Here is a 144,179-nt window from a genome sequence, read left to right as displayed (position 1 = left end):
CGTATCCAAAATTGCAGACTTTTTCTTGCAATTGGAATTTCTCTTAATTAGAAATTATCTATTTTATTACTGCGTCTAATATACGACGATACGCTATACGCGATACGCTATAGCATATCGACGGTACGATATGCTATATGTATTGTATGCTAAAAAATGTAAGACTTCATCGATATCTTTGTTAATTAACGAATGTGTGTTCCTATACACAAAACTTCTTTTTTTTTTTTTTTTACAAAATTATCAAAAACTGCTTATTCGTTTAAAATATTGTCCATTTCATAGAATACACGACAGCAATATAAAAAAATCAGAGCAAACGAATCAAATAGATTATTTTTAAATACCGATGAAAAATATTGCGATGTATTATGAATATTATAAACTCCAATCTAACTAAGCTTTCTACTGAAAATCATAAACTTCTTTGATAAAGCCAAACTTCTTTGCCAAATATTCAAAACGTTAACCAATTTTTCGCTCCCTGTGCATGCTTAGTTCTTATATCCCGGTGAAGATAATAGGGCGAGGATAAGAAAGGAAAATCACGATAGACAGGAACAGCTTTAGCGAATGGAGACGATTTAACGTGGATAGAAAGAAAGTAGAAGGTGGAGAGTATGGATACAGGTGGATAAATAAATGTCTTTATTGGACGTAGATGAGGTAGTAATATGTTTCGCTCGTAGATTTTCCAGATGAGAAAAGTATTTCTCGGTATATATCGTGATCCGGAAACTGCTTGCTTGGAAACATCGTTATATATAGAAAAATTTATCTCGTAAGCGTTTCAGAACTACGATACGGAGACACCGTTCGATCGAACTTATTTCAATTTTTAAAATAAATCACGATGCAGGTAATTTAATTTGTTTTATCACCCGTTTAATATTTCATTTACCGCGACTTAAATTTGATTCGTATAAATTTATAATTATGGAAAACGAAATCGTTTTTCCAACGAGTCGAAACAACCAGCTCTGAATACGATTATAACCGTACGAAATTAGATATCGTGAATTAATTCTGGTCATTTGTAAGATGATACTTAATAACGTAACTCTGGCGTGAGAATAAATAAGGGGAAAGAAGGTAGAGATGATTGAAGCAAACGAAATTCTAGGAACGAAACGTTGATGGGAAGCGAATAAACGCGAAACGATCGACTCGCTTCCCATTACGGTTTATTTATCCACGTAAATTTTATTTCGCCAGGGGCATCTTCGTCATTCCCGTATTTTTCCGTCATCGTGTTCCACGACTCTTCCTTCCATCCCTCCATCCAACTCTTTTTTTTCATTCATTTTTCTCCTCCTGTCCTGTCGTTTTCCTCCATCGTTACATTTTTATCGCTCGCGTAGGATTTACGGTCGATGAAATTTTTTGCGTCCGGCCATTACTAAGAGATTTGTTCCAGAAGGGCAATTAGAAGCGGAAAACACCGTTCTCTCCTGACTATTAAACGTTTCCACGTCCAAACACGGATGGTTTTAATTAAGCGGCTAAGATATACGCGATCCTGTACGAATTTACGCGCACTTGTCCGTTTGGCGTTCCTCTTCCGGTTCGTTTTTCGTTCCCGCAGCTCGTGCAGCATGAGGTAATCCATGGAAATTTACAGAGGTCTTTAAGTCATGGCTTCGCTTAGTCTGCGTTTCTTTAGAAGATACGGGGCTTTGTATCGATAGAAGCTGAACAAATCAATTACATTTATATTCGTTCGAGGACTAAAAAGTACGTAACGTCAGCTCGATTTGTAATTTATTAACTTTTAATTTCACGGTGATTACTAGATTTCAGATATTTATGCATCTATGACGAATGGAAATATGCGAATCCTGAAAATCGTGTCTCTTCACAGTGTTAATGAAATTTCAAAATATTTTCTGAAATACTTGACACGTATAATCTTATGCACAAAGAATATTAATCGAACCATTATATACAGAATATAAAGTATAAAAAGTCAAAAAGAAAACAGTAAACGACGCAAATAATCGCGAATAAAAATCGTGAAAATGAAATTCGTCGATTTGTTTGTTCGTTTTTCCTCCCCTTGTTTTTCCATTTTGACTAGGAAATAGGGAATTTTCGCGATACGAGCGAACGGTTAGGAAATAAAAAAAAAAAAGAAAGAGAAAGGAGAAAAAAAACGAAGGATCATCGGTAGCGCGCGGTTATCGCGAAGAAAACTGTCTGGAAAGTAATTTCCGCGGAGGACGCGACGTAATGTAATCCCGAAGTTCCATCGCTGGTTTTATCGCCGTTCGTACAGCGCTGTCATAAATAACGTCGGGAACGGACATTTTAAAACAGGCTTGTCGGAGACCGCCGCTAGAGAAATTGAAACGAAACGGGTGAGAGGATCGAGTAACGCACGTGTTTTTATTATTATAATAAATCATTTGAACGAGCCTCGTGTTCCGCGATTAATCGTTCCAAGCTTCCTCAATTTCGAATCTTCGCAATTAAATGTCTTACTACTTTTTCACGCGAAACCTTTTATATACCGATTGACCGAATAAAATACTAACTATATGAGTTGAATCTGAAAATGATTAATTTAAAAAAACTATTTTAAGTTTAAAAATTAATACGATAATAGATGCTTCGCTTTCGATCATTTCGAAATCTCACGCGCCAAAGCTACACATTTTTCGCGTTTTATCGTCTTTCAAATTCGAAAGTCGTCAAAATTTACCGTCCCTGAAAGAGAGAAATTTCCACGAAACGGTGTCGTATTCTGTTTCCTAGATCTTCGTACGATGCAACGCCGCACCGTGGAAAACGGAAGTGGGCGGTTGGTCGTTCCCAGGCGTTACGGAATCGCTGTTTTCCTCTTTGCGCGTGCAATTTCGGGGATTCTAAAGGTTTGTGAAAACAACGCGTACCCGTTAGACCGAGGAAGACATAAATTAGCGTGGCCAGCAACGCGCTCGACTAACGTTGTTATGCGACCACTGGCAGGAACGCGGACCTGACAACTTTCGCCATTAATCGCCGCCCGGAACGCTCGTCGTCCACTGCTCTCGACTAATTAATAATTACTGAATCATATCGTCGCCATGCTTCACGCGGTCCAAGCGACGACAAATCGCCCTGGCTTCCTTCTGTTTTTCGTTATTTCGTTGAAATAGAATATTTGGATCAATTCGAAGATCATCCATTGGAGTTTTCATCGTCGAAGGGGAAAAAAGGCTTCTTAAAGATTCTTATTTATATTCGTTTGTTTATTTCGTCAGGACTCGTAAAAAGATATTGGTATACATTTTTCGAACGTTCTAAATTCGAGATATTATTAGTATAGCAAAATACTGACATTCGCGGATGACACAGCTGTACTAGTCAGGCACACTAACCCTGCAACAGCAGTTACATTACTACAAGAACACATCACAAAAATAGAAAAGTGGCTTCAAATTAAACAAATTAAAGCAAACCCCGATAAATGCAAACACATTACATTCACACTGCGAAAACAGATACCACCAAACATTATACTAAACGACACACACATAATACAAACAAGACAAGTCAAATACCTAGGACTCCACTTAGATACACGATTCACATGGAAACAGCATATTAAATCAATAATAAACAAAATACAGATAGCAAGGAGACAAATGTATTGGCTAACAAGTCGAAAATCCAAACTAAGTATAGAAAATAAACTAAAAATATATAAAATGATCATAAAACCAATCTGGACATACGGAATACCACTATGGGGAACAACAGCAATGAGCCATAGCCATCCACATGTTATTTAGCAATCAAGTTAGAAAAATTTACCAAATGTCCAGCTGGACAAATTGTAAAGTATAAATTAAATGATAATAAAAAAATGTTATTAGTAGATATTTAACCGATATTTTCCTCGAATCACTTTCGAACAAGTAAAATATAATCGTTGGAAAGTTGCTATTCCATACAACTTCAACATTTCCTAGTATCGTAAAGTATATTAATAATCACGAGGATCTATAATCACGAAAGTTTATTCAAAATATCCTTGTCGAAATTTCCTCTTGCGCGTTATTCGCTTATAGCTCGATCTATTCCGTTTAAATCCATCGCGTGTAATTCCCTATAAACGCTGAAGGATCGTTAACAAACACCATGAAACGGAACGAGAGGTCGACGGATGAAAAGGGAAGAGGGAGATTCAAGTAGCGAATCCATCGCGACGCGTATTACCTAAATCCTTCGTTCATTCAAAATTTCGACCTGATTTAATGGTCCAATTAGCATGGATAGTCATGCATCGATATCTTTGTAAATACGCACTTCACTCATTAACGATGCAAAATCCCTTCGGTGGCCGCGATATTACGAACGAAAATCAGCGATTCGTCCTCCCCGCTGACCCAAGCCGCCACTTGATTCGGATTTAACCGAAAGTGGAACGACGTAATTTTCATAATAAAGCGCGTGATTCCGCCCTACACTATCGAGAGATCGCGTTACACTCGGTTACATCGAGCAATTAGTTTAACGAATTCGTTGTCTTTTCGATGCACGAGAGGCAGAGTTTCGATTGCGGTTGTTGTGTAACGCGAATGAATTACAGTTCTCGTATCTCGATCGGGCAATTCAGTTCGTTTTTCCTTTACTTTTAACGCTCAGACGTATTTGTAAATGTTGATAATTACGGCGGTGGAGAAGCAGTGGAAAGAAGATTTGTTACGATTAAAATTATTCGTTAGAAATAGAACGACGAAAATAAGTATTAGGACACGGTATTATTCGTTACATTTATCGAAAAGAGATTTCGTGAAATTTAATTTTTGCTAGCTGTATTATAAGTTCAACAGATTTACCGAATTTGAGGAAAGCGTGAAAGAATTCTTGCTGATATGATTTCTCGCCTTAAAAGTGTTATTTATCATAGTGTTGTTAAGGATGTTATTTATAGAAACAAGAGTGGGATCGCAAATAACAAATTCGAAGATCACAGCAGAATCATATTCAGATATTTTTATCGTTAGACTCGGCAGCCTCGATTGAACATGAATTTCGCACATCTTTTTTCCAATTGTTTTTGTCACATTCGTCTTCGAAACTCGTGACATTGATGAAATTAGAGCAATAGTAATGATAATAATACTGTTGAACTACAGAGGTGTTTCCATTCCAAGGGTTATTATTACTCAACAGAATGTTATTATGCAAATTTGTATGCTATTAATTACAGCTCTATGCTGTGGTCACAGGTTGTTCCGTAATTGATTCGATTAAACATAAATCTATTAGCGGTTTGCGGCGGGAGCTTGTAATTGATTTATGTATAATAAGAAAAACACAATACATTGTGCGACATGTATTTCGCAGTCAATTGCTTTATCATAGCAGTTCTGATATAAATATATATTTTATATTCAATAATATTTTATATTCGATATATTCAATCGAACAGGGATAGCTATTCACGTTGTATATTAATTTTTTATAATACGGATATACTGGATATATGTCGGCAATAAATATTCTGTAATTTCTATATACATTTTCAGATTGGTTTGAAATTTTACCAGTATAATCATGACGATCATTTTTCGCTGCAATGCTAACGAAAATTTAAAATGTTCTACACAACGCGATACGATATGGACAGAAAAGTTTTTTATAACGTGAAAAGCAAAGAGGCGTCGAAATACCTTTTGATCAGCCAGCGTAGAAAAAGGAGTTTTGTAATTTCAACCGTCATCGTTTTAATTATCTACGAATGGCATTATATTTCACGGTCATTTTTCAAATTATTCGTAGTACGAACGGACAGAGTTCATTTTTCAAGGTAGCACAGTGGAAGAGCACAATGGAACCGATACAATCAAGGATTTTACGCTTTCATTGCGTGGATTTATCAAATTTTCATTCCCAATCCGCCGTAGCCGGACTTAATGTCACCGTACCGCTATAAAACGGCTCGAACTATTATTTTTCACCGATGCGTTTCACGAACAGACCGCTCGTCGACGTGAAATGCCTCTCTATTCGAGTGGAACATCGAATCTCGTCTTTCCGGATTATGATAGAATCGCCGTGCCGTGGCGATTATATTTGTCGTTTAATCTCTTAAAAAATGGCCAAAGCGCCATCTAATGGTGATTAATCGCAGTATCATGCAAATATAAATCCTGCAGCTCGTTCCTTTAACGTTGTAGCTGTACGGTATTTCCTGATGCAAGAGTGGACAACTATATAGAATTAGGATTTTTTGAACGAGGATTACAATCTCACGGAATCAATAATATGAGAAGATTTTGAGATTTATTTTGAATTTCATGAAGGGCAATATCTTCTAAGAAAATTAGCGGACAGTGATTCGCTTTTTACAAGATGTCATTTTTTTTTTATTTAGTTGTTTACATTCACAATTTGTCAGATTTGGACATTTGGTAGAATTTTTTGGCTGTTTGATGATCATGTGGGTGGCTACCCCCAGCGGGGTACCATCTTCGTGTTTGTTAGGTTATATCCTGGATGTCATTTAATTATAAAATTCGAGATAATTATTGTAGTATATTTTCAAGAGCCATTAAGTAATATAGAAGCTGCTGCTCGTACTTTTATAGAATCGCTTAAACATTTCAAAGTTCCTTGTCCTTAAGTTACTTAATTATCGAGTTATATGGCAAATAAGAAAGCTTCTTAGAAACTTTTAATATATAATTGGACGACCAAACGAACTTATCTGTAAGCGATTTTCGATCGTAATTACACGAACAGCCTCGTTCGAAGAGATTACGATCTTCGCGCCTTTCCCATAATATCTCCCAATCGGTGTAAAATTTTAGGAATTTTAACGCGCTTCGAAATTATGAAGTCGAAGCTTTTACTTTTTTTCGTCTGTTGCATCTACAATAGAACGTTACGACGTCTGACAAGACGAAAAGGATATAACACCTGTCATCTTCAGAACGAGGCGAATAAAATATAATTATCATAGATGTACGTAATTGAGCTAGCGGATATGTGAGTCGAGGTATTTAACGCGTGATTTATATACGATCTAAATTTAACGTATAATTTAGATTAATAAATTTAAATTAATAATATGTGCGATTAATCCAAACAGATATCGCATCTAGTCGTTAATTCATTATTGATATACATCCAAGTATAGTATTCGTTATTGTAATACAATTACTATCAATTTGTTCAAGTGTTTGAACAACCTACGCAATTCTCGCTTCACCTTCGTTGCTCCGCAGGCTGAAGAGACACTACCCGCTAGACCTAAACGATGGATTCAACTAGTTATTTAAATTAAGTAATATTTACTTATTTATAATACTTACGTACAAATTATACTTATCTATAATAAGTAATAACTTATTATAAATAATCAGCCATATTACTGCGCCACGCCAGAAAAACTACTGAAAATTTTCAACGCGAGAATTGATTGTAATTTTAATAAATATTATAAAAAAAAAACCTTCGTTGCTGACAATAATATTTGTCGGAGATGAAAGAACATCGGGATTTCCCGTCCGGAATGTTGGGAAACCCCCCAATACCATAGTCCAGACTTTTACTATAGCTGCACTTAAGTAACAAAAATAAGAAATAGTTTTAATATTCCAATCTGACTTTATGACGATGGGTTCGAGCTCGAAGTGACGTAACGGGTCACTAGACGTAGCCACGGTCACGGGAGGGACGTGTACCTGACAGAAGTATGAAACGATTATATGGCTCTCCTTAAAAACAAAGATTGATCCGAGAAGTGGGAACAGGAGTATATAAGGGCAGTTTCTTTTGGATTAGAGCAGAGTCAGTTTGTTAGTTAGTCGTTGGACGAATTGCTGATTGAGTTATCGAGAAGTTACCCGAATCGAGTATTACGTTGATACTTGTCCTCCCGTGGACCGTGGATTCGTTATCGAACCTAAATTCGTAGTCACCCTCATCTCGACCATTCTATCGCCGCCATTACTCATAGCCTCTTGTAGTATGCACATCTGTGCCGATAAACATTAGCTACTTCCGCGACGGTAAAGTAAGTAAAGGTTCATCGAATACCCTAAATGCCAACTTGACTCTGACATATTTTTAGAATTAAAATCCATTGCAATGCAATGTTGTTTTGTTTGGTAGAAAATCGTGAAGCAGTTTCCACCATCATCTAGACATCATCGAATACACAGCTGGTAAATTCATATATCATCTCCGACCATATCTCTTCTTTGCTGTCATTTACTCTATCGCATCGTGTACCTGCGCGAAAAGAGAATTTCGTAGAAATTACAGGGCGAAACAAGCAGAAATTCGCCGCCTGGCTGATATTTCGTTTTCCTTCGATATTAAACGCAACTCGTTGCAATCCTCATCCGTCTTCGTTATTCGAATTTTCTGGCGCGTTACGTCGGTACATTTTTCGTTCGTCCACGTCCACCTCTTTGTTCGTGACACGCACCGGACATTCGGCTAAATGGAACGCAACGACGGGACCGGGGCGGTTAGACCGAAGAAATTGCATTCTTCCATGGACTTTCTTCCCAGGGAAAAGTTGGCCCTTTGGATCCGTGGTCGTCCCAGCTGCGGTTTCGTAAATTGCTTCGACAATAACTCACCGAGTTTCGCCGTTAGAGCACCGAGGAAATTCCATCCCTTCGTCGGTGTTCCGCACGATTGTAATTTATGCCGGGTCGTCCGACGTCTCTCTGATCCGTACGGTATTTTAACGACGCGATTACATTCGCGTTCCTTGCCGCCCACTTGCCCTGTCGCTTTATGACTCGTCTTCCAGCAGCTCTAGAAGCTTGTTAAAATGTTTTCGAAATGGTGGCTTCTTGCTTCGGCAGCTGGACGATATAATCTGATAAATTTCTACCAATATCGAGCCATAGTAGTCTGTCTACTCTTAGGCGAAGCAAAGACGGCTATAATTTATTTGCGGAATTATTGAATCGACGAAATTGATTCTCTCGCTAATAATCTATCGTCGTAATAATTATAAATCTCAACGATTTATAGTTTTCGATGTGTTCGTACGGCATACGAGCTGCACGGTGAAAGAGCCAATTTATATATTTAAACACAGGTAGATTTTCACAAATGCGAGTAAAATGACAAAGTCGAATATAATATGAAATGGAGACGTCGATAAACGATTGCCGCATCTCAAACTCAATTAAAATTTTGATACGGTTGATCGATTCGACAGCGGTGTTTCATAAAATTTTCGTTTTGGCATCTATCGACAGCAATCGTATTTAAAGCGTTCAATTAATTCACTATAAAATACAAAACATTAAAAGTTGATTCTAAAAAGCAACCTCGTGGATTGTTTCTCGTTTGTTTTATAAATGTCTACTTGCCTATTTTTTTCAGGGCAAGTCGGCAGGGCATTAAATTTCAAGTTGGATCCATAGCATTAGCTCTTGAGATTGCGCTGGAAAGACGGGCTAACGAAAGGTGATTAAAAAGAATTTAATCTGCTCCCGTGGATGAGGGATTTAGCGCTCCGCTGTTGGTGGAACTTGTTAGCCGGATATCGTTGAGATAGATAGGCGAGAAGATTGGTTATTTCGTAAAGCTTGAGACTCGAAGATCGTTCATATCGATGTTTTTAAATGTAGATATCGTGGCTCCTTTTACACGTGTTTCGCTGATTATCAAGCTACCAAGATTATCAAGAACGTACGAGGACCTCGGGCAAATAATGCTTCGAGGTAAAATTTTTAGTTAGATAAAACAACGAATAACTTTATAACTCTAATGCTAATAAATGTTTTCAAAATCCAAAACGCATTACGAACGATTCGAGAAATTTGCAACAAGCTCTTCTAAATAAAAGCGGATCTTGCGCGTCGTTTTCTCTGTTTTTCGCATCTTAAAAAACAACGCAGCTGTATCACTTTCTTAGTTTATTTCGTGTAGATTTTTATGTCTTCTATTTACATTGTTCCATTGTTTGCTCTTTGATTAATCGCTAAAACATTTGTTTAGTAACCGTCGATAAAAACGATTAAAAGGAAGAGAAGGAAAACAGAAAACGAACCCTTATAATTCGGTGATACTACGGTGCGCTGTTAAATCTAAATTAAGAATCGCAAAATAAGAAAAAAATTCTTGCCGGTGGGAGTGGCGGTCAGAATGGAATTGGTGGTATGTATAGGGGGGTTGCTGTAGAACAAGGGTTTGTCACTCGAATCGGTGCGGACGAATAACTCTGCTCGTAAGGGCTCACCCTTCCAAGAGAAGATTAAGAGGGATGATAGGTGGAAAGGGGGTGCTTCTGTAAGCACGTTTCGTGTGCTTCCCTTTGGGTTACTTCACGATGAAAATGGGAGTGTTTTCATGGAAGAATAGGTTAAGTTTCGATGGTCACGTTAATGCGAATGACTTTTTCTGAGGGTATTTTTAGGGGATGTTTTTTGGTACGGATGACGAGGGTTCGTTGGAGATTGGATTTTACGTTTATGATTCTATAAAGATCATTATACAGTTTTATACAGAACGATGTTTGTACGTGTTTTGAACTACGATTAAAATGATAAACGCGAGTTTGGAAGAACACAGAGGGATTTGTGACGATAAAATTTGCAACCTTCCAGTCTGTTTAATATAATTTTCAATTTTATCCACTTTTTCTAATTGATTCTATTTTTCTGTGTTTTCCAATCTGAGAGATAAAACTCGTATGGAAAAGATCGGAGCAAAAATTGCATGGAAAAAGGTCTTAACAAATCCTAAATCTCCATCTTTTAACCAAAGCAACCACTCGGAACGTAATATGAAATAAAATAAATTTGATAATTAAGATCGACGACGAATGAATGTGAAGATCGATATTGCTACTTTATGATAATTAATTTGAAACCACGACTACTCGAACCAGAGACCCGACAGCCATTAATTAATCGTCATTCGTAATTGATCGTCGTCTAATTGAAGTGGACTAATCGTCATACATCGTTCTGAGATATATCCATTTGGACGACGAATTTCAAAATCCGTCACTGTGGCAGAATCGAATTTCGATTTCACGCTCAACTGGCAGCTTCTTGCGCGGTTGCCTTAGCGAACATTTGCAAAGGCCGTTTCCAATGCGTGCAGCTATATCGCGGATGCATCCGTCGCAGACACGTAAAGGCGATACAAGAGGATCTCGGCTAACGGAGTTTCAGTTTCCGGATTTTCGATTATCCGGCCGTCTATTATCCGCGCTCTTCAATTATCCCCTATGTGCTCACCCACAAGTATATAATATCCTTTCCAGTCGATATTTGGCCCACTTTTCGCGCCCTCTTCCTAATATATTACGTTTATACAGTGGTGTCTAAAGATCTTAGACTATTTGCTGTATAAGTATGTTTTGTTTGAACGATTGAACGTTGTTGAAGTGATTACTTCAAGAAAAACACTACATCTTTATTTTTGAAACAAGGCAAGTGAAATACCTAGGACTCCACTTGGAAACACAACTCACATGGAAACAGCATACTAAATCAATAACAGACAAAGTACAGACAACAAGGAGACAAATGCATTGGCTGACAAGTCGAAAATCCAAATTAAGCATAGAAAATAAATTAAAAATATACAAAACGGTCATAAAACCAATCTGGACGTACGGGATACCAATATCGGGGACAGCAGCAATGAGCCATATAAACAAAATAGAGACAATACGAGCTAAAATTCTTAGAACGATAGTAAACACCCCATGGTACGTTAAAAACGAGGACATACGGAAGGACCTGGGAATACCAACGGTCAAAGAGGAAATTAGCAGATACGCCGAAAAATACAAAGAAAGAATAGGAACACACCCAAACCGACTAGCTGCGGAAACGATCAACACCTCAAACATGGATAGAAGACTGAAAAGGAAACACCCAGCAGACCTCGCAAAGGACACAACCTGACAAACACGAAGATGATATCCCGCTGGGGGTAGCCAGCCACATGATAATCAAACAGTTAAAAAATTCTACCAAATGTCCAAATTGGACAAATTGTGAATGAAAAGAATTAAATAAATAAAAAAAATCTTTATTTTTGTATATCCGTGACCTGGAGACAGCTGTTACGCAGAAAATAGAATGTAGTGAAACAAAAAAAAAAAAACACATTCTAAGTAAGGAGAGGTGCATATTATTGTGCCCTTGAATATAAATTGTGTTTTAGATTACAAAGTCTAGGAACAAAGGAGCTAATAAATAGATTTCTATTTATGTTTCTTGTAGCCTTTAGTTAGAGCTACAAGATTAACTTTTTTGGTAATGTCCTTTGTTATAAATATATGGACGTGCTCCCTCCTATTGTACTGTATTGTAACACTATGAGAGTGAGGATCTGGATCAGCATAAACTTATACATTTATTTATTTATTTATTTATTTCAATATATTTTTCTCTTACAAATTTATCCACTCGTTCTTCTATCGGCCAACCTCGACGAACGTAAAAACGCGTGCCTGTGAAATTTTACTTAAAAATTACAAGAATACGCGTTTGTGAGATTTTACACCGATTGACCGAACTGATTAAATCCAGTTTTTGCGCAACTGTCAATTCCGCATCATCCAAATTAACATTGTAATTAACATTGTTTTATTCATAGACGTTGGAGAATTTTATTTTAGCCGTTGGTCTTTTTCTCGAAAAGTTCTTTCGAACGTAAACGATCGATTCACGAGGCAGCCGGGTGAAAGTTACGAGACCGGAATCAAGCTCGTCATCCGGAAGTCGATGGGTGCAGCGTTTCCCGAGGGAAAAGCTCGTCGCGATACGACCGAGCGTCGCGTCGATTAAACCGGCTAATCGAGACTCGACTAAACCGATTAAATCTAAGTCCATCGTCTAAACGAAGCTTAAACATCGCGCAGCGTAGAAATCTCGCGCTATCCACGTTACCGATCTTATAATAGCGTCTAAACATATACGATACTTTCACAAAACACTTACACGCGTTGCAACTTTATCGATATTGAGATACGTATAATTTTCTGTGCTACGCTAGATTGTAGTAGTGACACGCGTATGTGAGTATGAGTGTATGGAAGTATGTGCGTGCACAGCGTCTCGAAAAACAGACGAATGCAACTGTTCCGTTGATAGTGTGACAAAGAAGATGATGAGACAGAGAGAGTGCCGAGACGCGTGCAAATATATATCGACGAAGATCCTGGAAATCTTTTATTAAATAAATCTGAGACTATTTTAATATAAATTCTAAGTGTAACTAATTCTAAGTGGATTAAGATCCACAATTGTCAACAATCGATTGTACGTGTGTTACATGAACTTCTAGATAGCCGTTCTTGTCTGTTCATAGAGAAACGTGTGCTCGTTTATGGTTCTTCCAGGTTGGCAAATTTTTTGAAATTACTACCATCGCATGAGGTCGTTTGGGTGAAACTGGCAGAGAAAAGGAACTCGAAAATGTAGATTAGTTTTGCCTAATGTGGAAAAGAGAATGAGAGAAAGTACCGAATGAGTTTCTTAAAAAATTATTCGACGATGTGGACGATGATGGTGTTGAAAAAAATGTTATGTAAAATGTAAATGATTTTCAAATAATTAGTAGGAACGTTTTAAGATTCGGACAGATTTTATTTCACCGTGACAATGAAGTAAAATACATTCTTTGAATTCCATTCAAATTAGGAAGGTATGGTAGACCTAGACTCTTAAACGTACAGTTTTCTACGGATCCCCCGTGCCAAAAATTCAAAATAATAATTTTAATGTTAATTGTAAGTATACCCTAATAATGTTAATGAAAGTAAAAAAGAAACAAATATACACGAGAGGAACTAGAAAAATATTGTTTCGTCGATGAAAAATTGCATTAAGTACAAATAAAATAACTTTTCTTCTATGCATATAAATTCTGAAATGAACATTAAACGAATTTTTCTCGATAACATACAAATTCTAAAATATTGGTAAAATTTCCAAAAAGTTCGCCAGACAGAGCGAAACAAGCGTAGAAATGTCTCGAATCGTAATTTCTTTCGAAGTTAACACCTCGATAAACGCGAGCGTTGGGTTTTGGGACAAAAGTTTCGTTCGTGGTCATATTTTCGCGGGGCATAACATGTTCGTCTCTGTTCGACGATTCTCCAGTTCGCGCCCAACTTTTCGCGTATTTCCGCCACGTGTTCTCCTACATTTCACTTTCTCTCTCCCTTTCTCTGACACAGCGTCTATACAGCTCGTATTCTTTCATCTAAAAGAGAAAAGTATTTACGAAAGCTACCTGCCACACGACGAAGGCAGAACTTCGTCGAAAAACGAAAATTGTCTAACGGCGCGGAATTTATGCGCGATTTATACGCGAATCAACTAGAAAAAACAACGTGGTTCTTTTCTCGATTAAAAGACGGAATCTGAAGCGCGAGATTCTTCGATTTTATTATTATAAGATATTATTATATTTTTGACAAGGAATTCATATTATACGAGGTGTGATCTTTCAGGACTAATCGATTTAGGGGCTATTCTTTTGTATTTAGCATTTTTTGTTGTTATTATATTCTAGAATTTCTATTAAATTTTCTCAATTAGGACATCCTTTTTTTTTAAAAAACTTAATATTAACCTATTTGTTTCGAGCATTCGTAGTTTTAAAGCTTTAAAACTAGCGTTGCTTTTCAGAATTTTTAGCGAAGCGAGAAATATACAAATATTGCGATTGGTTGGTTAACTATGAAAAAGAAATGACTACATTATTAACAAACAAAAAAAGGTAGGCTTTAAAAACGTTATAAAAATGTAACTAAACAGCCCATGTTCCCTAATACCCACGAAGAGGAGAAAACACCTAAAACGGTTCTCGTACTTCAAGAAAAAATACACGTTTACGTATGTATATATCTACGTGTATGTTTAAAAATGCATAAAACTACAACAAACGCACTCCACCCATAAGTGAACGAGCATTAACAGCGAAACCAGCTCGATCAGCCACCTTCCACTATCAAATTCGTCCCTAACGAAACGTTGAGCGCACTGCATTCAGTTAACAGCCGCCATTGGATGGCAAATATTTATCATTGCGAAAAGTTAATTGCTGCTCGGGATAAATAGTCACGTTCCACTGATAATGATCGATTCCCGATGATCGATGGCCGACGAATAATCGCGTGCACGAATAAACACTATATCATCGTTCACCGTCAATGCCGCACCTTTTGCACGTGTCGCAACCTCGACGCGTGTTTTACGAGCAAGATGAAACCGATAACGCGGAGGAGCTTTTTCCGCTTGGCGCTTTGCCCGCGACACAGCGTTAATCTTTCCAGGGAAAAAGTTAACAATGATTTAAACGGTGCATGGAACGAAACGACGAGGAGAAATGGGGTTGCAACGGGGTGGATGATGATAGGGGACGCTCAGGTGCGAACGACGAAGAGGAAACGAGCCACGAAGAGAGTTTTTATTCCACGTCGATTTTATTACGCTTGCTTGTTGCTGGTCTTGCTGGTTTTACTGGTTTCATGATGGAAGCAAGCTTGTGCCAGACTATTTTAAATTATTCGTGCGGGTGGAGCAGGTAATTCGTGTTCCGCGGTGGTTTATGCAGATTTCGAAGACTTTGGAGATTTTTCTTGGTTACGTCTTTTTTCCCCAAGTTTTCTTTTCTATCGGAGCAATTTTAATCTCTACCGAGGTTATTTTGTATTACATTATGGAATTTCTTGGTAACCTTCCAAAGATCTTTTCTTTTTTCTTTTTCTTTTTTTTTGCTACAGCTCTTTGAATCTCCGTTAAGATTGTTCGTAATATTTTGTATTTTATTATAGAACATGCATCGCGGCATGAACTATAAATTACAAATCGGTGTGTTCACGTTTTCAATCGATAGGAACGACTTTGATATTTTTCTACTCAACTCTTCCATCGAACATAATTTCCTCCAAAGGAAATTAGAAGATGTTGGGCCAGTTACCATCGATTCTATAACGTGAGCCCTTTAATCGAGTAATATGTTTCGAGGGGAAGCACCGCAAGCGAATCTTGGGTGATACAGAAGCAAAGTTTTGTGACAAAGGTTGCTGGTATCTTGAACGGAACCTCTGCTGGATGTAAGAGATTCGGAAAAGGAGAAGAACGGCAATAACCAGCGTTATCTCCTTACACTCGTGCGAACATGGCGATATCTTTCCAAGCTTTTATCGTTCGACGTAAGAATCGAAATTTCTCTGGAGTCGCGGTAGGAATTTAAATTAAAATGGGCCCGTGGTAATGGCAGTGGCATATTCGAGCAGCGTAATCTCTCGCTGAGACGTTATTCGAACACGGAAGAAGCTTTCCTGGTATCTCGGAAATTTCTTGATAAGACGAAGCTAGGGATGAAAATCTTTCGCCAGTAAAACTCAAGGTCCATGTGGTTTCTTGTCACAATTCCTTGACAATACGTTCCAAAATATGAGAGATTCGAAAGCGAAGAGATTAAAAAATATCACCATATTCCTTGAAGCTATGGAACAAGTTCAGCCTTAAAATGGAATTTTTTAAACTAACGTCGCCATTTATTATTTATAAGCTGCGATGTATTTCCATTTTTATATCGGAGGATCGAAGAAACGAGACGAAATATCTGCAGAATAACAGATAGCAACTTCTTTTCGCCCGATTGCTCAGCCGCTTTTCCTCATTAGAGAAGCTTGCTGGCGGGTGCTATCATCTTCGTAATACTCTTCGATATCATGAAAATAAGCTCCTATAAGGCGTCCCGTTTCTTCCTTTTTTCAATCCGAATGGTTTTAATAATCCCATTAAAATTCAATGACGATTCGTCGCGAAAGCCGCGATTTCCCTTGCAGCGGCTTGAAATTCTTACTTCTTACTGGCACACGGTACGTTGCATTTCAAATAAAAAAAATATAATAATCGTAATATAATAAGAAAAAAATGTTTTTCTTATCCAAATCATCTGCATCTTCTTATCGAAAATTCTTCGCAAAACCCACTAAAATCCTCCAATTCTCCTATAAAATTCCGGAACCTCATTTCAAACCACCTCGGTAATAAAAAGTCGAGGGCAACCCCTCCGTATCCATCGAAACTTCTTTCTATCCGAGGAGCACAACAAAAGCATCATGCGAACACATTATCCGCCATCTGGTTCATCCTTCCTGAGCCAATCGAAACCTCCTCTCGGAGATCTCGCGGTCGTAGCTCAGCAACGGGAATCGCGCGAACCTAATTTCGCGGGTATTGAGGCTCAATCGACGGGAAGATTCTCGGCAGCGTTTCGAGTCGGACGAAAATAAAGAACGTGCCGAAGCCAGGCCAGCGTTGGATAAGCGTGGACGGTTGTTTTTGTTGCGTCCGTTGACGTCGTCGGCCGTCGTTCCACTCGCGATTGTGTTTCCACCAGAAGCCACACCAGGGTTAACGACAGTTTGCACGGGACAAAGGCGTCCTATGCACCGTATTTTCATGTACAGCCATCTTCCTTTATCATGGAACCTGTTATAAAGTGTAGTCGCGACGCCTTTGCCGCTGTCTCGACGAGCAACGATCGTTTGTTCGTCGTTTGCTCGTCGCGAGTGTTATCGAAGGATTTATGATTCTTCCGTATAATGGAGAATTCGTGGAAAATGCGTGAGCTTCCATTCCTTTTTTCCCTACATTCTTTACCTTTAATACGATCTCGTATTGTGTTGCCGGAGAATCCGTGCTTGTGAATGGAATTGTATGGAACTTAAGGGTAGGCGAAAGGGTCGTTTGCAGGGTTCTGTTCGGTCGATAAAATCGTAGATTAGTGCTAGGTAAATGTATTATCGTAATGGGTTCTTGTTAAAGAAATGTAAAAAATGTTAAAAAAAGCGAGATGAAAAATGTTGAAAAAAAGAGATCGAAGGAAGTTTTAATATGGGATTGACGATATAAAGGATTAAAGGTAATTGTTAATGTCGAAGTAATTAGTTCAAGAAAAACTCTACACATTTTCTTTTGTATATCCATGACCTGGAAACCACTGTTACGGAGAGAATAGAATTTAGTGAAACAAAAAAATCCAAAACATGGATAGGTGCATATTATCGTGCCCTTGACGTTACAAGATCTAGAAACAAAAGAGCTATATGTAGATTTCTATTGCTGTTTCTTGTAGCCTTCAGCTAGAGCTACACACCAAGGTTAACTTTTTGGTAAGGTCCTTTGTTATAAATATATGAACGTGCACCCTATCATACTTCTATTGTATTGTAACACTGAAAGAGTGAGGGTCTGGATCAACATACACTATACCTGTACTTATTTCAATATATTTTTCTATTACAAATTCATCCACTCGTTCCTCGATCAATCAACCTCGACGGTTAATTTAAAAAATTATTAATCGACAGGCTGGAGGATTGAAAAAATGTCGGAGTTGAAAGCGAGTTAAATCTTTGTTTAAATCCTTTCGAAGTCTTAGATATACGGAAACTTGTTCCCGTAGTATTAGTAAGATGTGAAAGTTTATTAAGAACTTTGTTATAAGTATCTAAGTGTCTGATATATCGTAACATATTATACATAAATTATACGTATACAGTATTATAATTATTATAGCTACAAATATTTTAATTATAATATATTTGAATATATTAAATTGAAATATATGTATTTTAAAATTACGAAACTGTCCTTTCGTTATGACTTTATTCGCAATCGAACTGACATGTTATTAAATTCTTATCGTTGAAATTCCAATTATCCTTCCGAATGGAATTCAATATATCGATCATTGTCATTTTTCTCTTTCTCCGTCCGAGTAAATTATAATGTTCGTTATTTCTGTTTATTCACAACGTTCCCCTCTCCTTGGAAGCTTTATTATCTGCCCACTGAAAGATGCGGTCCTTCATTTTGACTGATATTTACGAACACCGGCTTATCATCGGCTCAGCCTGTGAAATTCTATCGCGCTAGTAGAATCGGACGTTAAAAGTCAGACGGGTTGAGTTACGGAATTTAATAAGCATTCGGGCACGTAATACGCGTTTATTTGACTGAACGACGATCGTCGTAAATAAGAAAAAAGGAAACTGTAACTTTAGTGCATGGTATGCATTTAAGAACAAGAATTTATGGTCTTGAACGGAGAAATTTTATTTCCATTGGAAATTCTTATGCCAGAATTGTATCGTAACCGGTATATCTTACGAATTCTTCTGAGATTCTTATGGCAACAAATTGTTTAAAATAATAATATCCTCTAGTCATATTCGTTATCCAAAAATACAGAACTTCTCCGTTCATATTCTCGCTTAAATTGTACTCACCAAATTGTATACTATTACCACCACTTTTATAGTTGAAATAATTTTCCCGATATTGGATATTACTAAAATATATTTTAATATTCTTAAGTTATTATAAATCTAGGAGAGTATTTGTCTCTCCATTTTGCCACTCTCCCCAAACAGCGTAGTAAACATCCCTACAATTCACTTTCACTTCTTACTTTTTTTTTTTTTACCAAATTAAATATTTATGAAACAATTATAACGTCTTATCATAAAGTAGAATATGTCAAATTTGTCAGTCTTCAAAGTGAATGTAACCTTCGTCATCGCTCCAATATTTCTTCCCATATTCTTTAGGATTTCCTTCAAGAAATATGCCAGTAAATATATATAAATATAATATAAATTTCTTGATATTAATTTCGAACAAACAACTTGATCGATGACGTTTTCCGTATTCCAGCAGCCGTAAATATGCAAACAGATCCGCGCTCAGATTATGCAAATCGTTTAGCCGACCGGGTTACACTCGTAAAGCCCATTATAAGAAAAATCAAATTGCTCTCGCGTACTCTCCGGCGGTTTCCTCTCCTCCACTCGTCTCTTTCACGCCATGCATCGTGGATATTAAACATTCATATTCTCCCGGGTGTGAACTTTAAAAATTCTCTCATGAATGTCAAACTTTCTACTAACGCCACGCGAGAGAAACTCCTTTTTTCGTTTTCTTTCTCTCTCTCTCTCTCTCTCTCTCTTTCCACCTATTTGATTTAAGTATCATAAAACCTGGTCCAGATACGTTCTGATAGAAATAACGCTATTTATACGAGATGTCGATAATTTATGGAGCATTAAAATCTTCTAATTAGCTGCAATCACCTCTAAATGCAAATTTGCTGTTGTACGATTTTTCATTCGGAGATTTGCAAAGAAGCGTCGTAAATTGATAATCACCAACCATGGCGAAGCTTTGGTGTCCGGTAGTTTTTGAAAAAAAAAGTTCAGCATGTATTTCCTATTAACAAATTGCTGGCAATTTTTTCCGTATAAAATTGTTATTTTCCATGTTGCTTTAGACAATATTGATTTTAGGATACAAAATATTTACACATTTATTTACCGCTGAAACACTGTTCTTTTACTACTGAAATGTAGCACAGGAAAACTACGAACACGGTTCCATAAAAAGAAGTATTTTTAAAAACATGTATTAAAAGTGCAACGAACGAAAAAGAAAAATAAAGAGATATACATGTAAAGAAATCCATTTTATTAACACACAAAAAAAGAGAAGATAAAGCGATACGAATTTTTCACAAACGCTTGTACAAAGAAATACATATGAAACATAAAATACATTTTTCTTAATACTAAAACTGTCTAAAGATGCATTAATTTTGCCCTGCCACCTATGTGTTTCTATCACTTGGAAATTCCCTCGTTTCCCAAATTTAATCGTCAGATTTTTCACTGAAAAAAATTCGAGATTTGTAACGCTAACAAACTAAATATAATTCTAACGTTCGATCGTTCATTGCTTAAGAAATATCTGAAACTTGCAATCAAAAGATTCATCTGCATCATCTCGTGCAATAGAAATAGAACTTTTCACTCAAGTTTCCCAAACAGTTTGTAAAAAATAGATGGAAAGTAACGTTCCTGAAGCTTCTCGTACCGAGCTGTCGCATTAAAGTTAAAATTGCCTCGGTCCCTTTCCTCTTGCAAAGTGAACAATTCCACGACAAGGAATATAATGGAAGAATCGTTAATTTACAACTAAACGAGAATATCGATCGTTTCGTGATCGAAAGAATGATGGGTCAAGAGGATATGCCGCGACGAACATGACGCGTGTATCTCACACAGCTATTAAATTGTTGGAATTTGAGGCCCGATCATGTTTGCGAGCATCGTTGAAAATAATTAATCGGTTACGTCTGGCTGCGAAGGAGGTTCGATCGAATCGACGAATCCGCGGAAGGCGATCCAAACCAGAGAATAGATTTATTCGGCGTGAAATTAATCGACGGAACAGCTGGGGAAAAACTGGGATTTATTTAGCGTTCGCTTGATCCGTTCTAAGGCTCTTACGTGCCTGCGAATCGAGTAACGACGAGAAAAGGGACGGAGGAAACAAGAAGAGTGTTTTAGGTATTGAATTATTATTCCTCCTGAGAAATGTAGTTACACAATCTATGTACGTGTAATGAATTGGCTCTTCCTTATTTCTTGTTTTTACTGAGATTATTTGAAATAACGAACGGTTATGTATATGAAGAATGAATTAAAAGTCAAATAAAAATGTAGCGAGAACGACAACGGTAATTGAAACTCGAGGAAATAAGACAGCAGAGACTTAGAAACTAGAAGAAACAGAAACTTTATGGATCGTATTGTTCGTAATATTGTTAGTCACCGTGATATAATAATTGTCACGGTATTGTGGTTTGTGTGTATTGTGGTTTTTGTTTTAAAAATATTTTTGTTTCGGTATAATTCAGATTTTGCTAAAAAGCTACGTGTAAGTGTTTCACAGGTAACAGGTGTAGAATACTAGCTTTTTTAATAAAAAGAATTATTGTTTCTTTGAGTAAAATTATTGGTTCGTGCTAGGAACAGGAATAAAGACGCGACAGACATAAGGTGACAACGTAAATATTAAGGTGGCAATTAGTTTCTTGTTTTCGAAGGGCTAGCGTAGAAATTCGTTAATTTTCTATCCTTGGTCGGTCTAGCGAAAAGAGCAACCGTGTTCAATCGGACTGCTACTAACTGCTACTTAATTACTGGCAACGGTAATTTGCGAGGCAACTTAATTAGATCCATCCACCGCTTCGAGTTTCATCAGATCTGTCCTCCTATAAGGTTAATTTCCACAAATTAATCAGTCTCGAAATCCTTATCTTATTTCATAAAACTAACTTCACCATTACGGATCGAATTTTCAACGTTTTACATAAAATTAATAACATTCTATAAAATTATCCCATAGTAATATTGTCTGATAAATATTTTAAACAAGAAGAATAGGTCTTTCTAATACCTAAAAAAAAAAAAAAAAAAGAGAAAAAGAGGAAAATCAAATTAAGATTCGCCTGAAGCCACGATTATTGTTTCAAAAATTACACAATACTGCGATTCAAACGGAAGATTTAAAATTGTTCTTTCAAAAATCGGATCTTCGAAGATTAATACAATGGGAAGACAAAACTGAAGAAATGTAAGCAAAACTCTGATTTGTACTTTGTGTAGATACAATTTTCGTATTAACGATAAACATACATACGTAAAAATAATAAAATTATATTCAAGATTAGAAAATAAGATTCAACTTTATTCAAAATTTTACAATGTTTCTGCTACTCGGTTTAACGATAGAGGAAGAATTTTTATCTGAAGCGCAAAGACGATAAAGTAACGTGAAATAGTTCAATCCTCGAAGCAGTTGAAGCTGGAAAAATTTTTTTAGTACGCACGATTCCACGTGTTCGTTCAACAAGCAATGATGAGATTTAACTTCACTTTTGAAGGGGAATGGAAAAAGAACTCTTACGGACAGGAACATAATTTCCTACGTGTTATCACGATAACGAGAACCCAGAAGAAAAGTAACGAGGACAGAATTGAGAATCAGTCAATGTTGAACCCGTTCGACTTAAAATAAGATTAAGTTCTTTAAGAGGACTTATCTTAATGCGTTCCATTGCTGTTCGAACCGGTTGCAAATGATTAAGAAAATCCTATTAGAAGAATGGGAAAACTTGTCGAAGCTAATTCACGTAATTATAAAACGAACTTTTTCAAAGGAAAAATTTTAATTTCCTATTAGTTACGTGACTTGGGAACATCTCTTAAATATATGTTGAAATCCACGTAGTATTATTATACTAAGAAAGAATTTATTAACTTATTATTACATTATGATATTTCTTGCCCGTGAAAAATTCAAAATTGGTCGAAAATGCAAGAAATCCTGACAAAATATTAATAATTTTTTTTATATATCTTTTTCCATATTCCTTCAGAGAAATTGTATTACATTGTAAAAGCATTCGACAATACAAAGAACACTTTTGCCAGAACAAAGAAGATAACACGTTATTCCGGCGATTGCTGTGCAATAAATGCACGGATAAACGATACAACTAGAGTTAAGCCGCTCAGGGAATTTCGCGGATTACTTTTCATTCAAGTTAATGGCCGAAGGATCTAGCAGAAAATGAGAACTATGTAACATCGTTCATAAGATTAATCAGATTCGCGTATCGACCAATAGTTAACGAGCCACGGAGTAAGTAATATCCTAAACGCTAAACAAGTGAAACCTAATTTCGTTCTTCATTCGCTATCTTTCTTTGCGAATGGATCGGATAGAATAACGTTTATATTGTGCTGGTGTATCGAAACATTCGTATAAAAGGAAGCACAGAGAAAAGATATTAAGCGACAACGATTCGTCGATTACATTCTTTAAACTTTCGATCGAATTATTATTAAAAATATCGAATTCGTCCAATTGTGGAATCCAAAATGAATTATCAGAAATTAATTTTGTTCAGATCTTGTTAACTTCGGGTTAATCAGAACGGATTAATTTTGTGTAAAATTTTGATCAATTCGAACGAAAAATTAATTATCACGAATTAATTTTAATTAAGTGATTTCAATTCTAATGAATATAAATTTAATATTAAACATTTCGAATGTACAAATATAATGATGAAATTAAAATCAGGAATCGATGTTTCAACGAATTCATATGTTTAAGCTATTGATTATATTAATGACGCAGTTAATTCGCATTTCCCAGTGAACTGATTGTAGAAATTTCAAGGAGATTAGTATCGCGAACGAGTGGAAGATTTTGTGAGAATGGAATTTTAGGCAAACAAGGTACCCAAACACGAAGGAAATCTTCTAATTGTAAGAGGAAACATTTTACGTAAGAGAAAGATTTTATCTAGAGAGAAATTTCAAGTGTTCCATCGTATTTTGACGAGGGTTCCCGTTGCCTTTTTTATCTGTTCCTCTTATGTTTAAAAAAACACTAAGCCTTACCGTATTACTATGTTATAATATATTATAACATATTTGAGTTTTGATTTGTCACGATTTATTATCCATCTTATTATACTACGTTATGACATATTTCTTTATCACAGCCTACTTTATGCTCCCTTACATCTATTGTTATACACTGTCCCTGTATCACCATATCCCAACGTAATTCTATTGGTTAGCGGTTACTTTGGTATTTGGTTTCTTCGGGGATCTTGTTATTGCTCGTGGGTCTACTCTCCTAGGTATAGCGACCTTATTTTCATGCTTCCCTTTTACGAAATTTTTTAGTTCCCATACTTGCTCCTCCGTGTTTGTTCTTTGTGTTTCTGTCCATTTTCTGTTTTTCCAGCATCTTTGGCTCGACTTTTTTGTACACGAGACATTTGATTAATATATGGGTCGTATTTTCCAGTTCTCCTGTGTTACACATCCGGCACGGCAAGTTTTCTTCCATTCTGTGCCTTAACCCGGTTTCTGGTGTTGTCGTCCACCTTAATTTTCCTAACACTCTTAGTTGCGTCGTTCTATGCTTAGCCAATAGAGAAGCGTTCGTCGTTACGTACTCGTTCCTTTCGAATATTTCCATATCTTCGATACTTTTGTATGTTTCGATATACGTGGATCCTAGTATTCTATTCTTATCCTTCTCGATTAGTTTTTCTACGCTTTCTTCCAGTATTTCCTGTTGAATTTCTTCTTGCACCATTGTTTCTGGAGTGTTATTGAGTTCGCAGCCGTAGCGTTGTAGTTTGTTTCTTACTTGTGTGACCTAGTTTCCGTTTTTTGTCCGCTGATTTTCTGTCCAGTTCTTTTAGTATTTCCCCACATCTTTTGGGGAATATTTTCCCCGAGGAATTTTTGGAACTTACATTTTAAAGGAAAAGATTTATGTAAATGAAAATTTTACGAGGAACAAATCCTACACGAATAGAAAATTCAGGAAAGGAAAAAGGATTTCTGTGTGTCGACTGACGGTAGATCTTACGATAAAGTTAAGGATCTTTTAAAGGAGTAAACAATGGGGAAATGTTTCGTATAAAATTTCGACAATTTGCTTTCCATAGAAACAAAAGTATAGAATGTTGATGAACTTCAAAAGCTGCAACTGATTTATACTTTACTTCTCTCGTTGCATTCTGGATAATTTTAGCCGGAGTCTCTGTAATTTATGAAAAGGACGAACTTCGCTTCGTAGAAGGTAAAAAAGCTCCGTTGATTGAAAAATTAATCAGCTTCGGCTACATCGAACTGAAAGTAGCTGTTTTTCTTCGTGGCCAACGACCATTAGTTATTAACAGTGGTACCTTGTGGTTGAAACTTGGCCGTAGAACTTTTTCCTGTATATCTGTTTTTACTGTTTGTCTTCTTCATATTATCGACTTCGTCGGTCCAATTTACTTTCTTATTAAACTCGTACTTGGTTGGCGAACCAGGTGAGGAGTCGTTTAATCGGATAATCAAATTACGTTTTGGGAACTATGATTCAAGATTTATCCACGATCGAAATAACAGGGAATTCGTTGATTAAAAATTTTCCTTTATACGTATCCCAAGAGAAAATCCTATCCCTCTAGGAAATCTCAAATTCGATCAAACTTCCTTTCAAATATCAGAACGAACCTTATCCAGCCAATGAAACTAAACTCAAAACCAATAAAAGCAACTCTCGCGCTATCTTTACGATATCTCATTTTTAAATAAAATTCCTGCCTTGTGAAACGAAGAGAATAAAATCGACAGGATATCTGAGAGATATCAGGAGGTGTGCTTTTGACAACGCACTTTGTTTCGTGTCGATCGGTTGATTGGTTCCGGAGGTAGCTCCGTTAGAATCACAGCGTGTCCGAGCGCGAGGTAGGTCGAATGACAGCGGAATTCCAGGAAGACGCCGTGACCTACATTTTTTCCGCGAATCGCGTACGACGCTCTGGTGGTAGGGGAAAAGCGTAGACTCAGCGTCTGTCGCTGACCAGCGTACACGTGGCGAGCGTTAAGGTTAGGAAAGAGCAGAGAGCGAAAGGCTCGAGCGAGCAACGAGGGTGGCGATAGAGAGACGCTTGAAATTGTATCTCGCTAGCGAAGAGAATATCTCCGGAATTGAAAGTCATATTGAAACGAGGTAAACGGCATTTTAAAGAGGAGGATATGCTCTTGCTAGAAACGTAAAAAAGATTGTGATTACATCGTGGCAAGTTAAAGTATTATTGGGGTAAAGAGAATGAAAGAATAATTCGATTTTTTCGATATTTGGTGTTAGCGAATTGGCACGTGTCGGAATTCTATTTACGATATAACTGAAGTTTGATTAGGTGGATTGTTTGTTTCGATTAGAAATGTCTGGAGTGTTTCGAGAGGAGAAAACGCAGGAGGTTAAACACACGATTAAACGTTCAGAGTTGATAAAATTAAGATAAGTAGATTTATGTGTATATTATGTTTAAAAAGCGAATGGAAATATCGTAAATTGAGAAATTTTCATATTAAACACGGCTGCATACCATACTCCGATACGAGTAGAATTGCAGTGGATGGAACCACTCGTGATTTCAGCAGAACTAATTCGAAATCTTCCTCTGAAACGTAAAAGGAAGAATGCGTTTCGTCAAAATCTGGAAAGCTCGTAAAGCCCAGACTACGCTGTCTACCTTCGCAGAATTTCCTAATGCTTCGTTACACAGCTCCAGGAGACACGAGTATTCCAACTGTCATGCGTGTCTGAGGAATCATCGTTCTTGCGTAAGAGGATTTCTCCTGTTTCGTTTCACATCCGACTGCTTTCCCCGTTTTGCCCACGTGTTCATGGAAAATTGCGTTAGAAATGGAAAATGGTAAGAAACGCCGTGGATGGATTACACGGGGGTTTTCCGCGCAAAGCATGGATAGTATAGAGAAAATGGATTTGCCGCGGGCCATGCGAGTGCTTATTCTTCCAACATGGGGCGTGGCCGTGTAATCGTTGGGATTTTTACCGGAAGGCGGCATGTCGTAAGGCTATGTATGTTCAAAAAATATTGACCGTTCGCACCGTTCTTTTCGTCCGTCGTTCCAAGGGGGAACGTAAAAGCCAAGTCTCGCACGATATCGAAGAAAATTGTCAACTGTTTCTATCGTTGCAGCCGTCCGTATTTTGCTGCCCTTTTCCAATGAATTGCGTTTAGCTTCGTGTAACGTTTGAACCTTACGAAAATCTGAGATATATCGGTGGCGGTGAAATATGGTTGCAGTTCATCGTTAACGTATTTGGATCGATGGAAACGTCGTTTCTGTGTTTCTTTTTTTACGTGCTTAGCCACGTGTGTAGAGAGTCGCGTGCAATATAAAGAAATAATTTGGGAAAATTGAACATTTTTGAATTTAGACGAAATAAAGAAGAAAGATTTGGAAAGATATGTAACGTTGGTGTCCACCGGTTAGCTAAATATCAATTAACGCATTCGGCAACATAATTGGGACGCGCATGCGACTGGCTTTTGTCCCGTCACCTTGAAAGCCCCTGTTCCTCTGCGACAATCCCGTCTCTTTCTCTTTGCTCACCACCCGTTATACGATGCACCGGGTATCGTTATCAGAATCGCGGAATATGCATTCGCGGACATTCTGTTTCCGCGCGTCTACCCGTATATTCGCATGTATCCGAGAGACAATGGGGTTCGCGAAGTGGCGACTGAATGAGAATCGCGAACGCCATAGTCTCGCTTTTCAATTTTCCTGCCGCTGCTTGCCTCGAAACACGTGGTCACGTGTTTTTAATATTCCCCATGCTTCATTTTCTTCTCATTTCCATCGATGAGTTTCCAAAAGTTGTGTAAAACATGCGCGTGAGAGATATTTTGAATATTCTAATTAACTATCGATTTTTATCCACATAATAGCTAATCGTCTATTCGAATACTTTTGCAATTTTCGCAAAGTACATACTGCCAATAAATATCTTGTAAATTTTATATACGTATGCGTATTTCTTCTTTCCTTTTTTCCGTTTCAAACTTTAACGATATAATTATGATAATTACATCTCATTGCGACACTAGTGAAATTTCAAAACGTTTCGCATAACGCTTATACTTGGCGTATAATGATACTTTAGCGAGCCACTGTAGACACAAAAGAGATTTCAAACGTTTTTATTAACATATTTCCCTTTCGAATATTTTCTTCTCTCGTCGTTTTCCACCTGTTCATCTCGTTCTACTTATTTCTTTTTCGTTGTTTGTCCTGGCGATTGATGGAAAGAAGGACTCTGGAAATTTATAAAGAAAAGTCGGGTATCGGCCTTACGCCGCGAGGCGTCGAGAGTCTTTTCGACGAAATATTCGACGAGATGGCTTTCCATCGGATCAAGTTCAATATGTACTCTCGAATCTGAATTGATTCCAACCCATCCTTGTGCCAACGTAGCCGTTGTTTCGACGGAATCGAGTGATACTCGTGAACGCGGGGCATCTCGTTTGATGCACCCACGGAGAGAAGTTTGCTTGATGCGGCGTCGAAGTTTCCATCGATCACCTCTAGCGTCTGAAAATGATAAAATGGAGAGAAAGTTTCGACTTTACGAAAGGGAAAAGTTGCAGGTTTCTTATTCCTTTTTCTAATGAGAAGGATAGGTTCGTAATTGTTTATGCGAATAATTCTATCCATGATATTAATAATATAATTGATAATTAACAACAGAATAGAAAGAGAAATCTGTCAGCATGATAAAACGTTAACGTAGTAAAAGAGATTTTTTGTCGCGAATCTCTAAATCTTTTATGAGTATGTACATGTGCATACAGCAATCTATTTTGTAACGTTGTATTTTAAAATAAAAGTTAAAAGATTTCGTATCTGCAGGTTGTAAGTAATATACGTTATTAAGGTTTAATTTAAACCACAGTTTTATCAAATCAAAAATTTTGTTATTTGCATTATTTTTCCTTTGAATTTTCGTTTCACATTCTCCCCAATCGTAATATTATTAAGGTTCAGTGAAATTTTATTAAATGACATTGTAAAATAATCTCGCATAAAGTAGCCAAAATTACGCGAATTATATTTTAGCTCAACTTTGATCATGAAAGTATAAAATACAATACCAATCGAAACTACTACATAAGATAAATCTTCTAAGTAAAACAAACAAATATTTGCATAAAACGGATGGATCAATTTCCTCTGCAAGATCCTTTCTTAGTCTTCGATAACTGTACTAATATTTCTCTTTTCCTCTCATCGATATGCATCACATCGTGTTTCTTATTTCGTGCTTCGCACTTTCTTCCTACTTTTCAAACTTTCTCTTCATCTATTTTTCTCTCGTTCCTAAGTCGTTGCTTCTTTCCCGTAATGCTTTCATAGTTCACCGTTTCCCTTATTTTCGTCACGATCTCGGTACTTTTGTTCGAACTACCTTCTTTCCTCTTACCTACTCAGCTTAACTCTTGATTCTTATCTTCTCAATTCTTTCTACATGTACCCTGTACTTTGTTTTATTCGCAGATCGCGTGTTACCGCGTCCATTTACCGATATAACTCACTTTTTTCTCTCTCTAGGCTTGGAAACATCGCTAGCTCGATTGTTTCGCTTGAATTCACTTAAATTGTCGTGTTCCAAGTTTAAAAAGTCAATTTTTCTAGCTTCCAGCCGAATATGAAAGTTTGCTTCAACTTCGAGTTTAATAGCCAACAGTTTGATAGAATTAAAATTATTTTCCACGAGAGTCGGTGAATTATTTTTGGATTAATATTCAACGCCGCGCTTCATTACGAATGTCGTTGTTTTTAGCTGCGAAACGAACAAAATCCTACGCTTAAACTTGAAGTTTCGCAGGATTAAAATAATATTCTGTATTTTATTCAGTGTTCTGAGCTGTGTATCATAAACTACCAGAATTCGATTCTTTAGTTTCGACAAGCAACAAAACCAGCCCTTTTCAGAGTTTCCACATTTACATAACATTTACGTAACACACACATAATGAGATAGTATTCCAAATGTTTCACAAAATATGTTTTGGTAGCTACAACTTTGCCGGTTGTTCTCATCCCTTCGAAATACGCGTGAAATATTTTTCCACAAAGAACATTGTACGTATGTGTGGTCAAAACTTGCGTTTCAAACTTGCAGACGTTCCCTTGTCGGTATAAAAACGCCTTTCAAAGGATTAATAACGATGGTGCCACAGTACCAAGCGCGAACACGATCAACCATCCTCGACTCTTCCTGCGCCATTGGAAAAACATTGCGAGTAAAAAAACCACCCCTTAATTCTTGTTAAATCTCCGTGCACGACTAGCATGTTACTAGTAGGAACTTAAAACGAACAGACAAACAAACGAAAAAAGAATAGAAACTCGACCATGCACCGATGACACGCGTTCGCAGATTACACGAACTCGCTGCGGAGTTGGCGCGACAAATTCGTTGGAAATTCGTGCACCCAACCCTCGCACCCACGGCTCGTCTCTCTGGTGAAACGTCCGTCTGAAACGCACGAAGAGGTCGCGGAGAGCATGTAAAACGTCAGAAGCCATCAATATGCATAACCTGCAGAACGACCAAACATACACGAGGATATCGAAGCGCGAGTTTCTCTCGTGCGATAGCGAAGGGTTGAAAAGGGGCGAAAGCCGTTCGTTCGGTGTCGAGGTAACGCGTTTTGCATTTCCTTTGACCCTTAAATTTGGCACCGGCAAACTCGACGACGTGGCCGTCGAAAGTGTTTCCTCGTCGTAGCCTTTCTCGGGCATTCCCCGCTCGTTTTTCTCGTTTCAACCGTCGAGTTGGCTGCTTCCTTTGCAACCCTACTTTTCGCCGATCACGCTCCAAGGTAAGTGGAATTACCAGGCTTCTGATCATCTTGGATAACCACGGACGTTTCTTCCGTGGGTCTTTTCTTCTATGCTAGATTCGTGAAATTCGAGTTTGTGGGTTGGAATGGATGGCACGGGGTTGGGGAAATTGGCCTTTGTTGGAGAATTTGTTCCGACTCCGGTTTTATTCGCTTTTGTCGAAGCGATGGATGGTTAAGTTGTGTTACGTTGATTTCTCTTGATGCGCAAATACGTTTTCTGTTATTGTTAAATATCGTATTGCCAAGTATGTCGGTTTGATAGAAGCGACATTTTTAAAAAGATTGTTACTTTCGACGTGTTCGTGTAACCGTGCAAGGAGTCATCCTAAAAGTGAGCTTTTTACTTGCACAAGAGTGTTATAATTATTTAGTGAAATTGTACTATTTAGTCTTCTTTCCTGATAGGAAGCAACACACGAGCCTGTCATAAGCCACCAGCCATTAATCGAGTGGATCGGTCGAAAGACAGAAAATGTGATGATAGCGCAAACGCTGTATTTTTTAATTTACCTTGAAATTTCCTACCATTTATGTCATTTTCTTCGAATAAATGAAGTCATGGAAGTAATTCATTTATGAGATCAGATAAGTCGTTAATGAAATTGAAAAGTTGACCAAAAGCGAAGTTGATCCTTGGGAGAATTGGGAGAAAGATGAAGTTGAAGTTCGGCAAGAGATCCACGTTTTGGCAAAAGGCACACGTACAAGTAGGTAATATCTAATTTAATAATTTAATAATTAACAATTTTCAATTTCAAGCTTATTATTAAATAAGTATAGTTGAACAGGAGAGGAAAGGAAACATCCAGCAATGTAATTTGTAATTAATTTGACTCTATTTGTTCTGTTTTTCTTTTTCCAAAGCTAATGGGAAATAACAAGGAGTGATATTGATCGGGCAGTGAATGTTCCTTGGAGAAAAAGCAAAGTTTTGTGCATTTATAGCGATTGGAACTGGAAAAGGTTCTTTCGTTATTCAATTAAGAGATTGGAAAGTTTCGACTGGTTTCTTAAGGCAAAGAGAGAGCCGTTACTTTCTTTCTCTTGATTATTTGTTAAACAGTTAACTTCGATGCATTGTCAGATTATTATTTAGTCCATTAGGTTAATTCGATGAAACGGATACCGAGGAAACTAGTTTCTAACGTTCTGTTACAAGGAAACGATTTTTTTACAGCCAGTGCAATCTTCGAATGTTTTATTCGCAATAAAATTTCAATTCGTCGGTGAAATGAAAATTGTAAAAATTAAAACGTGACTGTTCCGACCATAGAAAAATTCCAAAGTTCACGAAAGCCAAGCCAACCATCAAAAGCTCCTCTGTATTCACGGAATTAAATTACTGTGCAACTCGCAAACTCACTATTTCGAATTCCACAACAAATTCTTTCGACAGAAAGAACAATAAATGAAAAACTGTTTTTTTTTTTTTTTAATATTCACTGATTACATTTGAGTAAAATTTACAACTATTTGCACAGTTAATCTCCATATTAGTGGGTGCAATTTTTTAAACTTCTACATAATAATATTCTCTTGAAAAATAGCTGACACTGAAACGTAAATGAGACGTATTCGTGGAAATACTGAGTGGAATTGTAGCGTGTAAACGCTAGCAACGTAAATTGTACATAAATTACAGGATTCTCAGGACAACGATATCTCTGGAATACATTTATTCGCAGATGACAGCTCCACGTAATTGCATCGACGCCCTTACGTGGATTTTAGCCGCGCTTTCCTTAAGGGTGCTTTTCATTAATCACGCTGCACCGTTCCCTTATCTTCGTTGCCGGTTGCACGTTAAAAGCGTTCGCCCGATAATTTCATTCCATCGCAATTACGTATCTACGTATAATGTGTGGCCGTGTTCGAAAACGAAAAACGTTGACGTCGCTTTCGGCTAAACCGCGGTTTTCGTCTCTAGAACAGGTTGCTCCTTTTTGCCTCGTCGTTCGAACGTCGAACAATTTCGTATTTCCACGGAACGAACTATGTGCTCGATAAACCGAGAATTGTTTCTGAATTTTAATGCTAATGAGCGGACAGACGTGCGGTATTGATATTAAAACAGGAATAAAACAGGTATAAAACAGGAATTCGATAGTAATTTCAGGTACGTATACTTTTGGTCGCATCGCGCTTTACGCTTTGATAGAATTTGTGAAAGTGTTTGGATTCTTTTTGTACTGGAACGTGAAATTTCGAATGTTTCGGTGTTGGAATTTTTGAAATTTAAAACATTTCAAACGTTCGAATGTATTTGCGTTCCTCGACTTTTAAATATTTGTATTTTTCTATCATTCTGTGGACATCGGAATGTTTGAATTTTTGAAATGTTGGTTCCAAACTTTTAGAATTTTAAATGTATCTTTCATCGAACCTGTAAATATTTGACATTTTTTTACCTTTATCCTTTATCTTCGATGTTCGAATTTTTACGATATTTCTTTAGAATTTCCGTAAAATTGGAAACGTTGGAATATCTTAACATCTATTATCTTTATCTTTTAAGTGTTTCAACTTTTTCTCAACTTTAAACACACGAATTTTTGAAACGGTGCTTTCCGGACGTTTTAATTTTCGAGCCATCGACTACTTCGCTTTGAAATGTCGATTGTTACGTTCGAGTTTCTTCTAATATTTGAATTATATTGTCTTCCGTAAATGTAGTTTGCTTCAATTAAAAAAATTACTTCGATACAGATGGGAAGATGTGCCCCGAAGTACTCTGTGAGCTTTCTTCGTGCTTCTTTTACGACAAATTGAGGTCGACTGATTCGAATAAGTTAACTTCTTTACTCGAAGGTATTAAGTGGAAAGCTCTTCCCTTTCTTGAGTAGAAAAAATTCAATAAAGTGGTTGAAAACGCCTCGTTTCACTGAGAAACTCTGTTCTATTCTTGATTAATAGAGAACATATACAGCTTATCATGTTAGGTAATATCGTAAATTAATCGTCAATTTACAAACCGAGAATCGACGTACAAAATTCTGCTCCCTACACAGGTTGAAATTGTAGAAGCGTTGTAAATCGAAGGTTTCTTTCTTTTTTAAAGAATAAATACAAGCAACGTGGAGAATTCAAGAACAATCTGCAATAATGGAAGAAATTTCGTTAATTCTGTTTGAATCATGGATTTAATTTTAATGACTTAATTTTAAGTTTTAATCAAATCTCGACTAATTTATCGCAAATTCGATCATATTTGAATTTCGCTACTCGAAGTTTTAATCAATTTTCACTGACTCTACACCGAATTTTAATCAAATTTTCGATTTAATTGAAATTTTAATCAAGCTTTAATAACGGTGTCCCAAATTTTAACCCTGTTTTAATAATTCCATTGCAAATTCCGATGATTGTACTCTGAGTGAGTGTCAGTAGAGATTAAAAATTAAAATTACACATCACCGTCGTCTAATCTACGTATCAACAGATTTAATAATTCTGCTTTAAACTCTCATCCATGTTTAACAACTCCACCACAAATTTCAACTCACATTTTAATCCAAACAAACAGATTTTTAACTAAAGTGAAAAATTTACTTTGGATTTCGGGCTTTAACAATTCTATTTTACATTCTAATTCGTTTCCAGCAATTCTATTTCATATCCTAACAATCGACAATGTTAAAGCGATGATTAAACACGGCCAATGCTTGTCCTAAGCTCTTAATTTCAGTTTATTCTAACGATTCTATTCCAAACGTCGATAATCCACTTCCAAGCATTAACCAGAATTTAAAATAACAATTAAACACTGTCGATATTTCTAGATAAAAAAAATTCTACTCTATCAGAAAAAAATATCCCTTGACTTTTTAATTTCACCATCTACCACGAGCGTCCTCCAAGCAAATTGTCGGAACAGGGAGACTGAAAAAATCCCTTTAAGTCTATTTTATCCGCGTCTCTTTCTTCGGATGATCGAAAGATCGAGGAGCCAGCGTGGAGCCGGCAGCCGGACGAGCTCAATGGCCCGCGATAGGAAAATGGCGCTACGGCAAGTAACGATCTCTCGAATCCATTCTCGTTACAGCGTGAAACGAGGCTGACGTGACGTCGACCAGGGCTAGTTTCGTCCGGAAGAAGCGCTCCTTAGGGACCAGCTATTTCGACGGAGCCAATCGGCCTGTCTCCTTGCGTGAAGCTTGACGATCCATAACGCAATTTTTCCAGCAACCGGTGACTTTCTCTATCTACAGAAACGTGTTGTTCTTTATATAGAAAAATGTCTTCTTGCTTTCTATATTTTTATCGAAATTCAAGTTTAATATCAAAGATAGTTTCGATACGACAATCGATCGACGACGTATTGAATTTGAAGATTACTCTTCTACGAAAGGCGAGAAACGTAGCTTGCGACAATTTTTTAGCTACGATCTTCGATCGTGTATCTGGATAAGGAAATTTGACGAATTTATAAACATGGAATTGATCGATTCGACTCGCGAGAGGCTCGTGCGATAATATCTTCGCGTAAAAAATTCTTCTTCTCGTTTGAGTAGTTGGAAGATAAACGAAAATAGAAAATTGTGGAGAATGGGAATGCGACGAGTTCTATGGTGGTCGTGAAAATGTGAACGGGTGATGAGAAACGTCAAGGTGATATGCTAGCATTTTATGACAGGTGTAAACGCATTCCTTCGTGCCTTTGCTACATCTACGACGTAGTTTGAAACGGGGACAGAGATCTGTGCGGGAAACTGCTCGTTCGATGGTTTACGGGCGTGCCGTGGTCGCGGTTCTGCGGATGGCTATGGGAGATTAAATGGACGACAGCTGCAGGTGGAAGAGGTTCGCGGTTGAATTTACGCGAGGGCAGCGCTCACTGCTTTTTAGGGTAAAAGGAATTCCGAGTTTCAGTATTTTGGATATTTGCGTTACGAGGATCCGTAGAAGATAGATAAGAATTACGAGACAATGTCGATCTCGTCGTGAGGTCTGTGAATACAATGTGGAATTCTCTGAATTGTCTAAAGAAATTTCAGTATCTTTGTTGTACCTTTACTTAATCCAATATGAATTTCTCTCCTCCAAAGGCAAACCGACCAATTTCAGTTTTCGCAAGTATTTCAATTTTATTATCTTGATACGCTTATTTCAATTATTTTGATTCATAAAGTCATTTCATATGATATGTTACAAATAGACTGTGGATATTCGTGCAAAGTCATATTTTTATAAACATAATTTAAAAATTGAAAGGCAGACGATTCTTTCATTTACTAATTATCATGACAAGAATTATATACTTTACACATTGTGTGCGTCTTGTGGTGTATTTTTTGCACCTTCAAATTTCTCAAAAATGCATAAGAGTCCACAGTATACTCATAAATGATATTAACTTCCAAGATATTAGGTTGTCCGAAAAGTGTCTTTCTTTTACAGACACGTCTTTTACAACGATGCATCTTTGTACAAACACGAAACCTAATCTGTCGAACGTTGTGATCTTTATCTTGATAGAACAAAATGGATCACACGTAATTCGATAAAATAATATAAATCCATTATTTCGTTATAAAACGAAAGGAACTTGTTGAGAATCGTGGACCTTAATTGACGAAATAAAAGTAAAGCAACACTGAGGTTACACTCAGAATTCATATCAAAATATTTTTACACTTCGTCGATACACATTTCCACGCGTCTCGGCACTCTCTTTGTCTCGCCATCTTCTAAACCACACCGCCAACGGAACAGTTACATTCATCTGTTTTTCATCTGTAGTGACACACTCGATTCTCATAAGTGTGTCACTACTACGCGGACAATCTAGTCTAGCACACAAAATTATACATATCCGAATAAAGCTTTTAATAAATTGAAAAGAAACGATATCTGTAACATCACTACGTCCCTATTTTCCAATTTAAGCGCTTAATCAATGTATTTTCTCAGCTGTTCGCAATAAGCCTGATCACCATCGATGAAAGCAAAACGCGTCTTAATATATTCATATAAGCTAGTAGACGATCATAGTCCTGGATAATGGTCGTTCTTCGTGGCAGACGATTTTGTAATTCAAGTAATTAGTCGCGGAACAACGGCTACCGACGAGAGCCGAGTCGACTCGTTGGAGATGGAACTCGAGAGAGGTAGGAGAACGCAGGACATCCGGTCTTAGCTAGGAAGGGTGGGAATGTACGAAAGAAGAGGATGAAGAAACAGCGAGTTTAAGAGCAACGGGAGAAGTTAAGTCGAAGTATCATTAGGTAACCTGGTGGAGGTTGTTTCGGTTAATGAGGTACACCTGGTGCAGCCAAACGAACGTGTAAGCTGCTTCTTATTGTTTCATCTTGTCGTTTTTCCTTTCTTTCCTTTTCTTTTCTTTTTTTTTTTGTGTGTTTAACGTTACGCCAATGTACAAGAACTACATATGTACGCTGCTGGGTAGATTGAATTTTTCTTCCGGTTTACCGTGCAAGTTCTTGTTTCATCGACGTTGTTTGCTGTTCGTCGGAAGATCGAAGATTAAATCCAGTCAAAAATCGTCTTATAATAAGGGATGAAAATGTATCGACAAGGAGGGGTGGAATGTTTATATTTAGATTGCTTAGTTACGTTTATAAAAATATGAAACCGCGTAAATATTCTCGGCCTACTAAGAAATTTCTAGAGTGTACAGTTATTGCGAATCGACCAAAGTGTCCGGATACTTACGAAACGGTGGTAACGTAGCAAACGCGTTAACCCCTGCTGGGAAGCTTACTTTTGCTCTAGTAGAGCTATATACATAATTTTCTTGCCTAGCTGGCTGTATACGATACACACGTGCCACTAGAACGAAATCGAGACGATACCGGGCGGCTGTGAGCGTGTACGCGAGTTACTGGAGATTGCATTTACCAATTACCGGGGAAACTGTATCGGATTATTATTCATTGGTTGGCTAGCCAGCGTTAAATAATAAAATTCACTCGAATCGGCGATGTTTTCGCGGCGAGACCCCAGCGTTTAGGCTTCCATTTTTCGGCCTCGAATTTTTCCAATCGCCGGCTAACTCGATTAACATGAAATACAAATAATTCAGCGACCATGAAACGCTATACTGGCCGGTTTAAAACGATTTTCAATGGCTTTTAAAACTGTTTTACCAGCGAAACGAAGAACGACGTTGAAATATTTCAGAGGATCTCACTATTATTTGGCTTTTATTCGTAAGTGAATTGAAACGACTTTACAAATTATATCGAGCAATACAGATTCGTCCAGTCGTACTTTCTTTTCATCCTTTGCGTCATTGTTTCCTCCTTTATTTTATCGCTTTTTTCATAGCCGATGTTCGTTCTTGGAAAATTCATTGTTCGTTAATCTTTATTCGTTAACGTTTTGAAATAATTTCTTCACCTTTGGTGAATTTCATTCACGAAACTTGTCGGTAAAATTGACGATTTAATTAATGCATCGCGATTTTTCGAGAATCTTTAGTTCAGCGATTATTGTAAGCGAATCGCGTTTTTCTTTTTTGCATTTATAGGAAATTTGAAAGTGCAAACCTGCACGGAATACTCTGCGTAATATGAAAAAGCATATAAAATGTCCTAAGCGTACCTTTTGTTTACCTTTTTTTTTGTTTTTGTTTACCTTTTGTAATATTTGGTGGGTAAAACAATTTTTTATTCCGAGGTTCTACTTTTTTTTTAATTATATTCTCAAAAATATAAATGTGCATAAAAATCCGCCTCTTAGTTACAGTCCATCAATTACAACGAATAGACGACTAATAATACGTTCGAAGAGAATAACGAAAGTTAGACTAAAAGACTGACGATTCGGAAAGATTTAAGCGAGGTAACCAGCAGGTCAACCAAGGTTCCTCGTTCGTTTTGGCGCAACAAGTGCCTTTTTCGCAGCGTCTCGTAAAATCGTCGTGCGAGCCCGATCGTTATCCAGAAAATTAATCAACCACGTCTGGCGTGGCGGAAGGGCTCGCGGTAACCCTAGAAGCTAACGAAGTGAAACTTCGTTAGCCTTAAAGCGCAAACCTCGAGATTCCTGGTATCACGAGCCTCGTGCCTCTTCTACGTTGTAATAACGATACCGCCTCGTTAACTGGCAACAGTTAAAGAAACGCCACCTCTTTGGATTTCCATAAATTCGATCGTCCGAGGGAAGGAAAAAGAAGACAATGGCGATAATCGACTTAGACGTAGAAAATTTGTCCACATCCTGAATTTATAATATTTTAACTTGTCCGAAAATTTTCGTGATTGACGTTTACGTGCTACGTTTTTCGTTACTTTTCCGTGAAGTTTAAAACGAAATTGCACATCATCGAAAGCTACGAACGCTTGCCAATTTGACTTCGGCGCAGAACGCCAGACTCGCTTGCTATTTTCTGACAGCAGTCGGGGAAACGAGCAGCTCAGTGACGAGTTAACGAGAGTACTTTGCAGCAATTGGATCTTCGTAATCGATTCTACAGCGACTAGTTTAATCGATCGTGAGCCGCGTAACTCACGATTGCGTAGCCTAATGGATCGAAACTTCCTTAACCCTGTAGCATCGAAACCCGTTTCTGATGATTTCTAATTCCGTGCAGATGTCTGCGAAAGTTGGTATTAGGTTTATCGTCGATCTTGTTGAGAATTGTGCATCTTAATCGCCGAAATAAATGTATACGAACACTTACACTACACTTAGAATTGATATGAAAATAGTTTCAGATTTATTTGACATGTGACTTACAAGATATTCGTCGATACTTATCTGCACGCGTCTCGGCACTCTCTTTGTCTCGCCATCTTCTTTGCCACACTACCAACAGTTGCATTCTTCTGTTTTACGAGACACTGTGCACGCACATACTCCCACACACTCATACTTATATACTGTCACTACTACGCGGCTAATCTAGCGTAACGCACAAAATTACACATATCTCAATAGATCTGTTTGAATATCTCTGAATATCTTTGGAATTTTAACTATTCTCGAAAAAATTCGTCCGTATAAAAAATTCCCCCTAAGTGCGTCAACATCGGCCAATGTAGTTATTAATTTATTATATATCAACACAATCTTTCGAGCGAACAGGTCTGCGAGCACTATGCGTTGTTGGGTAGACACTTGATAGAGGCATCGGGGTGGATCCACTGATCCAGCAGAATGTCGATCAGAGTCTGTAGATATTTTGATGAGATTCCTTTTGAAGCGACGTATCCTTCACCCATGCCGCTTTCGAGGCCTATCAAAGCGGAATGTAATAATTTGCGTGCACGGAACAGCTGCATACATACGCGTCTAGTTACACCCGCTACGATATGCATGATATACTACAGACTCTCGTATGTATAGATGTCATTGATATCACACAGGTCACCTATAATATGCACGTCAACCCCTAAACACGTGATTAACCCCTTTACCCCATCGAGCATAGTAGCTAGCGACAAAAGATAAATCCACAAACCGCTGTACTTATTTTCGCTTTCGTGCTAATCAACTACGTGTGACGCGTTTAGACAGACGTTGAGGGCCGATAGTTTTGGCGCTAACGAAGTCTGAATATTTCAATAAATTCTAAAGTAAACAATCTAGTCTTCTGACACAAACCTACATTCATCAAATTCCTAAACTGCAAACGTAACTTTCGTCTGGAACGTAAATTCGCACGTAGTATCCTCAACTTTCATCCGATTGTTACGTTAGTACATAGTACAAGCGTTCTTGATTTGCGCGTACTGATAAAGAAAGCAGGAACAAAGGGATGGAAAAAGCGCGGAGTACGCTTGTTCAAGTGTAAAACTACTATGCCCCACCTACGGAGGATGTAAATACAGTCTCGTATAATTCAGCCGACGAAGAAGCGTCCAACGGTTTATGTGCACTTCTGCGAGGTTGGCAACAAATCGCGAGCAGACTCGCGTATTTTCCATGTAACGTGAAATTACTCTGCCAGCAAGTTGCACACTCCGGCCTCGATAGCGCTCGCTGGCCGCGTCCGACGATATTGCGAAACGCGAGTTACGCACGGAGCTTCTGTAAATCTCGACGTACAGGCCGATTAAAACGTAACAACGGGGCTCCTTGCGTTTGTGTGAGGAGACGCGTGACTCTAGCAAGTAAATGTCGAGATTTGTAGCTCATTCGTTTGCCAAAGGGAAACGAACATAGAGGTCTCAGAGTTTACACCCTTAATTGAAGTTTCGCCTGTTTGGAATGAGAAACAGAATCGTTATAATCGGTTATACATTTTTGGCATAACGAGATTAAATAACCTGATAGCTTATAATTATAAATTATAGCGATACGCATGTACTTGGTCACGAGAGTATTTCAATATTCACTGTAGAAAACTTTTATGTATATGTCGTTAGGTGTTAGGTGAAACATTTGAAAATTTCATTAGCGTTGTTACGAGACAAGACTGTCGCGACTATAAATATTTTAAACATTTATGATCAAGTTTAAACACTTTCGTCATCTGTCGGAAATACGTACTTGCGCCAAATATCTTATAATTTTTATAGAAATGGCTGTCTCGTTATAGTGCTATTGATAAGCCATTGTATAGTAGATGAAAGTGTGTCAATGACGAAGGATCGTCACAGAAGTAATGCAAATTCGTGGCACATGAGTGTTAGTCGAGATCCTATGAAACGTACGTAGTTAATATGCACGTGCCAAAGTGTGAACGTGCGACAGTCATTCACGGGAAACACCGTGTGTTGTGCATCGCGTACAACTTGTTTATAGGATGGTACGTGTACGTTACAGACTGTACTCAAGAACCTACTGCAAAGTTAGAATTACAAATTTTACAATTTTCTAAAATATTTTTATAATAATTCATGCGAAGCATATGTAAAATTTTGTTCTACAATTCCTGATCTTTGGCCCGTAGTGCGTTAAAATCGTGTCTTTGACGTGACACACTATATTTTATACAGTCGTGGGAAATTTAAAAGTGTAAAAATATCAAGAATATATGTAATATGCAAAAATGCATAAGATTCTACTTCTTTTCGATCATACTGAAAAAAAGCATGAATTTGCATAAAGCATTCACAGTTTATCGATAACGTAACTATATGTATACATATATAATTCACCTACACGAGAGTTAATGTAGATTTATTTTACACCAAGGATGATTTATTTTCACTCTGAACTACATTAGCCAACCCAGCAGTTACTCAATTTACTGGACACTTCACCAACTCGTTAAATCTACTTTTTCTTCTTCTTTTGTCTGATAACGATCGAATAACGTGTTAGTACAATTCCGTAACAAAAGAAGGACGAAATAGTAGATCAGCAATTTGAAATAAATACGAAGAGGATCATTTTCTTGCGGCCCAGCCAAGCTGACAAGTAAGGACGACAGCCAGCAGCTCATAAACTGTCAGGTTCCTCACTTCTTTGCTTTACACCATAGTCATTAACTTACAATATTACAGTTTTTATATTAGCGTTCTCTGTCTTATAATTATGTCATGTAATAAAGTCTTATCATTATTACTATTACCATGTACAGCTCATAAACTGTGCAATACCTTATAAAGTGTGCTTTTAAATATATCATTCGCGACATGTTCGCCGTTACATTTTTTACGACACACTAATGAGCGGCGTCCAGATTCCAATTCTTTTTATAACTCGGGTCAGTATAATGAAAGCAGGGTCAACGAGTTTCAAATGAGGACTTTAAACTATTTTAGAAATTGTAAAAAAAGAAAATAGTGGAAGGAAATATACAATAAAAAAATATATATATAGTAATATAAAAATAGATGAATAGTTCTCAGTACAGCAAAAAGAATTATGCAAGCAGCAAACCATTAAAGACCAACACCACGTTCGTGTAATATTTCATTTGCAAATGTTTTTTGGTCGATTTACTCGAATGAATTCAGCCTTCTAGTATTATGGTTTAGAAAAGGAATTGTAAGAATTTTACTACATTTTTATCAGCACTTCCTCCCTCTTTCATCAAGGCAAATCAACCTGAGTTAAGCAATTTCTACTTATGCACTAGCAACGAAGTAACTCTTTGAAAACGGAATTATCGGTTCCAAAAAAGACAGCAAAGCAGACAGGAAACATTCAAAGAGACAATAACATGGTTACCCCCTCTCACGAAGCAATCACTTGACAGCAGAGAAGAACTATTCAGCCACTTTGACTTTCGTTCTTGGCTTTCTCCATTCACTTCACGCTTTTCAATTCACAATTTCGCTAGGTTGAAACGGTAGAGTCGAAGTGCACTCGAGTTCCAGCTGGTTAACGCGGCAAGCGGCTGACGAAAGACGCGACGACATGCCGATGCGTGCGGCGGAATCGCGAGCGCTGCACCGGAAACGTCGAATGGAACACAGGTCGCGTCGTTTGGACATGGGGAACGAAGCGGAAGTTCTTCTTACGGCACGACAGTCTGTTAGACGCGTGCACGCCACTTTTCAGAAAAGAGTAAACACGTGTACGCGTGGCTGGCGACAGCATCGAATTAGGGAGAGACAGTTCGACGATTGTTGCAGTTACCGTTTCACTGAGAATTCAGATTGACAGTGTCCCTTTTCAATGCTTAAACGACATCTTTTCGGTGAAGAAGCTTTATGTTGTGTACGCCGGTGATTCGTCGTCAACGGTCGTGTACATGTGAACAAACTTTGATTTTGTAGAGCATTAGAAACTCACTTCAAGTTACTTTACTTTAATTTAAGAAATGTAATAACTCATACATATACAAGATAATAGAAGCACATGAACTTCCTTGGAATTATTCTACTATGTTTGAAGAAGCTCCATTGTACAACTTCCTTGCTCATTAAACGTAGGAACTTTCTTCGTGCTACTTAATAGACACGGTTTAGTTTCCTCCTAGAATTCTAAGGTGTCCCGTTTGAAAAGTTTCGTCCCAAAGCTTCCAAATTTTGATTTAATTCGAAGGATTGCACCGTGCCATCTCGAAAATCGAAAGATTCCGGGATATTCGGAAAATAACTCAAGAATATAATGATGACAATCGTCGTATTAAACGTTAAGCATTTATGAGAAATTAAAAAATACAAAAATGTGTAAAACGCGCATAATGTGCAAAAGTATATAGAATATAAAGTTATAATATTCGCCAGGTGAAGAAATCTCTACCTAAATCTTATTCTTTTAGTAGTGTTTGTAAAGATGCAGGCTTGCGCGAATATCTACGGTCTAGTATTACAATAGTAACTAAAATGATTTAATAAAAAATGAAACTCTACGTGCGAGGTCGAAGAATATCGCTGAGTTACAAGAATGAACAGGCGAAACAACGATAAAGCATTTACACGTAGTCCAGAGAATTTCATAATGGAGCATAACATGGAGTGTCGAGGGAAGTATGTGCATGAAAAATACCTGTGAAATCAGATTCTTTGTAGAAAGAGATAGGCACGCGAGACGTGCTCTGTTCGCAATATACGACGCACAAAGTATACTAGTGCACATCCTCTTTGAAACAGTATCATCGGTTGCTTCCTCATCTTCTGATATCAGAACGTTGTTCTTTTTATCTGGAGAAGTTATTTACTCCAATTCTTTTTTATTATAAATATATTGATAAGCATACGAAATATTTTTTTGGTTTATTACTAACTAAAGCTACAACTATTTCACACACACACACACACACACACACACATATATATATATATATATATATATATATATATATCATATTTTCAAGGGATAAAAATATTCTATGTATTTATATATGTATAGGTTATTATTTAAAAAACGAAAAGTTTGATAAGGTTTGTTTCTATCACGAGTCTTTCAATTTTAATGCATAATTTTATGAACTTCGCACCAAGATGAAAGCGTGGAGATTATGTGGCGATGTAGATAGTAAAATTTTCAAGAATATCGTCCAGCTTGGAAGTACCGTGCTTTGTGAGCGTCGATCCGGGGTGTAATTTTGGTTATCATAAACGGATGACGATCATAAAGCATCGACTGGTATCTGTGTCATCTTTAGATCCTTGATCAACCTGGCTGCTGCGATAGTATACTATTCTGTTAAAGGAAGATCGTTTGTTGAAGGATAATATTACTACATGTTTATCCTTTAATACTGAATATGCAAAATATAATTATTCGTTGTTTGTACAGCGTTCATTTTAAGTAATATGGTATAAAAGAATGATACATATATAAAATTAAATATCTTTCATGAAATAATCTTGTGTTCTATGAAAACCACACTTTTCTCGCACCACACTTTTAGTACAACTCTGTTACATTGAAACATTTTGGACGTCGCGTGTAGACACTCATTAGTGTTGAGAAAAGTATAAGGTAGGTCGCGTAACTGAAAATCTTATGAGATATTTTAATTATTCCATTCTAGTTTTCCAGAATTCCAAAATTTCAATCTCGGAAACAAAGAATAACGGCACCTAAAATATTCCTTCATTTATTTCCTCTAAAATTTCAATTCGATCTTCGAATCTTCTTATCGTAAAGAGCGATCTTCCAATTCTAATTCAATACTTTAATAAAAAAAAATCACTTTCTTTCCAATTTCTTGTTCGATTAAATCTACCTTGAAAATTCGTTGAATTATGTAAAAAATATTGCTTGGCGAAGTCGAAAATCACGTTTCGTTGCGAGAACATGGAAATTCAAATTAACATATGACCAAAGGAGTCACGTACTGTGCTCTAAATCCGAGTCGAGTCCAAGCAAGAACTCGCGAACAACCTCGTACTTCACGCGTGCCACTTTAAGTCCCTACACGCCTGCAGAATTCACGACGTGGCTGTACGATTGCGTGACATGCACATATACGCAGGGGGTAAACGCGCGTGGCTGCGCTAATCCGATGGTTTCTTCCCGCTAAGTTCGAATCCTGCTGCGAACTCGTAATCTTAGCCCTACACGAGTTCCCAATACGTTTTCCGATGCAGTTTCCTTCTCAGTGCTCCAAGTATCACGCTGTTTTCGCTTCTTTTCTTATTCGCACTTCGTTTTATCGCAGTCTTAATTTTACCTAAACTGCGATTCTTTAGAAACTCCGTGTTGTAATGGAAGATAACGTGAAATACAGCTTATATCGTATTTAGTGTAACTTTGTATCTTTTTCTTGAATGGTGAGGAGAGGACGAACGAGTTTTACCTGTTACAGAAACTCTGTATATTATTAATGAAATATTTCGGATTATTCGCGACGCGATAAATGTTTTGATTCGAGATTGGTTTGCATTCAAGAGATTTTTGGTAGAAAGGTGAAGTAGAACGTAGCTTACATTGGATTTCATATAACTTCGTATCTTCTTTTTTAGTGGAATAAGTTGCCGGATGTCAGGATACCACGAAGGAAATTCTCGGAGTCTACAGAGTACAGCTAGTAAAATATTTGTTATTATTTATGGCAGATGCATTTCGAAAGTGGTTGGTGGTTTTGACGTGCATCCAGAAGTATTTTGGTAGAAAGATAAGGTGAAATGTAGCTGATATCGTATTTTATGTAACTCTGTACCCTTTTCTTTTACGATAACGGTAGGCTATGCAGATGCGTGAACACTGTGAGCACATTGCGACGAATTTTTTGATGTTATTTGTAAAATACTTTTAATTGTGAACGATACCGGGCACCGTGAACATTTTTGAGAAGTAATTAGTGGTTTTGATGTTAATCTACACGTAGTTAGACGTAGCACGTATACTCCGTAGATATTGATGATAATAGTTGAAGTACCTACTAAGCTGAATCAGTGGCAGAACTGTAGATGCTGGTGCAACTGGAGAAGTACATGCATAATTTCGAAGTTGTTGCATTTGTGTATACAATATACATACACATATACGTTAGACGTGCACAGTGGATATGAAATTTAGACTAGACTTTAGGATCCACTTCATTCGAGAACAATTTGGTATTGTACTAATATTCTTAAAAAGCAACTATTAATAGTGGTACAAAAACATGGTCTTTAGATATTTTTATAAAACATTAAAAACTTCCCAGTCTAAAAAGTTTTATCGAAACTTTATCAGTTCGACCAAACAGCAAACACCTCGTCACAGTAATCATCCAATAGCCTGTCATCTAATTTATGTATGATAATATCATCACGATCGAGCTAATAAATCAGGCAATTTTAGTTTTCTCTACAATTCAGCTGCAGAGTCAAGTAATAATCTTTAACTAAAATCCTGAACCTATCTGTTTCTTAATTAAACTTAGAAATCACAGATACCATCTTACCAGTATTTACCAATACATTATCTAAGCACCGTTGCAATGATTAAATATTCCATTCTTTCCTTCTCGATGATTTAAAGAAGAAATCGACCGATCAACTAATCTCATTCACCTGAATCTGCTCATCAATCAACTCGCCCATCACCGCGCCTGACACTTATCAATACCCCATACAAATTCATCATCAACAACCAAACATCGCACCCCCTGTCCCTTCAGCCTGTCCAAAGAAATCGACCCATCGTAGCGATCACGCTGCAATAGAATGTTTATGTCTATAAATCTCGCCATCGGCCTGTATGACACTCGGTAACACGGCATATACAAATCTACCACCAATAACCAAACAACCACCCCACACCTGTCTCTCTCTTTCATCAATTGAACCAAGTCCGTTTCTACATCCTCTCGACGAACCTCATCCCCTTCCGACTTCTATACGCTTCTGTATCGGCGCGAGTTAACCCGATGGATTCCGGCACGGTCGCACGGTGTGGCGCGTACGCGCGAGCATAAGCCGCGTTGTCGGCGAGGCGTACGGACGGACGTACGGACGGACGTCGGATCGATCCGGTGGCAGAGGGGTTGTGGAGGCGGAGGGGCAGTTGGCGCGTTCAAGGGGTGGGCTAGCACACACAGTAAGAGGAATGGAGGGAGTGGTGGTCTGGTGAAGAAGGACGGAGATCCTTGGAAGCGGTGCGCCGTCGCAACGGCAGGACCGTCGTCGTCGGGACCAGGCGAGAGCTTCGCCTGGTGGGGGCGAGACGAATGTTCCGTCTCGTTCCCACGAGCGTTTCCCCTCTGCAACCTAGCAGGCTGTGTTCTCGTGTCGCGTTGCACAGTCAGTTCATTCTTTCCTGTGTTTTCGCCCCTCTACTTTCAGCTGTTCAACCAAGTGTCTCTCTTTAGCTTAGATCTTAGGCTCGTCTCTCTTCCTCGTTGACCACCACCACCACGTCCATTTCCCCTACGTGCGATCCTCTTTGTCCCTCTTGCAGGTCGACCATCTCTTCGTATCCCTGTTCCTCGCCGATCTTCATCCCCGTCGCGCTCACCAACCGTCGATCTCGGTTCGTTTCACGTGTCCCTGCTCCTCTCGCCACAGACAGACTCTTCCTATCTCTCTCGTCCACCCCCACTGACGAGGTCTCGCTCGCGCGCCGCTGGCAGCCCTGCAAAAACAAGCATACGGCAATCCCCAGTAGCACCCTGGTACACAGACCAGGCCAGAACGTCACACCGGGTGGCACTGGCAGCAGGTGTAACGTGGCCGTTATCCTCCGCGTCTCCACGTCACACACGGCCACGCCGTGTCACGTGCTAGCCAACCGTCACGCGACTCGTCGAATACACTTTCACCTGGACCACTCGATTTATCCCGAAATCGGCCACGATCGCTGTTGCCCGTTCTCCATTCAGGATTCTTTGGATAGTTTAGCTCGGTTTTGCTTGGCTTGGCCTGGCCTGGCTTCGCTTAAACTAAGATCGAATTGCCCGAGGCCTTGAGATACGTTCAAGATGTTTCTGTCTCTAAAATCCGTGGTTCCTTTCCAACCTTTGTGACACGATTGTGAAACGTGAACGAACGTGAAAGAACGATGGTCTTATAGATCGTTTGGCCGGTTGATACGCCAGTCTCGTGTATGAGAAACTCGTGACTGGTTGGTGGGACGTCCGAGCATTGTGCTTCCGAGTGATAGCAGTTGGTTTACGACGTGAGTTGCAGACGTGTTTGGTGGGACGATATGTGAGGGATGTTTGATGATCCTCGAGGGTCTGACTCGGGACTCCGTTTCGTGAAGTTGGCGAGGAACTGTAGGGAACATTCGACGTCTATTGGGAACCATAGTATGTTATCAAAGACAAGAATATTTAATATTTATTGGATTATTCTCTGGTACCATAAGTAGCAGTACTATATACTGTGAATGACTGATATACTGTGAATGACTGATTTCTCCAGTGATTCCAGTCGACGAAACTATGTTTTCCAAGAAATAACAACTATCAAACGCTGTATATAAAAGGTAAGAAGACTCTCGTAAAAGAGACAATTATACATATAGAAAAACAGAAGAGGCACTCAAGTTGCTATTGAATTTCGGCAACCATATCCATCGAAAATATTTGACAAGAGAACGTTGCAAGTGCAAAATAATAACTAACTAACTAACGAAAGTAGTTAAGAGAGGAATTGGTCAGACCTGAATACAAGCTTAAACGGTTTTCATCTTCCTTGAAAAAAAATCTCATCCCCTGCGAGGTTAATCCCCCATAAAGTGTACACGTGTTTGAGGGAAATTGACGCATGTGGATAGAGCGGCGATACATGGAGTAGTTTTCGAGTGATCGAGCCGATTGGATGGTATTTTCGCGAGGTACGCAGGTCAGGGGAAATTAAGTGGCGGACGAACGTGCGGCGAGGTGTTGGTTTCAGTTGGTCGGCGGACGTCGCAAGCCACGGTTCTCGAAGAAAAAAAGGAACGAGAGATGTAGTGTGTGTAGGTGCGTGGTGGTGCGATTTGTTTACCCGGGGGCGAGTGTTGACGGGAAGTGGCGGTGTTTGTCACGTTTCCGGATGTGAATGGAAACGGGACCCTGTCTCGTTTTGGACAACAGATTATCGCGAGCACGAGGAACGGATACGTTCGACTAAGACGATCTGTTTGTGATACTCGATCGGTAAGATTCCTCTTTTCAGAGTTCATTTCGAATTTCATTGATGTTTTCGTGGTTAATTTGTCGTTACAGGTAATTGGAAAATTTTGCGTTTTATAATAATTTTGACTGCTGGTTCAAATATCGAATGTGCATCTTTCAACGGGTAGAGAATTTATTAGAAATGTTGGAATTGTTGCAAAATGAGATGTAGATTGAATATTAAAATGATAATTTACTATTTCAGACTGATGTTTCGCTGATTAATCTGTCACTGAAGATATTTGAATAATTTTGTGTTTCGTGATATTAATTTACGTTTGAAGAGAGTTGCACATTTAAATGAAGAGAGAGAATGCTTAGGTTCAGATTGAACCTTTAAATGATTTTCGTTCCTTGAATAGTGTGATTGGTTTAAATATCAGAAATGGATCTATCAATGAAACAGGGGTTTGTTGGAAATGTATTAAACTGAATCTTTAAAAAAGCAATTTTAAATCATTTTATATAAATTAAGAGATAAATTAAAAACGAATTTGATATGATTCGAATTTCATAATTTTATAATATTTAACTTACACATCTAGTATCATCTATACACGTGTATATATTCATAAATAAGTTTGTAATTTTAAAATTTCTTTAATTTTAATATATCTCGGCTCTTGAAACAATCTTCTGTATCAATTATGCTATTACTATTCACGAGTATTTGATTTCTTAACAGAAATATTTCACAGTAGAGATAGAAACCTTTCTTGAAATTCCATATCGCAAATTACATTTTCCCTTATCGAATTATTTAACTAACCCTCCATCCAGCAATACGAATGTCCAAAATTTTAATTATCCTTCGAGAATTGTAATTCAATCTAGTAATTTCCATCGTTGCTAACGATCGTGTTTCAATTTTGGAAATATCAAAATCTAACCTTCTCCTCTGGTGTAAATAACTAAAACAATTTTAATTAATTTTAAACGATCTACTGCAAATAATTCACGGTAATTCTACGATGTATTAGCAATCGTAATTAATATGATTAAAACGTTGGTCCTTTCCCACCCAGTGAAAATTAATCATTTACAAAGTGCTGGCGCGACACGATTTGCTTGATTCGCTTCATTTATTTAAAATTAGTCGCATCAAAACTCCACCATATTACAAACAACTCTATGTCATTTCCAATTGCACCGATATTCATCAACGTGGATTCGCCGAAACACTCCAAGTTCCTGCGAATTTTACGGTTTTGCAGATATGTCGATGGATCCACGATTATTTAAATACTAAAATCTGGTAAATCGACGTCCATTCCAATTTCAGTTTAGAACGATCGGAATAAAATATAAAATGCATATACCCAACTGTGGAATAATCAAACAGTGAATTTTATATAAAACAGTAATTGGCCATTCTGTGTAGTTGTTTGAGTTTATTTTTCGTATTTTCAAATAGCAATCGTTTTTGTTCTGTGCTGAATAAATCGTACGAAGGGTTGACTTTTTGCGATTAGAATTTCGTTGAACTATGGGCAAAAGAATTGCAATCGGTAACAGCTTTTTAACTTGGTTGGCAAATATAGGAAATACAAATTGTCATAGACAAATTTGTTGCTTGATTGATAAATTCAGTTTAATTGGAATGTCAATGAAAATAATACGATCTATAGAGAATTTAGAGGTTTATTTATACTGGCTTTTTCCAAATTGTTTGGAATATTAAAATTTATGAATGACACCTGTATAATGCATAGAACAAAAATATTAATTTATATTTTCTTCAAAAAATCAGAAATAATTTCAGACAGGTAAGAGATTCAAGATAATAGCCGGTAATAACTATTACGTCGAAACCTTTTCATATCTCCACGTAATTATATTTAAATTAATGGAAATTAATTTATCTTTATCCTTTGACGGATAAAGATGAAAGAATTATATTTTAATGAAAATGCATTGCTACGAAATTTTTCTACAAACGAGTTTCACGTATGTATATCTGAAATTAAATATGAATAAAAATAGCATGCATTCATACGTATGTACAGAAATGTGCTCTTACAAATGTAACGAACTTTTCCTAGAAATTGCAAGTCAGCTACTTTTATTGTTTCATTCTTTTCCTAACAACGAAACCTTTTTAAATTGAGATTCGTTTACATCTGAACATGATCATTAAAGGAAACATCGTTTATTCGAACTCTGATATCGTTGCATTCTCATAAATTCGCGGAATTTTTACAGGAAATTATACGTTGATCCTTTACGTTGCTTCGTTGGCTTCCCAATGGCGAAATTATTAATTGTGTAATATGAACAAGAAAATGAAAAAACATTGTCCGTTCATACGCTCACAGAGATACATTTTTATAAAATTACAAAACCCTCCATTTCACTGTCTTATTAATATCCATAGTACGTTATGCTCTTTGTGGACACGAAAATGGAAATGACAAATTTTGATACGTTTACAACCACATGCATTTGGAAACAAAAATGTAGGGGTAGTTTTGTTTACCAGTCGAGTCGCTCTGAAAATCGGTGAATACTTTTCCACTCTCCTAATGTTCTCTTCAATTTCTATTTGCCTTGTAACGAAGTTTCTTGACCAGGATTGACTCTGTTCACGACTGATCAGCAGTGGGATGCTTCTTACCGTGGCAACGATAAAGAAAACTCATATTTCCCTATTATTCTTTCAACGTGAAGGAGTAACAGGTAGAAGTTGGGAAACTACATCGATTCTAATCGCAGTCGAGTTTGTATAGCATGGTTTACGGACATGGACAACGGGGATGGCAGAAATTCGTAGTTGTTTCTTGACGAAAATTGAATTTATAGACAAGAAAGAGATGTGTCGTAAAGAGATAGTGCCATTTTTATTATTGTTGTTATTTCTGTATTTAGAGGTAGGATCGCAATAGCTATTATTTTATTCCTTGGATAAATCTATCGCACCGTTTTGAGCCGAAAAACCTTTATTACACCTTCTTACACGGACTAAGGATAAAAAATAAAAGAATATCTTAAACCTATCGATCAAATCCCTCGATTATATCTAGAACTATCTTCTAGTTACTATTTATCGTAACTAGCGCATCTGCATATGCATGGCGAGCGCCAACTCACGTTGTCATTTTCAACAATTATCTTTCATTCTTTTCTGTTTTTATCTTGCAATACTACACTTACATACTGGTGGACCGTCGTTGAATCGATCCGATCGATCGATCGGAAAAACTGGCCGGCTGGCTAAGTTCGTTCGTCTCTGAATACAAAATCCAGCAATTCAATTTCCGTGACTGCTTATCGATTGCATGTATCCGCCGTTTCGCTTTTATTCCGTTTAACGCTTGAACAGTGGCGTTCCTCGTCGCGCACGCTCTTTGAAATTATCGTGGCTTAGAGCAAGATTGGTCTTAATGAAACTGGTTGAGAATGTTTGTGATCTCGTGTGTGCGTGTCTCGCTAATCGAGAGAAATCGAGCCGTGCTTCCAGCTAGTATCGGTTTGATTTTCGTGAGATAATATCGGAACTCGGTACAGCGAGTGATTCGTTTACTATCAGAGAGCGACACTTCGTTTAATTCTTCGAGAACAAGAGATATTTTTCAGACGTACCGATACAACTTACGACAGCAAGTCGTTTGTTTTCGAAACTACGACCACGTAACCCGCGTCGATATAAATGTAAAAAATTGAAAAATGAACAAACAGAAAATTCAACGAGCTTTCACCGCACCTAGATCCAGCTAAGAGCTTCAGCCGTACATTTTTAATCGACACAGATCTACCGATGTGCTGGCTATACTGACTGACTGTTTTTACATGTTTGGAATGTCAACATTCAGTTGTTTTGCTAATCATTTGTCACAAGAATGCGCAAAGCTTCGTTACTCTGGTAACATAACAAAAACATTTGTCTCTGGTTGCTTAAGTCACCGATTCAATCGAAAAACATGAAAACGAGATATCTCGCGACCCGTACGTAACGTGTTAATACGCAAATAAAATTTCTCCAATCGTCTAAAAGCGTGTTATCAACGTGAAAAATTGATCGTGTCTGGATCTCTCGTTTTCGGCAAAAGATCCGAGGAAAAGTTCGGTTCTGCTTGTCTCGAAACAAGATTTCGAGAGCCGACAGACCGAGGCAGCGGTGGCTGGCAGGTGTCATCGATCGACAAAGGGAAAGTTCAACGAGCTGCAGCGTGAAGTTCGCGGCCAATTTCCCGGCGATCCCGGGCTCACGAGCGAGCTGCGATCTTGCCGTGGCTCGAACACGAAGCTGATATCGCTGCCACCAGTCAGCTTTTCATTATCGTCGCACAGACGTCAACTGCTTCGCTGTGGGATCGAGTGTTCCCTAATTAAGCCGATCGGATACCGCGCTCTTCTTCGTTCCATGTCAACCGCGAGCTTGCCACGTGGCTGCTCGCTCGTTGAACAAACGTCGTCGTTTAACCTCGCGGGAAACCGGCCTTTTCGTCGCCGAAGAATCCTATTTTCTTTATGCAAACATCGCTGTCATGTGTCTTCAGAGTCACGTTGCGTCTTACACGTCAGATTATTCGATATTTCCTTGGGTTTTTAGCGAAGGATACAGGCAATCGCCTTACTAGATCGCGGATTTTTCTGCAAATTCATATTTCTGAGGAAAGGTCGGATCCAGGCTGTGATTAGTTTCGTCCTATCAAATATTATAGCACTCGTTGTATTTTGTATATTTTATATATTTCTGTGTATTGCATTCTGCGTATTCTACGAATTTTTTGTCGTTAAAATATGCGTAAAAATGATTACGGACTTTCTTAAACAATAATTTGGTAACTGATGGTATTAGAGTATTGATAAATGATAAATTGTGAGTCGCAAACACGAACACTTTTCGGAACTTTATGATTTTGTAATTCGTAGTTGAAAATCGGTGAAGCGTACAAAGTAGAACATTGTAAACTAATAATATTACATCGATACAGACATCGAATTAAATTCTACACGTTCGGTTGATAAATTTCTGAACAAAGTTTGAAGTTTAATTCGACACGGGTGAAACAGACTATCGTGCACTTACTCGTGCGCAATTGTACATCGATTTATATATATTCACGCGCTTGATCCGTGCATACGTTATACCGATTAAACGGAGAATAATAAACCGTGGATACGTGATCTAATTACCATAATTGTCGATTTGATTATGCCGAATAAAGATTTATTGTGTACGAATTAGTTCCTATGTACGAGACAGTATAAATTAGTGAATTAATTATGTAGATAACCCTGAATCGTTGTTGTTTTTCATTAAAACACGTTAATTTCGTTTTAACTCCATCTACGTTCGCCTGGCGTCCACGAAAATTATCCGTTTGTTCATTCCGAGAACTGAAAAAGCTATTAAAATAATAACAAACCAGAATTTATTTATTCCCTGTAACTCGAGTAATGTAATTAAAGGGTTGGCTTTCGTAGGATTAAATATTTTAATTGAATTAGTCTTCGTTCGAGATACAAGTTTTAAACTGATGTTTTATTTAATTCTTTTGAAAAAAGATTTTCTGTAAAGAGCGCCTACAATGTCACTCATAATTAAGTAATATAACATTTATAATTAAAATACTTGGGTAAATCGTAAAAGTTTTAAGATAAGATTGCCAGATTTAAATCTATGATTTGAATAAACTCCAAACTGTCTAATATACGTAAATTATAAAATTATCTAAAAATTTGTGTAATTTTATATTTCATTGAAATAATACGGAAATTAAAATATGTTTTCCAGCGACACTCCGTCTCGATATTATACAAGAAATACGCATAAGTCGATAAAGAATCCGACCAATTCCACGTTACGTAAAATTTCCAAGCGTCCCAATTTATTCGTACGTCTCACTTTCGCCCACCTCTGTCTTCAAAATTCCACAAATCCCCAAGCCTACAGTCAAACGTTCCCCAAAAAGACCAAAGAACGTCCCATTTACTCGACGGAATCACAGAACTCGTTTACCTCGGTGTATCCACCAAACGTCTCCGCGAAATGCAGCAGGTGTCGCCGAGAGGCGGAAAAACGAGTCCATCTCTTGTATCCCGGTCTGTTCTCCGCGTGATCAAAATGGATATGTACGTGGAAAAACGGCGTCGAGACGCTTGGACCATTCCTACCGGGAAACATCAGGTGCGGAGTTTATGCAAGATAATTTCCACGAGACGAACATTCGTCAGTGTCGCACAACGGAAGAAGAAGCTTTATAATAGGTTTTCGATTCGAGAAATTCGACGAATTTCAACGACCAGGATATCGTTGAAATATGAGCAGAATTAGGAACTTGAACGATGTGTGAGCGTTGCGTAAAATATCACGCTAAAAGCGTTCCCTTCTGGCATTTTTTAATTTCTTTTTTATTACATTTCTTCACTTATCGTCTTAATTCTTTGTTTCTTTCGATACTTTATTCGCTGTTCCTGTTGGAATTCGATGTTCTTTCTTGAAGTTTTTAGATGGTTAAATTCTTGTTAGAAATATGAGACGAAAGAAGAATGATCGTGGAAAGTCTCAAGAATTTCTTGATTCGTGTCTCATCTCAAATATACATACAGCGAAGAAAATACTGTCCTCTGTTGTTCCACAAAAATTTGTATAGCATGCATAAGCAGTTAGAAATTACGTAGACTCTAATTAGGAGTACTACTTTCCGATCGTAAAATTTCTTTTATTTTCTAGATATTAAATTACAAATAATAATTTTTGCATTAAAATTTTTAAGAGCAACTTAGGTGCAACTAGCAAAAATTGTAATTAATTTCATCAAAATTGACTCGCTTGATTTTAAAATCGACAGATTTCGACCAAAAATCCCACCCTCGACCCTCGATCACGCGTCTAATCTACTTTTCACCCCTGTCATATTCTAAAATACCCCGACCATTTAATTTCCACGCCATTAAAACTTCATTATTATTAAAACGTTGAAAACACAGGACTCGATCGTTCAGCATATTCAAACCTGTTCTCAAACCTTTTTTCCCCTATGCGTAGCACGCTGCTTTGGTCAACGTTCGACAAAGGGGGAGAAAAATGGGGATTACAAATTGCAGCGATCTCTGACTATAGGTTCGCCGCGTTCCCAGAAATGGAAGGGAAATTGATTTTTTATCGCTGACTGAATAACTGCGTTTCCACGGAATCCTGGTGTTGTCGGTTTCACGAAATAGAGAATAGGTATTGTTGCCTTTTACCAGGGGGTGTGAACCGCTGGGGTACTGGGGTGTGTCGGGGGAAATTGCGTTAGGGAATATTTTAAAGCCACCAAGGCTATTACACCAAGACCTATCGCGATGAAATATTTACGATTTTCTATACCGACTTAATTTCAAAACGTTCGGTCACTTTTCTCCGTAGATTGTCTTTTATTCGTACATAGATTACACTCGATTTATCATTCTATTTCATTTATTCTCACAGATTAATCGCAGGTGATTAGTCATTATTCTTATATTACAGTTTTGTTTTAATTTTTCATCTCGTTCATCGTCATTCTACTCCTATTCGCTGTAAAGATAAATTATTAATTAAAGCTTGAATAATTAATGAAAAAATCAAATCTGTTAATTTCTTTTAGGGCAGAAACGTCGTCGAACAAACGATATCGACGAAAGAAGGGTAATTCTATGAAACAACAGACCAGAGAATATGAAACTTGCTGGAAGAAAATGTTTCGGAATAAACGAACAAAACGACGAAATAATTAGAAATATCTCCGCTCCAACACGGTCGATCAGCAAAATCCTTCTCTTAAAATACAAAATCGAGGGAAATGAAATTTCTCGTCCCCGCGAACATTGGCACGCGTCAATACGGCAGAGTATAGACGATGGACAGAAAATCCTTTCAAGATTCAAATTTAATCCAGAATTCTCCGTAATCGCGAAAAATGAATTAAAAGGTATTTTTCGAGTGCGCTCTAATCCCCGAAGAAAATCCTGTCGTGCAATAAATATCGTCGGGACAGTTGGAAATCGACGTCTCGACAGGCGGCCCTTGACCGCTCGTTAAACGAATTTTTTGCGCCTTTTTCGTAGTCTCAATTAAGGGAGGCAGTTCCACACGATAGCCACGCTTTATCTCGCGTTCCTTCAACCAGAGGAAACCACGAGCAAAAGCTCGGAAAGACGCGTTTAACCGCGCAGACTTTAGCTGCGAGTAGGATTTTGCTGGCTTAACAACGTGACTCGGTTAGTTGCTTCGCTGCACCCTGTCCAGCTAGTTAAGCGAGCTACACCTTTGTCTTAACGCAAAGATCTATTTATTTAGACGTACGAGTGAAATTAGTCGATTTCCTCCGTTTTTCTCTTTTGAATTTCTAGAGTTTTCTTTAATCTGTTTCTTTAGAATCATTTTTTTTTTTTTAATTGGGATGGAGGAAAATTGTGATGGGTTTTGATTTTTTAATACGGTCTGAGGCGTGGCAAGAATAATTTTATCAATATCACAATTTAATGCCTAGAGACTTTATTTATTGTAATGGAAACTGTATTCGTAGAATTTGGATACAAGGTGATTTTTTTTTTTTTTTTTTTTAGATATGAAGAAGTATTTTGTAATTCGTAAAATTACATTTCGTAACACTACGCTCTTTGCCTTTGAATCTCGTAAATCTCGTTTCTGTAACTGCATACTCTGCAGCTGTAACATCTATAACTTTGAACTCGAAGGCTTTAAATTTCATAACCTGAACCTTATAATTCTGGCCCTGCGAGTATAACTCTATAACTTTTAACCCTATAACCCTAAACTCCGTAACTGTAAACCCTATAACCCTAAACGCTGTAACTTGTAACCCTATAATCCTAACTCTGTAACTCGGAATCCTGTAACCTATGAACTTTCAAATTCCAGGTCGTGAATTTACAATCAGCAACTTTCGAACCCAATAAATACAACATACAATACCCTTCGTACCATTTAAAAAATTCATGAAATAGTTTTGAAGATAATATCAATTTTCTTATCATCGATGAAAATAGTTTCCTCAAGAAGAAAGAAGAAAAAAGAAACGGAAAAGAAGATGAATTATGGGTAAAGTTTTATCTTTGGTCTTGCTGGACGAAAATTCGAAAAAGTCAATGCACGAACCTGATTTATATGCTGACAAAAGTCGCGTTTATTCGGTAACGTCCACTTTCAGCAAACAAAAAAGTTGTTTCATTCCGGCAAGCGATGGATCACGAAGTTCCGAAAGTATTTTATAATGACAACTTAAGGGTTGCGTGTTGCAATATTCAAGCCGCAATTTCTGTAAGAGCTCCGGCACACGATATCGTGTTACTTGGTGGTTGCGATCGCGTTGGCACAGCCTGCCTGATGGTGTTTCATTATCGAGTTTCAGATAGAGTGATATTTCAAGGATATTATGACCATAAATTAAGACTTGTTCTCTTCATACTTCGAAATTTTCCCGTTACTTTCCATCGCAGCCTCGTCGGGGGAGAATCGTGTGTAAATCAGGAGATTGAACATTATTTTCTTCGTGGTTTCTTTTGGAAAATTATGAACCTACGAGTAACGTACAGTGGCTACGGTATGAAAGACATTAAGGTACAAATCGCTGCTAATAAAAGTCTGAGGAAGAAATAAAGCGTTCCTTTTAAAAGAATTTCATCGACAGAAAAAGAGTTTGTGTGTGAATAATTTAGTATTATATGCATAGTCATAAACAGGGAGTGGCGACAAAATAGAAGCATTTTTGTTTAAAAGTTTACTTCGAAATTTACCCGAGTATACACGATGTATACTTTTAACTTGGTGAAATTTTATTCTTCACCACGATTTATGCTTTCATTCATCTGTGACAGATTTATAAATGAATATATATCCTGAGATTAGTTTGATATTTTGATATTGGAAACAATTTCGTGTATCAAGCGACAGTTCTATAACATGTTTTTATAAGAAATAACTTTTGCTCGGTATCGATCATTTAATTGTAAGAAAAAATTCTGTTTTAACGTAATATCGATTTTATTTTGCTAAAGATTTTTCTGAATTATTTATATTACACCCCATAGACTTTTAAAAACGTGGAAAATTGTATAAAATACGAGAAAATACCTGTGAAAGATATTAAACATAAAATGTATGACTGAAAACAAAAGCCTAATATCACGTTCGGGAAAGCTTTCGAAAAATTTCCTGGCTTTTAATTTTCATGGCTAATTTTCATGGCTGAGAGAGGCTTATCCGTGGCGCTGGCAAATATATTTATGCATCCACGTAACCATAACTCATCACGGTCATCGAGAAACCTGAAAATTTTCAGGTATTAAAACTTGCGCTTTAATTTACCGTTTTGTTCGATGCTTTCGAGTAGCGGAGGCGTAATAGCAACGATGTTTTCGAGCGTAACAGTTTCTTCTTTGGTAATCATGGTTAATTGCGAGTTGAATGAATTGTGATAATATTCCAACGGCTAGGAATCGACGTTTATACTATTTTAGAGAGATACGCTTGAGTCGTGTACAGGTATCTCTTCGTGTTATACTTTCGGGCATTTGTGTTTATCTTAAACTTTTACTTTATTTTCTAAAATTTATATGACCTTTCTCACACTCTAATTCTTATTTCTTTTCTAACATTTTCACATTTATCATACGTTTAAATAACGAAAGCTACAATGTTATACAGAGGACGAAGTTGGCGGTACAGCGATAAAATTACTCGCAAGAAACGCTACATAAAGAGAAGTCTCTAGGATCAGTGTCGTCAATTCTATAAAAAAACATCTAGGAAACAGTTTGTTTAATTTGCTGTAAATTGTTCTAGTTCATACGACCGATCCATGCGTCATTAGCCACATCACTACTGAATCGAATAAAACGAATAAATGTAGAGGTTTATGTGTAGAAGGCGGTTGGTCGGTGAGGTTTAATGAGCGAGATTGCTCGTTGTTGAAACCGTCGAATATATTTCAAATGATAAATTAGTATACAGATAATGCTCGCAAAGACGCTCGTACTAACCGATTCGCTAAGACAGTGTATCGATTTGAATCAAGCTTTGCGTGAAAAACGACCAGAATATCAAAAAAGGCAACACAAAGTAATTTTGCTTCGTGATAATGCACCATCACATACAGCAAAACCGGTCAAGGAAACGATCGAAGCGTTCAGTTGGGGAAATACTTTCGCACGCGGCTTACTCACCAGACTTGGCTTCGTCCGATTACTATTTATTTGCATCGATGGGACACGCACTTTCTCACCAGCACTTCGCTTCTTACGAAAATGTACGAAAATGGCTCGATGACTGGTTTGCGTCAAAAGAGCGACAGTTTTTTTGGCGTGGCATCCACCAATTGCCAGACAGATGGGAAAAATGTATAGCTAGCGATGGGCAATACTTCGAATAAAATATTTTTAATTATTTTCATACAATAAACGTGTATTTTCTATACAAAAATTCCGGTTTCATATTTACAGGCCTGATATAAAATAGGATCGCTAATGACTCGTTAATTAGATCGCTGATAATTCGTTGATAACTGATTGAAAACTGATCGACAACCGACTGTAACTCGTTTCCTCGCGATCGCCTCCGTTTATTTATACTGGTCGGGAGAGGGTTGGAAAATTCAAATTCGTCTTTGTTCGATGGTTGCACGTAGCGGTGACATTGTTTTGCCTGGAGTTTATTTATTCTTACATTACGCGTATCCTAAAGATCTTGGTACTCCGAGGCAAAACAATAACATGATTTGAATTGTTCTCTAATTCATGTGCCGCTACATAAATTTGTATAAAAACAGGTAGGTTATCATACGCAACAATGTCGAAATTAATACAATGCATAAGAAACGGAAGAATCGTAAACTTTGGAAAAAAGAATAAAAACATAAAATACTTGCACATACTACAATAAACTAATGAAAATTAATTCATACGTACGTGTACATATAACGCTCGATATTCCCGTCAAACGCTATTAATTTCCAACAAATATCGTAAAGCACAAAGATAAAGAAGAAATCTCACGGGACGTTAATCCTCCCTAACAAGTATCCGTAAGCCCGTAGAAACCGCGCAAGGTGTCCCCGGGAAAGTTGAAGACACCTTGCGGGGCGTGTAAAATCCTTGGCAGCGAGTTACGAAGATAGCATCGGCGCGGAGAATATAATTGAACGTGGAGTGTAAAGGGGTTCCGCGTGCGCAAAGGCACGATGATGGAAAAAGAAGAAAATATAGCGTAAAAGAGACAGCGACAGAGACAGCGGAGGACAGGAGAGGAGAGAAGAGGAGATGAGGGACTCGCCTTTTAAAAGGGGCACGAAAACGATGTCTCGTTGCTCTCGAAAAAGCCGAGTGAGTGGCAACCTCGACGACGACGATAATGATTTATTAATAAGGCCGGGATGGCCGGGGACAAGTATAAGATCTCAAAGGGGGAAAAAAAGCCTGTCTCCTTCCCCTTCGTCTTTCTTTCTCTCTCTCCTCGAGGGGCAAAGTTGTCTTTGTGCCCGGTCGCTGGCACGTTTCCTTCCTTTTTGCCGCGGCGACACGGCGCACTAGGTCGATGGAACAGGACGGCGAAGAGGAGATAAAAGAGGACGAGGAACGCCCCGAGCTTTCTGATTCCCTGCTGCACACTCGACAGACGTCTTACACGCCCCCGTCAACGGTTAACTTCATATTTGTTGACGGCACGGACGAATAATGCGAATAGTCTGGCCGCGGCTCAACGCTCACCCCAGCCGGGACTACTCGCCCAGATGAGCGTAGTTTTTAGCCAATCTTGATTGTGTCGTTGAGACACGCTTCGCTGATTCCAGACTTGTCGACTTGACGCTTTTAAACGGTTCAAATTTTTAGATAATTTATCGTTCGAACGCCGGATAGGTTGTATCGTTGTATGTAAATTCTTGTTTCGTTCGTGGTGACCACTCGATCCTGGATTAAGAACGATGTTCGCCGATTTGCATTTGAATTTTTGTTAATGCTTCGAGCTCTGGGATGATTTATCGTTTACACGGACAAATGAAATATGTAGATTGCGTGAGATTTGTAATTCGTTGACGAAGATGTTTGATCGTGGTTGAAAAACATGGTCGATTAAGTCGATTAGATTCGTTGAGTGGTTGGATCTTTCGTAGGTAATTTCTCGTTTAAGTACGAAGTGAATATTTCAATATTTTAATAATCTGTTGAAAGATGATACTTTGAAATACGTAGACTACCAGGCTAAATATTGGACTCTTTGGAATTTAAAAATTAAACTCCTTGGAATTTATAGCGACTGAATTTTGTTTCTTAAAAGTAGGATGAGTAGACTAAGGACACTTGCTGCGTACGAGAGACTAATTATTAACCAGTTCGGTACAGCTTTTAGCGACCCTCGACACGAACAGCGCAGTTTTTTTAGAAATTCTTGACTCACTTTCCGAGACCAAGCGACTCGGTTATTGTTGCAGAACAAGTGGCATCTTAAGATGTTATTGATCCATACAAATTGAACGCTCTTCTCATCGAGATATCTGAATTTAGCTCGTATAAATACTTTAATATTCTGATGTAAGTAGAGTTTCTCGAATCTCGAAACACCATTTGTTATACTTTTACTTAGAAAAAGACGCTACACGCGAAATTGCTCTCTCGACAGAAATTAGAGGCTCCGTGTTATCTGTCTCGGGTACGATCGATCACTGAAAGCCGCATTTTCTGCTTCGTGGCGTATTTAAATTTAGCTTTTTAAGCTCGAACGACGAACACAGGAGACCACATTATCCCAGAGTAATTATTTTACACAACACCTAAACATAAAATCAATCTTTAAATATTCTTGTTTGTTAATAGAACTCGCAGCTATAAACCGAATGAATGTTCTCAAAAATTGTTCACCACGAGAGATGCGAAAATTCGATAAAAATTTCCAATGTAATATATACAAGCATATATATACAATTAATCAACAAACCAGTGTTAATACCAAAAGATAAAAACTCTCATCTAAATGATGGATTTTATTCTCGCAGCAGAGTCCTAATCACTTCATCGCGCGCTAAAATATTAAACGGAGTTTTCAACAGAGCAGCGTGGAATTTTCACCGGTTTTGAAATATACATTGAAATTGAAAGGCAGTCGGCTAGTTTGCGTGCAGTTCCGCTTCGGCACCACAAAGACTTTTAATAAAGAGGCACACGTTAGAAGCGGGCCTGCGTTCTCTCTTGCCACGAGAGCTTCGTTTTTCACAACTAATTGACTCGCGCCACTTCGCTTTTAATTATCTCGACTCAATCTCCCTTTTTCGTCGTAAACAGCGTGCGTGCGAGCACGCGGCCATTTCCCCTCGAATTAAATATGAATGCGTCAAAGCACAGGACTGAACACGAGAGCGACTATGATCGCGAAGAGTACGCGGTTAAGAATTACTTAATTTTCTATAATATTTTCCATGGATACCGAGACAATGTATTTTACATACGACATCTTGAACCGACTGTCAGCTTCACGAGTCTTTGATGTTACGAATGTTTGTGAAATTCGTGAAAGTTGTCGCTCGTGAGATGGCACCAAAGGGATATTGTTCTTCGAGAGTGGAGAAGTGCTCGACGAGTTCGCCTTATTCTCCTTCCATCTCGTCCAACTTACATGTAGAGTGGCGGTAAATCTTACGACCTCGTTGATCGATTTCATCTGAAATTCGTCTGCAGATACGAGACAAGGATCCGGGCATTTGTCGAAATTCGATGATTTTGAAAAATTGAGAGAACAATTTGCAGGTGAATATATACGATCAGTATTTGTAATATATGGAAATAAAAAGTTGGGAATTAAAAACTGCAAAAGTTGGATATTGAAAGTTAGAAACATGGCGAATTGGAAATTACAGTAAGCGAGAAATGGGAGATAAGAATTGGGAATTGGGAATTAAGAATTCCAAGTTGGGAATTACAGAAATTCTGAATTGAAAATGCTAAAAATTATGAATCGCAAATTATAAAAATTGTAAAATACAGCGATGATTATATCATCGAAGCTTCATAACTGTTACAAATTTTTTTAAGATCTTTTATTACCGATAATTTCCTCTCCGAAAAATTTAAAATACCACAATTTTTCCGAATGAAAATTCATGTTCCATAAACGTCGAACAAAGATACATAATTAACAAGCTGATACAACATTTTCGATACTTTTCGCTTATAAAACCAGAATAAAAGAAGCAAAAGGAAAAAAGTGGGAGAGAAAGAAAAAATTGCACGGTCAGGATAAAGAAGGGCATTTTAATATACGGCTACGAAAATATGCAAAGTGTGGAGATACAGTGAATAAAAGTGCGGTGTTTCCTGAACAAACGGAAATTAATTAGCAAAAATACACGAAGGGAATTCGCGTTGTGGATAGGAATATCGCATGAACGGAGCTGCGGGGCGACGATAACGTCGATCCGGTTCACGTGCAATTAAATCATATGCGTGAAAATAAATTTAACGATTCGTATTATGGCCGATGCCTGATTAAACGCATCATCGGTGAGAAAAAGATAAATTCTGGTGTCGCGTGCGAACGCCGGATGAATTTATCGAGAAGGAATTACGCGCTCCCTGGAGAAATACTCGAATAAAATATATTCATTTGGTTGGCGTTATTTATCGTATTTTAATTGCATTATTATTCTGTTTATACGAGTGAAATTAATCATTCAGGTTCCTTTGTTAGCTGTTGAGAATTGTTGGAAGTTGTAATAGTTGGATTGCGACCGACACAATGGTAGATTACTTGTAATAGCGTAGCAGTTGATCAAGTAATAATAGCATGGTAGTTGACGAAAGTTCAAACAGAACAGCGATTATGTTCATTTGTGGTAAGAACAGTTTGAATTGTCTTTAAATAGAACAATTAAAATTCTACCAATATGTAGGAAGAGAGATTGACTTTAGACATTTTTGCAGAAATGCTTGATATACAACTGCCATAGAAATTTATATCGAAAGGCTAAGAAACGTAGAATACGATTTTATGAGAATTTATATTCTTGATTTTGTTGGATCACAGAGTTACACGAGCGTTGAATAAGTGAGATTAATTTATGGCTCGGATCGCGAGATCAAGCGGCGGAAATATCGACACGCGTTACCAGTGAAAAGCACGCGAGGCTATATCATGCAAGACAAGACCCTCTATTATACGTCTATGATAGCTCTGTGTGACACCCGGTAATTTGAGTGTCCATTCTCTGTGAAACTCGAACCGCATTGTTTAGGACATCAAGCGGAAATGAGATTCTAATACCGACTGATCACTTTTTCCGCCTCTGGCGATATCTCGTTTCGGTGTTTAAACGTAACTACTTGATCATAAACAACAGTCAAACGCAATTACGTCGGGTCGTATGCGTTCGCAGGAAACGCCCGTGTAAACGTCGATTAGAATTTTTATCGCGGAGTCTGCTATTTTCTAAGAAAGTCAATTTCGTTCTTTTTATTTTCGTTCTCCGAATTTAGCCTGGAAATTTCGGAAAAATTAACTTCCATATTTCTCTGTATACGTTTCGCGATCTTGAAATTTGGCTTTTCTTCAAACTAGGATCTGTCCTTTTTACAGTTTGTAGGATTTTCGTTTTACAACTTGAAACTTTTTCAAAAATTGCTTTCGATGTTTTCGTACAATCTTTATGATTTCTAGTTTGACATTTGATAATCCATGGAACTTGATATTTTGCATTTTCCATGCAGCTCGGGGAAAATTCGTTTTAGCACTTGTAATCAACAATATATAGGATGTCCGGGGTGAAAAAGCGACGGAAGAGTCCGATAGAAGTAGAACAATCGATTCGTTGCTGCTGATACCGCAAATTGAGTTCATCTGCCATCGCTTCTACATGGTTTTCCACCAAGGGAACGCTCGAATTACAATGTTCTCGCGATCCATGGTCGCAGCAATAACTTCCGCGAAACGAGAAAGTTGCGTTTCACTCGATTTCTACTGGCGTTGTTAGGATGTTTGTCCTGCGATAGTCGTCCAACTATCTTCGATGCTCTCGACGAACGTGAATTGACTTTTTCCTCGTGAAACTTATGCGAAGTCATCGAAACCATTCAGATAGATATCCATAGGAAAAGAAACAACTCGAATACTTGGAAAGGAATTTGTAGTATACGAATAATTATAATAAATAATAGTAAAAGAAGCGAGTTTCGAGATACTTCAATCACACTGTCGCGTCATCTGCATTCGACAGAATCTTTAACGCACGTCACAGAAATGAAAGTACACCGAAACCTGACAAGACAACCGCGATGACAGCGCGAAGAGATACCGAGAATGGAAAAAATGAGTTTGAAACCAGCCAGGAAAGCAAGCTGATTTTTTCTGAGAGAGAAACCACTCGGTGAGGACAATTAGCATAATAAACGAAGTCGCGAATAAAAGAGGGCCGTGACCAACGACGTAGTCGGTCTCGTGATTAGGACAACAAAGAGTGGCGGGTATGGCTTATCTGGTGGGCGAAATGTCAATTAACGCCGAGTCAGTGGTAGCTTGCGAAGCGTCGGTCGACGATAGAGAAGCCGGTTTTCGTGCCAGGAAGCTTCGAACTCGCGCCACGTCTCGTTTTTTTACAGTCGTTCGTTAGCTACTGGCTGCCTCGACTCGCGACTTCGCCAGAGTCAAAACGTATCTCTTTCCTATTTCCTTTTCCTCTTTCCTATTTTCTTCGTTTTTCTATTTCTCGAATCTACTCGAAATTAGCTTAATTTCGTTTGCTCCGCCTGATTTTGACGGATGGTTAAGTTTATTCCAGGCGAGAACTGGGTTGCGTATCGCGAGCTTGCGGATGTCGCGAGAGGAAGTGCTTAGAAGATTTCGAGGGGCGTGTTGAAGGAGCTCTTGCACTCTGAGAATCGTATGTTAGAAACAGGGTAGACATTGAATTTGGATGGTAGGGAAACGTGATGGGAAGGTTTGTAGGGATTGCAGGAATTATAGTGAAAGTGGTCGTTGCGATTAAAATGGCTGCTTGCAGGTTGGTTGTGTTATGCAGGTGTCGAAAATAGTTCGATGACGAGATTTACAAGCGATAAAATTCTGAGGTTGAATTGCAAAATCACTTCGCAGCAAACTTTTTACGAAATTTCAAATCGTTTGACGAAACAGGAGCGTTCTTTTATTGTTTAATTATAATTAAAAACTGTATTTCATTTTCTGATCTAAATATAGCAAAGTATAGCTAAGTATAGCAAAGTTTAAGTTATGTGTTACAAGGGAGCATCGAAAGGACGATGTTCTTTCAAACGAAAGATTTATTTGATCTACTTCATCAATTAAAGTACTCATTTACGTGGGTATTGGTGAACTATACCTTTCAGTCCATTGACGCTTCTCCTTGATGTGGTCGCGGCCCTAGCAGTCGCCACCAAAGGATTTCCCTTTGAAATTCCTGTTAAGTTAGCTTCAGACTGGTAATCGATTCCTTCACTTACAGAGTGTCTTATTGTACTCGGTGAATAATCGAATAGAAAGTCCTTTACGGAACGCGATTATAAAAAAAATCTACCTTCTAATTTCGCTTGACATTCATTTTTCAAATTAATCAACATTTTCATTAATAACTTAATAGAAAAAGGTAAAAATGTTATATAGAAAAAAAATATATAAATAAATGTTAATATAGTCTCGTAAATAATCGAAATTTTGTTCATTTTATTCTCCAACTACTTCGCTCCGCCATTTCGTTCGCCTCGTATGTTTCAACCTCCATCATTCCCTTCCTACATGACTTAGAGCATTATTTCTTGCATTTTTATTTATTCCCCGAGTGAACCATCTACCATGCCAAGATTCAGAAGGAATCCTCTACGATAAGAGAATTCGAATTAATTTTCTCAGCGGTCAGTGACAACGGGGTCAGCGCCGCTTGGCTCCCATGTATCGTTCCCTATGCAATAAAATAATTTCAATTGCAAATACACGACGCGGTCGCGTCGTATGAAATTTAAATAGGACAATTAGCCCGCGCGTTACGCTTTTCTTTTTCTTCACGGTACGGGTAACGCTTCTTCTCGCCCTGGAGGACGCGCATCCCCGAACGAACACACCGCATTAATTATTCATATCAGTTGCACGCCTGAGAATAACGCTCTCCTGGACCGTGCCTTTTCCTTTTTCTCTCTTTTTCTGCCTCCAGTTTCGTCGTTTCTCTTTGCCGCCGTATAACGTATTTCTCAGCGGAGGTCGTTTCGTGAACGGACGCTTAATAAGGATGATCTTTCGAGAATTTCGTTCATGGATGCATAAATTGACGGCATAATTAGTGTATTAATAGTAAAGAGCGCTCGAGCATAGTTGAAAAGACTAGAGTTCCTACGGAGAAATTTTTCCTTCCTTTCTGAGAAAAATCCTAGAGATAGCTGTAAGAGGGTTTTAATATATCATGAAATCACAAATAGAGAGATTAAGAATATAGTATATTCAAACCGGGCACGTAATTGGACAGAAAGGAACTTCGTTATTCAATTTGAAAAATTCATCATTTGTAGTATTATATTCGAGAAAAGTTGGGGGATATTAAATTCGCAAAAGATCCGCGAAACGGGTATACGGATCGACCACTTGACGGCAAAATATATGAGATAAGTTAAAGATGAATCCAGGAAGTACATGAATGTCTGCCTTCTCCTAATTGCACGGTTCAAAGGGTCTGCTTCTAATGTCGAGCTACTTACGTCCGTGAAACGCTCTATATGGAAGTAATAAGGAGCTTACGGATCAGTGAGTCTTCGGTTACAAAAGCCATATCGATCAAACGGACGGGAAAAGTCGAATGGTTCTTCGTTGGATTCGGATCGTGGAATCGTCGGATTCTTGGATGTGATTCAATCCCAAAGTAGCCAGATATTTTTCACTGGAGGGAGAATATGGAAACTTCAAAGCAAAATATGAACGGACACAAGGAATATTGATGAATGGCCATGGAACGCGTTTGATACAGAACGGGTGTTAGAGAAACAAAAAGAATTTTTGATAGAAAGGATCGATGGAATATTTCGAAAGCTTTTGGACGAGTCGAATATTGAAAATTTTATTTGACTTATCGATTTTTAAGATGTAATTGACAGTTCATATCTTACTTTAAGCGGTTAATTTCATTATAAAGCTACGGAAACTGTACGAACTCAAGACATGTTAGTATACAAAATTCGTTCTTACAAGAAATTCAAATACATGTTCTTCAACTACTCTGGAATTAAAAACATCCTTAAGCAGCATCTCTAAGCTACTGTATTTCTTAACCTTACTTTCACATTTAAACTCATTATTCCTTTAAAAGCAACCGTAAAAGGCAGAGATCGTTGAAAGTAGCTATGAAAGGCAGAGAAACCCATCGCAACTTAATTAAACGTCCTCGCGATGGAACAACTTGCAGCCACCGATATCTATAAATCGACAAAGTAAAATTTGACGTTTTTCTTCAGTGAGATGTCTAAAGGTTTTGCAGGATCTCCAATCCGCGATATCAAAAGCCACGGACGGTAAACAAGAAACAAGAACAGACAGAATCCATCTATCCAGCGAACCGAGTGTCTCTTTGAATTCCGGGTCAAAAGTTGACCCTTCAAACCCAAAAAGGCGCAAAGGGCGGCTTTGATCGCAAGAACTACTCCTGTTTCTTATCGTTTTTGCGTTTACCAGCGGCTGAAACTGCTGTCGAGCATCGTTTCTCGGCCGCTTCGACTGGCTCCTGTAAACCGACCAACGAGACGTTTTCTCCGCGACGGAAAAAGATGCTCTTGCAAGAAAATTTTATTTGATTTTAAAGCTAGACAATAGTTTTTGACAAATTGATTAAAGCGCATAAATCGAAATCTTTCTCTTAAAACGATTGCATGATTTTTAGAAATAAAAATGTTTACCTTCGTCGTAATGACCTTATTCGTAATTACCTTCCTTCGAGTTTCTCGATTAAAATAAATTTCTCTAATCGTCGCCGCAAATCTATCAAAGTATCCGAATACTTACGCAACGACAATAGAAAACAAGTTAATCCCTTCTACAATCCACACTTTTTCTCGCTGATTCAACTTCTCGTACAATATATTTATTACGTCGTAAACATTTGTCTTATGTATTATACATACAATCCTGATCCTGTGCATTATCTTCAAGCAATTACGTAAATGTCTCTTGTACCATATTTTTCGTCTTATTCCAGAATCTTGTAAATAATGTCACTCTGAACTACATGCTTTCTTCATGAAGCTTCCCTCTGTTGTTTTCTTGGTCCAGAATCATTTTTCTCTTTCTCTTTAAACGAACCGCCCTAAAAGCGGGCGTCGCCCTCGGCTGTTTTTCGCGGGCCACCCTCTAATTGACCCAGTTCGCGGGATAAGTATCTTTACCATATATAGTTGACGTGGAAAGTTGACTTTTCGGAGTCTTCTTGTTTCCTTCGTACTTGTCAGAGTTTTAGGCGGATAGAATTTTTGGAGGTTAAAAGATGAAATTGTTTCTGCAAGATACGCTGCTTTCTATACAGCTGCTACAAAAGGTATTGGCACATCCCTTATTTTTCAATACAGCATTTTTTCTCGATATTACCAAATGATAGAAAATTTAATATGTCTCTTCCTGTTTCCTTGGTATTTGCTAAAATTGTAATTTTATTCGTTTCAGTCCTGAAAGAGATTTGATGATTCTAGTTCTTTACAATACTTTCTTCTATCACGTGGTTCGGAACGTAAAGTATCGATTTTAATTAAAAATTTCTTTGCGAACGTAAACGAATTTCTATCGATGGAATATTTTATTCATTTTTGTTGAAACTCTACTATCTCGTAGAAGGCAGGTCGAGAATCTCGTACTCTCAAAATTCACTTAAAGAGCACCTAACTAAACAGAAATAAACGAACTGATCAACACACTGGTCGACCTGTGCAAAGTGTACCGAAAGACAATCTGAGGTAGTCGGTTTAACTTTAACTATAGTTGCATCTAAGTCAACCGTAGTTCAAATTACCTGTAATTGGTTTCGCTCACTCTTCATTCGACCGTCGACAGTTTATTAAACGAATAATTGTCGAAATTTAGCAACATCGTATTAAAATTCAAAATATTAGATTGTCCGAAAAGTGTCTCTCTTTCGCAAACGTGTTTTTTACAACAGTGCACCTTCGTACAAAGGTGAAAGCAAGTGTATGAAATGTCGCGGTGTTTATCTCAACAGAACAAAATCGATCGTACGTAAATGGACAAAATAATATAAAACAAAAAACCTTGCGCTTCTATTATTTCCTCATAAAACGAAAGAAACTTTCCGGACAACCTAATAGATAACAACGTTTTTATAAGTATTATTAACAGAGTAGAGGAATTTAAAGTTTTCCAACAGGAAATATTTGTATCTTCTTGTAAATCATTCTACGTATCGTTTTAAAACGAAGAATTTCCTCTTTCGTATACGATCTCTGTTCCGGATTTGTTGTCGATATTTAAAAATCATGTAACATATCTATAGGAAATTCGATCCCAATTATAATTTTGCCAAAACTTTTAGGAAATAAAAAAAAAGCTCGTTCTATTATTCTATATACGTTGGAACATTCGTCTCGGAATAACGATGTTCCCCGCAACTGTCCATATAATCCCAGACGAAGAATAACGAGACAAGACAGAAGCATGGACCGTTACGCGCGATAATTAACGCCGAATTCGTACATATGTAGAGAATTGTGTGCGCGAGCCGAATGCCGGCTCGAATAAAACAACGAAGAGAAAGGTAGGAGGAAAAGAGAATAATTCGTTTGCTTTTGAAACCGACGTGGCTTTTCCCCGTGGGCCGATGGTAACGGAGGGTTAAGTAAAGTAATAACCGAGTAACCGTTTAACTCGCAGTGTGTATAAGTATAGCAGAGAGAATGGAAAAGAGGAAGAGAAGGCGACGTCTCAGTTTCTATTTTATCCGTGAACGAAACACGAGTCTAAAGAGATGAAACGCGTCCCGCGAATTAGAATGCAAATTAACGACGACGTGTAACTGGGAATTTAAATCATTTTTTGTTGGACATCTTTTATGGAATTCCTGCCGCTATTTTATATAATAATATTGCCATTGCGAATGATAATTCCATGAGAGTAGCCGGTGCGTGAAAATTAACAACGGATTCGAATAGGAGGGAGGAACTGGCAAGTGAATGAAACGAAATTTTTATAATGTAAAATGATGAAATGTAAAAGTGGTACAAAGGACGTATAATTGAGAAACGTGAGAATATAGAGGGATAATACTTTTTGGATTTATTCTAGATAATTATGGCAAAATGAAGGGATTGGACGTAATGTGAAACGTGGTACGAAAGGTGTTGTTAATATGGTATTTCGAACGAGTGTATAATATGGAACAGACGTCGTTTAGGATAAAATAATGTAGCTCTAAGAATTCGTCTATGAGGTTATAACGATTCAAGTATCTCTTATTATCCAGAAAGATTAAAAAAACAATTCTTCGATAAAAATCCTTTTATAAAGTTCGATCTAAATGAAACACAAAATCAATCATTCGCTTAGAAAAATTTCTCATCCACTCTACGTATAAATATTCAATGTTCTCGAGAGAAAAAAAAACATCCCTAAAATCCTGCTGTTACCCAAACGATCGATTCTCGTAAGAGAAAAGACAAACTCGCAGGTCGTCTTTAAGCTCGTTCACACCGGATTCTCTGCTGCTTTTTTTCTCCCGTTGGAGACAAAAAGGAGCGAAGGAAGAAGAGTCCTGCCCATATCGATCGACAAGGTTCCTCGACGATGGAAATTCTAAGCTGACCCTGATCGATACCCAGCCGTCTACGAGCCGCACGGTGTTCATTCCATCGCAGATTTATTCGTCGCTGCTGGCCGCTTTATTCTCTTCTCCGCAATGCAACCGATTATTTCTTCGCCTAGCGACAAAGCAGCCACCATTTCCCAAGGATTACGCGTTCTTTTCGGATTAAACGGTGGATTTATCGACATGTTTTTTCGTTAGTCGAAAACAGGCTTAGTAAGTTCAAGTTGGATTGAATTGGCTACCTTTGGTTTAGGTTGATCGACGATGGATTCTGTGTGAAATCACCGCACATGTCCAGTTGATATTCTCAAGTATTTCGAAGGTCTTGTGGAAATTGTGGCGGTTTTGTGACTGAGAGTCGAGTTAAGTAGAGTTTTGACAGAGTGATAGAATGATTCTTTTTTCAAGTTTCGAAGAGAAGTGTGTTTTAAGCCGCGGAAGAAGAAAGCGTTTCTAAGCTGCAGTTTAAAATAGACGTATTTCGATAGTTCTTAGAATATTTGTACGACGAAATTTTTTCAATATATTCTGTTGAGAATTGTGGGTCTTTGAAGCCGAAATAATGTTACAGGAACGCTAAATTTACACCGAGGATTCATATTAGAATAGTAATATATTTATTTCATGGACGATTTCTTATATATTCATCGATACACACTTGCACGCGTCTCAGCACTTTCTTCCATACGCGACTGTTAACCGACTGACTAGTTTACAGTCATCTGTTTTCGAGACGCCGCTCACACACACACCTCCACACGCCGACACTCACATACAAGCATCTCTACTACGCATTTAACCCAGTCCAGCACAGAAAATTATACATATCTCAACATATTCATTAGTACGTTTAATAATATTTCACTACAATATATTTACATGACGATATTTTCTTATACTATTTTTGTATTACTTCTTGAAGCCATTCTCAAGCTATTTCTTTAAGCCATTTATTGGAACATTTACCTGCTGTATTTTTAGATTTCTATCTAAACAGATTACCTTTTAAGCCATTGACTCGGCCCATTCTGAAGCTACCTATGGACTGAAAATATCGATAATTTATTTTTACACGCGATCAAACACGCTCTAAATAATCTACTACAACATCGCCGCTTTAAGCTTCCAAAAGGAATATTTTTAATCTTTGTCAGGCGCCAGAGAACCTTTCCGATCTTCCTGCAATATTTTCTTAACGATTTTCTATCGCCGCTTGATCCTGTGTCGAACGATTTTTCCTCGAGTAGAAAAATTCAATTATAAAATGGGAAATTCCATGGCAGTTAATACGAAAACAAAATATATCGCTGCCGGTTTTCTAATTTAAAGAAATTAATAGGTGGGAGGTTATCTAAACGAGGGCCAGGACAAAAGCTCGTGAAAGCTGGTAGCCGAGGTGAATTCCAGCTACCACAATTCAGCTTCTTGGCTCAATAAAAGAAACGCTGGCAGGTACGTTCTTTATGTGCTCGTCAGATAAGTCGTGCTCGATGGAGAGTTAACAAAACAAAGCGTGGGAGGGAACCCGAGCTCAGTCAACTTGTTTAGGAAATAGAAGAAGTTGGCCGTGACATCGGGACACCCGATATATCTGTCGATTTTTCACCCGCAGCCGTGACGTCGAACGAATGACGACAAGCTTCTTTCAAATCGCACGAATCCAGATTTTACCATTGTCTTTCTTTCTTCCTTTTTGTCAGCAGTTACGCGATAAAAATAAAATAACGATTAATGGAAGAATATACGTTAGAATTGTAGTACAGTGTAGTTGTCAGTTTGAAAAAAAATTCAATTGTAGTGAAACGTGCTGCAAACAACTTATTTTATCAATAAAATCGCCATCCTTTTTCAATATGTACACGGGCAAAGTTTATTCAAAATTTAAATCGAAGAAACATCGTTTATTCTTTCCAAATTTACGCGTGCATTGTATGAAAATCAAATCGATGCATCGAATAGATCGATCGATCCAATTGTAACGATTTAAATATGAATATTAAAGAAGAAAGAAAAATAGGAAATTTTTTAATTAAATAATTTTTTAATTTTACATCTTTCTACCTTTTCCGTGATATATTTTTATGCTGGAAATACTTGTGCTGGAAGCAAGGAGATTAAAAAGATACACGGGAAATTATAAACGCCAGTGTAAATTTAACTTTTTCGATTATTTCAATGGAGCTGTTTAAGTTTGATAGGTTCTCTACAGTTAGTTTTAGTTATATATTTGTTGCAAGCTCGCCGGTGCTTGAGAAAAAAACTTCAAACTTGAGGGAGATAGGATTTTTATATTTTAAATGTTTCCTTTGAGAAGCTTTATAAGCTAATCGGTTTAGAAGAATTTTTTTCCCACTTGTTAACCTCTTCTGATAACTTTGCAATTTGCAAGGGAAACCGTTAACTCGAATCAGCCTTTGGATTAATTATAAAAGTCGAAATGAATCCGAGGGATTCTGTGGGATGTACAGATGTTCTGTGATAATAAATTGGTGAATTTGTCGTAACGTCGTTACATTTATTACATTTGTGTAACATTTGCGTTGCTTGACATATTTATTTTCCCTTATGAATGGATTTATATTTTACGTGCATTTTACATTTTCAATTTCATACCATTATTTCCCTTTATTGTTTCATTTTACTCTTCTTTAAGCCATATCCATAATTTGAAAAAAAGGTCAATCTTTTTTTACTTAAAAAGATAATCAGATTGTCCGTCGTGTCAATCGAAAAACGTAATAAATTTTCTATAAATGTATAAATAAATAAATAAAGGTGAACATCGATCGAAGAACACGTTAAACGTTCTACAACGTATTCTATAATACTTCCTGCAATAAAAACTAAAACCAAGTGAAAAAACTATATTTTTTAACATATGTATCTATAGCTATTTAAAAAATTCTCCAAATATCTTATGTTTTTTAACCAATTTTTACCAATCACCGCTACCTCTGTCAAAATAAAAGAGCCTTAAAAACGATTTACTTTTCCGTAATAAGAGAAAAGTGGGAAAAGGGCAGATGATTAGTAAAACATCTCCGATACTTCGTAGAGAATAAGGCGAGCTCTGAAACTATCGATTATCTCGTTCGAGCGGAGCCGATCCTTCAATTACATCGACCGAACGTAATTTCCTCTCTCCTTACATTTAACGAGTGAAAGTTACAGGCACCACCCACTCCCTTGATCAGACACAATTTCCTTCCCCTGTCTTCTCCACCCGTTGTTCCAGTTCGCGACATCCCTTCGATTGTCCATTACCATCCACGTCATTCACGGTGTTCATACAATTAGATCGAAATTCCCGGTTATACATCGGGCGAGGTCGACACGGTTTGGAGAATCAGTAACCAATCGATGACCAAAGTTGCTGCTCAGCGTTCTGCAACACTCTGCAAATTGCTCGACTGGGACGGGGAACATCAACAAAGAGCTAATCTCGTGTGATACGTGGTACTGACGATTAGAATTTCATTGTGGAACAGGGGATATCGATCTGCGTTATTTTGTCGATTGGGAAGGCTGGAGAAAATTTGGCACAAAGAGAAGGACGATCCAGAAAGAAGCAAACAGTTTCTGCGCTTTTTTATATTTTCAGATTCAGAGATACCGATTTTTCTATATTTACGTAAAACTTGTTGGCTGCTGGAATTCGTTCACAGTATTCGCACAATGTTCGTTCCCAGCTTCTGAAGAATCAAACAAAATTAAAACCTCGAACATCCTCAACAGAGAGGAAAACAAAAACATTTCTGAAATAACGCCATACATAAAGCGACATCCGAGAAAGACCAACAAAACCACCGCCAAAGCGAAACCGCAGAAAAGTTGAAGCGAATCAAACGCGTCGAAGAAAAAGAGGATCTCTGACCGTGAACAAGATGAAGTAAAAAGTAAAAAAATCAAACAAGAAGAATGGGAGGGTGGACAGTTGCGGCGGTGTTGGCGAACGATCGATCGAATATTCCTCTCTCGTCAGGCGAAATACCTGAATTAATGTTCGAACTCGTCCCTTGGCGCATGGTCCTTCCGTTTCATAGCTGGTCGGCGAGCTCTCACGTGTCGAGGTGACAAAGGCTCGTGGTGCGCCGTTCTTCTCTTGCAGTCGAGCTTTCAATTACCCGGCAATTCCCGACGACGTCCGTTTAATTTCTCCTCTCTCGCGCACGCAGTTTCCCCGCAGTTTGCCGTCTTCGTTCCGTTCCAACCGTCTCTCCCCTGTTTTCGTTCTACTACCTCTCGGCTCTGTCTCCGCCTCGTGGCACAATGTTGAACGATAAATTTTCAAACATCAGACTCAAGCCTGTTTTAACCCTTCCCGTTATGCAATTTTCGTGTGTCCTTTTTGGCTCGAGATTCGACGCACGTCTCTCCGCGCTGTTTTTACCAGTTCCTGCGTTTAGGTGAATTTCATGGCGTAGGGTTTGATTTTAAATGTTAGTTGGAACGGATTAATCGTAGACGAGTTAAAGAGACATTTTTCATGGATTTAGAGTCGAAGAAGCTTCGTTTCGGCGGAATGGAATGACGAAAGTTTGTAGATAGATGGAAAAGCAAACGTTTGTGTAAGTTATGATAGCTGAATTACCTTCGTAAATTCGTTCAGATTAAATAATTTTCCTCATTCTACTCTGAAAATAACGACGCGCGATAGTTCTAGTATAAAAATGTCAGTCAACATTGTTGTCGATCAGATTACTCTGCTAAAGATTGGAACGAGACTCTAGTAATAGTAGTAGTAGTGTAGAAGAAGAATCGAGAGCTCACAGGATAACTAGCGCAAATGATAAAATCTTTAATTTGGGTAAATTGTGGGTATGATAAACCCTTCGATTTATGATATCGAATCACACTTGTGTCTTTGTTCGAGGATCAAGTATAACGAAGGCGGACGATATTTTTGTGTCAAAATTTCATTTTATTTCCAAATTACAAACTATAGAATTACGAATTGTCGAATACAGATTATGTATAATATTTCGATGTTTTGCGTCAGATATAGCGATAAACCGATGGCTGACATGGGCAAACATTCGAAGAGAAAAAAGTTACATAGATAAATATTTTAAATGAATACAAATTCTATATTTCCGTAGTTATACCTGCTCTTATCTAATTTTTAAAACGAGCATTTCGACGAATAGAGATTGTTAATATTATTCCAGAATTCTCGTACGTTTGTCACTCCCGTTTTACTTACATGTCAGCCTTTTAAATATTTTTATAAGTTGCATTGCGATTACAAATTTCTGTGTGTCTAACTTACAGACGTTTCTACTGCTTAAACATCAACTTTTTCAATATTTCTGTATAATTTGCAGTAACATTTAACGAAAACGCACAAGGTACACGGTAACTACAAACGTCTGAGACTCGTCGATTCTTCGAAAGTTGCATTCGCTTTTACGCGTCTCGGTTATACTACTCTTGTACTACTTAAACGTAAACTTTTATATTTCTTTATAACGTGCGACGAAATTTCATGAAAATGCATAGAGCACGCGACGTTGGACATATCTGTGATTTATTTGTTTACCGGAACACGAAAATACGATTGTCAACGAAACGCTGGCAGCGGTGCAGTAGTAACGAGCCGCGTATAGTCAGACATGGAATTTTGGAAGGGCCTTGGCTACATTGATTATGCATGAAACACACGTTGAACCTATAACGTCTGGCAGCGAAATATCAATCTAAAGTTTGCCAATAAACGTCGGTTTACATCCTGGCCGTTGTTTGAAATTTGTTGCAAAATAAATTTATCGGGAATGTGCGGCGCGAATTTATGCTTCGCGTTTGTCGCGCCTGATGGTGTGTGACTGCTCGAGGTAAACTGCCATCCAGTCGAATATCAATAGCTTTTTATATTTACATGCTAATGCGAAAATATAATCGAGAAACTCGATGTTTACCAATAAAATGTGATGCAACATTCGTTACGAGGTATTAATCGTTCGTAAAATAGGTACGTTTTATCGGAACACGATCGTGAGCAAGTATCGGAAGATTAATATATTCTAATAGAACTTAACGGAGGACTTCACGAGTTAATACCAAGCCTTCAATAAACTGAAGTTCACGAAATATCAAGTTCTCAGCCTCTAATCTTAAGCTTGTGCTCGAGTAACAAACACACCGGAAGCAATCAAACTACAGTCACTTAGCCAACACTGCGAAATCACATAAGCTCCTACTAGACTCCCTAATCAGTGCAACGTAGCAGTTTCTACCGAAAACTATCGAGGCTTCTTCATCGCTTATCCTTTTACAATCCAGCAAATTTTCGCTAGGTAATTTCAATTAGATATTATCTAATCTACTATCATTCTCGTCGATCCTTAGACTACCTTTAGCACAAATTACACGTGTATTATCATTGTACGTTTAACAACACTGTTCGTCGTCTGTACTAACGTTTTACTAAACGTATATTTGCAATAATAGTCTCGGAGTTTCTCTATACATTTTTGGATTAATTTCAAATATGATTAATATAATCGCAACGATGGTGTGCTGTTACAGTACTAGCGAAATTTTAGAAGCTTTCGCATAATATACGGTGTACTATATCGCTATGTAATATTCGAATACTTTCGTGTACCTGATTCGTCAACAACGATTTCTCTAGAGTCGTCAAAGAATATGACTTTTCCTTCCAATCTCAATTACGTCGAGCTTCGATTCGTCGAATTGTACCAAACCCTACAGCGAGCGAGCGAGCGAGCGAGAGAGAGAGAGAGAGAGAGGAAATCGTAATGGTAGGTTCTCAAAAACAGAGAACCAGCCTCGTATCGTAAACTTGGTCCACTTTGGCGTGCTCCCGACAAAAACATCGTCTGCGAGGGCGCGACGTCGCGCAATAAAACAACCCGTCTACGAACTGGTTCGTGTACCCAAAACAATTCAGAGATACCAGACGTTGCTGGACCGAGAGAGAAAATAAAGGGGAAATAGAGGGGAAATAGAGAGGAAATAGCAAGGGAAGGTGATACATTCGTAAATAATAGTAGTCGCAGAGGTTTAGCCGTGCGTTCATAAATATTTCCTACTGCGTGGGCATATCTAAATCCATAACGACTCCCGTGCAAGTGGAATGGTCCTCGTATCTCCGCGTCACGATCCTTTTTGCCGCTCAGGATCACGAGATAATTTTATTTACCGTTGTTTCGAAGTCTGTTTTTTGGAAACATTTGCAAACTGATAACTGTAACGTTATGTAAACTTGGTGAATCAGCGTAATCGAGTGGATAAATGAGGTAGGAGACGAATCCTGATTCAGCTTTAGAAGATCGACGAAGAATCGAAGAATTAAAAGAATTTTGATCAAATTCATTTTCGTATCTTTTACTAGCTTTTTCCCTCGTAATATTAAAACGCATTCTTAAGGTTTGCAACATTGTATCGACAATACATTAATCGGCTAGAAGGTCTCTTACGTACGATAACGTTGAGAACCTGAAATATCGAGAATAATATCGGTCGGCTGAACGCTCCTTAATGTGAAACGTGGAGCAAACACAACGAAAGCAGCTTGTATTTCTATCAAAGCTCCGTTTTGCTTTTAGATGACTTCATCTTCAAATTGCACGACATTCTAGTAATTGCTACGATCTTTAAAGGCTAAGTGTACTTCAAATTTTTCCAATTACCTATTTCAGAGAGAATTTTTCAGCACAAAGTTAGCAGCGTGCTAAATGAGAAACACGAGTGAATTGCTCATAACAGTCACGCAGCTACTTCTCATTTCCATTAGCTCAACGCTGTATCTAACGTAAAATATTTATTCCAGTGTTTAAAACTACGTATCTCGCTACATTTTCATGTTTTTATCGGAATTCAACTTCGTTCCGTTCATTTCTTCATTTATATTTCGAAATTAAGATCGTAACAAAATTATAAGGTGGATTTCGCAAGGTCTGTTGCTTTTCCATCGTTAATTTTCAATGAATCACTTTTACTTTTACCACCTTTACACTCAAAACTTACAAATGTTCTTGATTAATATTTAATTTTATCCATTTGTTTAATTAGCATTTAATTTGAACTCGATGAAAGTTTCAAGAAAATTGACAGGGTGAAGAAATGACGACTGGAAGTTTAAGCTGCGAATATTTACGACACATGGCATGCTTTATGTATTTTTTTAAACAGAAAATAAAGCAACAATGGTAACAGAAAGTATTTACTTCGGTTTATCTGCAAGATCTAATGCAAAGATCTCCACCAAATTTTAAATCACAGAAATTGTATGAGTCAGGAATAAACAAATTTAATTTCTAAATAGGGAAGATAGTATAGAAAACAAGAGAGAATACGTTGATAAAAAAGAAAACGAAACAAGTTGTAAAACGACCTAATAAATCCACTCATTTGTTTTTTTAAATTTCCTGCTGCGCCATTCAACCAACCAAGACGTTATACACTCACGCAGCCGTATCGCGAAAAATTAACTCATTTCGCTTTTTTCCACCGTCCAGAACGTTCCGGCAAACGCACAACCGAAACGAAAAACGCTGAACAGAGCGAAAAAGCAAAAACAAAGTGACGATCAGTGGCGCGTGTGAAAGGCTCGTCAAAAGCGAAAAGAACGTACCACCGCACCAACGGCGTTGTTCGCGATATCGTGCGCGTGGAATCGAGCGTCGATCGCCGGGAGAAAAAAACAACAAAGAGAAAAGGAAACTGTCATCGACTGCTCGACTCTTTCCGAAGGCTTTCCGACAGCTGTCGTCGCCGTCATCGTTTGACGTCCGTCCGATCTTCGGATCAGAACTCGCCGGATTTCAGACAAGGCACACGCGAAGGCACGGAGAAAGGGAACATGAGAACGAAGAAGGAAATAAAGGAGGGTCGGAATCGGTGTGTCGATCGAACGAACGAAACAGAGACTCGCCTTTGGCACAGTTTTAGCGATCCTCGACGAGATAAACGGAACGGCGAAGTGAGAGCAAAAGTGTAGGGGAGAGCGCGACGAGTCGAGGGATCGATAGGATGATGCGTGTGGAGGGTCGAGCAGTCGTAAAAGCGAATTTATTTTGTGTGTCTGTGTCTCGTTCACTATCTCTCTCTCTCTCTCTCTCTCTCTCTCACTCTTTCTTTCTCTGACTGTTGTTATAGTTTGCTGTTTTCACATACAGTGGCTCGAGAAGGTATTTAAACACTTACCATAGAAAACTTTTATGTATACAGGGTGGCTCGCCTGATATTATCACCTTTATTTTTGTCGTTATTGTTGAAGTAACTATTTGAAGAGAAACTCTATATCTTTATTTATGTATATCCGTGACCTGGAGACTGTTATTACGCAGAAATATTCTAAATAAGGAGAGGTGTATATTATTGTACCCTTGAGTATACATTATGTTTTGGGTTGCAAGGTTTAGGAACAAAGGTACTAATAAACAGATGTCTATTTATGTTCCTCGTAGCCTCTAGCTAAAGCTATAAGCTTAACTTTTTTGGTGATGTCCTTTTGCTGTAAATATGTGAACGTGCTCTCTATTTTTCCATTGTATTGTAACACTAAGAGAGTAAGGATCTGAATTAGCATAAACTTATACTTATACCTTTAATTATTTCAATATACTTTTCTATTGCAAATTCATCCACTCGTTCTTCAATCAGTCAACCTCAATCTCAACAATTATTATTATTCTCAACAAGATACGTTTAGATGGATGTTGAATGGTTTCGAGAGATGCATATTCTGATGTTATTAGTTTCTTCGTGAATGGACGCGTTATCGACTTACGAAGGTCAGCTTTGACTTTTTAAATAGAGTCGTATATTTGTTAATACGCCAATCGATGCAGTTCGTCCTTCCCTACACAAAAGTATTGATCTGTTTATACCGAAAAATCATTGGTTTAAGAGTTTCCCTAACTTTAATTTGTTAAATTTATTGTACGAAAGGTAAGAAAAAATGCGAAACGTAGTGCCGTGTATACGTCGTCTTTGAAACCATCCAGCTTCCACCCAAACGTTTCTCACCGTGAAGAAAAATTAATGACAGAAAGCAAGATGGTAATTTCAGGCGAGACATTCCGTACATCGTGGGTGTTGTGTAAAACACATTGAAATTTTACTGGCATTGTGACAAAGCAGTGACTACGTATCACAATTACATTGGTAAAGTTGGAATCAAATCTGGAAAAATATGCATAGAAATTCGAAGATATTTAGTATAAGTAAAAATCACAAAAGTACGTGAACAGTCAATTTCTAGAAGCGTTCTTTTCATACCACCTACAGCCAAATACATTCTACGACTCAACTATCATTCTCATAGCTATCATTTCACTTAATCCTGGCATTGCTGTCGATTTCATTCGTTTAACATGTTTCCAGTTATAGTTCCTAACGACGTTATTCTAAAATTCACAGGTAGCGTAGTAGAAATTTCTAAAATAAAATTTTCAATTTGAAGAAATCAAATCTTTAGGACAATTCTAATAGCTCGACCGTCGTAATAACTCAATTTAATCTCAGCCTCGCTATCAATTTTATTTATATAACAAGTTTCAACTGTCCCATAATCAAACGGTTACGTCGACTGGTGTGATTTATATAAAACTCTGTCTAGAAGCTTTCATTGTCAAGCGATCCTTGCAGTAGGTCCTCTCATCGTCGATTCATCGAACAATCGAAACGTTGTTTACTATGCGGAAACGGCGGCCGCGAATTTCTTTGAATAACGCGGCCGTTCCCTAGTCCTATCGCCATTGTCACACATGTGCCCATTGTTTCCGGTTATGGAAATGTCGATCGCATTGCCGCGGTCATAAAATCGCTCGAGAATAACTTTTGTTTGCCATGGGGCTGTTATATTTTTTTTTTTTCTCCAACGTTTGTTTCGTACAGCCCTCGCGTGAATTGCAAACTAAAGCACCGCGCCGATGCCAGTACCTGGAACGTTTCGTTTTCCCGCTAGTGGATTTCGAAAGCTAACTTCGGGAGAAAGTAACTTTAAGGGGAAACTGTCGGAAATGCAAGGGAAATATTTATTGGTGTCTCGAAATTAAAGGAAAAAGAGATAAAATGAAACGAAATAGAGATCCGAACGAGTGAATTTGAAATAGGCTAGTCGAAAATGATACTTTGATCTTAGAGAAACAAGAAGCTCGTGGTAAGCTTGTGAGTATGAGTACTCGGAAAGTATAGAAACTGTTGAGAATTGTGGATCGTAATCACCGAAATAAATATGTAGGAACATTTTGATTACATGTAGAGATGATAATAAAATAGTTTTGTATTTATTTAATATGTGATTTGCAAGATGTTCATGGATACCCATTACACGTTTTACAACGCTCTTCTAGTCTCACTTTTTACCGTGCGTACGGAACAGTGACATTCTTTTGTTCTACGAGACGCTGCGCACGCACATGCTCACTCATATACTCAAACACATATATGAGTATTACTACTACGCGGCTGATCCAGTGTAGCAGTGTATATTTCAATAGAAAGCATTGAAATGCAGAAATGAAAAAATGCCACGAGAGAGAAAATATTAGGTTGTCCGAAAAGTATCTTTCGTTTTATAAGGAAATAATAGACGGATCCATTTTCTTCTATTATTACAAAATGGATCGCGCATAATTCGATAAAATAATATAAATAAAAAAATGTTCTCCATCTATCATTTCCTTATAAAACGAAAGAAACTTTCAGGACAACCTAATAATATACGTCGATGCCATATTTGTACTTTAGAAAATCTTTAAAAAATGTTATAATCGTCTCGCTAATTCCTTCCATAAATACTTCGTCCTCTAAATACTCTCTATATTACGTAAACCAGTGAAATCTATTAGGAATTTAAAGAAATATACCTAATTGAAGAAAGAACTACCACTTGTATATAGAATCCTTCCAGTTAGCTCTACGTGCGAATTTACCCTACACGTTTATGAAACTATTCACCAAAACCGCTTTGTAACACGTAACGAGTGCCACCCCAACAAAAGTAAAACTCGGAACGGGAGAATTTCAGTGGAATCGGCGGTCGAATGAAGGTTTCGCCGTCCCTGGCCACTCTTCGAACCATTTAAAGGTTAATTACGCTGCATCAAGATCTAATTGGGAGCAGTTCTGTCGAGACCAGGTTGAATCTCGCTGCCATGGAAATAGACAATGACGTGAATGCGTTTGCGGTCGTGGCACGTGTTGCACGCAGCGTAGCTCCGTTTCAGGAACCTTTTTCACGATCAAAGCGGCTGATTCCTTGCATTTCGTGATATCGTTAGATCCTCTCGTTCGTTTGGCGATCTACCAACGGTTACCAAATTTTGGTTATTAATTGGCAAAAGCTAACAACCATTTATCCTTTCAGGAATTAATTTGCTCTTTGATATTAGCGCAAAGCGAGGTTAATTTACGCGTGAACGAAGATGAAGAGACGTCGATTCTAATGGTGGTTCATGGCGGGATTGCGAAGGAATTTTGAGAATCGTTCCATTGGCAATCTCCGATTTTATTCTATACGCGATAGTTTTGGGAGATTTTCTAAAAATACGTAAAGAAAGTTCGAGTCGAATGTTCGAATTAGTTGAATCTGAGGACCACGAGGAAAATACGCGATAAGCACGTCCCTGTTTATTTTCTGACTTGACGTGATACAAAAGGAAGGATAGCTAACAAAGCTTGTTAATTAATAAGAATCTACGTAATCGTAATTTGAATATTTAGTAAGATTCGAATATTGGAATCCGACGTTGCTAATTTAAAAAGTCCATCGTATCGCAAGCGTCGAAAATATTTCTACGGAAACAACCTACATACACATAAAGTGCAAATTAAATTGGATAGTTCCATTTTCAGATGAATCCAACTTTTTCCACCCCATTTACCAAACGATAAAGATACGAAATGAGCGAGCGTAAACGTAATCAAATAAATCGACAAGCCGTGGCTATATTCGTATAAAATAACCTCATAAATAAATAAAATGAGTAATAAATGAATTACCAGCCTCTGTTTCGCATGACTGAGAATCCATTCTACTTTCTTCCAGTTTCAAGGCAAACAACCTAGATATTTCATCTTCGGTTGCATCTTCTTTTTCTCTCCTATTTTTCATTTCGTGTCGTCGTTCTTTTTATTTTCTATGAAAACCGAATGTTCGGTAAATAACGTATAGCTCGGAAATGTGTTCTCTCATATATGATAATATATCGTTGAGTAAAGTCAAAGTTGTCAACGCAGGGAGACAACCGATTGAATTATTTCCCGTTTCCCGATGACGTTCTTCGCATTCGCAGCGAATTAAATTCAATCAAATGTAAAATAGGTCGTAAATCAACGGGACGCGTGGTTCGGGTTAACTTCGTTATATCGATATGTTTAAAAAAGGTCATACGATAGATAAAAGTGGAAACAAAGGGAAAAAGACCAAGCAATCTCTCCGCACGGCCGTATTGATTGCTATTCCAGTCTCGATTATGCTCTATTGAAATACAATTGCGAAATAAAGGATTTACCGAGCGTGTATTACGATTCTTGTTTTCCTTTTGTATGTTCCGCGCGAACACACGATTATAATTATTATTCTAACTAATGACAATTTCGTAATCCATTGTAATCCGTAATCGACACGTGGTATAATACATTAAATATAAACGAACCGCTAATTTCAAGCTTTATGAAATCTACGATAACAGGATTGTTAAAATAATATTTCACATGCGTTTTTCTCCCGCAATTCTTCTACGTGTAATGTAGTAAAAAAAAAAGAAAAAAATACACTTATTTTCGTTGTTTTTATGATATTCGTCTGTTTCAAAAATTCCCAATTTCGTTCTCTTCCAGATCATTTAACTTCGAATCACGCGATTTTCTCTCTTTTTCGAACGATTTATTTTGAAAAACCGCGGAACGGAATCGCAAATACTGCGATCAACACGTTCCTAAATTTCTAACGAAATCAGCGGAAATTCATCGTCGTCCGAAAGTCGACGCCATTTCCGGCCATCCAGTTTTCTCCCTGTGGCGCAAAAAAGAATACGAGATTGTCGTTCGACATCGATACGCAAATCGGAGAAATTATTCGCGACCTACATTTCTTTACGTCCACGTTTATTCGCCGCGTTTCAGATATCGATTATCGCGTGAGCAAATATTCAGGCCGGATCCACCACTTGCCAAAGCGTAATCTTTCCTTTTGATTCGTTGTCGAGTGTCTCATCCCATTCACCTCTCCTTTGAATCTACCAGACTTGAATATTATTTCGATAAAATGTTTGGACATGATTATTTACATAAATGATGTATTATCTTGTTTTTGTTCGGTGCTATTCCGAAATAATTTGCATAAATAAACGAGCTTTCTTCGAGTTATTTGATTATTTAATTATCGAATAAAATAATTGTTTGTTTTACAGTGGAGTCTCGAATATCAGAATAACAATTATTATACGATTATTAAAATCGTATCAAGATCACAGGGGAGAAATACGACAGGCACATTTTATTTCTTATATGTTTAACTTTATAATTAAATTATTAATTTTATTTTGAAAGTCTATGAGGAAAAAGGAGTATTTTAGTATAAGATACGTAGAAGTTGTTAAATACAAAGATATAATTAACAGAGTTATTTATGAGACGAAGGTATAACTGTGTTTTAATATCTCTCACGTTCTATTATCTTCCAAAATTTTAATACTACGACAAGCGATATCTTAAAAATTACGAAGTGGGTGGAAAAATACGTGTTTAGTCCTCCTCCCCAGTTTTTGCTACATGCGATTAATGAACAACATACCGGATTGAAAAATTGCTCCTCTATAAAAGATAGAAAATATGATTTATCGTATTTTCGTCCCATAGTTTTCGTATATGAGCAAGAAAATGACCAATTGTAAAACGTTATATGAAACAATCTGTACAAATAAAAGTGTTTATTGAAAAATGAAAAGATTTAGAAAATTGATAAAACGAAATCCGACGTTTCATATCTCTGATATAATAAAGCCTCGATTATCAAAATACCGATCAACGGAGTTATCGATTAGTTGAACGTTCATTAATGGAAAATTTGAAGATGAGCGTTTGTAGAAAAAGAGTATAAAAAGCTTGGGTATAATAGTAGAAACGTTTAATTGTATTAAAATCTCGAAGGAATTAAAAACTTCAGGTTATATCATACTTTACGTAACAGAATCGATTAAAGTACAAGATAATTCGAGAACGATTTATTTGATTTTATCGTAAGGTTATTTCTATAGTAAAAATAATAAAATATTTGAAACGATTTTATTTCTATCTGAAATAAAATTTACCCAAGCATATCATTAACGCCATCCCTTATTTATATCTGTGTCTCGTTAACCTGCAATTTCATTTTATTTCGTTTGCCAATCTTGTTTCTTTTCTTCGTTATTATTCAGGCGATCGTCGATTCCTTTCCTGGCTTTTTACCTATTGTTCGTGTGTTGCACGTAGAAATAATTTTGATAATGCTAAATAAGATGAAAAAAATTGTAAAAATATTTGCACAAGGATGAACGTAATATAACGAAGAGGGAAGAATATCTTTATTCAAAGAGTGAATGTACGAAAAGCGTAATTCTGATCGATTTATCAGAAATCCAAATGAGGAGAAAGGAATGATAAAAGAGGGCTGACGATTGAATTCGGGATATGTTAGTAAATTTGTTATTAACTTTATATTAAAGCAATTGATAGTATGCGGTGAATGTTATATTATTGTTTATAAAGTCGGTCGATTCTTGGTTGAACAAAGAAACCGAGCGAAGATGGAAGAACAATAGAAGCAAATTAATTAAGAGTAGAGAGTAAACTATAGTACTGAAGTGTAGTAAAGCTCATATTATGATTCACACCTGAACAAAGCTTTTGTTGACGGAGCCAAATGAATTACACGAATGGATCGTATTATTCCGAATGAGGAAGATGAAGAAACAATAAGAAGAAATAAACATTTTTAATGCTCGTAGCTGAACTATAACGAACAAGAAAACAATGATTACGGAACGAGTAAGAGAAGACAAATATTATAACGAAACAAAAATGCTACGCGGACGAAAACATAAAACGACGCAAAAGGGTTGACTTCGAAAAAAAATAAATAAATAAATACAAAATACAAATGAATACCTTTCACGAATTTCGAACGAACCAAACCGTAAATAAATGAGATTAAATAATGAAAATGTATGAACATTCGCAGTGCAAAAATAGCCTGCGTATCCAAAGCGTTCCTTTATACCTTTTTAAGATTATTTACAATTAGTTAGATACTAATTAATATAAAATATATGATGCAACGCAACGCAAGGACCAAAGGATAATTATTCCGATTCAAAACGAGGAAAACAAACGTCCAATAAATTTTCCTTCTGCGAGTGTACCCTCTGACTATATTTTACCTTAATGATTGAAGCTTATCACGGAATCGTATAATTAATGAATCGTGTTACACAACACGCAGCCATTATGACGGGTTTGTTAATCACTGAAAATACGTACGCTTAATCACGATCGATAACGCCATAGGAAACAAGATTGTTTTTCACATTCGACGCTGAAGGGATGCAAAATAAATACCTCCATCGATTACCAAAGATGGGGGGGGGGAGGGGTTAAGAGTGATTTAAAAAAGAAAAGAAAAAAAAAGAAGCAAACGATAAATAACGTTTACTTTATCAGTGTACTATTTGTACGAAATATATGTGTCGATAATACATTAGACGTGATATGAAAAAGATATATTTTGCCAAACCGTGTCTATGGAACGAAAAAATTTGATAGGACTGCTTAAAAAAAACTGTAGCAAATCGTTTTCTCGCGATTGTTATATCGTTGATATAATCCGACAAGATTCACTGGGTATTTTTTGAAAGATTTTTTGCATCCGTTGAATATAAATCAATGTCGGATACGTGACAAGCTTTTCGTCAGATTTGTAAAGATTTTAAGCAGTTGGAAAATTTATTTTTCTGATTTAGTCTTGATTAAGGTAATCTATTATTATTTGTCCGAATAATATTAGCGGTAGTAAATTTAATTTAATTTTGATTTATTCAGCTATTTTAATTAATCGTTGTTACTGATATTCTAAAAGAAATAAATTTTGAAAATATTATGGAAATCGAGTTTTTTTCGTTCGATATTCACAATTCTGTGCCTTTCCCATTCTCTCGATGCTTTTTTCATTTTTATACGCAGGTAATGTATACTACCATCGAAAAACGAAATATTCATTTCAAGGTTTTAAAAAATTTCTGGTAAAGTGCCTTTGAAATTCCATGGGAATGAAAAAAAATTTACATAAAAAAAACTATTATATCTTTTCTAATAAAAAGGATCTTGCATCGCTTCAAAAAGTATTATAAAGGAGACACTTCTGAAAGGCTTAAGTGTTCCGCGTTTGCCAACGAAAATCAGAACGAAAAGTCTAAAAAAATTACTGACAAACACAATTTCGTTTTAAAGATATTCATCTTATTTTTTTGTAAATCTATCGAATTCTTATCAACGATTCGATCTCACGTTTGACCTCTTCAGCTTTGAGATATTTTTGGCCGAATCGTACATTTCTATGGTCCGGCAATTTTTGAAATTTGAAAAAAATATGAAAGAATCATTGTTGATATGCGCCACTGTCCGTTTCAATTACCAGAGGTTTTTTAAAAAATATGAAAAGTTCTTTTATCGACTGAAAGGAAAGCGAGATTGAAACAATCGAAGGATCGTAGTAACATTAACACATTGTTGACAATTTGCGGCGAAATAAATTTTTCCCCAGTTGCCGCATATTTTTGAAAAATACGTTAACGTTTATAAAACGAGAAACGTTTATTCGCGTCTCACGTTCTCCACGTTTGACAAACGTTAACGACAAAACGTCGATTCATGTTTTCCGTTAACAACGCTGAACGATCACGTATAAATTCAAATACATATATATATAAAAAAAAAAAAGAAAAAAGAAAAACTTCTCCTTCTGCCACTTTTGAATCTCGAGTTCATCGCTGAAGAGGCGTATACATTTCAGAGCACATTCTGCATAAAATAAGAAGCCTGATCGTGGCACATCACTTGCTTGGCGTTACTTCTACTTATCTATGGCAAGATCTACGTACAGTCTGCGAGTAACGACCTGGCGAGAAGACTAGTGTATCGCTCTAGCTGCTCGAGGAAGACTTTTAGAGGTTCGCGAGACGTTCATGATGGAGAAGTCTGCTTAATGAATTCGTCGTTCCTTTGTGCGTTCAACTGGCGCAACGAAAAGGACTTGACCAACGAAATTTGTGGTTTGGCTTGAGATTCATCTTCTCGTTGTCGCACACCAAAGTCCAATGTTGTACAAGAGTGATTGAAGAGGAAATTTGTTTCTATTTAAGGTAAATATTAAAGTGGTATCGTTGGCAGATTGTTGGGAAAATTGAAACGGACGAGATCGGTGAAAGTTTGCGAACGTTTCCTAGAGAAGCTATCGTTTAGAATTTGAAAATTAGTGGAGTAAAGGATCGCCGAAACTGGAATTAATAGATTCAAAGGAAAATATACTTTATTTTGCGACTATAACGAGTAATTCACTCGTCCATTGCAAGAAAGATAAACGAAACTGCCTCTTAACAATTTCCAAATGTAGCTTATTACGAAGTAAATTGTATTTCGTATTTATAAACGTTGAGGTTGACTGATAGAGGAACGAGTGGATGAATTTGTAACAGAAAAATATATTGAAATAAGTACAGGTATAGTGTACGCTGATCCAGATCCTCACTCTTTCAGTGTTACAATACAATAGAAGTATGGTAGGGAGCACGTTCATATATTTATAGCAAAGGACATTACCAGAAAGTTAACCTTGGTGTGTAGCTCTAGCTAAAGGCTATAAGAAACAGCAATAGAAATCTACTTATAGCTCTTTTGTTTCTAGACCTTGTAACGCAAAACAAAATTTGTATTCAAGGGCAACAATAATATGCACCTCTGTTTATTTTGAAATATTTCACTAAATTCTATTCTCTTCGTAGCATCGGTCTCCAGGTCGCGGATGTACAAAAGAAAAGGTGTAGAGTTTTTCAACTATATTTACAGCAAAGGATAATACCAAAAAGTTAACCTTGGTGTGTAGCTCTAGCTAAAGGCTACAAGAAACAGCAATAGAAATCTACTTATAGCTCTTTTGTTTCTAGACCTTGTAACGCAAAACAAAATTTGTATTCAAGGGCAACAATAATATGCACCTCTGTTTATTTTGAAATATTTCACTAAATTCTATTCTCTTCGTAGCATCGGTCTCCAGGTCGCGGATGTACAAAAGAAAAGGTGTAGAGTTTTTCAACTATATTTACAGCAAAGGATAATACCAAAAAGTTAACCTTGGTGTGTAGCTCTAGCTAAAGGCTACAAGAAACAGCAATAGAAATCTACTTATAGCTCTTTTGTTTCTAGACCTTGTAACGCAAAACAAAATTTGTATTCAAGGGCAACAATAATATGCACCTCTGTTTATTTTGAAATATTTCACTAAATTCTATTCTCTTCGTAACATCGGTCTCCAGGTCACGGATATACAGTAGAAAAGGTGTAGAGTTTTTCTTGAAATAATTACTTCAACGATAAAAATTTATTTTTGCAGCGTGAAGGGTCGATAATCCCAGGCCTGATAAAACTTTAATCCGCCCTTAATTTGAGCTCACCGCTACTCACGATCAACACGCTCTATCCCATTATCCTATAGCCTTGTAACGCAAAGATAATTATTGGTCTTGATGCGAAGACTGGTATTAGGTTCGATTCCATCGGCGGAACGATGTTTACAAAGGTGTCGGTTGATGACTGCAAGGTCCCGTGTGATTTTATCCGCGTCACGAACGACGTCGATGGAGAAGAAAGTATCGCTGTTCCCAAACTTGCACGCGATCTCGCCGAAATTAGCGTCGTTTGGAAGTCAGGCGTCGCAAACGACCCAGAAATCGGTAGAACTTGGAAAATTGTCGTTTAAGTTTAAAGAGTGTTTGTTGCTATAGCTTGGGTCTGATGGTGTAATTGTACGTACTTTTAATGGAAAGAATTGCGTCGAATCACTGAGTTGCGGAATTAATGGAACGTGTCGTAGATTTGTAAATTAGCGAATTTGAAACCGAGTGATGGAGTAGATATGCAGACGAGAAAATTGGTTAATGGAATATGATGTATGTAGGATTTTATTAGTGGAGTAAATGAAATATATATATAAGTAATTGATACAATTTGAATGGGTTTGGAGAGTTAGAAGGATCGATTAGGAATTAAGGAAATGAACGTAACTGAAGAACAAAATTACACGGGCACAAAGAATGAAGCGATAAAGCAATAGAGGAATAAACTAGCAAGAAAGAAATTACACGAACAATGATTAAAACGTGTTTGCTTTGTCACAGAAATTTCGTGTTTATTTTCATCGACTACGTAAATTACGAGTATGTTCGTTCCTGGCGCTTATTATTTCATTAATCCAATAATCGATCCTAGAACACCTGCCGGGCACGAATGTAACAAAGCTGCGAAACACTCGGAAAATCAATTCTACCTCGAATTTATCAGAGCGCTAACGTGAATGTTCGTCGATCCTTTTCGGCCGTTCCCTTCGTTTCGCAAAATGAGCGAACACAGTCGAACGAAGAACGATTCGTGCGATTATTCCCGAGAACGTTTAATAATTCATAATTATGACAGTCATAACAATCAACGGCGGGAATTACTTATTTTAATGCGTGACAAACAATCGGTAATTCGTGTACGTAACAACCACGTACAGTTAGTGAAATACCGAATATTATCATCAGGCTGAAAATTTGCTACGATGATATATTGCAAATGATTAAATTCCGGGTAGTAACAGGGCTAACGCTAGCGTTGATGTTTGATATTATAATGTAAAAGAAAAGTACATATTCGTGTGAAATTTCGCTCAGGTTAATTAAGTTATTTAGAACACGTTCAATTTTTCGCATATTTTTCCCACCTATTTATAAACAGCCGTGTCCGTTTCGTGTCTGAACAGTGTCCGATTTCGTTAATATCTACATATTATTGCTGGCTATCGGAGATATAATCGAGGTAAACGTGCCAGTCAGTTTGAAGTCAGACGAGATGTAGATTCGTATAACAAAATATCGTTTTCGATCGAGGACTGAGCTGTAATAACTTTTGAACGAAGAGGAGGAAATTGAAGTAAAGCAACAAAGGGAGAAAAGACGATTTAGTGTGCATCCGTTGTGGCAAATCCGCAAAAAGGAGGAAAATTTCGTATTTTACAAAAATTGATATTACGCAGTGAAATGTTGTAAGAATATTGCGTGATTCTGAGATGTTCATAAAACTCCTGTTTATATTATTAATTGGTTATATTGGGTTGGCAACTAAGTGATTGCGGATTTTGTCATTAGGTGGTTCCGCAAAACCTGCAATCATTTAGTTGCCAACCCAATACAACCAATTAATACTATAAACAGGAACTTTATGAATATTTCAGAATGACACAATATTCTTATAACATTTCACTGCGTAATATCAATTCTGTAACGTCACACACAAACGAGATACATTCAGATACTTTTATGTAAGTTTGTGCTGTGGTCGTAGCCTTCCGTGAACAGATTAGCAAACGGAAAAAATATCGGAGACTATCAAATGCGATCGACACACGTCTGGCGCGCTGTTACGTATAAAACTATGGTAACCGAATCGAATCTGGCGCACGGCACCACGACACGGAACGGATACGGCACAGTTGTATATAAATGGATCTTTATATGCGCGATGATAAGTCGTCATATGATCATGTGAGATTTATTCTTCTGACGTGTGACCCACCGGTGATGTACGCTGCCTGATGGAAGAATGAAGAAATGACCTACCGGTGGATCACGCTGTACCGGGTCGAACATGTTAACTTTAAGTGACTTGACTTTAGAGTAAAATAAAATTGCAATAAAAAATATAAGATTGGTGGAAATAATTACATACAGCGAGGAAATATACTCGTATGTTATACGTACGTCCTTATGTAGACTCAACACTTAAGACAGAAAATTTGTATACAGGGTGGTTGGTAACTGGTGGTACAAGCGGAAAGGGGGTGATTCTACGCGAAAAAAGATGTCGAAAACATAGAATAAAAATTTTTCGTTCGAGGCTTTGTTTTCGAGAAAATCGACTTTGAATTTTCGCTCGGTACGCGTGCACTTTATCGCGTCTCGTTAGAACGAATTTCACTGTAGATCGTTGTCTCGATGGAAAAATTTTTATTCGATATTTTCGACTTCTTTTTTCGTTTTATAGTTATAAAAGTTCCTTTCGTTTTATAAGGAAGTAGTGGATGCACAACATTTTTTATTTTATGTTATTGTATCGAATTATGTTTGATCCATTTTATTCTATTACTACAAAATGGATCACATATAAATCCATAAAATAATATAAAATAAAAAATGTTGTGCATCTATTATTTCACTTATGAAACGAAAGAAACTATTGGGACAACCTAATATATGTACGTTACATAAAGCATTTTGACATTTCACCTGTCTGTCTATAAATTTCGTACTACATTGTACTGCATCTAGAATTATTTTCAACGTTATTCAGAATTTCATTTAATTTTAATACTTGGAACGATATAATATTCTAAACCATAATCTTATTCGGTGTTGAAACTGTTTTGTGCCTCCAGCTCTTCACCCTTCCGGAGATAGCGCAAGAAAAATCCCTGCATTATCCATGCGATATCCGCATTCTACGAGAGTTATCGTAAAATTCTGGTGGAGGATCGATGATTTTATGGAACGTATGTCGCTTTAAAAAATCGTCGTCACGATAACTTAAGGAAGCTGTCGTCTGCGTTCGATAACCGGGTTAGATATCGACACGCGTGATATATACCGCGAGAAATCGTTGCGCACAGAGTCCCACTTAAATTCAATCGAACGAACCATATCTCCGAGGAGCTGGCAAAGAATAATACTTCCGTGGGGAAGTGCATTTGTATTCCAACCTAGCAACCAGTACTTCTAAAAGGTTCGAAGAAGAGGCGGTCAACCCTTGTCGAATGATCGTATAAATTGTACTTTTCAAACGAGTTTCCGAATGATAATAACGTAGTTGAATAACGAAAATCACGGAAAATCGAATATAATCGATAGATATTTATGCATTTATGGTGATGCTCAAGGTGTTCAAATATATAGAACGCACACAATGTACAAAAGTATACGCAATCGGTTAAAAAGGTCTATATGCTTTCCGTAAATTTGACGTGTCGTAATGAACACGTAGCAAACATTTTTGGCAACGAATTTGATATTAATTGAACCTAAATATACGTTTAAAAACGTATCACAATTCATTACGCGTATTTAAAAAGGTAGCGATTATACACTGAGCAGCTACGTATTTTAATATTAGGTCCTTGCTTCAGAAAGCTTCTCAATTATCGATAAGGACAAGAGAAATAAATTAATAGTTTATTTAACAATTTGTCGATCCTTGTCCCGGTTCTTCGTTCTAATTTCCATTGTTTTAATTATGTACTTTGATTGAATTCGACTAAGCGACTGAGTATATGGGTATATTGTAGTTGTAATTTGTGGAATTGATTTCATTGATCCCTCGAGGCTATTCTTGGCTATAGATGTTCGATTTTCTCCAGAGCTCTGGTTTAACTAGGTTTGGATCTTCCTGGCTTTCCCTTCCTCTTTTTCGTTTTTGGTTTTCTTCGACGTTTTCTAATTGTTCCTAGTACTTCCCGATTATTTTGAAATGTCGTTTATCATTTGCTACATTGCTTTCTTTTTCTTTGCCCTGACCTTTCTTTCGATCTTCCCTGGTTTTTCCCTGATTTTTATCGATTTTCTTCAACTTTTAACTACTTTTATAATTTTAACCATTATGATACGACCTCTTTTAGATCTCTACCTCCACCTAAATCTCCCTCGTCATTTCTCAGCTCTTTCCAATCCCTCTAAGCTTCATTTCCTAGCTCTTCCTATCGTTCTCATTCTCTCTTATAGCTCTATCCAAACTCTACTTTCTTCTCGCATCCTCTCCTCTTTTCACTTAAATACAGCTTCTCCGGCTATTCCTGGATTTTATTTCCTTCTTTCCTCGGTTCAAAAAATTTTCCGGAAGGAATTGTTGAAAAATTCAAGATAGATAATGGATAAGCGAAAGATAACAATCGCCAGTTTTTTTGACTGCGACTTTTTATGAATTGACGTGAAATTTCAGGATGCAAAATTACGAATAACCGTTCTAAATGACAACAATTTTATGGATTACCGGTAATCATTATCAATGACAAAATCTACTTGGAAACTTGGCGTCTTGAAAGGGTTAAGAGCTAAGAATATAATTCGGGCATGTATCGCGTTTGAGTATCATTTTGACGATGAAACAAGGATCGACGACGATTCCAATGGAAACAGTAAACTAGTTACTGGATCAGTTCGGCGAGAGAAGATTAATTAAACGAACCACTTAGTCGGAATTAGAGATCGCAATTCTGGAAGTTTTGCAATGCAAATAGATACAGGAATCGGACGAGGTGTGACGTTGAATCAACGGTTAACACTCTCACGGGATAAAAGCAGAAACTGTTATCCCTACATCTCTGTGATCTTCCGAAGCGACGATTTACTCGCGCTGCTGCTTAAATCAAATGATCTGTATTAATTAGTTATCGATCAGAGCGAGTGATATGCGACGTGATACATTCGGTGTACTATGTTGGTGCATTCCCTGCCCGAGAGAGAGAGAGAGAGAGAGAGAGAGAGTCAATAATTTGGGCAAATTGATAATTTGCGAGTGTTGCTAATTTTTGTATTGCACATTTTTTTATCTCGTCAACGACAGCTGTTGACTGTATTGTACGGTACATACTATGGACTATATAGGGTGTATAGGATATATATTTATTTTGTTACACCACTTTTCTCCTTTACCACCTAAACTTTCCTTTGTCCGCGTCTGCAATTGTACGTAGTGAACGTGTTAGATTCTCGTTCGAGGTTCTCATTCGATTAAACAAAAACACGATACAAATCCATGGGGGTGGAGTATTAAGAAAACAAGGGAATTACCGCAGGAATGGGATACAGACCAGAATGCGGCGAAAGATTCGAAAATGGGACAACGCTGGGGGCTTGTCGTCCGGGCGAATTCCTGTGGCTAGCGCTCGCTGTGGCGCTGGTAAAAGACGAGGCGAGAAACGACGAGGAGGAATGTCTGCGGTGCCAGCTGCGGAAACGTAATTTCTCGGTACGTTGCCATCGGCGAAGCTTCTTCGTGGCAGCGCGCCGCTCTCTGCCACACCGAACTAGCTCTTTCAACGCGAACCGAAAGTGTCAAGCGGAGGGAATCGTTGGAACACGTCGACTACCTTCCCTTTTCCATTCCTCGTTTTTCCTCCCTACCGCCTCTAACCCCTCGTCCTCCGACCCCTACCCGCCTCTTTCTTTCCACGCTTCTATGAATTCTTCCTTTTTTATTTCTCTGCCCTTCCTTCTTCCTTCCTTCGTTTTCTGTTTTTGGTTCGTTTGCTTGCTTCATTTTCCGCACGTTTTGCTCGTTTTCTGCACCGTTTTCTTGCGTTTCTTCGATTTCCCTCTTGACTTTTACAGTCTCTGGTTTCCTTACCGTCCCTTTTTCTCTTTGCGAGCAAGTTCTCGTTGCGGTTCTTCTGCGTTGTTTGCGAGGCTGTTTATTCCAATTTGCTCGCGTTGCTTCTTTTAAATTCTCGCGGTGTCTGATGTTGGTGCTTGAAATTGGCTTTATCTTTCATGTTGATTACCAATAATAGCTTGCGCACTTGCGAGTATCAAATACTCGTTGCCTATGTAAATCGTGAAATTTCAAAATCGTTTTAACGTAAAAAACCTGATTTTAAGTATATCTGTGGTGAGTATCACGACGCGCTATCTCTACACCTCAGAATTAAAGTAGCATACAGTTAAATGGAAATTTAATTTAACGTTTGTTTCTACTTCTATCTGATTATTTGTATATACATTGTACATATTTATAAATTAATATTATAAATATTTATATTTATTTATATTATTTACATGTAGGAAAATGTTGATTGCTCAAGGATCGATTACTCAAGTTCCGATTATTTGAACTCTCGATTAAGCAGGAATTGATTTTCCCATTGTCGATTATCCGAATGTATACCTAGCTACTTACAATTACAAATAAGACACACAACGTTTGCGTTAGAATCATGACGATACCATTAGAGTTGAGAGCATCTAAAATAAATCTGAAAGTTTTCGTATATCTTTATCTATTAATATTTCCATTAAAACAATATTATGTATAAATTATTGAAACGGTTTAAGAAAATTCCACTTGGCTTATTACAACGTTGCAACCTCTGAGATGCACGGAGAACATATGATTTTTTGAACGAACACTTCGTAGGTGGCACACGAAGAACGTTGAAAAATTCAGACCCATGTCTCATGGAGACGTCAGGTCATCGTAAAGCGAATGTCGTCAGCGAATGCAAAGTCGGCGAAAGAAACGCGTCTTCTTCGAGTGTCGTAAATAGCAGACGTTCCCAGAACATTTTGCGTTTTCTTTTCTTCGCCGATGAAATATATCTCGAATGTAAACCTTTGTATTTCAGATATATAAATACCGTTATTCGAAACGATTACAAAAAAGTATTCGAACAAACAAAGGTAAACCCAAGAGTAAAATGCATTTCAATTTTTATTTCGCCTTGTATTTCGTTCAAATAGGTTTTTGTCTGATAGCGAGGCACGTACTCGTTACATCGAGGAGAAAGATGAACAACTTGGAAATAAGTCGTCCGCCCATAGATTCAACGAATACGCGCGATCCAAACAGTGAAGAGCATCGACGAATTTTGCGCTTACGAAAGGCTTTTCAACGATTGATAGATACCTGTGGTAGATGGTGGTTGCAGGTGCGAGGTAATGGATATATCGGTTTGTCAGCGTGGTACGATTAATCGGCAGAATCGTGACAAGGCAGCGCAACATTTCTAGCCTGCTTAGAAAAATTGCCCGCTGTAAATTGTGTCGTTTCGTTGTTTCGCGAATTTTTATGCAAACCAGTAATATCTCTTCGATTATCGAATATCCATGAAGTTGCTTGATTTCGAGTAAAATACATCTTGTTACTTATCTTCTTCTCTTCTTTTTCATTTTCTAGTTTGTTTATATTTATTCGAAGAATAAAATTATATTAATAAATATCGAGTTTGTAATGATTTCGTAGCTTCGTAATACTAACGACAGGTATTATGTGCCTAGGAAAATATTCAGAAATTTTCATGATTTAGAAGAAGGTAGTTTATCATAATGCCGTAGTTATTTCGATTTCTTCAAATTTTGTAAAAATGCAGAATCTACGTAAGAGAAGAAACAACGGAGGAAAAATAACTTAATTTGATCATGTAAAATGACTGAAAAGAAATTGCGAATGAAATATTGTGTCAACTTAAGGTTAGTCCTGAATGTGTGAAGAATAGACCTAACAAAGATCGACTCGATTCTATTAACTTTCGATTGCACGATCATAAAATTTTCTGGTTAAGTTTAATACTAAATCGTCCGTAGATACAATTTAATCCATAAAATTTAATACTTAATTTTCTAGGAGTCGAGCGAAGTAAACTTAAAAGATAAACAGCAGTTATTAATTAGAAGTGGTAGCATAATATTAGGGTGAACGCTATATCGACTGTACTGGATGGTCTACCAATTAATACTAATTAATAGAATACCGATAGTCTGGACATGCAACCAAAGGGTCAACTCAAACAGGTTGTTAATAACCACACGAACCAAGCACGCAGTTATAACACTTTGTATAATACAATTTCCAAGTTTCATATTCTCTGTTCTATTCTTTGACAACGAATTATCAATAAATGCAGAACCAGGTGTACCGAATAACGTTGCTCGTTAAACCTGCATTTTGGAACTTCAAAGTTACTCCATTAAATTCGTCAAATATCTATATAATATTTTATTTCATCTTATCTTACTCTTTTTTAACACAGTTTAACGACAATTTTGTCCTAACGATATATTTTCCATATACTCAGCGTCTACTTGCATTTCGATATTTATATATTTAGATTTCATTCGTTCTTATCTTATTTATTTATCAGATAATTAGTCGATCCCATTTAAACAAATTTACCCTGTATATCTACGTTTACTCATTACGCAACCGATACGCCTAATTGCAGTATTCACGCTGCAAAAATAATAACGTTGCTACCAAGACTACCGTAATGGATCAACGTTTTCAGCTCGTAGTTGGCCCCTTATTCATCGCAGACGTATTGTACGCACACAGAGGAAATTATCCGGTAAAATAATCAGACCGCCATCCCGTGAATCACAACGTAGGAACGTGGGATATACGCCGCATTAAAACTTAATTAAAGTCCAGTACAGGCGGCTGAGTGGGATTTTTAATGGTCGTAATCAACGGCCACCTAATTTCCTTCGCGGCGAACGAGGCTCGGTAATCGATAGCGGAAGCTGGCGGGCGAATTCGTCTCGTTCGCTGAGAAATATCGCGATGCAATTTGGAAAGCGCCGCGCGAAATGCCCGGAGACAAATCGTCGTGGTGGCCATTTTTCTATGGCGAGAGACGCGCCATGGCCCCCACGGAGGCAGTTTCGAGAAACATTGATTAATTCGAACCGAGTGGCTGCTTTTTCTCCACGAGATACTGGTGTATACATTAAACCAGGGATACGGTTTCCTGTCCCTTGAAATTGTACGTATCGATATTATGGAAATTGAAATTATGGCGATTAAAATAGGGCTGATAGTGAATTTTTAATGTGAAAAGAATTTTTGTCGATTAAACTAATGGACTGATTACGGTTTCAGTCATTTTTCTGGAAAATTTATTAATTTCGAGAATTTTTTGCGTTTTACCTTGTAGGTACTTCGATGGTTTTTATATTACAAAATGGCTAATTAATAAATAATCAATTCCATTAGCTTCGCTACATTACCTAGAAGCATCTAAAAGCTTCCTGCATTATACTCGGAGAACATTCTGCACGCATGTGCGAGCAAACCAATAAACGAAGGAAAACTTCGATCTGTTTAATGTGTGTAAAGATATCGTATCACAAATACACGCAATTTTTTTTTTATTTATTAAAATTTACAATCAATTCTCGCATTGAGAATTTTCAGTAATTTTTTCTGGCGTGGCGCAGTGACGTGGCTAATTATTTATAATAAGTTAATGCTTATTATAGATAAGTATAATTTATAAGTAAGTATTATAAATAAGTAAATATTACTTAATTTAGATAACTAATTGAATCTAGCGTTTAGGTCTAGCGGGTAGTGTCTCTTCAGCCTGCGAATCTGGTCCGACGTATCGAGTAGTCCGGTAATTAGGGGGTTTCGATGTTTGTCGACTCTTTTGCTATATCTGTAGCTATATTTTACTATTTCCTCTTTGACTGTTGGTATCTTGAGGTCGCGATGTATTAGTTCGTTGGTGACATACCAGGGTGCATTTATAATGGATCTTAGCGTTTTCGATTGGAAGCGTTGAAGCATTTCAATGTTGGAATTATTTGCTGTTCCCCATAGTTGGATTCCGTAAGTCCAGACAGGTTTTATTACGGTCTTATAGAGAGTAATTTTATTCTGTGTGTTTAGTTTGGATCGTCGGCCAGTGAGCCAATAGAATTTTTTGAGTTTGTCCTTTGGTTGCTTCGTTTTGTCTCTGATGATACACGCAAATTACTATGTAAAAATTAGAATGAATCAACAATCCGATACCAAAGCATGCTAACAAACATTTCTTATTAAGTTTGAGCTCCGAGGGCAAAAAGAATTGAAAAACGAAGCAAAAGGACTTTGAGACGCGGAGAAGGAAATCACCGAGAAACGAGCGCACCTCTTTATTACGCGTTGTCGAAGAGCACGGTAAACGTCTATGGCATGTGTTCAAATATTTTGCCACGGAGCTGCTTGCAGGCACCGCAAGCTCGAAGCAGGGCCTAGTTACTGGCCACATAACGCGGCCACGTGTATTTCTAGCTTGAAACGAGTGGCTCTACCGTTCTTGTAATCCCGTATACTGACGGAAAAATTTGCATCGTGACACACGGTTCAGCTGCCCGCTTACTTTCGCTGCAGGGAACGAGACTGCCACGAGGGGGAAAAGGGAAAGGGAGAACTGGGTCGACGATTGGGTTTTTCCGACCTCGGGCAAGGATTGGGAACGTGCGATTTTAGAACAAGATGGCTGGATTTGCTCGTGCAACGAAAATACAGACATCGTTTGTACAATGTTATATTAAAGAATTTTTTTCTTTCTCATAACATTCGTATATCGTGCTGTTTCTTTCTTTCGGCTAGGAATGATTTTATGAAATATATTATTGTTTTAGATTATTTAATAAAAGGATATAAGCTTCTGGTTATGCGATATTACGCAAAGTGAAGCGGATATTTAAAGAGAAAGAATTTATGAAAGAATCGAGAACGCGTAGGCATAGATACGGGATATGTTATTTGAAAGTAAATCAGACAATATTGGATCAATTGGACATATTCATCCCTGTTATTTAATTTCATACATTTATTTAATGCATCTTTTTAACGATCTGTTATCGTCATTCGCGATTTTATGGTTAAAAGTTTAGAACTTCTCGCGCAATTCTGTAATAAAGAATTGTCAAATTATTTGTAAAAAGAGAGTCGCAATTTTTAGCTTCTACTCTCATGGTCGAGGATCGATAGAAACCATCGCTTCGGTCAAATAGATGGGAACTTCTATATCGGATGCTATTACCACCTGACGATCACGGTATAAACGTTCTTATAATTGGAAGCTGATCAGCCGTAAAATTGCGTCTTACGTACGGTTTCAAAAACGACCTATACTATTGCATGCCTGAAATTTATCCGCAAAAACGGGATGTTCATTATGAAAATTACTGGTGTTAGTTTTATCTACAGTTTCCATTTTTATCGCGCCACTAATTACGAGCTGCTAGAACGATGGAACAGAAAGCAAAAGCCGAGGTGGAGTTGGCGCGAAAGAGGTGTTCGTTTTCCTAGAAAAGAATTACCACGTAACAGAAATCCTCTTCAACGATACGGATGTCCTCGCAAGTTTTTTTCCACTCGCTCAGATCCACGCAGACGAAAGTATGTCGAGAGGATGTCGCGGTTGAAAACAACGCAACAATTATTTTCACTTTTATTTGACCAGCGTATCTCGTTTCGGTCGTTGCGAACAATTCCTTTAAACATTATTCGAAGAAAGAAATCTACGCGATAGTAAATGAATTTCCAGAATTTATTCGAAGCAATTCCACTTGAGTATTAACGCATCTTCGACATATTCTAAACTTACGAAGTCTCGTACGAAAACAAAGTCTACGTAATCTCTCGGTAAACAGAAAATAAAGACAAATAAACAAATAAGACAATAAACAGAAAGACGAACAACGCGATGTTTACGATCGAGATTATATTAAAAAGCATCGTCTGCTCCTTGCCCTACGTCCCGTAGTTAAGATATTTCAGCTGAAAGATCGCTAGAGAAATATTTTGGTTGCTTTGCGTTAAAAACAGCCAACGCGGCCTCACTTACTGTACATAATGCATCTACACGTGGAAATCGTACAAACACATAGAACTACGGACAGAGAAGAGAACTCAAAACGAGTATTGCGACTCTTCTTGTAATCTCCGGCGTGATGGGGACGGGGATGCTGGCGGGGTGGTGGAGAAATTTGCATCGCGAGACAATAGCGATGCTAGAAGTTCCCGTGTACTTTCCGTTTGCGTACACGGCCAAAAAGTAGGCCGTCCGGCAAAAATGAATGACCTCTTTGTCATTTAAATACGATCGTTTCCAGTTCCTTTTTCGGGGTTGCAAGCACACGCGTTCATTCGCCTACTTGCTGCAAAGAAATCATATCGTTGATCGTCGCTAAGTACAGTTTCGAGTACTGTGATTTTTTTATTTGGTTATTTAACATAGGATACGCCTCAACGATTTCTCATCTGCCTGATCGATTCATCATCTTTGAATATTTTGTCAGAGTCATGATTCTGCGTAACATTTTCCTATGCATATGGTTGTAATTTGCTTTTCGTTTTAAAATATGAAATAATTTATCTTGTATGTTACATACGTTCGATAGTATGTACATTTGAAAGATTTAAATTAAGTTTGGGTTTTTCAATGTCAGTAACTATACGTATTTATCCCATTTCTCACCAACCGAAGGAAAAATTAACGCATAAGATTGCATATATCGATCGATTCATCGAAACAATGATACAGTATTTGTTGATATTTGATGGAGAATAAATGATTTGATAAAGGAAATAACGCCTTTTTAGATACTGCTGTTGAATATTTCAGTTCTTGCATTATACGTATTGATTAATTCAAGCTATACATGCGATGCAATTTAAAAGCAGAAAATTCTGAAAAAGAATAATCTGAATTATTTCCGAGTTTTAATCAAAATGCACTATACACTACACAATGTACATGCACGAATAAACGAGAACACGTGAAATATTTTAAAACATTTTAAGCGTGTAGAACGTAAATATTTTAAACACGTAAAACATTTCAGAACACGTAAAACACGACTTTACCAGAAAATTAGTTAATTTTACCTTCATAATGTTCTAGTTTAGATATACAGATTAATTCAAAGTACAGAGAACATACCACGAATAGGAAATTAATGTGAAAAATATTTATCTTTTAACAGGCTTAATTACAAAACTCGAAATTATACATTTAATTCTTATATTTGTACCAATTTATCTTATATTCTACCTATCACGATCTTTTTAACAAAACATGGTATAATCAAAGAGAAACATGTGGTTTAAAATTCTTTCGCATCAGACTTTACATAAGAGAAGATCAATTTAGGTGGTGCATGGAACATTCCAGATATTAATTCACAGCGACTCACCCTGTATGTTAGATAAATATAATTATTCGTGTTCAGTGAACTGTTTCGTTCAGTGAGGTAACCAATTCATTCGAGTCAGTCGCTCATGAAATTTATGCATTCGCGTTTGCGCGAGTGTTAGAACCACCGGTCCTGGGTTATTCTCTTATTCCCTGAAAATTCTTCCCTTTATTCATTCCTTCTTCCCTGGGGGATGATTAAATTTACTCGCAAACACCGGCAAATGAAAAGCTCCATAATTAACGATACTTCGAACAAAGCTCCTATATTTCCATTAACAAAATATTACGAAATTACCAAACGACATAACCGCAAAGTTTTACATATTTTTGTACAAGGTTTTGTATTTAACATTTCAGTGTCACAGATGTAGATGTTTCTTCTTTCAAAGATTTAATCTTCCCACAAACGATTATTTTTATTGTACTATTATTTTATATTTTCATATGCACTTTATTTTGTTGTTTAATCGAATGCCTGAATATTAAAAAGAATCTCAAAATATCCAATCATTGCTTGTCATAGAAACCACGTAGAAGCCAAGAATTTGATAAAGTCAACTTACAATTAGAAATAAAATAAAGATCTGAGAAATACTTTCGAGACGAATTAGGTTGTCCAGAAAGTGTCTTTCTTTCGCAAACGTGTTTTTTACAACAATGCACCTTCGTACAAACGTGAAACCGAGTCTGTGTTTATCTCGACAGAACAAAATGGATCGTACGTAATTCGACAAAATAATATAAAACAAAAAAACGTTGTGCGTTTATTATTTCTTCATAAAACGAAAGAAACGTTTCCGACAACCATTTTCCAATTAACGACACGGTTAGCAGAGATTTCAGTATCGTCGTAATTAAAAAACGAACGAATCTAAACTTTTGAGCAACAATTTAAGAATACTTAATAGACCTAACTGATTCAACGATAAGCATGACAAAAGCATTTTTCTTAATATCCACGTCTGACCAACGATACCTCGTGATTATCTTCCCCGTTAGAAAAGATTCGGTGCATCTATGGGGGTGAATTTACGCGTTGGCCAGGACAGGGGAAATTAAATGTCGATAGAAATGCTGATTTAGTCGGTGGAACGTTTGCACGGTCGCGTATGAAACCGTGTCTGGACTCTGGTAGATAACTAAAATTCAACGTTTATTCAAGCGTCAATTTGAAAGGGTTCGACGTGCTCCTCGATCACTCGTCTCCGAGGAGCTAGCTGCCAGAAATCATCTTCACGAGATCGAACATACGTCAAAATTCACATAATTTCCTTCGCGAAATGACGGCTGAAGATATTTGAGTTTTCATGAAAAATTGCTTCAGGTATTTCTATTAACTCGGTAATTTAATTTTTAATTTCTTATCGGTTCATTGACGACTGCAAGTAAAGAATATCAACAAGATTGTTCAAATTTGTTTGTTATGCATTTTCGACTTTCGTAAACAAAAAATGCATCATTACTTATTATCGAGTATTATAACGAGATATACGGAGGATTGCGTTAAGTCTTTCAGCACTCAGACGGTATCCGAGTAATTTGCGGATTTGCAACGTCATGTATTTTTTTTTTCATAAACCTTGGAGTTTCCAAACTGTCATGCGACCAACCTAACTTTAGATTTCTGCGACGTAACCGGGATCCTCTCGAATATTCCACAGGGTTGTACGTTCCACTACCTCGACGTATCGAGTCTCGGATCCTCGTCCAACTGCACAACGTGCAATGGAAGGATGGCTGCGAGGTATTAAAAACGTTGAAAGAGCGCATTTTCAGCAGAATATCAATCCTAACTCGGTAGAATCTCGATCGTAGCGCAGAAAAGTCAAGTTAAATCGCTGTCTCTCTGCAAATCCCTTAAACGTCGCGAAATCGTTTAAGTATGGCGGTACCATCGCCATCGCTTCAAACATACGTGTATTCCTAACTACCACAAACATAATTCTAAATTATGAAACTGACCATGAAGCTCGGTTTCTCCGTCAAAATTCTAATGTCCTACTGGACAAATTGTAAAATTCAAATAAATAAATAAATAAAAAAAAATTCTAATTCTCATAAATATCACGACCGCTCGGTTTTAAACCCCGGTGAGCTGGATAGCTAGATCGGATGATCTCAACAAATAGCAAACGTATCGCAACAAATGTCGAAAGATCGTGTACCTGTTTTGCGACGTTTTGTACATCAAATCCTAAGAAGATAAAAACAAACGAGAAGTTATCTTAGAAAACAACGACCGAGTCTTGGCTGAAACTGTACATTACGATCCGTACTTCAACGGTAAATCGTTTGTTTCAAAAATATAAAATTCTCTATTCGAGCTTTAGCCTCAATAAAAACAGACGTAGAAAAATATTTTTTAAATAATCTACGACTTATGCAGTCCATCGATGTGTATTTTAAATATACCATGCATACATGCATCGATCGTTCGTTGCACAAGTCATTTAACGCGTTCCATTTGCAGTAGAAATCATGAAAAAAGAATCGAAAGAATGATCGAATTAGAAGGAACGTCCGATTCGGCCGATCCATTAAGAAAAATTAGCATACGCTCGGCGTGAGTCGCGCGCCATCGCGAGCAATGGTACGGAAGCGGGAATTATTTTCTCTAATCCAATTAGCGGCACGATAAAAGCTTACGCCCTAGTTACTGTCCGGCAATCGGTCTTCATTAGCCAGACCAACTTTTCCTCGAGCTTAGCTGAAATTAAGCTCGCGTGCTGCGCGCTAATCGCGCGATAACGAATCGCTTTGGAAACGGGATCTGGCCCGTTCGAACGACCAATCGGAAATCGTTTTTGTTGCTTTCCAGCTGTTCTCGTTAATCCTCGAACGATGGGAACGAAGTTTGAACTTGGTGCACCGGATTTTCGAAGTGACGCGTTTCGAACTGGTCAGATTGATGCACTGTTGGGAGATCAAGCCCGTAGTTTGGTCGAAAAGGTGGTTTAAGGTATGAATAAATGTAGTTTGCCAGGTGTGTTGAAAGCCGTGGCAAAGTCTGAAGATCTGTTTGCTTCAGGATAATAACGAGGAATTTTATTCTTAATTGTTTCACTGCACGATGAAGTAATAGAACGATGCCTTTTAATTCTCTTCCTTTCTTATAGTTACTAGGAAGATGTTGGTACTTTTGGCAAAATTAATGTTAATTTTTATTCTATCGAATATATTATTTTATATCGTTGAACTCCAATTTTACATATAATACGTTCAAGAACACACCGACGCGTTTAAGAATACACATACAGGTGTCAGCACATTTTTTAGATGATTGAGAAACGAAGCTTCGATGACTTTCGTATCGTACAATGCTTTGTAACAGTAATGAGTACTTGCTGCTATTTTTAAATTTGCCTACTACATAGACACGCGAAATGAAATCAAATCACTAAATTCAATCGTTCATAAAGTTTCGAAGTTCATATAAATGGAAGATGAATTTATTTGCACGTTGAAATGAGAAATCATTTTGTGTGGATATATGAAGATAGATAGACAGACGTGTAGATGTGTAAATATCGTATCCACGCAGAATTCATTGTTCGATATTAAATAGCAAACGGGAGATATAAACGTAAAACATTGACGACTGATACAGATTAATCACATCCAATTACGTACATACATGCCAGTTCAATGGACACCAGCCTGCATATTCGAGGAATCTAAATTTCAATTTGAATTGTATCCTTTATTAGATTAGCTGGAAATTATACGCAGTTGAACTACAAATAAATTTTCAATTCGGTAATATTAAGTCGAATAACCTTCCTCTAGTCGTGTATAACGAAGCATAAATTTTAGAAAACTTTTTAATTTATTCCCTTACGTATAAATAAATGCAAGACAGGACTGTGGGATACTAACGACAGTAATAGAACAATCGGGTATTTCAACGATATACCAAAAATAGTTACCAGATCTACTATATATTAAAAAACGATTAAGCGAATTTTTCTACTGCTTTTCTTCTTTCGTTTATTTTCCCATTTTTCATCTACATATATGTATGGACTTTTATTTTCTATGTACACATATATTGGTTTTATATCCGTTCTATGAACAATGCTAATAACAATAATAATAGTAATAAATTTTCGCTTTTATACTCTTCTAAATGTGAGAATTTTGAAAAATATTAAATATCCCTGAATTTGTTGTAAAATATTTTGTTGCACGAAGTTTTCATAGAATATTTTATACTTTTGTATAATATGATACAATTTTTATAAAATTCAATAGAAAAAGGTCCCTAAACGTTCTTTACATCGTAGGACCAATTTTATTAAATATTTTTTAATAACTTTTTAACGACATAAATATGACAAGAGACGCTTTCTACATTTAAAAATAATATCTTGGTAAATTCGAGGATCGTAAAATTAAACGAGCAACGCGATCGTAGATGAATATTGAAAAATTCTTCCTTCTTGCTGTATACCATCCTAACCATTCTTTAGCCAATCCCCATAAATTATCTGCCGAGACGTACTTCACGTTCAATTAAATCCTTGGAAGTTTATGACCAACATATTCGTTCTGAATAAGTTCTCGAAATACGATCATTGATGATATAATAAATCGTAAGGATATGATAGTGTTCAAGGTGGAATAGTAGAGACATAAGTTATTATTACCATTATATTATCGTCATAAATGAAATACTGAGAAAGTCTTAAACATTTTATATTCGAGAAATTACCGATTTTAATAGCCGCAGGAAAAATATATTTCAAATAGAAGAGCTTTATGATATCTACTGTTGTTGTCGTCTTGAAACATTTATAATATGCTAGCTGCGTGTAACCTTTTGAATCTTTTGAATCTTGAAGTTAGGGGATTGGATCCTTTTCTAACGGACTAGATCTCTACAAAATTATTTTTTTTTTCAATATTCATATTTTAATTTGTTCGAAGCCCTCGCTTATTCAAATTTCACTTCCGAATCGTTCTAGTTCTGCTATACAAATCAAGTTACAAGTACACTCGCATGTATAATAATTACCAAACAATTACTATTCAAGACGATGAGTTTCAAAGTGTAAATGATTTATAGATTAACGAAATATTTAAAAGTTTATAAAACATTTCAGCTTTGAAGGGTAAACAGAATTTGATGTAACGACTTGATAACCAAGATTCTACGAAATTATCAGGAAACCGAAACTTCGCCTTAAAGTTAACCGAAGAATCCGTTAATAAAGCAATATCTCCTCCCTACTTTGAAACATCTCATGGTAACAACTATGTATTCGGATAGTTTCCACGGGAAATTTATTCACGCTTCGTCAAGCTAAACAATGCAGATGCAATTAAGTCGCGACACTCTTTACGTTGTTTACCGCGCGCTTAACGATCTCACTAAACGCCCGGATCTTTTTATTACGCTCAATAAAAGTTGCTTCAGCCGTGAGAACTTCGGCTAGCGTTTCAGCACTTAATTTACAAAGGTGCCATGAATTCTTATGGTTCTACGCGATCCACCCGTAAAATTCAAACTATTAACGGCCTTGGACGAGGTCATAAATGCCACTCCAGCAGCAATGTTTCGATAACCCGCGTTAATTGAACGAAAGTTTTAATGCCATTGCAAAACGGTTGCTATGAATTACGAGAATATAGCAGGATATTTTATACGTGGAACCGTAGGGACTCCAAGTTATTGGCCAGCGATTTATATAGATCGTATTAAAGACAGCGGTCACAGATTATTTTTTCCTGTAAAAAATGTTACCGCCTATTTAAAGTTTCATCTTCCATTTTCTTCTTTTTTTTCCCTTGTTCCATTACCGATGAAACGAGTTATATCTCGCGTCCTCGACAGTCTGCTCAGCAGGAAATATCCAAAGAAATTTCGATTTCGAAAATCCTACAGAAGTCAAAGCACGAGGCGTCGATGCAATTTCTCACAAACACGCACAATGCGAAGGGTGAGAAGGAGGAAAAAGGATCCTTGTCTGCATTTTAAACGTGGATTTCAATTACGTCGGCTGGTTCGTGACATAATCTTCGCGGGCAGGACACGACAGGGTTCAAGGAAAAAAGCTCGCCATCGCTTACTGTCGTGCTCCCACGACGATTCCGTATCCTGAATACTTAAAAGGAGTCGCGAACCCACTTTGAATTGTAAAACAAACCAAAGCGATACCGCCGAACTGCTTTCCCCCCTCTTCTTCTCCTACTTTCCCGATGCTTTCTTCTTCCTCGTTGTACGAGGTATCGTAACGGAAAACAAAATCTCCGCTTGGATTTTAATGGTCCTCTCGACGACGACGACGACGACGACGACGACGAGAATGATCTTCGAGAGTGATCTCGTCGGAACTCTGGATCGGAGAATATTTTGTTGCTACTGAATGGAATGTTCAGCGAGGAGGTCAGTGGGGATTATACCTCGAGTTCGAGATGTTCGTTCGTACGTTCTTGCACCGGATCGAGCGGCAGGGTGAAGTAAGAGAGTTTGTTAGGAGATTCGGCTTTTTCTGCGTGTGGGTGAAAATGTTTGGGGTGTTAAATTTGCAAGTTTCAAGTATGTATACTTGTTAAATAGATGCTACATTTATACTGTACGTGTGAAAGTGTATGTGAGCGTTGAAGCGTGACGTCCAGGTCTCAGTTGAGACAAAAGCGATTAAAAACGGTTGGAAGTTATTAAAAGCCGTTAGAAGTGATTAGAAGAGATCAGAAGAGAACGAACATGCAAGCGAGTAGGTTATCGAGTACCTCAGAGAGTAACGTACATGTAGAGCTGAATAATTTGTAAATAAATTTTAGACTATTTGTTTTCCTAAATCCTCTCTATACCTTAACGATAATTTACAAGGGTAATTCAGGAACAATTGGTATGAAAAAAGGGTGATATGAATTGTTTTCGAAACGAGAACATTTTTGGAACGTTTCTTTCACGTTCTCAGGAACCTTTGTATCTTGAAGACTTTCTAGAAAACTCGTGTTTGTTATTTGGAACATGATAGTTTATGATTATTGAGATATGTATAATTTTATGTGCTAGACGAGATTAGATTAGATAATATTGATACATGTATGTGAATACGAGTGTATGGAAGTATGTGTGGCGCCTCGAAAACAAAGGAATGTAAACTGTTCGGTTAACAGTCTGATATGGAAGAAAGTGCTGAGACGCGTGCAAGTGTGTATCGATGAATATCTTTGAAATCGTTTATCAAATAAATATATAACTGTTCTAATATAAATTCTAAGTGTAAATTTACTGTTCCTATACCATTATTTCGGCTATTAAGATCCAAAATTCTCAACAATAATAATTCGACTTTTAAACAAGATATATTCGTAGAAGACTCTTTATATCGCGAGTAACAGACTATTTTCATTCGACTTATAGGTGGAATTTGTGTGCGGGACAAATTTGTTATGATCGAACAAACGCGTCACATTTCGATGCGCGGCAAACGATGCGGGTGTACAGAAATCCCGCGGCAATCTCTGTGTAGCTATCCGGCTATGTAGTTGCACGATTTTTCGCAGTTGACGAGCTTCGCCGACAAATGACTCTCAGGTTCGTCTTTATTATACGGTTGCACCGTGACGATGAGAACGCCGTGGATGGTCGATTTGCTTTCCGAGGGAAAAGGAGGATCGATTGAGCGCAGACCAGAGGTCCGCCGCATGCGTGTCGCGATCGCCGAAACTTCATAAACTATGCGAAGTCTCGTCACGTTTGAGGAACATGGGATCGATCCAAGGAGTTGCAGACTAGCGATAACCGCAACGTGGCCACGAAACAGTTTCAAATGTATCAAGTTTCCTGTATATCTGAATTCCGGCCCGCTTTTTGCGGGTCGCCGCGAGTTATGCGGTATTCCGCCTGACTTTCCGCTTTTTACACGAATTCTTTTATCAGTTTCTGTCGTCTGTTCGTGCGGAAGGACACTAGGGCACGATCTTGTTTGCTGTTCATTGGAGTATAGTTACAAAAATCAGTTTTCTTATTTTTATAAACAATATCAAGATTTTGTTTTTAACAATCTTCGCTTGTTCAATTGATCGTTAATTTACTTTTGTAATGTCTGCGGGATATACAGGGTGGTTGGTAACTGTTGGTACAAGCGGAAAGGGGATGATTCTACGCGAAAAAAGAAGTCGAAAATATAGAATAAAAATTTTTCGTTCGAGGCTTTGTTTTCGAGAAAATCGACTTTGAATATTCGCTCGGTACGCGTGCAGTACGGTTGTATATAAAAATCGCAAGATATTTTTAGTACAAGTATACCGGGTGGTTGGTAACTGGTGGTACAAGCGAAAAGGGGGTGATTCTACGCGAAAAAAGAAGTCGAAAATATAGAATAAAAATTTTTTTAATTTTTTTTTTTTTAGTTTTTCCATCGAGACAACGATCTACAGTGAGATCCGTTATAACGAGACGCGATAAAGTGCACGCGTACCGAGCGAAAATTCAAAGTCGATTTTCTCGAAAACAAAGCCTCGAACGAAAAATTTTTATTCTATATTTTCGACTTCTTTTTTCGCGTAGAATCACCCCCTTTCCGCTTGTACCACCAGTTACCAACCACCTTGTATATTTTCCGATTCGTTTCAAACGAATAAAATCTCGATAGTGGAATCTCATAACAGTGACGATGAAATTTCAAAACGTTTCATATAACACATACAGTATAGTTGCAAAAAGTATCTAGAACTGTCGCAATACTATCGCGAGCCCGTATACGAAATAAATTTAACGAAATTCGAGGAGAAGTCTTCCCAAAAGGCCAGTACCAGCTTTCGCGTCTCTGTTCTCGGGTTACATCAATCCCTGTGTCTGATTGTATTCCGGTTGAACGTGGTTTTCCATTGACGGAAACGAAGAAAACCAACGTTTGGAAAGGGGTGTGGCGAAGTTAAAAAGATGAACGAAAACGAGGCGAAGAGAACGAAGAGAACATTAATCATTGGAACAATATGTTATGCTTCAAAGTCAAATGCAATATTTCCTGTCGTACAGATAGAAGCAGAGTCGTGTGTCTCTTGTCTCGTGTAAAATAAACTATCCGACTGTTTTTCCGCCAAGCCGAACCTGCCCAGCCACGCTACCTGATAGCAAATATTCGCGTTTCAACGCTTTGCATAAAATGCGATTTATAAGTTCTATTTATTACGAGCTCGCTAAAAGTTCTACGTACGAATTGCAAATTAGAATCCTTGATATCATTCAACATGGCGAATTTTGCTTCTTACGATCGGTAAAAAGAGTCTTTAAGAGTCGCAGTGATCGATCAGTGTCAAGAAAGTTTATTGGTTACTGTCGGATCAATTGCAAGGTGTAAATTTGAATTGTAAAATAGGAAATAAAATCGAATAATAAATATTATAAGCAATTGTTAATCAATTTATAATTTCACTAATTTTGTACGATCTTGTTATAATTTTAGGCTTCTAAGAAATGTTTTTAATTTTCAAAAAATTACTTTTCCAATTCTCTCAATTCTTAGTACCCTACGATAAACATCTTTTCCTTTCAAGGACATTTCTTAATTTTCAGATTTTTTTATCTTTAGTAAAATCGCGAATGTTCTACATGTTGCACGATGCAACTCCCTAATTAATGAAACTTGTCGTTGGTATACAACCTGGAGAATCCATCTTAACGCCACACAACACTCGCGTCGCTTCAAATGGAATACAACGTAACCACACAAGACGATCTCTACGCTCCAAGTCATACTGCAAAAGATTCACAATTAGCTCTAATTAATTTTCAACTCGATCGTACGCGAAGGGGACTGAAAATTAAAAGGGAGACACTCTGACATACCGTAAGCAAGCTGCGGTCAGACACTTGCCAGAATTGCAATTACTCACGCGTTTCATTTACGTAAAACAAAGTTGTCACACCCTTCGTATCGTGTCGCTACTTTACCACAATATTACTGTTTCAACCATCATTGTATATATTACTGACTATACCGGTATACATTTACGCTATACAGTTAGTGTGATACAAAGATGGAAGCAAGATATTCATAAGTTTTGCATAAGCTTTTGAAATTATCGTTATCTGAACCATTAGGAAGATTTCGCGTGGACAAGTCTGAATATATGTGTTTTTCAAGAAGTTCGACGCTGCTTATGTAAAACAGGCCGGTTTTCACCAAGCAGGTAAAAACAAGAAGAATCCAATTTTAATAAGAAAAAAAAAATTGCGTTCTCGAAAGTTCATATACAAAAATGTGATTCACGATCTTACTAGTATTTTCATGCCATTTATTTTCAGTAATATAATCTCACTATCCTATGTATCCTGTGTACTAGTAGTGTCGTATATGGATAATAGATGAACTACAATTTCTGTTTTATATTATTCTACTGAATTAGGTGTGATCAATTTCGTTATATTTCTATTATTATGTTCTATTATTATGTTATATATGCATAATTCAATAAGCCAATAGTATTATAGTATGGACTCTTCGGTAAGGCTCTCACCTAACAGACCTATACCTTAGACACAATGAGAGAAGAGAGAAAGTGAGTGTTTCGTCCAAGATCTGCTAGCAATAAGCTAATATAAAACAAATAACATTGTGCGTCTATTATTTGCTTATAAAACGAAAGAAACATTTCGGACAACCTAATACGTCTATTAGCGACACTATTATATTCACACTGCACACTGTACGCAACTACTTGTGTCAAATACAGCCTTCTTCCTTATTTGTTAATTATCCGTCGTTACTGCACGGATTCTCAGAGAACGACTTGCATTCACGGAAATTCCAATTTAATACGCGACCCTTGGTCACGGTTACTGAAGTAATTTCAATTTAACTTTTTAATTATAAGTCGACGCTCGGAGATAGGTCGTCGCAAGGCTTGTACATTTTGTTGCCTACGGCCGACAACGTCCTGTAATTTACCGCGAACCAAATTTAATACCGAAAAGCCATCTGTTCGTGATTTCAGCGTCCCTTGGCTACGAAGAATGCGAACCGAGGGTGAGTTTCGTTCTAGTTTCTCGCCACGTACCACGGGAAATTTGAAAAATTTTAATCTTTCAAAGCTGTCCTTCTTACCGCGATCTGTAAGGAAGAAGCTTAGGGTTCTGTTTCAACGTCGTCAATTTTTCTCTTACAGCCAAGTATAAAATGTAACAGCGTAAATTTGTTAAGTATCGTCGCTAAATAACTTGAAAGCAAACAGATTTGTCACGCGTTTGTCGGAGAGAAGCTAAAACATCGTCCCTTATCGACTTACCAAACGATATTTTTATTAGGCTGAGTAGACGTTGAGAAACTGTATAGCTACGCGTGTAGAACGGAGCTGTTTAATTAATAAAGTTAGTGTTTGCTCAGTGGGTGTGATAACTAGCATTCTGCTGGTTTTGTGTCAATACGGCGTTTAGGCTGATCGTTGATTTATGGTAGCGATATATTCCTTAGTTGAGTTTCTGTTTCCAAACTGTAACAAGTTTGCAGGAAGAATAATTTGCCTTGTTCGTTCACTCGACTCCAGACTTATTAAGTTACTTCGAACGTACGTTTCGAAAATTGTATCCCTGTGGCAAGCCAGAGTTTCGCTTTAACGTTCGCCAAATTAAGTTTACTTTTAATCGAAATGCAAAATACAGCCGCTCTATGTACCAAGACCACTTCGTACCAAGATATCAAAAATCTTACTGTTTTAAACTTTCTCAAACTAAAGGAAAGGTCGAAAAATTGACGTTGAGAAACGTAGAATTTCGTAGTTGAAAATAGTAGCGACGATGTTTGGCTCGCGCGAAGATTTCTTTCTACGTATCGAGATGTAAATTGCAGCTAATACGAATTCACCAGAGTAGAAACCAAGCAATGTCAGGGAAAATTTGTTTTACCGCTTTAATGCGTCGTTTCGTGGCTCAGGGAAAAGAGTTCAAGGTGGTTGGTCGCGGAAAAAAGGATGCACTTTTGCAAAGGAAACATAGTGTAACGATGTTAAAAAGGGCAATACTTTTTCGTGGTCAAGCAACGTGGACCGTCGCGGTGTGTAACATTATTCCAAGGACGTTGTTTTGTGCGTGTCTCTGTGTTGTTTCAAAAGTGTCGCAATTATGAAATCGTAACCTCTTTCGTGCGTGTCCACAACACTTTTCTTTTTCGTAATACCAACTTTCTTTCTACTTCAATCAGGAAATAAAATATTTCCACGATTGAATGCATGGACAAAGGAAATGCAAACGTATACGTTTCGGCGAAATTTACTTTTGAATAAAACGTTTCCGGTAGTTTACTGCACAGTAACATTAGACGATTTTTAAAGGATTGGACGTGAAAGAGAAAATTCGAGATATTTTCGTATACAGACTGGAGCACCAAAATATTTGGACACTTATCGTAGGAAAATTTTGTGAATATATTATGCGTATGTGTTATACATTTTTTTTGAAATTTTATTGGTAGGACCATCAGGATCGTATTGGTAAAACTTGAAACTAATCTGAAAATGTATTTGATCGAAATGTATCACATTAAAATATCTTGTAGATTTTGTGTATATTTTTAATTTTGTTTTAAACTTTGATCTAGTAAAATCTGTCCATTTTAATTCGCTTAATCTTCGATAATCTAAATGATACAAATTGTGTTTTATTATAGTACTAACAAATTTCGAAATGTTTCGTATATCACGTACAATATTATTCGCTAAACAATTCTCTTTTTTTTTTTATTGTTCAGTGAACAGTACTTCCGTGAACCATGTGTTGCGTTATTTCGCTTCTTTCCTTTTATCATACATACTGGAGTGATAAATATTCATGATGCTAGTATGTCTGTGTCATTCGGTGGAAAACAAGACATCGATGTGCATAAACGAGGATATATGTATAGGCGAATTTCAAAAATTACTGAACCGAAAAAAAACAGAAACGTGAAAAAAGTGTTATCGTTGAAATGATACACCGATCGGGCGTCGAACAATGATAAAAAAAAAAAAGAGAGGAAAAAATTTGGAAAGGAAGGAGGACTCAATTGTCCATGACGAACGTGAAAAAGCGTGAAACGTAATGGCGTCGATACAGCCGAAATAACGTTTCGAGATCGTAACTGAAAATTGTTAGCCGGGATGAGCGGCGTTTCATAAAGTTTCCCTACTCTGACGGGGTTGCTAGTTTTCAGAAAGCTTTACATAAAAGTTGAAAAAATGAAGAGCAAAAATAATTTCGTAAAAGATTTCACAATTTTACTATATCGATTATTACGCTCGAGTTTTTCTTGTAATTATAACGATACATTTGCATAGAATATCGGTAAAACAGTTAGAAAAATTCATTCTGTCTTCTTCTCTTTATCTGTTTTCATTAAACAATTTTACTTTGACACATTTCTTTTCTCGGTGAAAACTAAAGCGAGATTGAGACATAAAAAATTCAAGCACCGCAGCACCGTTAAAACAGACATCACGATAAATCTTCACGTCCAATCGACAAATCCACCATTCACGTTTTAACCTCGCAAACTTGAGGCTATCAGATCTGAAATCGCGATAAGACGTGGTGACAATCGATAGTTCGCTCAGGATTCACTCAACGGCCAATGTTTCAATATTTGACGCGGTTCGCAGCTGTTGAATAAATAGCGGCTCTTCGTAGCGGCTAAGTGCGCTCGTGTTTTATCTACATCTTGCATCGAGTTGGCTAAACGGTTTTCGTATTCGAAACAGAGTAACATCGTGGTACAGCGAAGATGTATTGTCACCTGTGTATGCAGGTGTTCGCACGGTGAATGGTTCGCGATCGGAATCAAGTCTCAGGGTGTAACGTGTCGTAACACTCCACTGTTGACAGGGTTAATTGCGTAGGTTGCGCGTAAATGTTTATACGTGGACGCGAAGACAACGACTGGTTTGACAGCGTGAATCGTTTAAATACCTCGCTCTGCTATCTCTCATAAGCTACGTAAAATAGAAAATCGGACGTTTCAGGAGACGCGTCGAGCAGATCTTTTACCTTCCTAAAGTTTTGTGGTTCGGTATAATGAAACATTGTACAGTAGAATACAGTAGATTGGGAAACATTCTGCGTAGGATCGAAGTTAGAAGAGCGAGGTCATTGAAACGGAAGTCAAGGGAAGATTCGACGTTGTTGGCTGATATAAAACATTTTACGGAAGATTGTAGAAAAATACGCGATATTATAAGATGAAACAGTGGGATTGTTAAGTTCGCGTCATAAACACTGGATGTAAGTATTGGGTTGGCAACTAAGTGATTGCGGATTTTGTCAATACTACCTAGTGACAAAATCCGCATTCACTTAGTTGCTAATCCAATGCATATGTGGCGGCATTCGACGACGGAACTTTCTAACGGCTTCGCGACACAAAGTGCTATACCACCAAAGCGTAAGGCCGACATGCCCAAATATCATCGATATCCCCACAGTCCTTCCGCCGAATATTCGGAAGAATGCATACGGGGCGACGGTCGCGGATGTCTAACAAACGAACAACAAAGAAAAGAATCCGTTTGGTTTTGAACGAAAGATTCATTCCGTTTCGAACAGCGAAGTGGCAAGGGTCTAGCGTAACAGCAAAGCAAACACATTCGAGAAGCGTGATTGTTGATTGTTGACTGCTAATTGTTAAGTAAAGTATATCGTCGAACATCGAGAGTATTTCTTGGTCACTTACATCTAAAACCACCTCACATATATAAAATATCGTCGAAGATATTAAACTTGCATAAAGTTCCAGTTAACGCGGAAAATGGAATATTCTATGCACCTTTATATTCGTTTATAATTTGTCATATATAATGTTTGTATTTATATTACGTTAGATTATTTATTATATATAACGGTATGACGGTAGAATTGTGCTCAGTGTGAATTTGACTATAGTTGGCCAATCGACAGGTGACAGTAACGAAAGGAATCAATAAATGAAACGGTCGGGTTTAACGTCACCTTTGCGATGGTATAAACGTCGAAAATTTTGAACGTCGACGGATGTGATTTCCAACGACCACGGACCATTTGCCGTGAAGTGGCTGAAATAAAAACGGAATTGCACGGCATCGAAAGCGTGTCCCGGAAATTTTATAACCGATAGCGCGCCGGTTTCTTTATGCCGGCCGTAAAATCCTCCATTGGAGGTGGGATGAACGCGTCGACGGAATGTTAAGAGCTACGATGCCCGAGGAATTGTTTAATTAAACTAAACGCGGCCCGTTACTGGGTAAAAGTACGGGCCTCGTTAATTTCAACCGCCGCCGCGCGGCAACTTGAAATTCTACGTTGTCTACTTTATCGCCGGGACATTCTGGGAATTATTAGAGGGGAATTTAGCGCGATCTTGATGAAAGTTTAATTGTCCGGATTGCACAAGCGAGTGCAAGAAGGATTTCATCGTTGATGTAATCGTGGAAACAAGCTTGCGAGTGATTTGCTTCGAAGGGCGAATTTTGTGCGAAGCCCGCGAAGCGAAGTTTCGGCTTTTGCGAACGGAACGTTAGAGCTTTGGGAATCGTTATCAAAATTCCGCGAATAGGATACTAAATATAGTTCATTTGGATTTCGAAGAACATGGCTTGCGGCATTACCTGTGCTTTCAAAAAGGAACTGCAGGGGAAGAGAATTTCGATTCGATAACTACATCGTCCTTCGTTCGTTTGTAACTTAAAATTAAAAAACTGAAAAACTATTAACTAAAAAACTATTAACGGAAATTAACCAAAATTTAGATTATAAAACAAAAATATAACGACTGAAGGATTTAAATAGAACTTCAAATCTGAAACAAAGCGCATCGAATAACGACAAAATCATCTCTAGCACTAGCAAACTGTCCCTGAAACAGTTCCGTTCGAATCTAACCACAATGTGGCAGTGTCCTCCAATCAAGACCAGTAGTCGACCAAAAAGTCCCGCCATTATCAACCACTCATTCGTCAGCCATAAAGGGTAACCAACCCTCGGTAGAGGAATTAACGAACTCCGACAAACTCTGCTGAGAGGATCCAACGTGTTCCACTTCCTCTATCCTTCTGCTCTGCTCTTGATGCACGTCTAAAGGATCGTGACCAGCTTCGAAACGCAAAAATCAAACTAGGAGAAGATCAAATAGGACAGCTACGTTCTCCGATGTAAAGACCAGATAGATGTCCAGCTACAAACGTACATCAAACACGCAAAATCCAATGTGAGTTGGCACGTGACATGTGTATGAACGTGTAGTTGGAACTGCAGCTTCGTGCTCCGTGCTGTCTTTGACGCGTAAGAAGTCTCAATATCGAGAGTATAGTGGAAATCATGCAGTCCAGCTATATATTGAATGTTTCGTTTCTTTTATAAGAAGATTTTTTTTTTTTGTTAAGAGCTTGGAAAATTTATCGAATAACCGTTTAAAATGTTTTAGATAAAACCAATAAGTATTTCAGATGGTACTTCTTATTGGCTCACTCTGTATGTATGTAGGAATGTTATATTATAAGTTAATAGAAAACAGTATGATAAATACAATATCGTTGCACTCACACGAAATCGAATATAATATCGCGTTGCGCGTATTCGTTTCTCACTAATTCTACGACACAACAACACAAGGAACTTCACACGATCACAGCATTTTCCATGCTCATTTTTCCCTTAACGTACCTTGGTAACGCTCACAACACTCCTTGACAACATTAACATATCTTGGCAACGTTTATAAACAATTACCTTTCACGCCACGTCCGTCCCTGACGTCACATCATCCCACATGTATGTGACTTTCCAAAAAATTAAAGTAGTCGAACAAACAACCGGTAAAATATACCTGAAAACGTTTCAGGAATCTCAAAGAGTGAATTTGCATTCCAATTAATTTCGTCGTTGCTCGGGTGTAATATTTTAACGCTGGTAAAAACCTGCATTACGCGAACTTACCCCGGCGCTATAATCGATATCAGGAATCAACCTATTAGATCGTTGAAATGGCCGAAGTTTCTGCTTCTATCGGTAATTTCAGAACGGCGAAAACTTTCGAGAGCTACGATCCAATTTGAATCTTGTGTTTTTGAACGTAACTATAACCATCAGAACGTATATACCAGTAGCAGAAAAAACAACTCCTAGATTTGTTATAGAAAGAAGAAAAGAGAGGACTTTATACTTAAATTTCCAATTTTTCTCCATTTTCTTTCTCTCTCTCTCTCTCTATGTATATAGATATATATATATCTTTTTCTCTCTCGCTCTTTTTTATTCACGACAATAACAGTGGCGGAACAGGAATTTCATAGACGTCGAAAAACCGAGCGCTGGAAAACGAACTATTCACCATCGTTCGTACGTTCGGTTTGATCCATTTCATTCTATTGTTCCATACGCGAGGCATAAGATATTAAAGGGAAAAAGGAAAGGGAAAAATTAGTCCGTTTCTACGTTTCCTCTGTTTAAAAAAAAAAAAAATTACCAGTAGATTTTCGAGTTTCATTGGGCCATTAAACTGTTAAATATCAATATCTAGGTATTCTCGATCGTATATACTACCTTAGCAAGGTATTCAGAGATTAAACCCGAAATTCTACCATTGTATCGTACTTTATCGTGTTCTATAGACTCGGAGCTTTACAATGTAAAAACATTTTCTTGAATAAATCCTTGCTTGAAATTTGAACCAACGGTAAAGAACTCTGTAAAGCTCGAATATATATCGACTTCTCCTAATGAAAATCAATCGTTTTAAACTTATTAAATACATTATAGTAGTTCGATTATTTTTAAATACTAGGAAAAGTTCACGTACAGAGGATTCAGAGTTAAAATAGAACTTCTACTATCCTATTTTATTGCATTCTATAAACTCGTGAATCCATATCGTAAAAAAATTCCCGCGAATAAATTCCCAACTAAAATCCAATTCAACGGCGAATAGAATTTCTAAAACGCGACACACGGATGCGAAAACCCATTCAAATTCTCTCCGCCATTTGCTCTTTAAAACTAAATCGCCTAAAGACCACCGTATAGCGATGGCTGTATCATTGCCGTTTAAAGCTGTGTGTAGAAAAAAAAAAAAAAAAAAAGGAAAAGACACTTCGATAACCAGCTGCAGTTCGAAATATAAAAAATATTTCCACTTCCCGTGGGAGGATGACCCACGGTCGTGGGTGATAGAAAACGAACTGGAGGACGAAATGAACGCAGCGGCCGTAGTTTCTCCTTTGAATTCGCTCGATTGCGCGCGGATTAACGTTGGCCGGGGCGAAAAAGAAACGCGTCGCCGCGGGAAAATGTCAATATCAACGGTGGTGGTGAAAGAGGATGGCGAACGTAAAGGTAGAAAAAAAGAAGGGAGGAGAAATGAAAAGAAAAGAAGGAAGGAAAAGGAAGGGGGAGAAAAACGACGAGGGAAAACGAGACGCGGAGCGAGAGTGAATAATTCTCGCGTTTCACGGCGCGGCGTGGCGTGTCTCGACGAACACCGTATTTTCTCCACGCTGGTTCGCTCGCGAGTTCGCTGCTCCTTCAGAACGGAGGCGTTTAAGCGGCTTAATTCCCAATAAGCTGCAAAGCTGATCTCCGCTGAATTCGCCATCCTCGCGTCACCATGCCGGTCACCTCGGCCTCTCGTTGTCCCACGTGATTTTCAACGATTTAATTCTGGCGAGCGCGAAATAAACTAATTTGAAAATTATATCACTTTCTCTTTATTCTTGTTACTGTTGCCATTCAAGTAAAGGTGTCTTTGTATTCAGAGGAAATTTGGAAGTGCGAAATACACGAGCTGCGTGTTTAAAGTTGATATGCTACGAATGTCAGGAACTTTTGTCTTAACATCGTTTACCATAGTGGCAATATTTCTTATATTTCTTATTAAATGCGTCAGATGTATGGAATTAAAGATCGATATAAAATTCGAAAGACGTCTAGCGAGCTTAAGTTTCGCTACTACCATTCGGAATATTGATACGTTGAAACCTGAAAGTAGAGACAACTTCGGTAGACGCGACCGGTGCTGGAACATTATCTGGAGCAGGCGCGTTTGCGAGGAAACTTGGCCAAGAACAACACACGGAAAAGATATCCCCCGAACCAGCCTGATCTCCGTCCGAAGCATTCCGAACATTCTCCTGGTTGCTTTGTCTTCGATTCGTAGCTACGAACCTCGTATAACGACGAAAAAACATTGTACCGAGGAAAACGAAAGAAGAAGAACCACGAAAGACAACAAAAGTTGCCTCTCGTTCGAATTCAGCCTACCCGCAATATTTTGAGACTAATAAACGAGCGAATCAGCAGTCCGGCTCCTACTTCGAACCTGCGCTATTTTTCCATTCAACGTGGAGAACTGAGTATTTGAAATCGTCTGGTTAATACTTTCCTGCTCGATAACGTAGAGTGTGATATGTCTTCTTCGATTTAAAAGTTGTTCTACGTATTATTATGAAATTATTCGGAAACTCGTAACGATAAACGAGTGTGGATATTTATGCAAATTCATGTTTTTGTGAATATAATTTAAAAAATGGAACCTAAATAGAGAATTGTCATGGCCATTAAAAATTGTAGCGAGTATTATAACGATATTTTCTATATTTTTTGATATTATGTGTATTTTGCGCTGTCAAATTTCCCATAAATACAAATACAAATCCGCGCTTTATTTATGACAGAATATACGAAACGAAACAATTTCTATGTATAATATGTAGAATTATTAATTATTGGCGTTTGTAATAATTGTGGAATTTTATCTTAACTACTGCCCTTTTAATTCATTTCTTTATTATTCTCGCAATTATCCTTCAATTATCTTTTAATTTCGATATCTGAACTTCTCCCTTTTACTTCGCGAGATCGGAATGAATCAATTTACGTATAATTATTATTTATTGATACGTATTATCCGGACGTTGCGATATTCTTTCAGTTATTTACGCTTTCATTTCTCATTCTAATATACTTTTCCCGGTCTTTGCGATTTTCGCGGATATTAATTGAATATACGTATAAAATATTATCCGAATTCGACGTGATATAAAATTATTCTTATTCCTGTACAAATAATTATACGAAATCAACAAAACGTATATTCTCTTTAAATGGCATTTTTTCCATAAATATCGTCTCGACCTTGATCTTTTAATAGCGTCAAACCGAAAGAGTAGAAGTTGAGATCTCGTTTATCACAAATCACACAGTGAAAAATGATAGCGAGAAACATAGGAAAAATAAAACCACGACAGATACACGAAACATATTGCTTCTGAAAGTAAGAAATGGGTTAACTTGTGGCTACCAGAGAAACTAGTAGTCTGCCGCGTTTTTCAGCCGGACCTCGAGGGTAATTGACTTGCGGAGAACTCAAAATCTTGTCGGGAACTTTCCACTGGCTTCTTTTTGGTCGTGTGAGCGAGGATTCTTAAACAGTTGAAAGTATTATGACTCTGTTCGGGATAAGAGTTATGAAGTTTCCCGTACATCCAACCGGTCGGTATTCGCCGAACTTCTGTACAGCGTTCTCGCGAACCAAGAAGAGAGAACGTAAAATCACGAAGAGTGAATGGAACGTTAGTGTTAGCTTCTAGGGAAGAGAAAGTGAGAAACGCGTGGTACGCTGGGTTACCGAACACGACGTAATCGTGGAAAGTTGCTGGGAACACGGATAAGTCGATTAACGTAACGAAGCTTTTGGATTATTCCGATAGCGCAGCTACGGTCCGTTTAACCGAATGATCGTGTTCTTCGAGAACAGTATTGTGAATCTTAGCTTTGCGAAAGAAAACCTTGTCTTATTCAGCTACAGATGTTTACATTTGCTTACAGTTTCTAGCGAAATTTCTCTAGAAACTTTCGAAACCTAGACATTTTCTGCGTTAAATTAATCGCCTTTCTCTGGGTGGGAATTTAACGCGTTAAATTAAAGAACAAAGTAAATCGAGGAACCATTCGACGTATAAGCCAGCGTTAGTCGAACTATTCGATGGAAAACTCGGAGGAAAATCCGTTGGAAGTGTCGCGTATAGCGAACATCGATTGCACCGGTGTTCGGCGAAGATAACGACGGGCCAGCGAAAAATAATATTAATCCATTGAGTATGCATTATTCATAAGACGGCACACGCTGTGTGCAGATAGAATGTCGGTTTATCTGAAACACGTGCACACGTAGGCACACGCGAGCCGACCAGCTAGCGAAACGAACGTTAGCGAAGGAAAAAGGAAGAGGCAGAAACAGAGGTAGGAACGACGGAAAAGACTGTTCCTCGTCACGTAACAGAGTTTCGAGAGTTTTAACTCGATCATGCCCGCTGCTGATGGATCGGATAAGTTGGCAGGGTCCGCGATTTATTTTCCTCCGCGGGAAAAGAAGGCGAATTAGGTATTCGACGAAGGTGACTCGTGGAACGAGCTAGCTATTCATTCTTTTCCTCGAACCCCGTGCACGAAAAACTCTACCATCCTCGCGAGTTACGTTTCCACGCGGCGAGATTTATTATACGAGGAAACTTCGTCCAAAATCGTGGATTTTATTTCGTTGTTACCTCACGCAGCAAAGACCTATGTGTGTAAGAGCTATGTATATGTATAGGTGTGCACAAGCGTGGAAGAAAACGAATTGTTAAAGTTTGTTAAGTCCAATTTACAGCGTGAAACGATCGATGTTTGTGATTTAACGCGATTTAAAAGCTACGACGTAAGCTTCGGCTTTTGTACATTTCGTTGGAATATTTAGAACGAAACGAACGTTACGGATGTTCGATGATTAGTCATCGTTCGTTTCATCGTATCGCGTTAGCGGAGAAAAGAAAATTTCTCGATGAACCTAGGAAACGTAGTCTAGTCTGTGGAACAGTGTAGACCGGGTGGTTCGTATTAATCGACGTTGTAATTAAACCATGCACCAGCCGCCCTTTAATATCCAGCCTTTGAGTACTCGATCGAGAGACTGGTTCTTGGTTTTGTCCGTAAGGGTTGATTAAGCCTGCAGATTGAGTTGAATATTTCAAAGAGTGAATTTGGAAATTCAAAAAGGGCCACGTGAACGTGTAATCTGGGAGGAAATATTAGATTTCGCGAGTCCGACGATGTACAAATTAAAAATTTGAAAACTTCTAGATTCGAAGTTTGTAAAATTCAAAAGATCATTTAGTACACTTTTCACGTCTTTTACCATTTGTACCAGCCAACCAAATTTACGCATACGAATTATATACATGTTATTAAAATATACTATATATATTTATTTATTTACACGCATAAAATCTTGTAATACAACATATATAACAAATTTCTGTTTCTATTAATTTCTACTTATGCCATGTCCTCGGTTACGTCCATGAACATACGAGTTTGCATACGATTCTTTGTATTTACTTAAAAAATTAATACTTTCGAGTTATATCACGTTCGAACCAAAGATTCGCAACTACTTTGAAAACTCGTAAAATGGAAATACAGTGCGTAAAAGGACAGAGGTCCGCATGCTACGAGAAGCCTTCCTTTTTCATCCAAGTGATAAAATTTCAACTTTTTTTTTTCGAAAATTCATCACTGGACATCCCCTTCTTCGAGCCGAACGAGAGAAAATTTTCCCCGCCATAATCGATTTCACCAAAAAGCGCGGAATATACAGGCTGACTGACACGAGACGACGCGGTTGGCAAATTCGATAAGAGAAACTTCGGCTCGGACGTGGCTGGAATAATTTCCCGAAACACCATGAAACCACCCCTAACAAGATCTTCCCCAACGAGAGAAAAAAAAAATACGTCAAGCAAGAGAACGAGTGTTTAGGAAGATCTCGTTGACATAATCGAACGTATTCTCTGGAGATGTGTAACCTCGGAAGATCTGTCAGGTAAACAGGATGTCGGTACACACGTTTGTTATGCATGCACCGGATATGCATACGATGGTTGAAGGATGCATATGTAATCTCGCGTGAATATGCAGCGTGACGCGATTACTGGTGGCAGTCAGAGCTCGAATTTGCCGCGACAGTGCATTTTTGCGATTGTTCCGTCATGATATGCGCGAAAGAATATCGTGCAATGTCCGTTAGTAAAGTTTGTTGTGTGTGTGTGTGTCCATGGTTGACAGAAGGTTGACAGAAAGTTGACGCAAGATGCTCGTTATATAGACAATGACCACATGCTACCTTATCTTCGTGCGAGATATTTCAGTGATCGAAGGAAACAATGTTTTCAAGGATAATGATATGCTCTATGAATACACGTAGATACAAGTACACGTAGATAATTTTATCACGTGGATAAAAACTGCTGAGAAATGTATAAAGAGCGATGCTGTGAGCTATTGACACATATTGACATAGTCTTTAAATTACCTATGCATACGTCTGCGTTAACAGTGCGACACCTCGCGATATATTCCAAGTATCGTGGAATAATATGCACGTGTATTTTCCAAATTGTCACATACGTAGAAATTCCTAGGATTTCATCGAATCCGCCTCTCCATTTATGGGTTGATAACGCTGACTATTTATTTGATATTAGGTTGTCCGAAAAGTGTCTTTCTTTTACAGACACGTCTTTTACAACGATGCATCTTTATACAAACATGAAACCTAATCCGTCGAACGTTGTGATCTTTATTTTGATAGAACAAAATGGACCGTGCGTAATTCGATAAAATAATATAAAACGGAAAACGTTGTGCATCCATTATTTCCTTATAAAACGAAAGAATCTTTTCGGACGACCTAATATTTGTTCCTGAGGGTAGTACCGTATGAAACGTCTGATCTTGAAATTGCCCCTCTTTTCCGAAGCTACCCTTCTCGAAATACAAATCAGTCGTAGTCAAAGTTTGCTGTTTCACGGAATCTGTACTCTAGCTCTTCGATATTTTTGTCGCGCTCGGAACAAACGATAGAACGCGACGCACGTGACGAGTTCTCCTAATTAAACTATATCGTTGTTGAATAATTTTCCGATCGTATTCAATATTCAAATTCAAAAATTTCAAAAAGAAAAAAATTTCAAAAGAAAAAAATTCAAATTCCGGTCGTTTCACGATGAAAAATTAGCAGGGACAAACAATGACAATCACGACCAAGGCGACCCTTATATTAAATTTTCCTCGAAGCAATTTTGAAGAGGAGAGAAGATTCTACGTAAATTTCGAAGGAGAACGAATTTCGCCGAAGAAATTTTTCAGCTGCCTCTCTACATCTCTTTCGCTACCATGTCGAGTTGAAGCAGACGTACCGTTTGATGAATGGTTCTGATGGATAGTAGGATTACGATCATCCTTCATCGAAATTGTTCGTTACTCTGAAACTGCACCAGCTTCTTGACTGGATCGTGTTACTAATTCCTTGGTGATTCCAGGATTTTTCACCTCGACGGTTTTTATTGATTCGAATGGTGAGTAATCGAGAGGATTCTCGATTTATCGGGTTAGTTCGTTTCGTGTTTGATGAAGTTCTTCGTTCCATCGAAGATTTTTCCTTGATAGATTTTTCCAAAGTCCGTCGTCCGGCCATAGATTTTTCTATTCTAATGGATTATTATCTGATGCACGATTATATAAATTAAACGAAGGATTAAAAAACTGAAGAATATCATCACGTATATGAAATATAATACGAGTATGATAAAGATAGAAACTAAGTAAACGTATGTATCACTTTTAAATTCCAATAGAATACCATCTAATAAAACAAGTAATAAAACTAAAAATCTTCCTTCTACTCCGCTTAAAATTTACGCGGAAGCTCTTTGCAAGAGTAGAGGAGATTTAATATTGCGATCGCGCAGCTGGCTCATCGCAGCAGTGCATTATCGTTGATGCAATTCGTGAGAGTGATAATAAAACAAACACCCCTTTCGTTATTATACGCCGTTTTCTTATACACCTCTGATAAGAAATTCTGCCATGAACGTTGTAAAAAGTAATTTTTTACTCGATCGGTCCTCGATGCCCGTAAACACAAAAATCATAATGAAATATAACCGTGAGATATTTATTTAATAATAAAAACGAGCCAATCGAGTGTTATTTTATTTCGTTATTGTCATTCTATAATATTGAATATACTTCTTATCATTTTATTTAATATTTCACCATTTAATAATTCGCACGAAAGTCCATCTGCGATCGAATATCCCCGTAAAATGATAAAAATGATGGCATTCGAGCGTTTTAACGTTAACCACTGAAAAGTTTTCATCGATGAATCGGCCCGTTCAATTTCCTATTAACTCTCTGCATCGTTACAAACGTTTCGTCCTCTCCTTCGCATCCTTCGCGAAAAGCTTGCTCGTGTTTTTGCAAAAAAGAACCTATTTTGTTCAATATCGCGTTTCATTTGCCGCGTATAAAGCACAGCTCTACAGAGATATAGAGACAAAAGGGATCTCGGCAAGTGGCGAAATTTCACCGAATTCCAAATCGACGATTGATTAATCGTTAAATAATCGTGCTAGACTGCCTGCAATTTTAACGCGTTCAGGAAGCTTTAAAGCGGAGGATGTGGGCCGAGAATTTTCCGGAATTTACGACTCCCTTTCACGACCCCATTCTTGAGCAGCCGCGCTCTCTTCATGCATCCTGCAGCTGCATCCTAACCAGAACCTTTTCTCTGCCTGTGAAAATGCATCAAAGGGACGTCTGGTCTCTCCGCGGCCCACTCTGCCGAAGATTCACCGAGAATCTTCCTTAGCTATTCGCTAAATCTCACGATCGTCCCGCGATTCTTCCGTTTGCTCTTTCGCGCCCTCGTCTTCCTTTGCTTTGTTACAACTCTCTTCTCTTCCTTATTTTCGCCCGATATCCGTTACGTAAATTATTAACTTGTTCACAAGCCAATTCTTTGCTCGAGGAATTTATAAATCGCACTGTGTTCTGTAAATTTCCAAACTTCGCGCGCAACGAACTTAAATCAACTTACCAATCGTATTTACTGCTTAAAAAATTCCTCGCCGTGGAAAAGCTGGCGTATTCGGACGAATATTAAAAAAATTCAAGGCATTGTAACGAAAACGATAAATCCTCTGTCCAATTAACGACCTGAAAATTCCGGCGTCTCTGCAGTCGGTTCATTAAAAATTACAACAAAAACCACGAAATTTTTCCTTTTTTTTTCCATCTTCTTTCTTTCTGCAATCATTAACTGGCTCGAATCTACACGGTCTGCCGTATAGTTATACGAGGAACCTCCGCGTTCGAGTCACGCGAACACGCAATATTCACGCTGCGATACTCATTCTGTTTCTATTTCTCTCTCATCAAGAATGATTGATGCGAAACAATATTAAACGTAATAACGTTGCACGCAAAAATTATTTATTAGAATCAAAGGAACGGTCGAGTCTCGCGTTCCTTCGTATGCGCCCGGTAAAACCAAGAATCAGATATCGAATTTGTCTGTGTCGTTTCTCCGTGTTGAACAAATCGTTCGATTAAAAGAAGACAATTTTTTTAACGCTACTATGTTTCTACGTATCAGTACTGTTGCGAATATTTTACATATATTTACGTATATCGCGTGTGAACGTATGTACGCTATTATCCTTTTAGACGAAATCCAGTTGTGGGCCACTTGTTCGTTAGAGTAACTTACAGCTCGCGTGCTACGGAATGCAAATGGTCGCGTTATCGTCCGGTATTTCCAGCGCGCTAACAAGCCGCTGGCCTGATAGTACGACCGTTTGATAACGCGTTTGTATCGGCTAATTGAACGATAACAGAGAGGTCCAAGCGTATTACAACATTTTAGCGACGTGCTCCGGACTGCTAATCGCCGGCTTTGTGAAATGTAACCGGCTATTTTGCCGGAAATCGCAGTATCGAGTTAAACGTAACGATTAAAGGTGCGAGAGATCGAGGTTTGTCTTTCGTTTCGATGCTGCACTATCTGTTTCTTAAGGTAAATTATTTCGTTAGATAAGGGGACTGTGCATTAAAGACTTCCGAATAGTTACAGGAAGATAAGATCTCGAAATTAGGAAAAGCAATGTGAAGTCGTAAAGTAAGTCAATGTAAGAGTCGCTTAAATTTTCACGTATCTGCTCATTTTACATATTACTAATTATATATACAGGGTGGTTGGTAACTGGTGGTACAAGCGGAAAGGGGGTGATTCTACGCGAAAAAAGAAGTCGAAAATATAGAATAAAAATTTTTTTTTATTTTTTTTTTTTTAATTTTTCCATCGAGACAACGATCCACAGTGAGATCCGTTATAACGTACCGCACGCGTACCGAGCGAAAATTCAAAGTCGATTTTCTCGAAAACAAAGCCTCGAACGAAAAATTTTTATTCTATATTTTCGACTTCTTTTTTCGCGTAGAATCACCCCCTTTCCGCTTCTACCATTAGTTACCAACCACCCTGTATATCACCTGATTGAGAAAATTACTTTCTCTTCTTTTCAGTATTTCTTTAAATAGAAACCATCTTCTTTTAATTTGTTCTTTTAATTTGTTCTTTTAATCTGTTCTTTTAATTCGTTGTCAATTTCATTTTTTACTTTTTAATCTTGATACACTGAGCCAAATTATGGAGAAGAAAGTAGACAATCATTTCCAATAAAAAAATTATCAACTTTTTGAAATTATATCGTACCGTTGTCGGGAATGAGCGTATGTTGGAAATTTCAGTTTTCTAACTGGACGGGAAGTGGGTGAAATTCCGCTTACAAAATTCCATCCAAAGAGACAGACAAACAGCGAGATAAACTAAACGAAACTCGTTAATAAAAATGACGCTATATTAAGGTATACTTCGAAAACACATAATTTTAGGTAACAGGCCGTTAAACAATTTTTGGAAGAGCACGAGAATTTTCCAGACCAACTTGTCAATATGCTCTGTTCTTACTAAGCAAAGTCGACAAACATATTAAGACTATAACTCGCGGATTTTTTTCGATCCGTAAAATCGTCGAAACGATTACGAACGACGCTGTACCGGTGACACGGAACGATATTAAATTTACAGAATGTTCGACGTCGTCGTTATAACAGGCTAGATTTACGTCGTTGCAGCGCGCCACATTTACGTCGAAATAAAATGTCAGCCGGAAAACGTAACTCGTCCGACGCGACACCGTAACGTACAAGCGTTTTTTCTTTCCCTTTGTTCAGTCTGCTCTTTTATTTCCGTTACTCGTTTACTTCCTTTTTTCTATCCTTTTCTTTATGTTTCTTTTTTTCTTTTCATTTATTACTGCAGAACTTTTAATAGTCAGTCGGACGAACGATAATTTATCTCGATGCGTAAAATACGCGATACAACCGCGATAACTAATTATGAGTTATTAACCGCCAAGTAATATCGTTAGCAGAATCGTGAACCTAGAAAAGTTGCCCAGCTATTGTTCGTGAAATATAATTGACTCAGAAACTGCATTACTCCGCAATATTTAATTCCTTCCTGTGTATATTGTATTTCGTTACGTCGATATAATTCGGGTCACTGATTCCTTTCAACCTTCCTGTTATTTTTACCTCTTCTTTTCTCCTTTCTTGATTGTCTATTTCGTAAAGAGGTAGAAATAGTTTTTGGAATATGTGTATTGTAATATCGAGAATAAAATATTATTGTCGATAATGATTTATTTACAATAAGTGGATTGTACAGACGTTGATTAAACAGAAGAACCCTCCCTCTCTCTCTCTCTCTTTCTCTCACGCGGACCACACTCTCACGACAACGCTAGCAACACTCTATCTCGACAACGCAACTCGCACTCTCTGACTTCTCGATTCACATTCTCTGGCTTCTCCACTGACACTGACTGTTCTAGCATCCTTTGTCTTTTCTTAGGCCCACCACGCACGTGTTCCGCAAACACTGGTGGCCAGGCTCACGTACGCCTTTTCTACGGAACTATTCGATCGAAGGACTCAGGCCTTTTTGTCCACGATACTACAGTATGTATGTCGAATTTTATATTTAAATAAAAAGTAAGAGAATTTGTCCAACGTCGACAGGCAGAGTCTTTCTCGATCAAAGTCCCAGCAGTGAAATAACATGTATCGAGAATTTACGTAAAGCGAACATTATCAAAGGGACATAGACAGAGTGAGCCACAAGTCGAGGAAAAAGAAGTTCTATAATTTGAAAAGAGGATAGTTGATCGTTCGGTCTCTTCAAACTTTACAAAATCGTAAGATTCAGATGGAAGAACAGCAACGAAAGTTGAGCAAGAAGAAATGATTAGGTTGTCCGAAAAGTTTCTTTCGTTTTATAAGGAAACAATAGACGCACAATGTTTTTTCTTTTATATTAGTTTATTGAATTATGCACGAACGTAACAATAGAAATATAACGAAATGGATCATACGTAATTCAATAAAATAATATAAAGCAGAAATTCTTGTTCATCTATCATTACCTTATGAAACGAAAGAAACTTTTCCGACAATCTAATACACATTGGGTATACGCTGCGTTCACGCGATGTTGATCCTTTAAACAACTTTCGAAAATTTCTCATTCGAAATATCCCTAACGAAATTACTCGCGCTATTACTCAGGATGGCGATCGTATTTAACAAAGAAAACGATGAACTTTTCTAACTCGAAACGCGAGATGTCGCGCCTTCAAACTCAAGTCGCCGGAAACTGTTACAAGTCGGTGACTTTCTCGTTAAACAAACTGTAGCCAAGATCGCCTGTAACCGTATCTCAAAAACCAATCTTAGTTGCGAAGCTGAATCTTCGCTTTCAAATCCCAACATCGAGAAAAACATATTCTCTCGTCGTTCAACTTACACACAAGCTTATTTACATTGCGAACGTTTCCGTAATTAATTTTCTGTGCCGTGAGTCGCGTATTACCAGTCATAAACTCGCGACCTATCCAAACTATCTAGCCCACGTTTCCGAGGAAAACGCTTTTCCCACCCTTTCTCGACGCCAGATTCGTTAATCATCCCCTTGGCTCTCTCGGTGAATCCACCGTAAGGAAGCTGAGTATATCGAGGACTAATCGATAATTCGCAGCGGTTGGGGCGTTCCGTGACGATCCTTCAAAAGTTTCGTGCACGAAATTGAGAAATTAAACCGACAGGATGGTGAGAACGGAGGGATGGGGTTTATAAGCGGGCCATGGGGATTGGATGTTCCGGCGAAGAAGCCACGACATCTCCGGATGCGAAGTCGCTAATTTATTTCGTATCGCGGCATCTGAATCGCAAATTGTCCGGGCTTATGTGGTCCTCGTTAATTCCATTAAACAAATTAAATTTTGTATCATATAATGTCAAAGTAGTGATTGAGTTAATCGAAAACCAGAGTGATTCTGCTCCATTTTCTGGAAATTTTTTGATGCCAGTGATAGAAGAGATAATTTTTATGTTTGATTTTTCAAAGATCAAAGAATTAATTGTTCGATAGAATTGAACAAATATCTTCAACAAGTTTGATAAACTCGACGAGTTTTTTCAAATAACAAGGCAATCTCTAATGGATAAAAGAGAGTTTGTTAACAAATTTGGAATCTACTTGACAAAAATGAGGAATTGCAGAATATTTCTTGCTCTTCCGGAGAACGACAAAAATTGGTAGAGATCGTCTTTTATACGAAATCTTCGATTATTATATAAAATATTTTTTAATATAGCGGGAATGAATTTTAAACGACTTAGCTTATGAATTTCAGAATAATAATTAGAATAAATTTCATATCGAATATGGAATTAATTTAATTAATGAATTTGACGTAGAATCGTGTCGTTAATTCGAAAAGACGGTATTGTTCTCCAATGAATTATATCTCACGATGATAAAGTTGAACGTATAGAAATTTTTATTCATCTAATTATTCGATTATCAGTTTCTAATAAATGAAATTAATTTATATGCCCAGGAATCAAATTCAGTATTATTAAATTGCGTATATAATCGATATCATTGATTTCAACTTTATCGAAGAGAATAATTGATAACTTCAGCAACAAGATTTGTATAGAATTTTTAATGAAGGAAAACAAAAACAAAATAGTAAACAATAGACGGAGTGCGTGATCGAGAGATCAAACGGTAAGTGGTATTTAATAGAAAAATCGGCTTTGTGTTGAATTTTAATAATGTTGGAATAATTGAGAAGGGTTAATTAGCATGAAGTGAATTTTCGACCTTTGATTAAACTTTGCATCGTACTTCGCTTCCTTTGACGTAATCTGTGTGGTCTTTTGTTGGTACTTTTTGAAGTTACAATAGCGCGAGGTAATAAGGAGGAGCGTATTGTGAAACCAATGTGACTATAATATAAGACGAATTTAAAAGTTTTAATTATGGCTTAAGGCACTTATTAATCTTATCAAAAAATTGTATGCAAATTTACTCGAGGATTATGGGAGAGATTTTGAGTTCTTAATTACGGCTTGAATCACTATACGCTACTTCACGAAGCGAATAGTATGACGTTTAATTAAAAAGTAGACGCGACCAAGAAGTAAATAGACCGAGTTTTCATTTTTCATTAAACCACGAAGCTCGCGCAAAATAGACAAAACTTAATAATCCTTCTACGACGATTGACATATTGTAAAATCTTAAAGGAAGAATATTCGTTTTTATTCGATCTCGTAGCTTCTAAAAATAAAACATACCGTTGTTACGTTACACGCGTTAATGACAAACTAGCAATTGTTCAGTTGTTGATTCAAAAAATTATTTACGTGGCAGCTGGCCAATTAACTCGAAGTTTAACGTTGCGAAAATAAATGCGAATCGGCGAAAATTTATCGTTACTGTTTTATACAGCCGTGTAATCACCGCGATAATTACATTATAATTGCACGGAAAGTCGGTCGCGTATTTCGTTAAAAAATAAACCGTGCAATTTCCACTCCATGAACTAATTTTCGGTTATTTCGAGCACGACCGTGATGAAATTTTGTTTATAGGCTATCGTTCTATTCTTTCGTAAACGTTATTCGAAAATCCACTCTCGCAATAACAAGCAACGTATTATATCGCGATTCGCTATGTTACAGCAATATGCTACACGTGCTGGTTGCTTATTGAAAAGATGTGTACTTTAAAGTTTGGCAGTTATGTAGATACTACGGTTATTACGTCTAGGAAGAGGATTATGAGATATTCGGAACTTGAAAAGACACTTATCCCTTCAGCATCCTCAGTTATGACTCCTGTTATATCGTTACTTACAATTAGCTCCAACTCACTGTACAATGAAAAATTATTGTCGTTCCTAAACATTTACGGTACGATGGTTATCAGAAAATGGAGAAAGTATTTTTTCTCGTATAGGGAATAATTACGATACTTTGGAAACATCGTAAAATTCCAAAGGCGAAGGATTAAAATTCCTAACCGAGGTATTACGAAACAAAATTGAATTCATAACCAAAGAAAACATCGCGTAGTTAATTTTGAACAAATTTCAATCTGGAAGAAAATTAAATTTTCTCGCTTGCAGATTAAATCCAAGTGTAAAGCGAAACTTCATTTATCATTCGCGAAATATATAATCAATTTGTAAAATCACTGCAAAACCTTGTGTTAAATATACAAAAAAAACGTCGTTTCGATTTATTTCCTTCGAAAAAATGTCGGTAAAATGATTAGCAAATCGATGCATGAGCGAAATCGAACGAAACATATTTGTAATACGGCCAGAAACGAAACACGAGCTTTCGTAAACCGCGTTCTTGAAATATTTACCGAAACGTAGCCGCAATTGCGCTAGTTCCAACAGCAAGTTCCATTGTGGTTCCAGTGCAAATTTACTTTTAACGGGGGGTTGCAGCTGCCGGATGGACAGACAACTTTTAACGACATGGTTATCGCCATTATTGGTTACATATTGGCCGTTAAACCCGATCAGTTATAAAGCAGATTGAACTGGTGGCAGTATTTTGACGCTTGCTAATCCCTCCGCCGCGTTTCGAATAATTTAAGCGCTTAAGAGACGCGAGTTCGTTGTATCGCGCCGTTTCAACGCCATTTCGACCGTCGACCCGCCCTTTCAACTCGAACCGGAATTACGTGATGCGTGTACACTCGCGGGAAACTCTGGTCCCTTTTCCGGTCCCTGGCAATTCAACGCCAGGCGCCATTCAATCTCGAAACGTTTGCGTTTCGCACTTCGGGGTGCGACGTTTCGTTAAATGTCTCAACGTCTTTCTGTATGCTCGCAGCTTTTTCTATTTCCTTTTGGCAAAGTACGGGAAAAGGGAATAAAACGTTGAGAAAGTTCGCGTTAATGAGAAATAATTGGAAAAATGTTGTTCCGCGATGTTTTCCTTCCAAGAAATTTAATTAAAATACGTTGCCCGAGAATCGTAATTCGTGAATTTTTAAGTAATATCCATTTGACTTGGGCAGTTTATTTCGCAAATGTTTCCAGAATATAGAATATTTCGCAAATATTATGGCGTTTCGTATTTCTCGACAAATTACATTCCCATTTAGAGTTTTCTCAATTTCCCGGGTTTTATAGCGGACAGTTGATAGTTAAATACAAGTAAAAATCAACTGTATCTAACGATTTATGCGAATAACGAACGTTTTGTTTGACACAAAAATAGTAAGAAGTACGAGACGAAGATTAAACGGCGAAGTATCGAGAGGAAAATACGCGAACGATCGTATTTGACTGGGAAATCCGTCAAAATCAACCGATGCAACGAAGCAGAAGGGAAATTCGATTTGAATTTGGCCAAGTTTAGATTCGCTTGGCCTAACCTGCGATAACGAGGTCGTCGAATCTGAAAGGCACGTGAAACGATCTATACTTTCGATGGAAAATCGATATGCTTGTGAAACAGCCGGCCCAAGAGAACTCTCGAGTTTATAATACAGGCTGTTTCAGCCGTTACAAGTGCCGGTTAACGAGTTCTCCGTTAAGAAACGTTTTGCTCCTTCCTTTGTTGCAAAGAAACCGTACAGCCTTCGTTTCTTTCAAGGACGTGATAAAAATATTCGATTTTAACGTGCTTTACTTTTACCGCGGTTCAAATTCTGTAATATACGAAAGATATATACGTGCAACGCGATATCAGAAGTAGACTGTGAATATTTATGCATTTATAGGTTTGGACGTGCAAAAATGTAGAAAATGTGTGTAATACGCGAAAATATGCAAAATATTCAAAATTTAGTACGCCATTTAGTGGATAAAACGAACATTAGCGGGCCGAATTTTTACAATTTATACTGCTAGAGTTTCATTTATTTTGTAATCTTTTTTTATCCTTTCCTCGGTTATTTAATTTATTTTATCATTTGTTTTTAAGCACTCGCCGTTCTCGTTTACCCGTAAGAAGTCCACACTCGTTTCACACATAGCGGAGTAATACACGTGCTTTGTCGCTGAAAATACGATAAACCGAGGTTAACTGGTCGATTCGATGTTCGAGCGGAAATTTCGCCAAGCCACGTCCGGTTACATTAACTTCGATAAAGGGTTGCGCGTAATTTTTACAGAAAATTTTTATGAAAATTTCCAAGTTGCCTGAAAGTTAAACACCAGCCTCTTGATTTTTTTCATTACAACTTGGGGCCAAGTCTTGCCTGAAACTAAACCACTCGACCGTACCGACAAGTTACCAACGGCAGTTCAACATTTTTCGAACTTTCTTCCCTGACCGTACTTGCATCGTTTTATCATATTATCTGCTTAACGCTTGTTCTTATACATTACACGATAAACACTTCATCTTTGTTTCGTTTATCGTTCGCGAGGCCTAAGGTTCTGCACAACAGGCAACTGTATATACATAAGTGTTATAAATTATTTATTTATTTATAAATTTACGGGACATTGGAAGGTGCAAAAATATAAAAGTCCTCGTTCCGATATATTTATACCTTTTAGTAATTTTAATATTTATAATGTTTACGTCACTATACTTCTCTGTTCACCCAACAACGAAAATGCTAATTTCGGCGATACTTTAAGTCGCCGAACCCCTCTTTTTCATTCTAACATGACTTTCAGCGAGGTAACCGAGCAACGCCTATAATGTCTGGCCTAAACGAGAGCGAGGAATTCGCGTTCCTTTTCAAAAGGACTCTTTCTTCTGGATTATGGCGTCACTCCTTAAAGAAAGAAAGAGGGGAAGTGAGCAAAAGGAAGGAAGAGTCGGCTCTAAGAACGGCGTGGTCGCTCTATAGTTGAACGAGATCCGCAAAAGGAACCGCATTCATCAAGATTCTTTTCTCCGTTGGTTATGTGGGAACGGCTGAACAAAAGCCTGGAAAATATTAATTTAATGCCAGGACGAAAATTATGCGTCGTAGTAAATCAACCTCTTCCCTGTTCTTTTGTCCAAAAAGTACCGCTCCTGGATGCGTGGTCTTCTTCTGTTACCGGTCGACCGGACCGACGTGACCGTCGATAGAATTTCTGTTCGACTTTCGCACAAGTAACGAACGAACCGCGAAATCGAATGCTAACAGACTATTGTCCACGTCCAGGAGGAAGAAATATTTTTAGAGACATCAAAGAGTTTGAGAGCGTTAAACGAAATGTAGATTCAGAAATGTTTACGAGTGAGAAACGATTATTCCGAAATAAATGTGGTTTCTTTGAGCGTCGAATAATTTCTTCGAATTCCGCTTAAAAATTCCGACAGAAGCATCGAAATTGGATCAAAGTGGAGTTTATGACTTGCAGACTCGTTCGATGAAGCCAACGAACCTCGTTCCTCGATACATTTAATTTGCGTAGGAGAATCGTCGAGCGATATTTGCTGGTAAATAAATGAAAAAGAAGTGAAAAGGAAATCTCGTCGTTGTCTCGTGCCAGGTCTCGTCTGCTCTCGTTAAATGGCACAAAAGATAGCATTCCGTTTCTGATTTATAATACTTGCACGGCATAATTTCAATTCGTTTGCAATAAAACACGGCCGAACTTTTTAACCCTGGCATTCAACTGCTGAAACGCGGCGTTCAATTCAAAACGGAACAAAAGAGAAACGTGTTTATAAATTTTCCAACGAGACGCGTTAGCGCGTACAATATGCCTGTTCCTCTTGCTTTCGGATCGACACTTTTGTTTCCCCTGATTTAAACCAGTTCGAACAGACCTTGTAAAACCTCCCTTTAAAATTCATTATACGCTTTTATTCCAGCGTTTCTTTATACCAGTCTTGAGTACTGGTTGAGATTGAAAATTACAGAACCAACGTGTTCTCTGCATTCGTGCGACTTATGCCTGTAAAATATTCTGATCGCGTAAATCAACGAAGTTTTCATTTTCCAATTAAAGTTGGACGACTCACCATATGGAAGACTTACATCCTATTCGCGCGAGAATATGAAAATTGTCGACGAAAGTTCTGCCATTTCTACATTTGCAGCTTCTTAAGGATACCTTGCAGAAGTCAAATTTTCGCATCGAGATCAAAAGGAGCCGGGAAGTTCGCAGTTATCGTTAGAAGCGCGACATCCAGGTGAAACTGTGTACGTGCCAAGCATACTTACGAACTTCTGGCAAAGTCGAATCGGCAAAATTAACTCGTTACCAAACCATGACATAATAAAATCTATTCCGAACAGTCATCTCTCTGTTTTCGTATATAACACCTTGGTTACAATCAAAATTGATACCAAGGAATAAAGAGAACGAACAAATATTTTATTTCCTAGTCATACTTGTTGAGAATTGTGGATCTTAATTGCCGAAATAAAAGTAAAGGAACATTAAGGTTGCACTTAGAATTCGTATTAAAATAGTTTTGGATTTATTTAATAAAATATTTCCAGGATCTTCGTCGATATACATTTGCACGCGTCTCGGCACTCTCTTTGTCTCACCATCTTCCATACCACACTGCCAACGGAACAGTTATGGTTTAAATTTAACCAAAGGTATATTTTTCGATTGCAAACACTTATCACACACCCATTCGGCATAAACTTCTGCCGTTAATAATTGATAGGCAATTTCCTGACAGATAGGCAGTTAAGGTGACCGGTAACATTATGCAGGAAGAGAAGTGAAACAATTGTAAATGAGAAGAACTTTCGAGATAAAGATGTTTTCGAAGATACTTGAGGGATGTAAAGTAGGTGATTAGGATATAGGATTTTGTATATCCGCTAATAAAGTTAAAATTTCAAAGAAACTTAACGAGAAAATTGCTTGAAATTATATTTTCAGTAATGTTACAGCCCGAGAGAATGCGAAGATTGTAAAGATAAAACGTGTTTCAAACGTTACTCTATAATTTACAAATTTAATTATGAAATAAAGGGAAGAAGACGGGATACGATAAAAATTTGAATAAATTTTCTATAAGTAGAAAATAGTGAAACCAAGAGGTGTTTTAGATATCCTGAATATGGAAACAGTGGAGTTAGGAGGCAGCGAAAGGAAGTCTGCGTAAAACCAATGTTTAAATACATCCAGTTGCGCGATAAAGAAATTATATACCGAATGATATGAAAATTTAAATTAATGTTGCTACTGTTAATATTAATATTAAATCTAATTTAAAAATATTTAAAATACTAAATCGCTA

The sequence above is a fragment of the Bombus bifarius genome, unplaced genomic scaffold (assembly GCF_011952205.1).
Source record: "Bombus bifarius isolate JDL3187 unplaced genomic scaffold, Bbif_JDL3187 scf7180000008047, whole genome shotgun sequence".
NCBI classification, from domain to species: domain Eukaryota; kingdom Metazoa; phylum Arthropoda; class Insecta; order Hymenoptera; family Apidae; genus Bombus; species Bombus bifarius.
Note: the sequence above shows the minus strand (reverse complement) of the source record.